A 122005-nucleotide genomic window follows, 5' to 3' on the forward strand; every position below is an offset into this window, starting at 1 on the left:
ACTCCCTCAGAGGAAGATTTTATGGAGCTGCCCTTTGACTCACCAGATACTTCCAAACGGCTTGCCTGATTCTTCTCCCGCTATTACTGCTTTCAGAAAAAAAACACTCAGCCACAAGGTTGGTGAGAGGACAGGCCAGGAAGTGACTGAGACCTCTTAAAGCACTGTTTTACTTGTGGGCCTGTGGGTTGATATTTAAAATCATATGGTTGTGGGGCACCTTAGAAAGCACCTGTTCTAACCCTTTTTTCAACACATGAAGCTCTGCTTTTCATTATTGTAGATGACTTACTCCTCTTTCTGGACTTTGATCCATCACCCCCTTTCTTTCTTGCATCTTCAGTCTTTTCCTCTCCATTGGATCAGTCCTTTCTACCTTCACACATTCTCAGATCTCCTGTAGCCTAAACAAAACCCTCAGACCTTTCTGCTTCCCTCCAACCCCCATTCCACCTTTTTTCTCTTTTTTTCACTTCTTGGCTTATTGAAAATCACAGAATCACTGAATTTTAGAGTTGGAAGGGATTGCAGTGATTCCTCAGTTCAACCTATTCTTGGGGGGGAAATCTCCACTACAAACTCCCAGAGAAGTGGTCATCCAGCCTTTGCTTGGAAGAGTCATCTTCTGAAGCAGCTCGTTCTACTTTGGGGCAGCTCTAATTTTAAGGAAATTTTTTTCTTACATTATACCTAAATTTGCATCTTTCCTGGTTCTACCCATTGCTCCTAGTTTTGCCTTCTCGGGCCAAACAGAAAAAGTCTCCTCTCTCAAATGATAGCCTTTTAGATACTTAGAAAATAGCTATCTTATTATCTCCCCTAGCCTTCTCTTCTCCAGGCTAAATAAACATCCCTAGTTCCTTGAACCAGTCCTCACGTGGCAGAAGTTCAAGGCCCCTCACTACTTTGGTTACTGTCCTTTGGATGCTGTCTGTCTACCTTTCTCAAATGTGGGGCCTAGACCTCAGTACAGTACAGTGGAACTCTCATCTTCTTATTCCTGGAAGCTATGCTTCTATATTTATACCTCCATTTCCTTGCTACTCACTCGTTCCTCAGTCCCTTCTAATCTTGTTTCTGTTCCCACAATTTTACTGAAAGTTATCTTTCAAAATGACAAATCCATTACTCCCTTCTTAGTCTCATCATTTTTTTTTTGCTGAATTTAATCAAATCAAATTCTCCTTGAACTCTACATTTTATATTGTTGACACATTTCCCTTCCCCTTCTCCAAACCTTTTGCTTTTATGACACTTTAACCTCCTGGTTTTCCTCCTACCCCACTAACCTTGACTGTGTCTCCTTTTTCCTCTTATATGTAGGTGTTCCCTAGGTTTCTGTTTTCAGCCCTTATCTGTCTGTAACATATTCTCCCTTCACCAACTCATCTACTCCTGTGGCTTTAATTATTACTCTTCTTAACCTCAACGTTTTTCCAAACTCCAAACTCCTATTTCTAACTTCGTCGAACATCTCGGTCTCCGATACTTCAGTGATCTGTGATGTCATTGATACAGGTGCTCTTCCTCTCCGTCCATGCATGGCCTTCCTGTTCACATGTCATCAGAGTCCTCCTGTTTATTTTCCACTACCCAGTGTACCTGAGCTTTCTTTTGAGTGCTTCTGATTCTGTGAAGATACTGGGGGAGCACATAGGTCTATTAGTTATCCTTCATTTTCACCATGCCACCCACCCATCTCCTTTTTTAACCATGTTATTTCTCTGATGATATCCTTTAGAATGCTTTGCTTAGTAATTCTGCGTTTCAGTGTGTTGCTGCATGTTCATGCCAATCATGCACTTCTCCATTCCCCTTTGGGTCATCCTCAACTTCAGTTCTCTGGATACTCTAGTTTTCCATATCCCATTAATCAAAGCCATGCAAAATCACCAGAAGAATATGGTATGAAAAAGGTGGGCTTTGGTTTCAGGTTAAAGCTTAAGATCACTAAAAGGTAATACATTTGTCTCTTCCTCCTCTTGGCCAGTTTTGGGCTAATCTCATCCATTTGCAGCATCTGTCCAAGATATATCCCCCTCCCACCCTCTGTGATCCAGCCAACTTGGCCTTTTCTCTGTACCCTCACATGACGCTCTGTCTCCAACCTCTGTGCCTTTTTTCAGAGACCATCTCACACACCTGGAACGTACTCCCTCCTCAGTATCTCACAGTCCACCTCTTCCTTTCACACATAGCTCAAGCACCATCTTGGGCATGAAACCTTTCCTGATCCCCTCAGCTGCTCATGCCCTTCCTCACAAACTCCCTTCCCTTGCATTTAACTGTTCATTCACCTTACGTTTATGCTGTATATATTTATATGTGCTTGTGTCCCCCATTAGAATGTAAACTCCTTGTGGTTAGGGATTGCTTCATTCTTTGTACTTACATCTCCAGCACCTAGTACAATATGGGCACATAATAGGCGCTTAATAAATACTTGATTGTCTAAGTAAGAGTCGTTCTTCAACCACTTGGCTTTTCCTGTATGCATAGCAGACCAAACTCCTTACTGATTACAGATTTCCTTCAGAAAACAGGCTGTTATAGCATCATCTGTAGGAAATCCTTCCTTCTTTTGGTCTGCACTAGACCTTCATGCCAGTGGTGAAGGCTTTTGGTCAGTACACATCTCCCTTTTATCACTTGTTATGATAATTGGGGCAGCTAGGTGGTGCAATGGATAGAATGACAGGCCTGGAGTCAGGAAAACTCATCTTCATGAGTTAAAATCTGGCCTCAGATACTTACTAGGTGGGTGACCCTGGGCAAGTCACTTAACCCTGTTTGCCTCAGTTCCTCATCTGTAAAATGAGCTGGAGAGGGAAATGGCAAACCACTCCAGTAACTTTGCCAAGAAAACCCCAAATGGGGTCACAAAGAGTTAGATATGAATGAAAAACGACCGAGTAACATTAATTGGAAAATCATTACCTGAGGTTCTCACTGTTGCTATAAGGAATCTTATGAAATCCTGACATACGCTTGGGAGGGCACCTTGTTGAAGGAGAGCCTTTAAGGTGTTTTAATCTGCCAAATCAAGTGGTTTTTGTTTTATAAAAGACAAACGACCAACATGGTGATGGCATATTGTTCTCCACCTCATTGGGTTGCATGATGGTGAAGACAGTCCACTGAAATATTATTTATAAAAGCCATCTTGTGGCTTTCAGAGAGCCTCAACAAGGATGTCCTCGATGTACATGATTATTCTTAGAGAAATTTTGTATAGAACAGAAAGGCATACGGGCTGGTAGTTCTCTTGGACACCTTTTAGTAGTAGTAAGGCCTGAGATTTTTTTTTCCTATATCTTTTGTGTCTTTCCCTTCTTCAGATACCTTGAGAATGAGTCCCTTGGTTCCCTCAAAGCTGTTGCCTACAGCACAGATGTCTTCTGTGTATACTTACTTGGTCCAGGCCAGCTGTTTTTGTTTTTTTTTGTTTTTAATTACATCTTTCGTAAGTTCCACTTTCTCTGTAAGCAGAATGTAACTTTAGATAGGTCTATGATGTTAGAGTTCATATGTAGTGGCTCCACTGTCCCTGACAGTGGAAAGAGTTTGTTATAAAAATCTTCGTGATCTTGTCCAGCTTTTTGGTTGTTTGTTACCTTTTTTTCGTCCTTAAATGCCCTTGGGAAGGCTTTGCTTAGTTGGCTCTCTTGTCACCTTTCTTTAAATTGGGTTTTCTGTATTGTAGAGTACAAGACCCTTGGGCTGGCGGAGGAAGTGAAGGAATATACATCTGCTTTTTTCAGTGAGAACAAAGTTTGAGTCAAAGAAGCCAAGAGTAACAGCAAATTTGTTCAAAATGACTGAATGCAGTGTAGTAATCATTAGATTCTTCATGCACAAATGAGGTCAAATTTGAGTTATTGCATGTCGATAGCACTGTCAGTTGTTTCCATGTGATATTTAAATATAAATGTATTTAAATATAATGTATATGAAATCGAAGTTTAATAGCCTTTATGTGGAAATTGAAACATACCCATAATATTTTCTCACCATTCATTTTGGCAAGTAAGCTAGTTTCAAAAAACAAACACCCAAGCCTTTGTAACTTAAAAACAAATTGAAATAATTCAAATATAGTTATAATCATTTGAAAATTTCAGTGTTTAAATCTATCAATTTTTATTGTATTTAATTTTTGAAGTTTAAATATCTCTTCATGAAGAATAAAAACATAACCAATTTGAAGGGAAAATTCACTAGAGCAGCTGAAACTAGTATGAATAAAGAAAACAGAGACAAATAGTCAGAATACAGAAAAACAAAGTAAAAAGCTCAAATTGAGAAAATCTAATCCACAGTCCTTATCATTGGGATTCACAAGTACTGTTACTGATAGAGAAGAGCACTGTTTGCTTTTTGCATGAATGTTTTAACTCCAAAGTGAATGAAACCTAATAAACTGAAATTCTTAAAAATGTATATACAAAGTATATTAGAGCAAGATTATTTTTCCAGAGAAAAAACTAGATGCTTTGAATAAGCAAAAACAAACTTTTTAAAAAGCCAAGTAAGTTTGCTTCCAGATTTGGACAGTGTAAAAACACTTCCTTCAGTAGGAGAAATATTGGTACTATCTGCAGCTGTTGAAATGATGTTTGGCCTGTTACATGCTAGATATATTTGAATGGTTCTTCTTGCAGAGAATATGGTTGGAAAGTTAATAGCCCTAATTTTTGAAGACCTTTGTGATCAATCATTTGAGAAACCAAAATCTTTTTATTTTGCATTGGAAGTGAAGTAAAGGTCATTTTGATTGGAGATATCTATATCTGTGTGTGTGTGTGTGTGTGTGTGTGTGTCTGTCTGTCTGTCTTGTCTGTCTGTCTGTACACACACACAGCCTCCCAAACATTTTAGTACAGTTTAAAACTATTAGAGCTTAAAACTGCACTGAGACACTTTGGGGACACCCTGTATTGTTAAAACTATAGGGAAGATTTGCAACTTTACAAACCCGTAGATAGCACTGTCACAAGAAGATAAAATTTCGATATAATTACAGGTTTTTAAATGGAAAAAAAAAAGATATTAACATAAGAGATATTAGAAGGCACCCAACTGATCTCATGTACTACTCAGAGATGTGCTGCTCCCACACACCAGCAATTTGGACATGACGTATGCTATAGTTCTCCAAGTACTTATAAGTAACTTTACAGAGAGTATAACAAAAGGATGGCTTCTTACAAAATCATCTCACACTATGAAATCAGACAATAGAGCACTTATATGTTATCATAAAGCATGGTGGCTTTCTCATTACAAAGTACTTAGAAGAATTTTTGAGCTTATATAAGATATTGCCATTTTTTCCTTACGGATAATAATAAAGATTAAACATTCATTTTACAACAAGAATTTCCACCTAAAAGTTGAATATTTGATGGATATTCTTGAAAAAACAGTACTCTAAAAATCAGTGCAAAGTCCTTAAATTCATACTCTCAGAAAGATAAGCTGACTACGTCTGAAAGTTAGACCTATCAGAAAAAAATTTTTAAATGTTAGCATTATTTCCCAATTTTTAAAAATTAAGACCTGCTTACTACTTGACCAGTCTACAAGAAGTGAATCATTATGTTTCCAAATATATATTAATAAGGAATCCATATGCCCATGGACAAATAGGATGATTCATTTGGTCTTTCTCCATCTGAACAAAAAATGGTTAGACTTTTCTTACAGTAGTACTGAATGTTGAAATTAAGTGTTTGAATCTGGAAATCAGTATGATTTGGCTATGGTGAATAAAGAATCCTTTGGCTTATTAAGCAAAGCAATATAAATTCTACTGCGGTTCCTAACATTTTATTTGTATAAGAGTTTTCTGCTGTAGCTTCTAAAGATAAAAATGTCTTGATTATTGGTTGAAAAATAATTGAGTAACAATACCCATCAATATACCACCATTGGAAAAATTTTACAGATAAGCCCATCTATCACATTATTTTAATGTTATGTGAAAATTGTAAATGATTTTATCAATGTTACATTAGTATGTTTGAGAGTTGTTATAAAAATGAATAAATTCTTAACTTTATTTGAACAAAATATGAGCCAAAAAAATTTGCATAGACTGCTTTATAAAAAGGGGTATGTATCTACAGTCACATGAAGATATGCTGTAAATCACTTTTGATCAGAGAAATGCACATTAAAACAACTCTGAGGTACCACCCTCACACCTATCAGATTGACTAATATGACAGAAAAAGAAAATGCTAAACTTTGGAGGGGATATGGGAAAATTGGGACACTAATGCAGTGTTGGTGGAGTTGTGAACTAATCTAGCCATTCTGGAGAGCAATTTGGAACTATACCCAAAGGCAATCAAACTGTGCATACACTTTGATCCAGTCATACCATTTCTAGGTCTGCATCCTAAAGAGATCATAAAAAAAGGAGAAAGGACCTACAGGTACAAAAATATTTATAGTAGCTCTTTTTGTGGTGGCAAATTGGAAATTGAGGGGATGCCCATCAATTGGGAAATGGCTGAACAAGCTGTGGTATATGAATGTAATGGAATACTGTTGGGCTGTAAGAAATGAAGAGCAACATGCTTTCAAAAAAACCTGGGAAGATTTACATGAATTGATGAAAAGTGAAATGAGAACCAGGAGAACACTGTACACAGTATATGGCAAGATTTTATGATGATCAGCTATGAATGACTTAGCTCCTCTCAGGTATACAGTGATCCAAGACAATTCCAAAGGATTTTCCAAAGGAAAATGCTATCCACATCAGGGAAAAAACTGATGAAGTATGAACGCAGATTGAAGCATACTGTTTTCACTTAATTTTTTTGTGATTTTTTTCCCTTTTGGTCTGTTTCTTCTTTCACAACGTGACTAATATGGAAATGTTTTATATGATTGCACGTAAATAACCTATATATTGATTACTGTTTTAGGATGAGGAAGAAAAATTTGGAACTCAAAATTTTATAAAAATGAATGTTAAAAAATTATCTTTACATATAATTTAAAAAATGAAATACTATTTTAAAAAGGGAGCATGAAAAATTTTTTATATAAAAAAGGTGTTGCTAATGTTTGGAAAGTTCTGCTCCTTTTTCTATCACTGCCACCATCACTGCAAAAGCAGAAGGAAGCTGCACCATGAGACTGAGGGCCATTCTGAATTCTGACCAGTCTACTAGTGATATTCTGTTGTACACTTAGGCTGGACCTCAGAAATAGAAAATACGCTGCCAGGATCATATTTGAAGCACTTTCCAGAGCTTATATTCTCTTGGCATAGCCAAGAGGTCACCTCTGTGACACAAGGAGTAGGATTTATGGAAGACAACTCTAGCAACACCAGAAAATCAACATATCTTAAAACATTTTCTCCTAAAACCTTTGGTTTTTTTTTAAATTTCTACCAATAGCAACATTATTGCCTATACTCAGAACCTACCCTTCTTCAATCTATCCCTCATTTGCAGATTAATCTTTCTAATGCATAGATCTTATCCTGTTCCTCCACCACTCAAAAACTTTTCATGGCTGTCCTGCATTGCCTAACAGATGTAAACTAAACTCTTTTTATTTTTAGTTTTCAACATTCACTTCCATAAGCTTTTGAGTTTTAACTTTTCTCTCACTCCCTCTCCGAGATGGTGTGCAGTCTGATATAGGCTCTACATATACATTCCTATTAAACATATTTTCACATTAGTCATGTTTTAAAAAATTAGAACGAGTAAGAGGAACGATAAAAAACAAAAGTCTAAACTCTTTAAGATTGGTATTCAAGGTCCCTTACTTCTTGACTATAACATCCATTTCCAGCTTCAAATAATTTTCTTAAACAAGTACTCTAACCAGACTACATTGCCTCTTTGAATACCCATTACTTTTCCTGTCTTGGTGTCGTAGCTCATACCATTCCAAATGCAATAATCTCCCCACCATTTCAACCTGCTGAATGTTACTTCTTTTTCCCAGGTAGAAGTGATCTCTCCTCCCCAAACGTTCAGTGTACTTTGTGCCCCTCTTATGCAGTGTAACTAAAAATCAATGTCTTAGGTCTCCAACTTGATTGTTAGCTCAAGGAGACAAATTGTCTTGCTTATCTTTGCAGCTGCCTGGTATCTTGCACATAATAAGATACTTAATAAAAGGGAAATGGGAAAACAGTCTGCAGGGGCATTTTGAGAAAAGTTGGGGCAGCAGGTAAGTAGTGTGCATGGATGAGTTCACAAACTGATGGCTCCCAGGATTAGCAAAGGAGGTTAATCTGAAACAGACCAAAGAGGCAGTTTTTCCTATGGAAGTATAAAGGATACAATTTCAATCTTCATTAGCCTAAAGGTTTGCATCTTATACTTGCAGCAGATATAACAACAGAAGATAGCAAACCTTAGGAATGGTACAGGTTAGATCTGTTTCAAGACAGTACTAAACCTAAAATTATGACCTCCCCAATCCCCAGTGGACTCTTACCAGCACAAGAGGAATAGGCATCTGAGGCTGACAAGTTAAAGAGAATAATAATGAACTATTAAAGTTCCTTATGGACAGCAACTGTTCTTTATTCTCTAGTAAAGTCCCTCTCACATAGCAGACACCTAATAAATATTCTATAAGAGTATTTCTTGATACATTAGAAAAGAACATAGTACTTTTCTCACTAATAAGTTTGAGGCAAAAACAATAATTATAAATTGTTTATTTTTACATACCTTACCTATAATTTGTATATGTCACCAACACATCTTAATGTGGAATAGCCAGTTTCTGCAACATCAAGTTGAACATTTGTTTCTGAAAAGGTATTTTGACAATGATTAAATCATCATAATCAGTGATGTCCCACTTCCAGGAAAAAAAAATGGTGGCTACTCCAAAAGATATACCCTTACTGAGTTTTTTAATTGTCACTTAGAGAAATATGTTTAAGGAGTTACAACACTACCATTCTTCCATACTCAAAGTCACAAACTGCTTCTGATAGTACCATCTTGACATTATAGTTATACCCAATAACCACCAGCAAGAAGGTCAATGAAGACAATTAAGTCTTGGAATCAGAAAGCTTGGGTTGAAGTCCTGCTTACCAGTTACATGGCTCTGGACAAGTCACATCAATTCTGTTTGCTCATCTATAAAATAGTGTTAGTTGTACAAAGTTAATATGAAAAAACTGTTCCATAAGTTTCATGCAATGTAGGAGTTTAGTGATCAGGCTCCTGTAATTCCTAACCTGGTTTTCTCACATGTTCTCCTCCTTTTGAAAAGGACAGCAGAGAACAGGAAGGAGTGCCAGATAGGAAAAGGAGGTGTGGTTTGGGCATGGATGGCTTGTTAGAAACACTGGGCCTGGGGAAAAAAAAGCAACAGGCTTTTTGGAAGTATAGTAGGTCTGATGGAGAAATTAGTTGCTGACATGAAGCAGACTTCATGGAGGTGACAATTTAATTGGGCTTCAAAGGATGAATAGGATTTCAGCAAGAAGAAAGGAAGGACATTCCAAACATGATTATTAATTAGAATGAACACAAAAGATAGGAAAGGACAATGTATGTCCAAGGGATAACAACTACTCTAGTTGGATTGAAGCATAGAGTAGGAAGAGGAAGGTAATAGGAAATAATGCTGGAAAGGTATAATGGTTTCAGATGTTAGAGGCCCCTGAATACCAAGCTTATACAAGAGCTAGTTACACAGTAGGTACAGTAGGAAATCGAGGTTGGCAATAGAATAAAAAATGGATTTAAGGAGAGAGATTAGCTTTGTGGGAAGGCCTCTTGGGTCTATCAAAATACTCTAAGAAGGTGGTAATGAAGACCTGTACTTAGAATAGTGGCAATGGAAAGAAAGTGGAGGACAGATACCAGAGGTATTGCAAACATGGAATTGACAGGACTTGGTTATTATTTGTATATGAAAGGTGAGGGCGAGGAACAAAGATAACACCAAGATTCTGACCAAACGAAAATGTGTTAAACAGTGATGCCCTAGACAGAAATGATGACATCAGTTGGCTTAGGGGAAAGATAGTATCAGTTTTTCAACATGTTGAGTTTGAGGGACATCCATGTAGAGACCTTCTATAGGCAGGCTGCTGAAAGCTTAAGACTAAAAACAGATATGGAAATCACCTGAAGAGACGCTGGAATGACTGATTGCCAAGGGAACTTGGGAAAGGGGGGAGGGGGAAGGAGAAGTTGGAAAACTGTCTTTGGCTAGACACTTGGCAAAGAGCCAGATCTTAATATCCACAACTCCCACATCCTCTCTCTTTTAGGGGAGCTAGAATATCAGAAATACCACAGTTGTCTGCCCAAGACAGCAGGAAGGTACTTCCTTTCCACTCTTTTCCCCTTCCAGGCACTGGGAAGACCTAGTCTTCAGCTCCACGCTATTGAGGGAGAATGTGCATACTATGGTTGATTTTTTTAAAAGCCATCTCTGAATAAGTTCAGAAATTCCATAAATTGATATTGTGAACAATCATTCCAAGCCTCTTTCCCTACATCTTCCAAGGGAAGCAGTGATTCAGCAGAAAAGGGGCTGGAACTGGAGTCAGAGTACCTGGGTTCCAATTATGGCTCCGCTATTTACTACCTGGGTAAGCTGGGCCTATTTCCCCAGCTGTAAAATGAGAGTTGGACTAGATAGCCTTGAAAGTACTCTCCAACTCTCCTTCTACAACCTAAGTTCAGAGACTGTTAGGTTATCTTGTCCAGTTTCCCCGTTTTACAGATGAGAAAACTAAGATGAAGACCTCACAAACAAGTCTCAGTGCTCACAGAGTACAACTCTACTTGGCTGAATTGCTCCCTGAGGATCAATTAAGTGTGTACCCTTCCAAAAAGGAAGAAGTTAGATTATGGCATTTATTCCCATGCTAAGAAAGTTAAGTATCATCCCAAACAAGGAGACAAAAAAGAACTAGGCTGTTGGTTTGTTTATTTAAAGATAAAACAAATGAAGCTCATCATCTGATTTTTAAATTAAAAATCTTCTTTAACATGCTACCATAAGTTTTAGAAACTAAGAAAACAGTATGGGGCAAAGTGACCAAGTGGAGGTGGGTAGGAGAAGATGGCATCTCAGCCCTAGGGCCAAGGGGGATTCAAGTAAATTTTATATTTGCAGCCCAGTAGGGGGAAAACTCATGCTAAGTAACCAAAAGAAAGAAGGTCACTTAGAACTGATAACACCCCTTCCCCCAAAGCCACAAGGCATCTTGAAATCTCGGCTTCCTGGAGAAGTTCTGTCACCTCATAGGCAGAACTGTATTCATCCATGTGAAAAGATAGCTGAGGCAGGATGGGAAACAAGTCTTCCTCCAATCAACAGTAACATCCCACGTTAGCTGATGCTTCTAAATCAAATTCACCTTCAGAAGTCAGCCCCAAAATGCAATGGGAGGAAGAAAGACAGTTACCCAGTTCACATTCAGTGCTTTATTCCTCCTCTGCATCAGATGGTAAGTTTGAAGAGGCCCCAGAGCAATGATCACTCCCACATTCATTCTGTGTGCAAGGAAAAGATGAATGAGGGCCAGTCATAGCCTGCATCAGTTTCATTTTGGTTCTGTCAGACCATAAGCTAAAAGCATCCTGTACCCCAATGTGTGCACTTGGGACTCAAGCATATAGCTAGTTCTTCCAAGAATCAACATTCGTTATGATGTCCATTTTTCTGATACACCACCTTGCTTTAGTAACTGTAAAAAAAGAAAAAGAAAAAAATGAAAATGAACTAAAATCATCTCCCCATCCCTAAACCCTTCTCTTACTTTGAATAACAGTTGCCTATTTAACCAGTCAATATATGTCCCCAAATAAACACTTCTGGGTCACCTTCTGATAGAATCTTAGGCAGCTGAATTGACCAATTCTGGTTATTTTAAATTACTGCCTCTATTCCTATCCTGGTCCCTGGAGGCATGTATATATCAATGCCTTCCTGGAGGATGTTGTTTTCTCTTCTACAAAGTAAAGAGAATATCCACAACATGTAGAGTGTGTATGTGTATGTGAAAGGATAAGAGAAATGAAATACTGAATTCAAAGAATGAAAAATACCAATTCTGATGGGCCAAACCTTCCACTTCAATAAACACTGCCACTCAGATGGACAAGAGTCTGTTCAAAACTAGACTGTTGCTTAGCTAAAGATATAAGAGACTGTCCAGTGTGCCATCTTCTCCAGGGCTGAAGTCAGAAAATATCAAGGTTCTCCCCCCTTTTTGTATGTCTGTAGTATTATCGAAGCCAGAGTTCCAACTAATCTCCATGCTTGTCAGATTAAGATACTAAAAAGTTAGGTAAATAGACACCACATGCTTCTCAGCTGTCTTACCTCCTGTAGATTTACTGTAATAAGGCAGAAACCTCATATGACTGTCTCCCAGTAGACATGGGCACCAGGTGATGTGACTGTGACAGAACCACTTCTGGTGCTGAAGACAAAGAACGTGAAGCTCCTTCTGCAAGCACTTCTGTGGACAACAGAAGGTATTACTAGAGAAAGAATGAAACCTACACATATACCTGATGCACAAAAGGACTAAGGAAAAGCCAGTAAGGACTCCTCTCTTTAAAAAAAAAAAAAAAAAAAAAAAGAATTAGGCCTTGGCAGATGCTTAAATGAAAACTGAACTCTTAAGTTCTGGAATTATATACAAATGATATACAAATATAAAAGCAACAGCAGGGCATGGTACATCGGAATGGGGGACTTAGGAGTAAAGGCAGACCTTGAACCTCTCCCTAGGCCTCAGTTTCCACATCTGTAAAATGAGGCAGCTGATATGACATCCCAAATCTAAATCAATGATTATAAACTGAGTAGAAAAGACAGAAAATCTAGGTAACAGATTGATACATTTTTTAAAATGAAAATTGCTACACAGCTGAAAATAAAGCATATGCCAAGAGTACATTGAGAAAAAAAAAAGTACATTGAGGAAAGCTGCCCACATCAGCACTATCAGAATCAGAATTGGCCCTTTTAAGAAAGTCCCCTAAGATACCATAAAATATCCTCTATTAAAAGATTATGTATGAGTGAAACCTTCACTTAAAAAGATTCAGAGGGACACTAAACACAGGTCAATACTTCTGCTATATTTTCTCCACTTTCTTAAATCTTTTGCCTTTTTTGTAGCTGGTAAATTGATATCCACAAAATTTCCATGTTGTGTGCTTTAATTATCCATCAGCCTTATAAGTGGAAACCAAAAGCTTGTCTGTTCATCATGGAACAGAATCTGCCAGGCACAATGTGTGCCCTAAGGATTCCTGATAGAACTTACCCAAGTGCTGTAGTTAAACCTTGCTATACACAAAGATTCTCAGCTAATGTTCTTGCAATTCACACCAACCTTCCACTCCTGACCTGTACACAGGCTCACGGCCCATAACACACAATTTCACATGGCTCAACACTATTTTATCTATGTAAGTCTTACTCTCTCCATCTATACTCTAAGTGCTTTGACTGGGTCTTCTACTTTTTGTAAGCAGAGTCAGGCACTTAATACTTTGTTGGCACCTGGATAAAATATTTCAAGGAGTGGAGAAAACTGGCTTTTTGACCTCAAGTAAAATTTCTATACAAAAAGAGTACTTGATCAAAAAACATAATGCTAAGATCAAAGGGAATGTTTTCTTTAGCAGAGTGGCAAGGAATATATCATTTTACATTGTAGGAAGCTTGGAAAATGGATGTCAAATAGAGAGAAAACCACAAGAAATCACAGAAAAGAAGAGGGTCTAAAGCATAGCAATCTGTAAATATCCAAGGGGGGGCGGAACCAAGATGGCAGAGTAAAAGCAGTGACTTGCTTGAGCTCTCCCCCAAACCCCTCCAAATACCTATAAATAATGGCTCTAAACAAATTCTAAAGCAGCAGAATCCACAAAAACAGAGTGAAACAAATTTCCAGCCAAAGACAGCCTGGATGGTTAAGCAGAAAGGTATATCGTGCCGGGCGGGAAGAAGAATGCAGTTTGGCGTGGGCGTGCAGGCCACATAGAACCTGGAGCAGGCCTCAGAGGACTGAATCAAGGGCAGCTGTGGCAGTTTCCAGACTTCTCAACCCATGAACACCAAAGACAACTTAGAAAGTCAGTGAGAAAAGTCTGTTTTTACAGTGGTGAGAGAGGAGCATGGGGTCCCAGCCCCATTCCTTGGGGCGGCGGCTGCTTCCTGAGCTTCCAGCCCATAGACTGAGGGGGAATCGAATGGCTGATCAGAGGGGGATTGCAGGGATCTCTCTGCTGGTGCAGGATTCTCTTCCTTTGCCTGTGCTTGGATCTGGGTCACAGTTCTGGGTGGCAGTCCTGGGGCAAGGAAGAGTGATGGCATGGTGGAGCTTGTAGTGGCTGGAGAGGAAACCCTCCTCACAGTTTCAAGACAGAAAAGAGTGCTCACAGACCAGAGAAACCACCTTGCCCTTGATCATAGCACCTTGGAAGAACTGAAAATTTACAAGTCCCTAGAGGTATCTCTGAAAACAGCTGCACAAAACCCCTGAAGCTTGGGACAGTACATTCTCCACACTGGAAACAGACTCCTACCTTAACAAAGAGTCTATAACTCAAGTAATTGGCTGAGATCATGAGCAAGCAGCTCAAAAAAGAGTCAGACTATATTATCTTACTGTGATGACAAAGAAAATCAAAACATACAACCAGAAGAAGACAACAAAGTCAAAGCTCCTACATCCAAAGCCTCCAAGAAAAATATGAATTGGTCCCAGGCCATGGAAGAGCTCAAAAAGGATTTTGAGAAGCAAGTAAGAGAAGCAGAGGAAAAACTGAGAGTGATGCTAAAGGAGACCCAAAAAAATACTGAAGAAAATAACACCTTAAAAAATAGCCTAACCCAAATGGCAAAAGAGGTCCAAAAAGCCAATGAGGAGAAGAATGCCCTAAAAAGCAAAACTGGCCAAATGGAAAAACAAGTCCAAAAGCTTACTGAAGAAAATACTCCTTAAAAATTAGAATGGAGAAATTGGAAACTAGGGACAATTTGAGAAATCAAGGCACTGCAACACTAATTAAAAGGAGTGAAAAAATAGAACAGAATGTGAAATATCTCACTGGAAAAATAACTGACCTGGAAAATAGATCCAGGAGAGAGAACTTAAAAATTATTGGACTATCTGAAAGCCATGATCACAAAAAGAGCCTAGACATCATCTTTCAAGAAATTATCAAGGAAAACTGCCCTGATATTTTAGAACCACAGGGCAAAATGGAAATTGAAAGAATCCACCCATCACCTCCTGAAAGAGATCCCCAAAGGAAAACTCCTAGAAATGTTATAGCCAAATTCCAGAATTCTCAGGTCAAGGAGAAGATAGTGCAAGCAGCCAGAAGGAAACAATTCAAATACTATGGAAACACAATCAGGGTAACACAAGATTTAGCAGGTTCTACATTAATGGTCTGGAGGGCATGGAGTATGATATTCCGGAGGGCAAAGGAGTTAGGACTACAACCTAGAATCACCTACCCAGCAAAACTGAGTATAATCCTTCAGGGTAAAAAATTGTCATTCGATGAAATAGGGTACTTTCAAGCATTCATGTGGAAAAGACCAGAGGTGAATAGAAAATATGACTTTCAAATACAAGACTCAAGTGAAACATGGAAGAGGTAAACAGGAAAAGAGAAATCACAAGAGACTTATTAAGGTTGAACTGTTTACATTCCCGCAGGGAAAGATGATATTTGTAACTCATGAGTCCTTTGTCAGTATTAGGCTGGTGGGAGGGAAAAAATTACATGTATGAATAGATAAGATAGATAGATAGAGGGCACAGGGTAAGTTGAAGATGAAGGGGTGATATCTGGAAAATAAAATTAAGGGGTGAGAGAGGATTATACTGGGAGAAGGAGAAAGGGAGAAGTAGAATGAGGTAAAATATCTTATATGAAACAGACAAGAAAAGGCTTTTACAGTGGAGGGGAAATGGGGGAAGGTGAGAGGAAATGGGTGAATCTTATTCTCATAGGATTTGGCTTAAGGAGGAAATAACATACACAATGGGGTATGGAAATCTATCTTACCCTACAGGAAAATAAGGGGGGAAAGGGACAAGAGAGTAGGGGGTTGATAGAGGGGAGGGCAGATTAGGGGAGGGGATAATCAAAAGCAAATACTTCTGAGGAGGGACAGGGTCAAAAGAGAGAATAGAATAAATAGGGGGTAGGATAGGATGCAGGGAAATATACTTAGTTTTTCACAACAGGACTACTATGGAAGTGTTTTGCATGACTACACATCTATAACCTGTACCGAAATGCTTACCTTTTCAATGAGGGTGGGTGGGGAGGGAGGAAGGGAGAAAATTGGAACCCAAAGTTTTAAAAACACATGTAAATATCCAAAAAGGGGAGGCAGGAACTTGGCAAACATGAAGGGATTATATCCCTGAAAAGGTAGGAAGGCAGCTACTTCATTAGAAGCACAATGCTATTATAAGAAAAATATTTTGTAAGCTATAAAGTGCTTTATATTTGTGAGCTATTATTAGTGACAATATCATGACCTAAAAATACTCAGAAAATCAGAGAGGAAAATCATTGACGACAGAAAGGTCTACAGCTTCTACACAATGGGCTGAAGATGGGAATACTAGCTAGCCTAAAATATAGGGGTATTTAGGGCTATGTGAAATTTACCTCAATTCCACAGGCCCCAGAGCTGATCTACTTCCAGGTCAACTCTGAGGCGGTATAGCACTATACCTAGGTTAAAATCAGACTGGCCTCCAAAGAAGGATTAGACGTTTTAAGCTATAAAAAAATTTTAAAAGATCTAGTCCAATGTCTACATTTTATGGGTGAGGAAAATGGAGACTCAGAGAGGGGTAATCACACAGGTAGGTGGCAGAGCCAGGATTTAAATAAAGCCAGGTCTTGACTTCCAGATCCAGAGCTCTTGTCACTGCACTAATACTGCCTGCTGGCACGCTGAAGGGAAAGAGATAAAGTTTACACAGAACCTTTATTTCAAGAGCACATTAATGTCTCAAATCATTCTAGGGCAAAGAAACGAGGAACAATCTATTCTAGGCTATAGCATCCTTCTATGCTATCCTCTGAAGAACATCTATACATCATAGTACCAGTCTGCTTAGCTCTATTCCTAAATAAAATTCATCAAATGCCTAGTCAAAAAGATAAGAATTGAGTTCAAAATCCCACAATACAGATCATACTTCAGTGGTTTTCACCCATGTCATAGGAGAAGCAAAAAGCCTTCTCTATGACATTGGCAATGGCAGACCTTGCACCAAGCTCAAGATCTACATCTGCCACCAAATCTCACACATCCTAATTGTGAAAAGTATGTTCAGTTGTTTCACAACAGCCTCGAATACACAGAACAGATTCACAACAAATGAGCCTAGTTGGAACTCTTCACTTTGGACACAACTCCATTCAGCCTTCTCTCCCCTAAAAGACACAAGAAAATTCATAGTCTTACCTTCCTCTACTCCCAGGATGGTGTTAGTATCTGGTAGGTGCAAGGACTCTACTCCAAGGTTGGGCTGTGAGTTTAAAGACACCAGGTTTTTACTATGTACTGAAGCTTCCTCAAGCAAACTGCTACCCATTAGCGGTTCAGCTGCAGAGAGAGAGAGAAAGAGTGAGAGAGAGAGAGAGAAGGCTGTAAGACAAGTGGGAATTGGATCAAGTCCCTCAAGGTTATCTCCATTCCTCATTTCCTCCAGGGGAGAAAGATTCTATTCTTATTTATACAGACAAGCTGATCTACTTCATGAATGTCAATTCGCCTTTCATCTAGTCAGTGGAAACAAGGATCAAAAGTTTGGGCAAATGATTACTACAGAGGGATATACCTGCTTGTGGTAAGTATGTGAAGGATAAGAGGAGTTGCCTAGTTATTAACTGATCAGAAGAGAAAAGTCATGAAAAGGAATAGCAAATTTAAAGGAGGAAAGAAAGGAGCCCAATCCCAGAGTAAAATTCGAGCAGTGGGAATAATGCTGCTTCTAGTAAAAACCTTGTGGATTCCAGTCACACCACCAAAAATGAGACCAGCCTGCTATGACCAAAAGAGAATCAGAAAAACAAGATCAATTAGACACAAGTATCTTGGTTTTTGAAATGTTAATGACTTTGCTCCTTCATACCCACTGCCCTCACCTGTTTGCTCTCGCTCTCGATTTCCTGTTGCTCCCATCCTTGAGTGATGTTTCCTCACGTGCACATTCCGGCTCCCACTCTGAGAGAAGGTTTTTCCACAAACTTGGCACTGATGGGGCTTCATGCCTGAAATAGAGACCAGGAAAGAAGGTACATTTTTGACAGCAGGAGAGACTCAAGAGTCTAGACCAACAAATGAAGGCCCAGAGAAAAAGGATGAAATAAAATAAGTTCACTGGTAAAGAAACTCTGGTGAAAGAAGTTACAATATCCATAGGAAAATTATTCCCTCTAAGAGAGAAAACTTTTTTCCCCTGAGTTGTACCTGACTTTTAGTTATTTGGAGATCTTTTCTGGGGTGGGGGAAAAAAATCATCATTTTTGCCTGTATGCTGTAGAGAATTTCCATATATTCTGAAAGATGTCTTTAGCAGGGAAGACTAGATCATCTGCATGGAAGGAGCAAATTGATAGAGTTAGAGGGAACTTACGCTCCAGAAAAATGATAGTTCATTGTTTTATGGTCAATGAAATTGGTTTTAGACTTGTCTCCTATGGAAGACAGCTGAGTAGCACATTTATAATCTTATACCTCCTGAAATACGGCCTGTAGACCCATTTGTGAGAGGCACGAGATGCTGTGGTAATGGAGAATAGTGACTGACAGGCCAGCACATGATAGTGCTCCTTACCAGGAAGCAATAACCTTGCTGTTGCTGCTGATCATATGGTCTCTCTGCATTCATGTGAGCTGAAAGCATCCCTGTGTACATACACTGGAAGAATGAGAACATCAGCCCCTAGAGGGCAGGACTCACACCAACTGGATTTGTATAATACACGGATCAAATAAAGGCCAACTAATGCTGTGAATCTTCCCACTGAGCAGCCTGGAGCAAATGGTCGGGTCCAACAATTTCAGCCAAACTTCCTATAGACACGTTTCATTTTGGTTGACAAATCCAAAACATCTTAAGGAGTCTTTGGTTACTTCATCATGACAAGACCAAAGACTTATTCATATTTAAAGTAGCTGTTTTTCTGGTCGATTTCCCTCTTAACCTCCCACTCTTGATTTTCCACCTGTTCTTGAGCTCTTGTACTGCTACATGCAATACAAAAGGCAATCCTACCTGAGTGAACCAAGAGATGCTTCCGAAGGCTGGAATACTCAGCAAATGAACGGCCACAGCCTTCAGCTTCACACAGGAATGGCTTCTCCCCTAGAGAAAGGAATAGAAAGATTTAAACATAAGAACACACACACCCCCATTTATACATGTTTCTTTTCCCTAAGCCATTCAGTGTTGCCAGGTGACTAGCTCCAGTCTTAATCCTTCATGCTACTTAGTTTCAGTCCTCAAAGCTACTTCAGCATTTTCTTCTAGGACATTCATTATTATGCTACTTAAAGTAACTTTTGCAAACTTCTTCCATTCTCTTCAGGGCCCTCACTTGTGTTAACCCCATAATTCTAAGAAATGACATCTCCCAGTAGCTCCCTTATCCACCTTCCTTATCTAATTCAAAAGTATGGATTTTTCTGTTTTTACTTTTTTGTAGTTATTTTATTTTTTTAAACAGTATTTTTTTCCCAATTACATGTCAAGACAATTTTTAGCACTCATTTTTATAAGACTTTTGAGTTTCAAATTTTTCTCTCTCCCTCCCTTCCCCTCTTCCTAAAATAGGGGGCAAACTGTGCACACCCTTTGATCCAGCATATAGCACAAAGAGATCATAAAAAAGGAAGAAGAACCCACATGTACAATAATATTTACAGCAGCCCTTTTTGTGGTGGCGAAATATTGGAAATTGAGGGGATGCTCATCAATTGGGGAATGCCTGAATAAGCTGTGGTATATGAATATGATGAAATACTATTGTTCCGTAAGAAGTGATGAACAGACAGATTTCAGATAAACCTGGAAAGACTCACATGAACTGATGCTGAGTGAAGTGAGCAGAATCAGAAGAACACTGTACACAGTAAGAGCAACACTGCAATGACCAACTTTAACAGATTTAGCTCTTCTCAGCAATGCAATGATCTAAGCCAATTCCAAAAGACACATGATGGAAAATGCTATCCACATCCACAGAAAGAACTCTGGAGTCTGAATATAGATGGAAGCATACTATTTTTTTTTCTTTCCCGTGGATTTTCTTTTTTGTTCTGATACTTCTTTCACAATATGACTAATGTGGAAACACTGTTTAATAGGGCTGTTCGTGTATAGTCTATATCAAACTGCATGCTGTCTTTGGGAGGGGGAAGGGAAGGGAGGGGGAAGGGAAGGAAGGGGGAAAATTTAGAACTCAAAATGTTATAAAAGTGAATGCTGAAAACTAAAAATAAATAATTTAAATTTTTAAAAAAAGTATGCTTTCATCTGCATTCAGAGTCCATCAGTTCTTTATCTAGATGTGGATAGCTTTTTCTTTCTGGAGTCCTTTGTACTTGTCTCGGATCATTGTGTTGCTGAGAAGAGCTGAGTCATTCATTGTTGATCATCAAACAATGTTGCTTATACTGTATACAATGTTCTCCTGGTTTTGCTCATTTCATTTTGCATCAGTTTCTACAAGTTTTTTCCAAGTTTTTCTGAAATCTGTCTGTTCATCATTTCTTACTGTACAAGAGAATCCCATTACAATCATATACCATAGCTTGTTCAGCCATTCCCAATTGATAGGCATTTCAATTTCCAATATTTTGCCACCACAAAATGGGCTGCTATGAATATTTTGCACATAGAGGTCCTTTTCCCTTCTTTATGATCTCTCTGGGATACAGACCTAATAATGGTATTGCTGGATCAAAAGGTATACACGGTTTGGTTGCCTTTTAGTTCATGGACCCCAGGTTAAGAACTCCTACTCTAAAGCTAATACCTCCACCCATGGCCATTCCCTTTATTCCGTGCATCTATTAATCTCTCCTACTCTCCGAGGTTATTTCCAATGTCTTTAGAGAAACCTGTTTCCTCTATCTTTAAGATAATTTTTAAAAACTACTTTGGTTATATCACTCCCTTCAAGCTAACACTCTATTTCTCTTTCCTTCAAAGCCAAATAGATTTCTTTAAATAAGTCAGCTATGCCTATTTGTCCCCTCAGAGCAGAGATTTAATTTTTTCGTTTTTTTCATCCTAACCTATAAGTACGTGCTTAGTAACTGCTTGAAGATGGATTCATTATTTCACATACAAACTTTCAGCCAGTTCATCTTAACTTTGCCAAGTTTTTTGCCACACCTTCCACTCTACTTAAGGTACTTTCTCAAATATCACCAATGATTTTCCAGTTGCGAAGCCAATTACCTTTTCCTCAGCTCCATAATCTTCGACCTTTTTGTGTGGCCCTAACACTAACCCTAAACCTCCTTCAAATTCTCTTTTTCCTTGACTTCTGTGCTTCTACATTGCTCTGGTTCTCTTCCTAAAATAACCACTCATTTTATGATTCTTTTGATAGTTCCTCTTCATCCATCCTTTAACTATTGTTATCATCTTAGGTTTTGTCCTCAGCCTTATTCTCTTCTCTTTCTGTACTTTCATTCTTATAGTGTTCACCATGGCATTCATTTCATGATCTCTATATGTAGAAAAAAAAAGCAACATTATAGTACTGTGGAAAGAGTTCCAGAAAGTCAGCAGCTCTGTCCCTAAATATCTATGTCAGTTAACAGCTTTGAATACCATGTGTTAATAAAGCAATTGGATGTGAGGCACGACTCTGAATCCCATTTCTAACATTTATTGTCTGACAATGGTCACTTAAACTCTCTGAACCTAAGTTTTCTTATCTACAAAATGAAGCTAAAAGTACCTAATTCAGAATGGGTTGTAAAGATGAAATTTACTCACATGTACTTTATAAATGTCAGTTATTATTATCATTTATTATTATTGACTTCATTGTTGTTCAGTAACTCTACCATGGACAATGTTCACAGGGTTTTCTTGGCAAAGACACTGAAGTGGTTTGCCATTTCCTTCTCCAGTTTGTCCCAGTTTTACAGATGAGGAACTGAGGCAAGTCGGGGTAAAGTGACTTGCCCAGGGTCACACAGCTATTATTATTATCACAGTTATTATCTGAGGCTCAATTTGAACTAAGATCTTCAAGACTGGTGCTCTAACCATTGCACCCCCTAGCTATCCCATTATTGACTTCAAGGACATACAATTTCATCAGTAAAGATGCTCATCTATGCAGAATATATTCCAACCTTGACTGCTCCATACCTCATTCATGACTTAGCATACTGTCTTGAACAGGTGATATAGCGGGAAAAAGAAAAAAAAAGAAAAGAAAAAAAGGATGAACTGGTGGCCAAGCCTCTAGTGGTAAGCCTCTCCAAACTTAGCCAGACTTGCCTGTCGATGAGATGTGAAGTCTGCCAGCAGGTCTAGCCTTAAAATTTTTTTAGTTTGGTAATAAGACCTGCCACTCTATGGACACTGCCTCGGTGATTCCAGAGTCACCTCCATGCCACGGATAAAGCACCAGATTTTTAAGGAGAAATATTCTGTTGGCCTCTAAAATTTTATGATTCAAATCTACATTAGACATCCTGATGTGAACAAATCCATGAATGAGAGCAGGGAAATGGATGGTGGAGAGCATCTGGTGAAAATTAAAAGAGGAAGAAACATAAGCAGTATTTCCATGAAAAAATACAACAAACCACAAGGACAAAAAAAGGAAACAGATGAAGCATTTGGGAAATGTCACAAACTTGGCATGCATGATACAGTAGTAATAGGAGACTTCAATTATCTGGAGATCAGCTGCAGCTCTCACTACCAAAAGCAAAACAAATTCTTATCTTGCTTTACCAATAATTTAATTTTTCAAAGGATGAAGGAAAAAAAGAGAAGAATTGCTATTTTGAACTGATTGCAAACACTGATGAAATCAAAGATCCAGACCAAACAAAACAAAACAAAATGTGTGAGGGACTGGGTTAGGCCCAGAGGATGCAAAAATAAAAAACACATAGCTCCATCATTATGGAGAGGTGATGAGGAGGAGAGTATACATGTACACAAATAGCTATGATATCACATTTGACTTTATAAATGCTGAGAGGTTCAAATAAAGTATCTGTGATAAGATATTTGTCTATTAAAACATGACTCAATTAAAAAAAAAAAAGCCTCTCATTTCCTGCCAAGATGGTGGCCTGAATGGCTAACAGGGCACCCGGTTTCTCATGTACTCCAGCAAAATCATGAAGTTCCCACTGAACCAAATAATGATTTCTAAAAAATCCAATTAGAAATGAAAATAACTGAGTTATTCTACCCCAAAACTACCTAAGATATCAGCCACAAGTATGGAAACAATAGGAAAGGTGAACCCTGCCAGTATGGTGAATGCCAATATGACCTGAGATAGGACACATAGAGCCTACAAAGCTGTGTCCAGAGGGAGCAAGAGAGAAGGGCTTCCCTGAGAAAGCCCCAAGGTAGGAACTTAGAAAGATCCAGGGAGCTGCAGTACCCTGTGCCCAGTGTGGTGCTGACTAGCACAGTGCTACAGCACTGACTGGGACAGTCTAGCTCCAGGAGCTCTGAGGTCCCAAATTATCAGTTCTGAAATACCGGAAAGGGACCTAAAGAGTCAGCATTCTAAACCTTGAAGTTCCAGGGCCCCAGGAGATGGAGATTGATATAAGAATTGAGCAGACCCAGGAATGACCACCTCACCCAAAAATTTAGCAGGAGGCAAAGCATGACACAAAACCTCAATACAGAACTAAAGCTGCAGAAATGAGTAAATCAAAGAAAAAACTAATCAGTATCAAAAATTATTATAAATCTAATTCCATAACAACTGTAAGAAGAAACTCAAAAGAAAAAAATGTGTTTTCCAGTGACTTGAATTCCTAGAAGAAATGTGTATCAAGAGATAAAAGTCATGATTTGAAAGAAAGAAAATATAAATAAAAACTGCCCAGATCCATTTGAACTAGAGGGCAAAGTAAAGATGGAAAGTAAAAACAGAAAAAAAAAATCCACTGATCACCGCATGAAAGTAAACCCAAAAAGAAAAATCCCAGTAATGTAAGAGCAAAATCCAGAGTTTCCACTTCAAAGAAAAAATACTGTAAGCATCCAGAAAAAGCAGTTCATATTCCAAGGGATTACAGTCAGGATCATACAAGACCTAGAAGGCACTATTAAAAATGAGAAGAGATTTATAACACAATATTCTAAAAAGCAAAAGAGATAAGCTAACAACTGAGAATAAACGAACCTGCAAAAATTGAGTATAATCCTATGGGGGGTAAAAACGGACCTTTAATGGAATAGAGGACTTTCAAGGATTCCTGATCTAAGTAGGAATGTTGAAATATAAGCACAAGAATTTAGGAAAATTTACAAAAGCAAACTTATTTTGCCATCGGGCTGGGGAACCTGCAGCCTAGCAGCCACATGTGACTCTCAAAGTCCTCGTATGGCCCTTTGACTGAATCCAAACTTCACAGAACAAATCCACTTAATAAAAGGATTTGTTCTGTAAAACTTGGACTCAGTCAAAAGGCCGCACTCGAGGACCTAGAAGGCCACAGGTTCCCCACCCCTGTGCCAAATGAATGGAACTGTATGATGATGTAATACTAACATTCTAAAGGGGAGAACAAGTGTTCTTTCAGGAGTTTAATGTCTTCAAACGTAGTTAAATAAAGAAAATAGAGATCCCAGGTGTGGATTGATTCTATTCTGAGGGTCTGATGATGGGAAATAGAAGGGAGGGTAGAAGGAAGAATACACTAGGGAATAAGGGGAAAGGAGTAAGTATACTAGTACATAACTACCTTGATATTATAATTTTCAATATATATATGATTTATACCCCAAGCTAGTTAACAGAATTCTTCAAATACAAGAATACCTCATTTCTCTATAACCCCCACAAACACCCAGGATAATACTGTATATAGCCATACCAAATATTTTCCTTAAGGACCAGGCCTTGTAACTTCCAATACCAAGCACAATGCTATGCACATTACAGTTACTCAATAACTGAATTTATCAAGAAATGCTGATAATTAGATGCCAATACTTAATATATTTATAGAGAATATAATTTCTAAATATTTTGCTTCAAGAAACTTATTTCCAGGGTGGTAAGTAATTCTGAACTGCTCTCAGAAAATAGCAATTGTCTTTTCTGAATTCCATGCTGAACCAAAAGAGAAGTAAATGGAGGCTGGTAGACCAAGTGTAGCGGCAACACTAGCCACAATTCAGTTTTTAAAATGCTCCCTAACTTTTCTCTTTGCCAGTTTAGCAGATGCAACAGCGACTCTAAAAGGAGAGCCAAAGATGAAAGCAACCTCCAAGGAGAGAGAAGCAATCTCACTAAGATGGTGACGGTACCTATGGTCAAGGTACAGTGAGAAGATGATATGTTAGGCCAGATGGCCTGATATGTCACCTGGAAGGGGCAGGTCAACTTTTGACCCGATTCTGGCTATCCTGTACTTGGCCCCATCTCTTCTCTTCTCTGGGCCATACTTTCCATGCCTATATGCAATTTCTCTTCTTGTGCCCTTATGTTGTGAGGAGCCCATTAAAGTTGATATTTCTCACACAGCTAATGCAGACATTTGATTTGCATGATCATTCACACATGGTGATGGGCATTGTTTGTTTTGCTTCCTCAGTGAGTGGGAGGGGGGAGGGGGAGAAAGAAGGGAGAAAACTTGGAATTGAAAAGAATAATAAAACTGAATAAAGAACTGGAGGAAAAAAAACAAAGGATATATTATTCCAAGGGCAGGACCAATGTCTTCTATTTCTGCACATTCAAGACAAGCTTGTTCAATGAATTCTGTTGCTTGACTCCAATAGTGCCTGTTAGTTTTTCCCAAACAGCTCCCAGTACATCATGACAACATTGCTTTGTATCTGCCACATGGCGTTGCACACAGAATATGCTCAGTATTTGCTGAACTGTTGCCTGAATATATTCTGTTGCCTGAATGAAAGAGGATCCATAGATTTCAAAGGCCTCACTCAGAAGGAGGTGACCTGTGGGCCTCTTAAGGGGCTGGTGCACATACCTGTGTGGATCCGAAGGTGATTCTTCAGATTTCCAGCAGTGGTGAACTGCTTGCCACATCCCAGCTCAGGACACACAAAGGGCTTCTCCCCATTGTGAGTTCTCATGTGCACTTTCAGTCTCTGAAGCACATAAAAGCTTTTCCCACAGCCTTCAGCAGGGCAAATAAAAGAACGGTCATTCCTGCAAAAAATAATCAAAAAAAGCAATAACCACCCAAAGAAGTTTTTCTCTTGGAGAAGTCCAATGGAAGTTCTCCAGCACTTCAGTACTTGGTCTGTACTATTATCCATCTGGGGTTGATGTCTTATGTTACCTTTATGTACGCGTCTGTAGTCTCTCGGACATCTAAGCTCCCCGACAATGAAAGTCAGGCACCTTCGGTACCATTATGGCTCCTTTAATGGAGAGGACTCTCAATGGGTGCTCAATCATTGTGAATGCCAAACCAACTAGCATTCCCCTTTTCAAAATGTAACAGAAGAACTGCACCACTTAGTCTTCTATCCTAGTGCAATCCACAGAGAAAAGGGCTAGAAAAAAGACCAAGACTTCCATTCCTATTTAGAAAGAAACAAGTGGGTTTATCTGCAGGAATCAGGAAATGGAAACTGTTCTCTGTCAGTTACTGAGTTACAGTTCTCTTTGCCTTTCATAGTCAGCTTGAAATAGATACTCTAATTCGAATACATTGAATTCCATAACCAAAATTTATGTACCATGAAGAGTGAGGAATCCTTTCCACTGAAGAACGAAATAAATTTGGGATCAACAAGAAACTAGTTCCCATGTTTGCTTGTAACATATGCTGACCATGTCCACTCAAAATCTATGTTTGCTTGGCCTCACGTCTATCATCTCAAACTTACTTACCTATGGGTTTTTAGGTGGTACTTGAAATGTGCTGGCCACACAAATGTCCGATCACAGCCCTCAACTGTGCACTGGAGCCTTTTCTCCTCTTGAGGAAGGTGGGGGAGGGACCCAGAGTCTTTAGACTGCCCATCACCTGGACCAAGGTGAACATTTTCCCCTACAACAGGGAAACGAAAGACAGAACCAGAGAAGAAAAATAAATATAACAGGGCTTTTCTTAGATGTTTTGATCGCTGATACCCCTCAAATACTTCCTCTCTATATAATTTATACTATTAGCAAGGAAACACTTCAAACCACATCTCTATCTTTATCCCCCAACATGTCCATCCAACACCAGAAAATAAGAATACCATTCTCCACCTCTTTCCCAAGACAACTATAAACTAGTAGTACAAAGTAGACTACTATACAGTCAGCTTTCTTTCACAGGCTCAATACCTATGTTTGCTCATGACATAAAACTGATTATGCATAATCTGACCATGTTTAAAAGTCTCTAGAATCCTGAAAAGACTCAGTGGCAAGACAAGTGTGTGAAAAAGGTAAAGAAAAGAAGGTATTGCAGTCTGGCTTTTTTTTTTTTTTTTTTTAAGCAGTCAACAATTTTCAATAGCAAAAGCCAAAAACAAGAAGCAATAATAATCCCACTGTAATTCACATTAGTGAAATAACATCTAAAGTACTATGTTCAGTTTTAGGTCCCAAATTTTAAGGGGAACACTAACAAACTGGAACACATCTAGAGAAAGGTAACCAGGATAGTGATGGGTCCAGCTGAGGAACTAGGAGAAAGTAACCTTAAAGAAGACTTGGGAGGAGCTCAAGGACTAAAAAGCAGAAGTTATAGGGAGGTGAATTTCAGTTCAAAATAAAAGAATAGTTTTCTAATAATTAGAACTATTCTTTTTTAATGTAAAGAGTTGCTTTATGGGAAAGTGAACTCCTAGCTAATGGTAGCACTCAAGGAGAGACTACAATGAAATGACCTATTTTTTTCTAAAAATTCTTTTTTTCTTTATGGAAGGTTTTTGGTTTTTTTTTTAAATTTTGAGTTCCAATTCTCTCCCTCCCTCCAGTTCCTCCCCTATCCAGAGAAGACAGGCAATATGATATCAATTACACATGTGAAATAATACAAAACCTATTTCTGTATTAGCCATGTCACATTAAAAAAAAAGAAAGTGAAAAAATCATACTCCAATTTCCACTGAGTTCATCAGTTCTCTCTGTGAAAGTGGACAGCATTTTTTATCATGAGTTCTTCAAAATTGTCTTAGATCATTGTATTGATCAGCGCAGCTAAGTCTTTCACATTTGATCACCACTACGATATAACTGTTACTATGCACGATGATCTCCTGGTTCTGTTGTTCATATAAGTGTTCTTAGGTTTTTCTGATGGCACAGGGGTATTACATCACAATCATATACCACCATTAGTTCAGCCATTCCCCAACTGATGGGCATCCCTTCAATTTCCAATCCTTTGGCACCACAAAAAGAGTTGCTAGTAATATTTTTGTACATATAGGTCCTTTCTTTTTTCTTTGATCTCTTTGGGATACAGATCTAGTAGTGGTATTGCTGGATCAAAGGGTATATACACTATAGTCTCCTTTGGGCATAATTCCAAATTGTTCTCTAGAATGGTTGGACCAGTTCACAACTCCATCAACAGTTCGTTAATACACTTATTTTCCCACAACCCCTCCAGCATTTGTCATTTCTGATAGGTGTGAGGTGGTCCCTCAGAGTTGTTTGAATTTTCCCCATTCTTCTTCTCCCTTTCCCTTTCTCCCAGTACATTCCCCTTTCTCACCCCTTAATTTTTTTTGAGATCATCCCAAAATAATCACTTCACACCTGTTCCTTCTGCCTACATACTCCTTTTAACTGCCCTAAATAATGATGAAATGATCAACTGTGAGAAAATTAGCTACTCTGATCTAGACAATAACGCAAGACAATTCAGAAGGACCCAGGAAGAAAAATGCCATCTACTTCCTGAGAGAGAGAAAACTTATAAACTCTAAATGCAGACTGAAGCATACCTTTTTATTTCCTTTATTTTTGTTGTTTTATTTTGCTGGAGTTTTCTTTGGCAACATGGCTAATACGGAAATGTTTTGCCTGACCTTGCATGTATCATCAACATCAAAATTGCTTGCCTTCTCCAGGCAGGGGATGAGTTGGGAGGGAGGGGGAGAATTTGGAACTCAAAACTTTTAAAAAATGATTTAAAAATTATTTTTAGGAGCAGCTAGGTGGCACATTGGATAGAGCACCGGCCCTTGAGTCAGGACTACCTGAGTTCAAATGTGACCTCAGACACATGACACTCACTAGCTGTGTGACCCTGGGCAAGTCACTTAACCCTGATTTCCCCCCCCCCCCCCAAAAATTTACATGCACTTGGGAAATATTTAACAAAATAAAATTAAATTAATTTTTAAAAATTATCTCCCCTTGATCTATTTTCCAAGTCAGTTGTTTTTCCAGTAAGATATTTTGCATTTTCCTTTTTTTCATTCTTTTGACTTTGTCTTGATATCTCAAGGAGTCATTAGCTTACACTTATCCAAATCTAATTTTTATGGAATTATCTTCTTACATAAGTTACACCACAAATAAGACCATGTTTTTAATACCTCTTTTTCCACTTGGCCAGTTCTACTAAGGGGTTCTTTTCTTCAGTGAATTTTTGTACCTCCTTTTCCATCTGGCCTATTCTGCTTTTTAAGGAATTTTTTTCATCAGGTAATTTTTGTGCCTTTTACCATTAGGATAATTCTATTTTTTAAGGTAACATGTCATTTTCTTCAGCATTTTTTTGTGCCCCTTTTTACCAAGGGTTAATTCTCTTTTCATAATTTTCTTGCATCACTCTCTTTCCAATTTTTCCTCTACCATCCTTATCTTTTTCTTTAAATCTTCCAAGAATTCTTGTTGGGTCTGTGTCCAATTAACATCTTTTTCCTTTAAGGCTTTGGTTATACCTGTTTCACGTTGTCTTCTTCCGAGTTTATGTCTCGGTCTTCCCTATCATCATAGTAGCTTTTTTACAGTCAAATTCTTTTTTTGGTGTTTGCTCATTTTCCCAGCCTTTTCTTGACTTTGAACTTTCTGTAAAGTTGGGCTCCGTTCACCTGGGAGTAGGAAGGCAATGTACCAAGCTTCAGGCTTTTTTGGGCTGCTGTTTTTAGAGCTAGTTCTGAGGGTTTTTTTTTTTAAGTTTTCAGTGCTTCAAAGGCGGCATGACATGGGGAGAGGTATGGTCCCCACACTCCTGGTCTACCCTCTGGTGTTTATCCAGGGAGGGCCCTTGCTCCCCCTCAACTGCAAGTGCTAGCACTTCTCCTGGCTTTGGAATTGTCACCAGGTCCCCTGCTCTCCTGCAGCTTCAAGCACTACTGCTCTTCTCTGCCTTGGAATTGCAACCAGGGACACTACTCCCTTGTAATGGACCACAAGTGCTCTTCTCCACCCTGCAACTGTGACTCAGAACTATGTATGGGCAATGCAACAGAGTCCTGTTCCCAATGTCAGCTCAGGGTCACCTATAATCTCTTTCTGATCAATTTTCTGGCCCCCTTACTGTCTCTGGACTGAGAACTCCTGAAGCTTTTGCTGCCACGGCTGCAACCACCTCCCACCACTGACCACTATGAGAAATGCTATAGATATGACTCTCATTTTAGGTAGGAGTTTGGACTAGATACTTTCATGGTCTTACCTAATTCAAAACAGCTGTGGAAACAGATTAACTGCTACATTCACGTCTCATGCTACCAATTACCTCATCTTCTCATCTACCCTCAAAAGGTTGTAATGCTTCTGTCATTTCCCATTCTGGAAAAGTATATAGTCTTAATCTGATTGCTGACAACTATTATTCTCACTTTAGCCCACATTCTTTATTCACAAAATACTACCCTGTATCAAAATGCTTCAGGATCACTGCAAAACCCATGCAATTTTCTACAGAGTACAACTAATAACAATAATGTAGAAGGTGACAGTAGGGCCTTTAGATATTTAATTTTGTAGCTGCAATGAAATCACTGGCCAAAATTAAATAAAAAAGAAAAAATGAAAACAATGGAGGTCAAAACTAATGGGAATTCAACTCTTCTCATTCCTTTTTTTCATGTAGAGTTAGTTTCTTTGGTTAGAAAAAAACTCTTTTTTCAGGATAAATGTGGCATTTCTTCTTCACAGAAATACATAACCACCAAGTCTTTCCATTAACAACTATCTTAATAAGAGTCTGAACCCACAAATTGTTCTTATATATAGTTCCTAATAGGTAGAACTATATCACTTTTTACTATCAATGGCTTCAAAATCTGGAATTCGCTTTAGAGAAAACATTTATTTGACTTTGCAAATACGCCTATAATGATTAAGGTACTTGTAGAAGAGAGGATCTAAAAAAAAAAAAGAAACATTCACACACACACACACACACACACACACACACACTCACACACACTCACACACTCACTCACTCACTCCTCCCCAAACCATCTACTCTGACAAATTTGGTTTATAGGTTCATTAATATTAACAAAGCACAACAAAGTCAAAACCTCTGTATGTAGTATATTGGAGCAGGAAACAAAAAATTCTCACCATTGCTACTGGCTTTGGCACTCTTTGCCAGCTGTGCACGAGTAGCAGCAATCAGACTGTCATGGGCCAACTCCTGAACCCGGATGAACCATGGCATGCTGCTGTCAGCGCTATCACTGGAGAGAAAGTCATTCCCAGAGTCCTCTGCTTCATCCTGGACAAATACTAAGTGTTCAGCTGAGGAGCCCAGGCCTAGAAAAGACAAAAATATTAGAAGCACAGTGAGGTCAAACACAAACTTCTCTTTTTTATATCAAGGTAAATTCTCTTATTCAGGTAATAAGAATATCCTGCCTTTAAAAAACTTGAGTGTTTCAGATGCATTTTTAACAAAGGACATAACCATTGGACTCCTTGCTAAGGAAGAATGCAGAATTTTTCTGTAGGTTTAGGGTGATTTACATGAAGCTTTGCCTAGAAGTAGTGTATAGGCTAAGATAATCTCTTGAATTCTCTCTCATTTTTATTTAAACAGTTATTAACCATTTGACCAAAACCACATGAAAATCAGTGCTAAGGCTAAGACTAAAAGCTCAGTCAACAGGCCATAAGCCAGACTATACTTTCTCAGATACAAAGTAAGAAATAAGTTTTCTTTCACTGTGGCATGTGACACATTCATAATCCACAAAATCTTTTGTTTATCTTAGAAGCAGTCTAGGACAGAGTAAAGGATACCTGCTCTTGTTAGATTAAGAAGGATAAAAGAAGTACTATCACTTGGTTGAAGGTCTTGCAACAAGCTAGGAGACTCCGGAGTTGACAAAAGCTCAGGGGACTTCTGTACAGTGTGTGCCCTTGTTTCCTCTCCTTCAGGGCCCAGGTTCACTTGAAGGCTTCTCAACACAGCAGAGGAAGGGACCTCCTTACAGGAGTTGGAAGGATTTGGAGTATCATCTAGTAAAGAGAAAATACTACCACTTTATATAGAATCTATTTCCAAGGAGCTCAGGAAATATACTTAATTCTTATCTAATACCCTCTAATTGTTCCTCTGGAATAGGCCAAGAACAGGAATCACCTCTATGACACAAAATGAGAAAACTGACCCAGAAAGGAAAAGCAAGATGCTCCAAACTGTGAAGAGCTGGCAGAATGAGTAGACTGAATGGCACCTACAGAATCCTTAACTATGACAGAACATGTGATTATTACAGAATACAGTCAATTAAAGTACCAAATTAAACAGTGTTTTTTGTCCCCTCCCCCATACATTCAGTGCAATGACCTTCAACTCATCAACAAGCCATTTCATAAAAAAGTTTGATCCCCCACAAAAAATCTCAACCAGGTTTTTGAAAGGCAGGTAATAAACTTTTACTAGATGGCAGCCAGAAAGGGCAGCGGTAGCTTAGGAAATAAATGGAAGTTTATGAAATTAATCTACCTGTTAAAGCCTGAATTCACACTAAACCTATACAAGTAAATAAAAGCTATAGAAGCCACTGCTCTTGGGGCATCTTTTTGGTGGCAGGAAATGGACTTCCACAACAGCCACCTGTCACTGAAAATAAAGTCCTCGGGGTTTATCTTTATTAAATGCTGGAAAGAACTTTTTCTTCTTCTAAGAGAAAATTGAGTGCTTATAAGAATCAAAACAAGAGGGAGACAGACAGGAGGAGGGAGAGGAGGAGGGACAGGAAGACGCTCTTATCAGGTATGTGCTAAGCACTGTGTGAAGTGTTCTTTTACAAAGTGTTCTTATGCTTGATCCTCATGACCACCCTGTGACAAAGGTGCTATTACTATCAATAGTTGAGGAAATTGAGGCAGGGGTTAAATGACATCCCCCCGTCACACTACTGGTAAGTGTCTGAGGCCAGATTTTAATCCCGGTCTTCCTGATTCCAGGCCCACCACTCTATCCATTGTGCCACTAGCTGCCTCTCAAAGGGGCCAAACAGGGAAGCTTTTTCTAGCATTGGTTCTACATATTCACCTCCCTGTTAAAATCCCAACAGAATTTTATCCCCTTTCTTGTATTCTTTCAAATCACTTCCAAATTAAGAGGAAAAGTAGCACCACTGGAAAACAGTAGTACACACAGGTCTTCTATATAAAATAACAAATATGTAGTAGTCAATAGCTTTTATTATGAACCTGGCAAGATTTAACATTTATAGCAGTTCATAGACTCAGTTAAGCTGGGCCTTAAAAGATCAGCCTTCCCAAATAATAGAGGAACCTTCCTCCATGACACCTCTTAACAGTTATCTAGTCTCTGTGTAAAAACATGCACTGACTTGGAGTTTATCATCAGTATTTCCCTTCCATATCTGCAAATTTTTTATATTAGGCTGAATTTGTTTTCCTTGAAGCTGTTACTCACTGGTCCTAAAGCTACAAAGAATAAATCTAATCCATACTTTACAATGCAGTCTTCAGTTATCTGAAGACAGCTATCAGAAGCCTTTTCCACACTAAAATATCACAAATCCTTCAACTATTAATCACATGACATGGATTCCTGACCTTTACCTTCCTGGTCACCCTCTAACCTCCAGTTTGTCAATGTCTCTCTTAAAATGTGGTGCCCAGACTAAATATAATACCTTAAGTGTGATCTGACCAATTCAGAATATAATGAAAATTATTACTTCCCTTGTTCTAAATGTAGTCACACAGGCCTAAGTTTGACAGTCACACCTCACATTGTTCATTTAACATAAAATCAACAAAAGATAGTATTTGTATAGTGCTTTAAGGGTTACAAATTACTTTATAAATATTATCTCATTTTATGAATTATTTATACTAAAGTCCCCTAATACACCTGCTACTAAGCCACAAAGTATAAGAATTAACATTTACTTCTTATTACTATTTCATCCACTTAGTCTGAGCTGATTAATTTAGCTTGTAGAGTTCTCTCTGAATCTTCACTGTGTCAACATATTCAGCTATTCCTCTCAGCTCTATGTAATAGATACATTTAATCAGTGCCCTCTCCAACGGTCCAAACCACAGAGGTCAGTCAACAATAACTGACATTTACATAGCATTTTAGAGTTTATCTGGTATGTAGAGTCATTTGAGTGTTGTCACCTCCATTAAAATGCGAGCTCCCTGACAGTAGGGATTGTTTTTGCCTTTCTTTGTTATCCTTAGTGCTTAAGCTCAGATCCTAACATATAGCAGGTGCTTAATAATGCTTGACTCAGTATAATAAGTAAGCAAACGTCTTCTATAGACTCCATACATGTCTCCATATATACTGCTAATTTTTAAAGTATGCAGATATGATTAATTAACTATAAATTCATTTAAAAGCTTTACTGAATTCATACTATCTTTTTTTGTAATGTATTTTCTCAGTCAACAAATAGTAATGGTACAACTACTATCATGTAATTTTTTTACTGTTTTTAATGTTCCCAGCCTTTTTGAGTACATGTTCTGAGGACTCTTACAGCTCTAACATTCTATGATTCCAAGGAGGTGGGCACCATCTGGCTAGGTACTTCCTGTGTCAAACATGAAGCAGACTAGAGTTACCAAATGCTTCTCTCCCAAGTCCATGTATCTGCCTCCTCCAGCAAGTGAGATGGTTTCTAGAAAAAGCCTGGAGCGCTCCCAGGTAGATTCTGCACCACACGGCACGCATCTAATGCTACAGATTTCTTCTTCATGGGCAAAAAGAATAAGGTATGCTTCTGTACTGTTGGGTAAGACTACACCAAAAAGACCATGATCAAAGTGTTAGGTACCAAGGCAACACAAGATCTAAATATCAAGTCCAGCCATAAAAGGTCCAAAATGACTTCTTCATCTTTCTTCATTTTTCCATATCCAACCATCATTTACCACAGAGACAGGCTTTCTCACTATACCCATTCAGTTCATGAGCACTCTGGAACAGTTTAAGCCCATCCAATGCCCAGCCCTCAGCACAGCACTAGGCATATACAATAAGTGCTTAAAACATGCTTATAGATTGATTGATTCTGTCATCCTATTGCCATTTTGTTCATCCATTCTGATTGTAAATTTACCTGGTAATACGAGCCGGCTGCATTCTGAGGTCTCAGTAACAGGCAGCAGGGACAGACAAGTGATATCTTTAGGTTCAGGTTCCACCAGACCCTGTCCCAATGGTATGGACGTGTTCTGAACAAACTGGACCAGCAGCTAGAAGGGGAATAAGAGAGAGATGGCATTTAAATGAAGGGGTGCTGCAAATGGACACCTGTTACGGAACAAGTTATGTATAAATAAGAGACAGAATGCATTGTGAGGTATAAATTCAATTACATTAAATTAAAAAAGCTTTGTACAAATAAAACCAGTGGAGCCAACATTAGAAGGAAACAGAAAATTAGTAAAAATTTTCATAGATAGTATCTCAGATAAAGATCTCATTTCTCAAATATATAAAGAACTTTGTCAAATTTGCAAGAATATGAGTCAGACTAATAAATGGTCAAAGGATATGAATAGGCAGTTTTTCAATGCAGACATCTGGAAGAATAAAAGGTCAAGAATTCCAAAGAAACTAATAAAGATTATAATCAAAACTATATAGTCACGTGAAAAAATATTCTAAATCATTATTAGAGAAATGCAAATTAAAACAACTTTAAGATATCTTACACTTATCAAACTGGCTAAAATGACAGATGCTCTTCAATTGGAGAATGGCTAAACAAGTTGTGGCATATAATTGTAATGAAATACTGCTCTGCTATAAAAAATGATGAGCTGGCTGATTTTCGAAAAACATGCAAAGACTTACATAAAATAATGAAAAGTGAAATGAGCAGTATCAAGAGAACAACGTACACAGTAACAGAAATAGTGTTCTAAGAACAACTTGAATAATTAATTCATCTTGAATATCACAAACACTCAAACCAACTATAAAGGACTGATGAAGGTGCCATGCACTATAGAGAAAGAACTGATTAAAAGAAGTATGTATAGCATGGCTCTGTGTTTGTGTGTGTGTGTGTGCATGCATGCTCGCACGCAGGTAATTGTAGCCTTCTCTAGGGTCAGGTGGGGAGATAAAAATAAAAAGTATACAGCAGAGAAAAGAAAACTTAGAAGGGACCACAGAAAATTTTACCAAAAAAAAAGTGCAATGAGCTGCCCCAGGAGGTAATGGTTATCCCCTTATTTGCAGTCTGCAAGGAAAAACTGGTATGTTGTAGAAAAGATTTTTATTGGGGTATAGCCAACATGGCAGAGTAAAAGCAGGGACTTGCCTAAACTCTCCCTCAAACTCCTCCAAATTATAGTGGAAGGGAGGAGGGAGGAAGGGAGGTGAAGTGAGTGAACCTTACTCTCATCAGAATTGGCTCAAAGACAAAATGACATACACACTCAATTGGGCATAGAAATCCATCTACCCTATAGAAAAGGAGGGGAAGGGGATAAGAAAAGGGGTGTATGTGATAGAAGGTAGGGCACATTAGGGGAAGGAATAGTCAGAAGTAAAACACTTTTGAGGAAGGGCAGTGTGAAAGGAGAGAGAGAATAAGAATAAATGGGGGTGGGGGAATAGGAGAGAGGAAATACAGTGAGCAATAGCAACTGTAAAAAAAATTTTGAAGCAAATTTTTCTGATAAAGACCTCATTTCTCAAACATATAGAGAACCAAGTCAAATTTATAAAAATAAGATTCATTCCCCAATTGATAAATGATCAAAAGATATAATCAGTTTTCAGATGCAGTAATCAAAACTATAGCTATATGAAAAAATATTCTAACTCACTACTGAATGAAGAAATGCAAACTGAAACAATTCTGAGGTACTACCTCACACCTATTAGATTGTTTAATAGGACAGAAAAGGTAAATGACAAACGTTGAAGGGGATGTGGGAAAACTAGAGATATTAATGCACTGTTGGTGGAGTTGTGAACTGATTCACCCATTCTGTAGAGCAATTTAGAACTATGCCCAAAGGGCCATAAAACCAATGCATACCCTTTGATGGAGCAATACCCCTTCAAGGTCTATATCCCAAAAGAGATTTAAAAAAAAAAAAGGAAAAGGACCTATATGTACAAAAATATTTATAGCAGCTCTTTTCTGGGGGTAAAGAATTAGAAACTGAGGGGATGCCCATCAATTGGGGAATGGCTGAACTAATGGTGGTCTGTGATTATGATGGAATACTACTGTACTACAAGAAATGACGAGCAGGATGCTCTCAGAAAAACCTGGGAAGACTTGCATGAGCTGATGTAAAGTGAAATGTACTATATACAAAGTAATAACAATGTTATAAAATGATCAGCTATGAATGACTTAGCGATGAGAGACTTACAATGAAAAATGCTATCCATCCCCAGAAAAAGAATTGATGGTGCCTGAATACAGACTGAAGCATACTTTTTATTTTTCTTCAGTTTGTTTTTGTCTGTTTTCTTTCACAACATGACTATTATTTATATGTTTTGCATGCCTATGCATGTATAACCTACATCGAATTGCTTGCCATCTCAATGGGGCGGGGGTGATTTGAAACTCAGTTTTAAAAACAAATGTAAAAATTGTTTTTACATGTAACTGGGGAAAAATAAAATACTAAATTTAAAAAAAAAAGGAAAGGATTCTTATTAAGTATGGGTTGGAAGGAATGGTGGCCTCTCTCAAATCTGAGATTCCATGATTCCCAAACAGGAATAGCAACAATAGGTCTATACTCATCAATAAAAAACAAACAACAGTGGTACATTTCTGCAGTATCTGAAATTTCTGGAATACATAAAAAAAGGATATGGTATACTTCGGCAACATGATTATGTCTCAACAATGTAAATTTTTTCACTGTAAATTACCTACAATAATTTCCAGTTTATACAAATATAAACACACTTTGAGAAGGAGACAGGATAGAGCACTAATTCAGAATTCCTAAAGAAATCCTCTTCAAACAAAAAAACAAGAAACTGAGGATTGATTAATTGTAGGCCATGGCCCATGGAAGGAAGATAAACCCAGCTGATTATGCTCACCTCTGGTTTGGACTCTAGCTCATCCGATAACATTGATTCAGCTTCCAAATACTGTAACCGCTAAAAGGAGTTACAAAGCTCAACTCAAAGTCAACGACCAACTCCTGTTATTCTCATATTTCCCACCAGAGCATACTGATCTTCTCTGAGCTAAGCTGTTCCGGGCAGTTAATCAATTTAACCTAAAACAGAAAAGAAAAACATAAGAAGCTCAGAATTCCTGGTAAATAACAAAAACTCAAAATCACAAGCTTTCAACCAAATCAACAATGCAAACAAGTTTTTGAAACAATCAAGCCCTGGGGGCAGCTAGGTGGTGCAGTGGATAAAGCACCAGCCCTGAAGTCAGGAGGACCTGAGTTCAAATGCAGCCTCAGACCAAACACTTGACACTTACTAGCTGTGTGACCCTGGGCAAGTCACTTAACCCCAACTGCCTAAAAAAAAAAAATCATCCCCTGTCATGATAATGAGGGCATATCAGTGAACACTGATCACCTGAAGGAGTACAGTACCAGTGTTATGAGTGGTATCTCCAATTTATATTTAAATTCTTACTTTCTTAACAGGCTAAATTCTTTCAAAGACTGGGCTTGTGAATCTATACTGGTTTGAATGACTATTACTAACAGGATGAAAAAAAATTAGCCAAACAGCAAAATATTCAGTGTATATAAATCCAAGAACTACTCAACACTTGTTTGACTGAAATCCTTATTTTTCACCCTGTAGAAATAATAATTTACAAAATGTGTATGAAAACACACTCTTAATTTTTTGTCACAAAATTAACCACAATTCCCTGAGTTTGCCTTTCACAACACTCTCACTCTTTTTTTTTCCCAAGTATTTTTTCTTTTTTTTTTTTTTAAGGCAATCGGGGTTAAGTGACTTGCCTAGGGTCACACAGCTAGTGTCAAGTGTTTGGTCTGAGGCCAGTTTTGAACTCAGGTCCTCCTGATTCCAAGGCAGGTAGTCTACACACTTCACCACCTAGCTGCCCCTACTCTCACTCTTTTTCACATTCTTCCCCCATCTCTATCTACCCTTGCATGTAATTATCATGTAACAAAAATTTATCCATAGAAATAAAAATCCAGCTTGGCAACATACCTTTCAGTTGCTTCTTCTATCTTACCTTGACCTCTTTCTCCTTGTACTTACTTCCTACCCTGTGTTTTACCTGGCATTCTGCCTGGTTGCTTTTGCCATCAGCTAACGCTAAAATAAAGTATGCTCCTAAGACCACTGAGTGGTTCTACCAGTACAGCTGGACATGTTCCTACTTGGCAGCAATAGGGAGTTATGCTTTTCTAGAGTTAATTTTGAGTTTCCAGGTTTTTAAGCAGGTCTGCATGCCTACTTCCTATTATCAGCCCTTCTAAAAAAAAAAGTCAAGAAAATAATTCCCAAACCTAGAAGAAATCAGGAAATGGGCTAAAAGACACTTAATAAGCCCTTCCTACCTCTTCTGTTCATTAGATTTTAATGGAAACTGATTTTTGGGCTTCTAGGACACACTTCTACTGTCTTCACGTAGTGAAAACTGGAACATTGGGAAAGAAGAGCCATATTGTATCCTAAAAGTTAACAAATTTAGTTCTTTTAATAACATAAAGAACAATCAGCATCTATAAACCAGGTCCATTGGGTAGTGATTTTTTAAATTACTGTCAATGTCATTCAATGAAACCATGATAAACTTTTTTTAAAAAAAGGATTTACATTTAAATTAACAATATATAAATATTTCTAAGTTGCCAGTTATTCCCTTTAAGTTCCCATCAGCTTTCTTTTTCTATATTCCTTTTTACTCCTCCATTTGTATGGTCACAATGTATATTCTGTTCTAGTACTATTTTTTTGCCTTTGCATGATTTCATAAGGTCTTCCTAACTTTATATTCTTCAAACTTACCCATCTTAGTTGCATTATAGCTTCTCATTATGATAATGTACAATATAGTTAATCAATCCTTTAATTTTAGAAGTACAAGTCTATATTCACCAGCTTTTTGCACCTCTTCCATGGACCCCTTACACATTTTCAATGTGTAAATTGTGTCAAGTATTTTATCCAATTCTATGAAGAAATCATTGCTATTTTGCTTGATATTACCTTAAATACTCAAACTAATGTTAGAAATATCATCATTTTTACTTAATTAATTTTGCCAGCCAGAATGTCCCCTTAATTATTTTTCTTCATTTATTTTTCATTTCAGTTTTACAAGTTGTGTCCTGTTCAAAGTCACATACACTACAGGATGTCCCAAAAGTCTCCGTTTCTGTGTTCATTGATGGGTCAAATTAATGAAGTAAAAAAAAATTGGATTTTTCAAATTAACGATAATAATAACTATTATTATTATCTTTATTATTATTAATTGGAGTTTTAAGGTTAATAAGGCTTAAAAGGCACTGACTTTTGAGATACTGTGTGTATGAGTAACTAAATTCCCAAATATTTAATGGTTATTATAAATGAGATTTTAAAAATTCTTAACCTTTACTGAAAGTATTTTTTCATGGTCAAACAGGAAAAGAAGGCATGCATGGGTGTAATCCGCATTATTGCAAAGAATATCCACAACAATGGAGACCACAGATCCAACACATAACAGTATATCTCTTCAAGCCCACAACTTTATTGAATACATTTTCAATTAATTTTTGGTTGACAGTGGGGTTTTCTATCACATCACCTGCAAATAATGATATTCTGACCTCTTTATTTTTATTGCTGATCACTCTATTTCTTTTTCCTGTCTTATTCTAACTGCTAGCATTTGATACTGTGTAAGATAGAAGAATTCAAAATAGGTACTCTTGTTTTATACCTTTTCAGATCCCAAAGTCGTCAGTATTCTCTCATTCAAATTATCTTGCATTTTACTTATCCTTAAACATGCTCAGTAAAACCTAAGTCCCTCAAGGTTAGAGACTGTTTCATTTTTGTCTTTATATCTCTGCTATATAATAGGTGCTTAATAAATGTGGAATTGAATCTCCAAGAAGAATAGAAACAGCAGAAACAGAAACTCATTGGATTACTCAATCCTAACTTCCTAAAATCTTTTAAGTCAACCTAATTTAGTTTTCCCTACATCTATGAATACTTTTTAGAAAAATTAAGGCCTACATCTGCTGATCAGATAACTGAAGGCCATATGGCAGCCCTTCCACTATGACATCTACTCCTCCAAAACCATCTGCTGAGCCAGGCACAACCAAACATAGTTGCCCTTAGTCAGCAGGATTCCAACCCCCCCCATGCTCTCCCTTTCGGTCTGATACAATGAATAACACCACAATGAATATTTTTAATTTATTGTTGGAGTTAGGAAATAACAAAATATTCACCTATTAATGAACCTAAACTAGACATAAGTCAATTTTATATACGATGGGATTCATAATAAGGAGATTTTGATCATATAACATTATCTGTCCTTTCTTACTTTCTATCCCTAAAACACAGCTGGTTTTCTCCTACTGCTTAGTTCATCAAGAGCAGCTATTAATAGCTTGCTGACATGGTAGTAACCTATAAACTTCTTTCCCACCATTAAAGGCCCAATTCTGTATTACTTTCTACCTTTACACCCACCCAAAAAGGCCATAATAACTATAAAGACAATAGAAACACAGTCAAGGGTCAATAATTATACCAATACTGCTAGGGATATAACACCAAAGCACCAGCTGAAAGTGCCCCAATAGCTATGCATATTCTTAAATTTCAGTTTGGTTTCACTCCTATAAAGAAAAAAAAAAGATTTGGTCCATTATCTACAGAGTAACATTTTTTTTAAAAAGCATTAAGCACACTAGAACCTTATATTGTTACTGTTATTCAATCAAATTTAGACACTAAAATAAAATTTCAGATTCTACAAAACTTTGCAATGAACGAACTCTGAACAAAAGCCTCAAACTTTAATAGTCTCAAATACAACAGTCCTGACAATAATAGTTGCAAAGCAAATACACGAAACTAGCAGTTTTTCTCATTAGTAACATCTAAAGAATTCTTTTCTGTTGTCTCAACTAAAGGCCAGTAACTAAAGTTTGATAACTTGCATCCTTTAACTACAATATAATTCTATTCATGTTCATTTTAATCAATATTATCAAGTAACAGTAAATTGAAAAAAGGAGTTGTACTTTGCCAAAAAGTCTAAGTTCTCTTAACCAGAATCTTGACTACCACTAATTCATGTGACCTGAACAAATTACTTTTCTATGTGGACCTCAGTAACCTTTGGAAAAAGGGTAATATGTATCAACCTTTGAAGTTATACTGAATAAAACCTAACAAAAAATAAAGTATAAAATACTGCAGAATCCAATTAGTTGATAAAAAATGAAATTAGAACCAGATCAAATAAAATAAGTACACTTTTTACTTAAAATGATCCAAATAATCAAGGTTACAACTGAGTCCAACAGGCAGGGTTGTGCCATAGAAAGCACTACATCTAGATTAAGATTCTACTACCTATTAGCTATGTGACCTTTATATCTATATCCCCATCTATAAAACTGGGATAATACCTGACTATCCTTCACTATCATTCCCTCAAGCTACTGTCCCTTTCACACTCAAACTCCCAGAAAATAACAGTTTATACTTATTGCCTCTACTTCCTCTACTCTCATTCATTTCTCAATCCCTTGCAAAATAATTTTGCCTCTGGCCTCATTACTCAACTGGAACTCCAATTACTAACTCTCTCCAAAGTTACCAATCATCTTATTGACACACTCAAAGGCTTTTCCCTCAGTAATCATCCCTGCTTGACATCTTCATACCATTTTGACATTCTGCACGAGTCTCCCTGCATTTCTGTGAAAATGTTGTTACGTTTCTCTTCCTACCTGTCCAATAGATCTTTCTAGGGTCCTCTTTGCAGGATCATGTCCAACTATTTTTATGTGGATGCATCTGTGGGCTGTCCTGGGCCTTCTTCCTTTCTATCTTTACACTCTCTGTAATCTCAACAGCTTCCAAAGATTCAAATATTTTCCCTATACCAATGACTCCCAAATCTATACACGCAGCCTTCATGTCTCTGCTTTCTCCAGTTGTAAACATTAGACGTCAACAGACATCACAAACTCAACATGTTCAAAACAGAATCTTTCCCTTTAAACCCACCTCACTTAATTTCCTTGTTTCTGTTGAGAGCACATTCTTCAATCACCCAGGTTTACGAGATATAAGTCATTCTTAGCTTTCCAACTCTACTCACACACACCCCTCCCCCATATCCAATCAGTTGCTAGGTCTCATTGATTTTATCCTCTAATATTCTTTTTACCTCTTGTTCTCATTTCCCCTCATCCCATCCCTTACATCACAATCACCTCAGTCTCAGCTGTGATCATCACATTTGTGGATGATTTTGGCTTCTTAATTGATGTTCTCCCATCTAATCTCTTTCCTCTATTTTCCAAATAGCTGCCAAGTTGATATTCCTAAAGCACAGGTCTAATGTAAAGAGCAAGTCATTCATTCCTCTGGCTCAAAAGGCTTCAGTGGCTGTCCACTGCCATTTGTATTTTCTGTATTTTTTGTATTTGCTCCACTTTTTCCATTAAAGCTCTTGACTATCCAGCTCCAGTTTCTTTCTAGGTTGATACCTTACTCTCTTACAGTCTATGTTTCAGCCAAACAGGCCTACTTGCTCACCCCCACATATAGGCGCACATACTCCTGTCCCTGGGCCTTTACATAGGCAGCAGCCCTTGCCTGGGATAGTCTCCCTCCTCCCTACCTTTTGGGTCCCATTGCTCCCTTCAAAACTCAGTTCAAGTGCCACTTCCCTCAAGAAACCTCTCCTAATTACCCCAGTTATTAGTGTTCCCCCAATCATTGTATTTATATATTTATTTTGTATATACATTGTATTTACTTGTGTGTGAAAATGTTGTACCTCACCAAGAGAATATAAGTTTCCTGAAGACAAGAAATACTTCAATTTTGGATCCACAATGCCTACCAAGCACATAGTAGGTATTAAAATAATAAGTCAACAATGATCTCCTAAATAACGAATAAATTTTAAATGTTTGCTTAATAGTCACATTAAAATATAGGAATGTGTTTTGTTAAAATTACTAACATAAAATAAAATCTGGATAATGATATACTAGTAGCTTGCCCCCTGATTTAAGAGGCCACTTGGACTATTCTCTAACCACTGTCCAGTCTGTATATTTGCTCCTTTCAGCCCTTTCTGTATACTGTTGGGCCACAGAAATTGATATCAACAGTATTTTAACACATTAACACACAAATCCTACTGATAGTAGTGCATTTTGTAGACAAAACATTTTCAAAAGCAAGAAACATGACACATAAAGCAAACTGATAATTTCCGAATCTTTGTATGGAGTAGTACTTTAAAAAATCAACAAGTTCTACTGACAATTATGGAGTACTTGACACTACCATGTCAGAATCACTGAATTTCAGAGTTGGAAAGGCCCTCATAATGTCCAACCTATCCTATTTAGTCCAACAAATTTAGAATAACCCAATCTGGGAGGTGGATCAATCACCATCTTTTACAGAAAAGAAAATTTAAGACACAAAATGATTAAGCACCTGCTTACCAAATGTCATCAAGCCATTTAGAGGCAAGCTAGGGCTAAAATCTAGCTCTCCCGAGTCAGGGAACATCGACCTTCCTTTACACTACAGAAGAGCACTAGAGTGGTCTCTTTCAATCACAAAACAAATGCCCCTATTTTAAAAGTAAAGAAATCACCTTTTATTCTCTGTACTCATGACATAGCTAAACACAACACAGATACTTATAGGATCATAACTTTAGAGCAGAAAGGGATCTTCAAAGTCATCGGCCCCTCATTTTACAGTTGAGGAAACAATCCCAGAAAGACTAAGTGACCTGTCCACCCAGCTGGGGCTGGAGTCCTAATCCAATGCTGTGGCCATGCACCAAGGGGATTATTCATTTGAATTTTGAGAAACCACCTCTATCAAAAATAAGGAACAAAATACTCAACTTCAAGTATTTTCAATTTAAAACTGTCCAAGATTAGCTTCCAGCTCTGGAACAAGGAATTAATAAAATGAGCTCAAATTTTTAGTGCTTTGGAATCTAAGGAGAAATTTCTTTAAAAAACAAAAAATAACAGCATCTCTCACATATTTCTCTTGTTGGAGGTGGAACAAAACTCACTAAGGGATTGCCGAGTTCGAATAAATTACATGAATGGGGGCGATAAGTTCACAAGGCAGGAAGGAAGGTGAAGCCTGCAGCCACCCTTGCCCCTTCTTTCCCGTCCCCGGAATGACTGCCATGAGCGGCTGCAGTCGACCGGCCGGCCTCCGACACGATCTCCCCTCAGTGGACCCCCAGGGAGGGCGGGGAGGACGAGGGCAGCCTGGCGTGACACGTCCAGACCGAACACCGCCTCTGCTAGGCGGGGACGGCCACCCGCCTCCATTTTTTCCAGGGCCTTCGGACAAGAAGCTCAGCCCGGGGACGGGGAGGCCGGGTGCGCCCGGGGATGAAAAGCCAGCGTCGCCCCAAAGACCCCTCCAGAAACCTTGGACAGCTCGGGGCTCACTACCGCTCCCTGGCCCTCCGGAGGAAGAGGCCCGAGGCCTAAGACTGCGACCCCGGCGGCTCGGACAAGAGGCCCCCCCCAGAGCGGGGCTGACTCGCGGGAAAGGAGGCTCCGGGGGGCAGCTTTCCTCTCCCCTCCCACTTTCTCTTCAGACACCCGGCGCTGCGCCGCCCGCCTCCGCTCGGGATGGGCTCCGCCGCGCGGCCGTCACCCGGCGCCGACCCGGACCGTACGCACACAATCCTCGCTCTCACCTTCTCGTCCTGGGCGGCCAGCAGTCCCAGCTCCCTGACTCTGCCCAGAAGCGGGGCTTCCGCCTCCCGCCGGAAGCTGTTCGAGCGCGGGACAGGAAGTTTTAGCCTCCCCCCCCCCTCCCCGCCCCCCAAGCGGACAACATCACGCCACGCAGGGCAGGAGACCGGGAGGAGGCCTTGACAGGCGTCCTTCAAAGAGGCTGGTCATTGGTTGGAGGCGGGGTGGCGGGGGCGGGCTCTAACCCCGCACATCCAATCAGTTGCCGCGTCTTGTCTTTTCTACCCATTCAGTACCTCTGTACTCAAAACACAGCGTCTTGGAGTCTGGCGTGTTGCCGGGACCGAGGGTACAAATGAGCAAACTGAGGCTGCCAGAGGCTGAGTGACTTGCTTAGCATCACGCGGCCAATAGGTGTCTGAGGCAGAATTTGAATTTAAGTCTTACCAATACCAAGTACAGTGTTTTTATCCACTGGACCACACAGCATCACTAAGTACTGGAGATACAAAAAGCAAAGCGAGACAGTCCCCCTCCTCCAGGACCCCCCCCCCCCGGTCCTAATGGGGAGACGAAACATAAGATTTAAGTTGCAAGTCAATTATATTGAACTGATTCAGCAGCAATAATGACTGACATTTATAAAGTGATTTATAATACCTTCTTTTTCTATAGCTTTTTGTTGTTGTTGTTCTTTCCATAAGAATTCCGTAAAATAGGAAGGTCAGATAGTTTCATACACATTTTACACATGAGGAAACAGACTGAGAGATTAAATGACATGTCCATGATTGCACAGTTATTAAGTATTTAAAGCAGAAATGAACCTTTGGTCTCAATTCCACGTACAATTCAGAACTTTGTGAATCACAATGTGTTAGAGCTAGAAAAACTATTAAAGTTCATCCAAGTGAACATCCCCATTTTACAGATGAGAAAACAGTCACTTAAACATTTAAATGAATTGCCCAAGATTACACATGTCTTAAGTATTGAAACTAAAACCTGATTCTAGATCTGTGGACAAGCTAATTGTTTTTCATTCTACACTTGTCTGAGAGCACTAATGATTTTTTTTAATTTCATAAAATAATAGCCAAACTCATAAATTCTATGGTTAGTTTATTTTAACCAGTAAAGAACTGGACTCGGAGTCAAAATAACTGAGTTTAGGTTCTGGCTATGCCACTTACTTGCAAACAAGTTACTTTACCATCTGGGCTTCAATTTGGACTAAATAATCTCCAACCTTTTATCTCTTAACATTGTGTTTCATTCCTAGCAAAAATTAAATTGATTTCCAAACTTCAGAGCACCAAAAACAAAATATGCACCGCTTCAAGAAAATACACCATCATACATATACAGCATAACCACATATGCCATTCATTTTCACAGCTTTAAATGTTCCTTTATAAATATAATAAAAATCAACAAAAACAGGTGAAAAGGGCTATAAAAATGTGCATACCCTTTGACCCAGCAATAGCACTTCCAGGGCTATATCCCAAAGAGATCACGCAAATCGGAAAAGGACCTACATGTACAAAAATTTTCATAGCAGCTCTTTTTGTGGTGGCAAAGAATTGGAAATTGAGAGGATGCCCATCAATTAGGGAATGGCTGAGCAAGTTGTGGTGTATGAATGTGATGGAATACTATTGTGCTATAAGAAATGATGAACAGATTGACTTCAGAAAAACCTGGAAAGACTTATATGGTCTGATGCTGAGTGAAGTGAGCAGAACCAAGAAAACGTTGTACACAATAACAGCCACGTTGCATGATGACTAAATCCTTAATAAACTTAACCCTTCCTGGCAATACAAGGATCTAAGACATCTCCAAAAGTCTCATGATGGAAAATGCTATCCACACCCAAACAAAGAACTATGGAAGCCAAATTGTTATTTTTTTTTCTCTTCTGTTGAGTTTTGTTTCCTCTTTCTGATAGTTACTCCTATTGGTCTTAATTTCTGCTTACAACATCACTAAAGTGAAAATATGTTTAATATGAATGTAAATATATAGCCTGTATCAGGTTGTGTGCCGTCTTGGGGAGGGTGGTGGGGAGGAAGGGGGAGAAAAATTATAAACTCAAAAGCATATGGAGGTGATTATTGATAAATCAAAATAAATTAATAACAAAATAAAGAAATTAAAAAAAAAACAGACAGGTGAGAATACAGAAAAAGAACCAAAGGTTTACCAACAAATCCAATACCAACAAATCAGAATCAACAGAATCAAAGCAATCAAAGAAAATTGGAGAAGTATTTAGAATTAGGTGGACCAAGATTTGACCATAGCTTTCCACATATATGAGCTGTGAGAGTGTTTTTGTTTTATCTATTTAGCAAGTCTTTGTTTAGCATTTCTTTTTTTTTTTTTTAGTTTCTATGAATTCCTATGAACAGGAAAATTCCAATGAATTTTCTTCATTGCACCATCATTTATTACTAATTTTGTTTCATTATGGTACATAAATGTAGTGTACAGAATGCCTGTTTTGTGTGTGTGTGTGTGTGTGAGAGAGAGAGAGAGAGAGAGAGAGAGACAGAGAGACAGAGAGACAGAGACAGAGACAGAGAGAGACAGAGAGAGAGAGACAGAGAGAGAGAAAGTGAGTTTCTGGGCTTTTTTTTAAAAAAATAAGCTTTATTGATGCCTTTTGTTTTTATGCAGCCCAAGGCCCAAAGCCCATTGGTGGAACTCTCCTCACTGGTGAAGATCAATGCCTTGCCTATGTGAGAGGTGGTGGAACACCACTGATGGGGTAATGGGGCCTGGACCCCTAAAAGTAAAAGACCATGTCTTTGAAAGCAAATCAGTCCCTGAATTTTCCCATGCATTTCAGGGGCCCAGATCACTGCCATCTCACCCAAAGCATCTGGCCCACCCCAGCCCACCCCAGCCCATCTAGATCACTTAATTAGTTTGCTTGACAGTCCTTTCACTATCCTCTTGACCCACCCCAGACTACTTAACTCCTTTCATTGTCACACCGGGGCCAGGTACAAGTATCAATCTCACCCCATTAAGGCTCAGATTCACTGAGAATCTATCCCCATCCTATTGGCACTATAATAAACCTTGCCACTTTGACTGGAAGAAGGTTTGAGTGTGTGAATTCTTTCCAGGCAGACCTCCTCTATACCCTGACATTTCAGGGTTCCCAGCAACCAAGACCACATCATCATGGTTTCCAGCATCCCAAACTGCATCACCACCAACCACCAATAGTTGGTGGAATCAGGACAGAGGAATGATTTCATTAGTCTCTTTGGGCTCTCTAGTCTCTTCTGTTCTTCCAATCCAATCCAATCAAAATATATTAAGCACCTATAATGCCAGCACTAGGAAGATACTTAATAAAAAGATAGTCCCTGCCCTCAATGAGTGCTAAATCCAAGCTCCAACCTGTTTTAATAGACAGTAAAGGAACAATTTACATATAAGGAGGTGGGATAAATGTCATCTCAGCTCCTCCCCATTACAGTACCATTAGGAGATTAGATTAGTTCTCAGGTGATGGGAGTAGAGACAGTGCTTTGTTGTCCTTGAGAAGTTTCCATTGTATCTAACTCTTTACAACCCCATTTAGGGTTTTCTTGGCAAAGATACTGGAGTGGTTTGCCATTTTCTTCTCCAGCTCATTTTACTGATAAGGAAACTGAGGCAAACAGAATTAAGTAACTTGCCTAGGGTCACACTAGTAAGTGTTTAAGGTCTGATTTCACCTCATGAAGATGAGTCTTCCTAATTCCAAGCACAGTGCTCTATCCACTTCATCACCTAGCTGCCCCACAGACAGTTCTAGCTTTATGTAAATTTGCATTAAGCAAATTCGACTTTATGTAAAGAATCCTGAAAGAAATCTGAATTCCCCAAAAACACCAATGTTAACTTTACTATATAATAAATTCGCTCTCTCTCTCTCTCTATTCTTGCCCCTCAGCTCAGTGCTCCAAGGCCTCTCCACCCCCTCCAAAAGAAAAAAAAGAAAAAGGCTCCAAGTGAAAGCAGAAGAAAGGAGACAGAGAGACAGCCACCACTGTTGCTGCTGCTGAGACCTCCAGTACCAAGAGAGGAGACCTTTGCTCCTCTCTGCCCACCTGCCTGAATGTCTGACCCCAAGGTGGCTGTCTTCTCCTTGGGTACTATATATCTGTCCTTGGCTCTACCTGTCCCCTGTCCTCTTCTGTGTAAGACAGGATTATAAGTAACAGAACAAGGGGAGTCTAAGGAATTCCAAGATCTTGTGGATAGTCCTTCAACCAGTCAGAAAGTATGCCAAACATTCTGTAAATAAGTAACTCCTTAAGAAAGAGCCCCGGAGACTAAACAGGTTGCAACCCATTGGGTTCAAGGACGGGGCCTCGACCAGGCAAAGGCTTTTCTCCACTGTGCTTGCTTAATAAGCTTATTAAGTATTAACTGACACACCCTGAGGATGGAGACAGTCGCCATTTTTGATCATGGGATGCATGACCTAACATGACAAGGAGGAACACGGAAGAACATGGGATGGGCTGTCCAAGAAGAGTGTAACTCAGATGAACTAGACCAATCCTAGCCCTAGTGGGTGGAGTATGGATCTTACTAACCATTTAAAAGTTGATTGTACCACTAAACCTGAGCCCACGTGCCTGCTTCTCTTGTGAGAAGCGTAATAAAGGCTTTCCTTCACTCACTCCTGTAGTAGATTTTTGTTTCAGATTTTTCTAACACCTGTCTATGTCTGTGTCTGACCCTCACTTGTCTGCCTATCCCCCATGTGTCCTTGAACCATGTGCCAGCCCCCTTCTTCCATGGGCCTAAGGCCTGGGATAAATTTTAATTACAGCAAAGATCTGTCAGGGTTAAAAACTGTTTATAGTCCTCAAGTGATGGGATTAGTCTAAAGAAAATCTCACCGTCCTGCAGTCTGGCTGAGCCAAAGATACCCAATGGTTGAACAAGATTAAAATATGGGGTCACATAGACTATGTTTTGCCCAGTGGCCTGACTTTGCAGATCTCCACCTGAATGTTAATCTCTCTCAGTATCAGTTTCTTCATCTATAAAACAGGTTGAGCCAGTTGATTTCTAAAGTCCATTTCAGCTTTAAATCCAAAATTCATCATTCTCCCAGAACTTCTACTGCCTCCTAACTTATGTATTTCTCTTGTTAACATCAACATCCTCCCAGACATCTATATTCAAAGCCCCAATCATCTTAGATTTCTACTTCTCTTACTGCCCCTCCTTCATTTAATCCATACCAAATTCTATTTCTGGCCTCAAACAACAACCTGGGTGGGTAGAAAAGGAGCTGCCTACTGGGAACCAAACTGGAACTGACCAGATGGGCAACACCACCTTCCTTATCTTTCTTGCCTTCTCGCCTTCCTTCCTTTCTTTCCCTTCCCTCTATCCACATAGGGTATCAATCATACCCTTACCTGTGGGTGCTCTGCCAAAAAGGGAATGTAAATTTTACTGAATGTAAATCTGAAACTTTTTTTTTTCTTAAAGACCAACCATAACCCCAAATCATTCTGGCTCAACAATAGGTCCCAGACCAAGCCATACTTGGTCATTATTTGGGCCCTGATTGGCCCAGAATGAATGTAAATAGCAATTGTTTCTGTTTTGGCCAGAAACCCTAAGGGTCTTTCCCTCCAGATATTGAGGTTTGGAAGCATAGGGGTGCTAGGACCCTAAAATCACGACATCTGGGTCTTGCCTGAAAGAATTCCACCCAAGCCTTCTTTCAGCCAAAGACATGATTTATTAGAATGTCAAATGGGGATGGATGAGATTTAAAGAATCCGCCATATTGGCCAGAATCTTAAGGAATCTATCATTTGTGGAGGAATATTTAGTACATTTTAAATATTTGGTTAATTTAATTCATTTCTATAATTGATTTATTTCAGCATTTGCAAGGGGTAAACATAATTTGTATAATGACCTGTATCAATTTTCCACTTGATTATTTTAATTGAAGTCTGATTTGGATGGGGGTCTCATACTCTGTGGTCTGACTGATAGGAGAAATGGGGGAAAGCATGGCATCCCCTCAGTTTAGGGGAAAGGGGACAATTTTTTTTGGAGGATTAGGGCAGGAAAGGACCAGGACTGACTGACTTTTCAGCAGGGGAGTCTTAGCTTTCTCAAAGAGAAGGGCTGGTAATCAGGTTAGGTTTTACAGCACTCCCCCCTCCTTCCCTTACCTTTAGCCTCTTTCTTAAGTTCAGCCACATATTCTACCCTTGGCTAAGGGAAAATGAGGCTAAATAGCAGTTAAACCCAATGAATTAATTTTAGGGATGGAACTGAAGAGTAACAATCTTTAGCACCTTTGGCTAGAGTGGACCAATCCAACCAGGATTTCCTTTTTTCTTTTTTTTTTTCCTTCCTTTTTTTTTTTTTCTGGCTAGGCAATGGGGTTAAGTGACTTACCCAGGGTCACACAGCTAGTAAGTGTTATGTGTCTGAGGCCGCATTTGAACCAGTGCTCTATCCACTGTGCCACCTAGCTGCCTCCAACCAGGATTTCCTAAGGCTACTACTTCAGGGCCCCCCATTTGTTCTTGGAGTGTATATAAAGCTCATACCACCTCCTGTTGCCCCATCTAAAGGGCAGCCCATCCATCTTGTGACCACCTAGTCAACAAAAGATATTCCCTGCTTCACCCAATCTGTGACCCTGCTGGCATACCATTTTTTGCTTATTTTAGCTTATGTGTCATAGGTCAACCAATGGGATTCTGTGCTTTGTATAGCAGCTTTAGAATGTTCAGGTAACAAATCTGGTATTAAGCCTTATAAAAATAAGGTACTGGAAGGAGGGGGTATCTCAGGCCACGAGGAAGGTCTGGGGTCCATTTCATTAGAGGGGGCCAGGTCCCTTTAATAAAGTGCTTTGGCTCAGAGCTCTGCCTCAGTTTCTCTTTTAGTCATTCAGGGCGATTTTTGTCCCCACATCTGCCTCAGTATTTGTTCTTCCAATTAGGCAATGAAGATTAATCTGAAGGCTCTAACCTCATAAGTTTTGAAAGTTCAGGAGAGTGAGCTACAAAGGGTCTAGGAGTCAGAGTCATGACAAGTTTTGCATCCATCCCAGCATCGCTGCAGGGAGTGGCCTTTGGGACAATCCTGAGGACCCAGTTCAGTGGAAGCTGACAGAAGGACTCATCTGGCAATCATGATGCACCTGTACATGAAAGTGGTGAGACCAATGTTACACAGAACTATGCTATGTCTGACACTACTTTTCCCAGAGAATGAGGTCGTATAGGAGAAAGTGTTTCCCTAAGTGGTGAGGGGAAAGTTTGTATTTTTGTTATTATTATATCTTTATAGTGAATATCCCTTTGTAAAAGCTAATTGATATGAACTGGTTAAATGGAATTGGGGCATCTCTGTTGGCTAACAGTGAAGGGGGACCATGACTGTCATTAGAAGAGATACCCACAACCTCTCAGGGTGCCTCTAGGATCCTAAGGAGATGTACCAGACTGACTCTGGGATGGTGAGTCCAGACCCAGAATACACTCTCTACAATTGTATCACAAGTGATTTACAGGTTTTCTAGTTACTGTATAATATTTCTAGAATTTTGTTGGTTTTAGGCTTTTTATCATACAGTTTTTGTACTTGAGAAAATTCAAATTTGGACTCTAATTTTGAAAGGATTTGAAAAGCCATCTTTAAAAAAATAAAATGTCATTTTAATTATGAACTTGACAAATACCAACAAATATGAGCATTTCCAAATGCAGATGTGAGAAATAGCTAGTTTTCATTTCCACAAAAGTCGATCTAAGTGTTAGGTGGAAGTTGAACAAAGGAAGCCATAAATTAAAATCAGAAAACACTATTGGTGGGTGAATAGACTTAACTGGCCAAAAATCAGATCTGAGGTTAGGTACAGATTAACATCAAAAGGGCTATTCCCAAATAAAGGCAAAAGGAGATGGAGGCCTAGGTCCCCGAATTTTGGTTGACTTCTCCCCTCATCAAGTGCCAAGACCACTCCTCTCTTTTGACTCCTCTCTTCACTATTTGGAGACACCTTGTTTTCCAGAGCAAACAAGCTGTGCCCTGGGCTTGGCTTAACAGCAATCCTTTGTGCTCCCCCTCTGGATAAACTCTGCTGCAGCAAAATCCCAGAATTGTTTCACACCAGCCCCAAGTGGTCTCTGAGCTTGGATAAGCCCCTGCAGGACACATGTTCCAGTCAGGAAGCCCTGCTGTGCATCAAACTCGGCTCATTATTGCTGTTACCTCTCATTGTCTATATTTTTCAGAATTAACTATGGTTGTGATAACCTGTGTAAGCTCTTTGGTAGTTTCAGAATTAGCAACAGTTGCACAACCTCTGTGACTCTTTGGTCATTTGTTTTCATATTTGAATCCCCCAACAGCAATGGCTTATTTTAGAAGCAAATAGGCATAGGAGACATACATTATGTATATAGGCTGTGAGAAGAGACCAGTTGCGAAATCAAGTTATGCTAGTGTGAGGAGTAGAGTTTGGCCTGTAGAGATCCTGGTCAAGAGATGGCAATCCCCAAGACTCCTCTTGGGTTCCAGTTCTTTGCAAAAGTGCATAGCAATATACTAAACCAAGATGTCAGCTAAGCCCCAAACTGAGGGCAGGGGTGACTACAGCCAAGCAACACTTAGCAAAATCCAGTGGAGACTGGCAGAGACTGTGATTGAGATTGGCAGACATGATTTAAGGACATCAGTCCTCCAGGAGCCCTAAAACACTGGAAGCATGAGTGGTTGCTATATGCCTTAGTTACATGAATTCCCCATTGTATCCTCTCTTTCTCTGATGCCAAGTGTATTCAGGGAACAGTATGCCCTAGATTTGTGGAAATATTTTGTTGTCACTGTTCCTACTATGCTATTTCAGCAAATACCTTCTGCTCCCTCCCTTCATTGGTGAAATACGGGAGGGAAATTAGAATCCAGAATAGGGAATAAAAAGATGTATATCTGACACATGTGCTCCCACATGTGGGACGCCCAGCTTTCCCGGGACATTAATAAAGTTTCTTCCTGTTTCAAACAACGTCTCCATGGAATTCGTGGTAAGACTTTTTGCTGCTAACACAGAATAGAAAAATAGGCTTGCACATAAAAACACAAATCTCCATCATATGAATCTTGTTGTTTCTTTTTTTTTTTCGTGAGGCAATCAGGATTAAGTGACTTGCCCAGGGTCACACAGCTAGTAAGTGTCAAGTGTCTGAGGCCTGATTTGAAATCAGGACCTCCTGACTCCAAGGCTCGAGCTTTATCCATTGTGCCACCTAGCTGCCCCTTGGTTGTTTCTTTTAAAGTATAATCCACACATTACTTCCAAAGTTTTCCAACGGTATCTGTTTTCTCTTGAGTCTGTTAAAAATACTGCACTGGTGCTCCTTTTTTTCTCTGCCTATTATTAATTCTCTCTCTCCTACAACTCTCCCTTCCCCTTTAAAACTCTCACTTGTGATTGACAAGCAGTCAAGGACAACAAATTTGCAAATTGGCCATGTCAAAAAATAGGTATTTCATGAAACTGTGGTCTTGAAAATAGCTTTCTGAACCAAGAGTATGTTGTACACAGTAACAGCCACATTGTGTGATGACTAACTTTGGTAGACTTAGCCCTTCTCAGCAATGCAAGGATCTAAGACATCTCCAAAAGTCTCAAGATGGAAAATGCAATCCACATCCAGAGAAAGAACTGTGGAATTTGAAAGCAGATTGAAGCATACTATTTGCTCTCTCTTTCTTCTGCTTTGTTTTGTTTCCTCTTTCTTGTGGTTCCTTCTATTGATTCTAATTCTTCCTTACAGTATGACTAATGTAAAAATATGTTTAATAGAAATGTATATGTATAGCCTATATCAGATTGCATGCAGTCTTGGGGAGGGAGGTGGGGAGGGAGGGGGAGAAAAATTTAAAACTCAAAAGCTTATGGAAGTGATTGTTGATAAATCAAAATAAATTAATAAAAAAAAGAAAAAGAAAACAGCTTTCTGATCAACATAGCCCAGTGACCTAACATCATAGGATTGAATTGTCTTAAAGTTTGATTTTTTTTGCATTCAAGTACCTGTAGGGGTTTATATTCAACAATCATAAGCATTTACCTATAGCCTACTATACAGGAGGAATTGTGCTTTTAGATACTGAGAAAAATAGAAATATTGGAACTGCCCAAAAGGAGTTTACATTTTTTATAATTATATTATGCAAATTAGTAATTCAATGTGAAAATTATCCACCATTTTACATGGTGACTTAAAAGTTTAATTTTGAGGTTTTAAGAGTTATATTGGCTCAAATTCTGATACTCTAGCCACTGCTCAGATTCCTTAAGAGTCTGTTCAATATGGCGGATGTTCTAATAAACCTTGTCTTTGGCTGAAAGAAGGCTTGGGTCAAATTCTTTCGGGCAGGACCTGCATGTTGTGATTTTGAGATTTCAGCACCCCAAACCCCTAAACCTCAACATTTTAGTAGCCCATACAGGGAAACTGTCTAACCCCAAGTTCTTATCCAGTCAAGACTGGAAGGTATGTAAGTCTCTCCCCCTTCTTTCTTGTCCTGAAGTTGGGATCACTCTCCAAGCACTTAGGAAGGCTTGGAGGTGCTTTTCAGGCAGACAGTTACAAGGCTGTCTTGTACTCGGGCCTAATGCTCTCAGGCCCTTGGTCCACTGGTTTGGTTCAAGGCCATGGACCTGGGTACACCTTTGGCAGCATAGAGGACAAGGAGGGACGCCCTATCAGGAAACGAATGCCCAATTCTGTCAGTTCTCTTGGCGCTAGGGAATTGGGAAAACTGCAGTTGCTTTTTGGTTCCCTGAGGCTTACTTACTCCCTTCCCTCTACACCCCTGAATCCTCATTTATGGAGGTCACAAGGAAAAGTTAGAACAGCTAAAAACATCTTAGCAGATTTTGGAAGTTTTGTGATTGATCATTAAGGAGTTTTGAAACACCTCCTTACTACCCTGGTCACCCCCTTCCCTTGAATCAAGAGGGTATCTGTTAGTCCCTGTCATCGGAGAAGAGAGTTTCACCCTCCCCATACCCACCTCTGAATTCACCCTTTACTGCAGGGGCCCCACTGGCAATGGCCTTGGGCCCTGGGGCAACCTTTGCTTGGAAGCATCACCCAGGTTCAGCACATCCTGCTCAAGGTAAAGAAGCTGGCCTCTGAGTTTGGGTAAACACACTCTTTCAAAGCTGTAGTTTTAACCGTTAATGATGAGATGTTGATTCTCCATTTAAAGTATTTTGGAAATACATTTAACAAAACTGAAGTCACCTGATTGGTAATGGGTTGTTTCAAGTTTCAAATTGGTGAACTTTCTGTATCAGTTATGTCAAGTAACTTCATAATTTGGTTACCACTAAAATAATTTGGCTTATTGTTGGTTATTATTTTAATGTGTAAACTTGCAAAAAAGCTTGTTTGAGTTTTGTCTTGCTGAGAATTTGCAAGTATATAGAAATAATCTCTAACTATTGGCTTTTTACACCAGGACAAATTTTAAGTTTGAGATGTAAATCCTGGAAAAGTTTTTCCTAAGCTGTGATTAGTGAAACTTGCTATGTGAGATAAAAACTCATAGGATTTTATTTTGAGTTGTCTGATGGATCATAATAATACATTGATAATCAATAATCTACCACCTGAGAGAAATGCCACAAGCTACTCAGAAAGAATGTGATACTGGTGGGAAGTCAGCATCAGGAAAAGCTGAGGACAATTTTAGCCTCAGTCTAAGATGGGATCCTCCTGGCTCAGTTACCCCACTATGTTCCTTTGAAAAGGAGTGTTACCCACCTGGCTATTCCTGAGTCTGGCTATGAGGTGAATTTGATACTTCATGGTTGGAAAACTGAATTATCTGAATCCAAACAGAGCTAAGGATGTTTTATCCTGTCCTATCTGGGCCCTGCAGCCTTTTCTGTTAGATTTGTATCTTCTAGACTACAGGCCATTCACTTACAGTTGGTAGGAAAGAGCGTACCAACCAATGTCCCCCCATAGTTCACTAGATGCAGCCTGTGTTAGGTTCCAGTCAACCTCCTCTTTGGGACCCCCTCGAGGCAGGGACAGCTCTACACCCCTTGCCAGCAGGAAACAGTTTCAGAAGACAAGACTTTTGCCCCTTGCCCCAAAAGAATTTGGATCCCTTTTGTTTGAGGGGGAAATGATGAGGATGGGAGCTAGACCCCCAAAAAGGAAAAATCCTGGACTTTCCCACATGGCCAAATATCTGGCATTTGCCTGAGGCTATAATCCCATCAACTGGCTTTTTATTGCGGCTATGCCCTATTTCTCAATTCTCTGGTACCCTTAACCTAGCCTACCTGTCCATTGTCTTATTTCCCTATGGCCCCAGGCCACTTCCCACCCTTAATCCTAGCTAGGCTCCATTCTCCCTTGGCCACTTGGTCCAAGTCCCTGGCATTCTATTACCTCACAGTCCCCAAAGAACTTGGCCACTCCTAGATCTCTTCCACAGTCTTTCTAGATATAAGGGCCATCTAGTCTCCATTAAAATGCTCAGATGCTTAAAATCTAGCCTCTGCTCAGATTCCTTAAGAGTCTGGCCAATATGGCGGATATTCCAATAAACCTTTTGTTGCCTGAGAGTAGCAGAGGAGTGGCTTCATCCAGCAGGAGCTCTCCAAGAGGTCCAGAAGAGGAGTAGGCCTGCATAGCTGGTGAAATACAGACTGTTTAAGGTCTGCAGTCCAGAGTTGTGAGCTGCTCTGGGAACATGATTTCCCTTCCAGTGTTTCACTGCTAAGTGTCTTTGTGTGCCCACTTTCCCCCATGGACGTTATATGTATTGGTGGAAGAATGTGTCCCAGTTTTATAGGTATACTGTTATATTTTGACTATTCATGCTTTTTCCTTCTCTTGAAAATGCTGTTTTATGATTTTTTTTTGTGTGTTTTACCTTCTTGATTAGTAAATATTTGGTGTTTAAGAGTCAACTGTGTCATTTTGAGTACATTTTGAGAAGAAAAGCAAGTTGCAGGAGTGTATCCCCTTCCCATCAGCAGGGCTATTGTTAGGACCCTAAAGATGAGCAGTAACGATATGACCATCCCTTCAGAGGGACCACCCAAACCTGGAGTGGGTACGAATAGAATAAGTGAGCCAGATCCAGCCTAGGGAGAGAGCCTAGAGAGAATTAGGGAACTCATGCCATACCTGTGCACCTATAATTATTTTAATGAACTATTTTCAATTTTTAAAAATTTCAAATGCATTAGATAAAGTTTTGTGTGTCTGTTACATACAGACTTGTGTATACCACTTTACTACATTTTACAGACATTCCTATGAAGATTCTGTCCCCCTTCCAAAAGCCCTTTTAGTTCTTTTCAAATAATGGTGGAAAGGTGAAATAAAACATAAATATTTCTGCTTTCCTTTCTGTGTCCTGTTCCCAAAAGTAACCAAAGAATAAGTATCTATAATTCCTGTACTTTTCCTAATTTTAAGCATTTTGAAAACCCCTCAGCTCAAGATGATGGTAAAGAGATACAGCAGAGGAATTAGTGTCATAAGTCTGAGTCTAAAATTAATTCAAATATCACTTTCCCATTCATTTAATCTTATGTTTCAATGCAATTTAACATTTCTACAAATTAAAAAGTTATCTGCATTGTCAGACTTTTTTTTCCTTTTTTAATGAAATGTGGCAAAATGTGGCTCCCATAATTTCTTAATGGCCCAGGTAAAGTACACTTAGTGACATGCAATTGTTACAAAACATAATCAGGCTCAAAGGAAAGTGTCTTTATTTATGCTCCAATCAGACCTTTACACAGTAAAAGACTTGAGTTTGTTTATCTTCTTTAAGACAAAACACAACTGAACAATCTGAATATTGTCAAGGTTAACTTTTTCAGGAAGTCTTAATGATAATGTTACAAAGCGGCAAGAACTCTATTCCCACCATATGCAAAAGTCAATAATTAGAAATAAATAAAAAAATTACCTGAGAAGGATATTGAAAAGGTTCTAGTACAAAGTAATTTCTCAACTATTAATTTATTCAGAATGCTAAAAAATAGCACGAAAATCTTCTGTGTACTCAAAATATCTAATACAAACATCATATATAATGCTAGCTCTTGGAAGAAAATGAAAAATGGGTCATGATCACCTTTTGTTACCCTATAATTAGTTATATATAGGGTACATTAAGTTGGAAGAAATAATTATCATTAAAGCTATCACCAATGCTGCAAATACGAAATAAAATGAGACAAAAAAGTTAGTTTAATTAATCTTATAAATCTATTAACAGACTTTTAAATCTCTCTTGTTAAAACTGAAAAGAAATCTACTTGATGTTCTTGTTCATGTGTAATCCAATGGAAGGACAGAGGTTTTTATTCAGAAATACGAACGATTTGCTTCCCAATATTGCCTCCTGTCATCATAGATTGGAAGGCAACTGAAAAAGAAAAAACAAATTATCTTGAAGAATTAGTGTCAGTTATGTAATATCACCAGTTTTTATAAATTGTTGTAATAGCTCAAAATTACATTATACATCCATATATCAAAATGGAGCTTTATAATTCTGAATAAAGTCCTAAATGATTATATCAGTTTTGAAGCACACAGATTAGTCCAAATCATGGTAAGAAACAACTTAAACATTAGTACCAGAACTGAAAATGTCCATTGGTTACTAACCATATTCATTTACTGTAAGCTCAGGAGAGAAAATAAGCAAAAAAAGTTTTGAAATAATCCCTTATAAAGAACATAAGAAATAATGATTATAGAAGATGAGCAAATAAAACTAATATCTGTTAACTTAAAGGACTTAGGGTTTTGTGTAGATGTGGTATTCAGAAGAGTAGTTACAATATTGACAATATGGATTTCCCCTAAGGCAAATATTCATTTTTTTATGGAAAATAAAAGATTTCAGAAAATAAAAACTTTTTAAGTAACACTACTCTAAAATAAAATTCTAATGGCTAAGTACATGTGGATATATTCACCAAAGAAGGGATAAAGAGAATTTTGAAAGCTATGCATGTGGGAACAAAAAAAAATCTATTTTCATGAGAACTAAATATTAAAAACTTTCCCCAATCTGTATAATATATAAACTGTGAAAAGTACTCCCCATGCATTCTGTAAAATGTATAAGCTATGCACATACTATTTAAGGAACTCAAGAAAGAACCTCATAAAATGAGACACACCAAAGAAAGATGTTCCTCTTAAATATCATTAAGTTGAATCTTTGGTAGAGGTTGGATAAGTTCATATTTCATTCAAATTGAAATGTAACATTTCCCAGAAATAAAAAAGAAAAAACATGACATACGGCACAGAGAAAGGAAGGAATGCCTGTAAAAGTACTGTTTCAGAGCAAGAACTTACACTTGAATTATTAAAGAATTTCTGATCATCTTACCTCCCATGTTTTCCAAGCCATTAATCACTGTCTCTCTGATCTACAAATCAAAATAACTGGAATTAATTTTCTTTCTTACTTTTCAAGGGCAAACTATTCAGCACTTTTCCCTTTTAAGAAAGTAATATGCATAATAAATCCTATTTTTATGAATGAAATCTGTTTTTCCCCATCAACTAATATGGTTTTTTTCTTTCCCCCTCTCATACTCTACCCCTAAGCATCTCTGCCAAATAAACAAATTTAATTTAAAAAATTTTCTACCAAAATCAAAGCAGCTGCAAACAAAATGTAATCTTTGTTGTTGTTCAGTCACTTTCAATAGTGTCTCACTCTGTATGACCCCATTTGGGGTTTTCTTGGCAAAGATACTGAAGTGATTTGCCATTTCTTTCTCAAGTTCATTTTACAGACAAGGAAGCTGAGGCAAACAAGGTTAAGTGACTTGCCCAGGATCACACACCTAGTAAGTGTCAGAGGCCAAATTCACGAAGATGAATCTCCCTGACTCCAGGCCCAGTACTCTATCCACAGCGCTACTTAGCTGCCCTATAACCTTTGTAAAGGATAACTTTTAGTAAGACTAATTAAATATTTGTTTTCTATTGTATAATTTAGAATTTTTACATTAAGTAACAATTTTAAAAAGTAGGAGTGTGCACACATTTTGAATCAGCCATTTTTTCCCAAATGGCTAAGAAATTAATTGATTAATTCTTAACAGGTTCCTTCTAACTTCTAACCTCCTTTCCCTCCTACACTTTACTGAAAGTAAACTGTTGGGCTAGATGATCATTAAGAAATCTTTTCTATCTACAATACTTTCTTTGATGTACCTGCCCCCTATAATTATACAGATAGAGACACTACGGAAGTGGAATATTGTATACACCATCAGATTCACTGTGTCTTGAGTAGTTATATTGAACTGCTTTTCTCTTTTTTCCCCCCCAATTACTCTTTGTTACAAGGCATGGTTCACTGGGTAGGAGAGTGGTAAAGGGTATATTCGGAGATGATTTGATATCAAAACAAAAGAAATTTTTTAAAAAAGAAATCCTGCCATGAAAAATGTTTTCTTTGAAATATTTCTGGTACTCATTTCTTCCTCTCCATTTTCACTGCCACCTGAAGGAATGCAGTACACCAAGGTGACAAAATACAGAGGAGAAAAAAGATCAGAAATCCCAGTCTTTGCCTCCCTACTTCAGAAGGACCAAGTCTCAGATTGGGTGATAGAAACATCAGATGAGAACACTTCCAGCACAGTCACCAATCCACACCGAATATCAGGGCTATCAGTATAGTAAGGTCATTACCAGAGGGGGAGTCAAGATGGTGGAGTAGCAGCAAGTACAGTGAGCTCCCCAAGAACCCTCCTCTAACTCCTCCAAAGACAGATAGAAAATGCACCAGGCTTGACTATACATGTTTGTACTGGATTTTACATTTCTTTCTTCCTCAGTGGGCAGAGGGAGGAGGAAGAAAATTTGGAACTAAAGATAAAAGTTTTTAAAAAGAAAAGAAAAAGAAAATGTACCAGAATGAATCCTGATGGGGAAATTCAAGGAAAAAAAAAAGTAAAGTAAGTCATTCTTCAAGCCCAGGTCAGACACAGATCTACAGACACTGGGCGGATCTGGTCAAAAGTGCACTACGTGGAACATTCCAGTGCAGAGGGTCTAGGAGCATTCTACTGAAACTCTACATGTATGTTGCTCAGGCCCACATCCAGGTCAGGAACATGCAGAGCTTAGACCAGTGAGGGAGTGATCAGACTTTGCCCTGGATCCTGATGATCACCCAGGGAACACTGAAAACTTGCAGGTCCCCAACCTAAGCAGTCCCTGAGATTCTAGAATAACTCAGTCCTCAATAACCCCAAGAAAGTAGGAACAGGACTGGCCCAGACTTTTCCTACAAAAGTAGACAAAGCTTAGCCCTAACATCAGTTCTAAAGTCAGGAAGCAGGCTGGAAGAATGAGCAAATAAAAAAAGAATCCCACCATAAAAAGCTATTATGACAACAGGGATGCTCAAGACATAAATCCAGAAGAAAAGAATGATTCCAAAATGTCTATAAGCAGAGGTTCAAAGGAAAACATAGTTTGGGTACACATTCAATTAGAATTCCTGAAAAAAAAAACTAATCTAGAGCTTTAAAAAAGAAAGGATAACATTTTTAATAAATGAGAGCACTAGAGGAAAACAATTGGAAAAGAAATAAAAGCAACTGAAGAAAAAATTGGAAAGAGAAAGGGAAATCTTAGCAAAATAGGTACAAAATTATGAGAGTGGACCAAATAGATGCTAATAACTCCATGAATCAGTAAGAAATATTGAAACAAAGTCAAAAGACTGAAAAAAAGAAGAAAATGTAAATTATCTCATAGCAAAGGGGTAGAGAGCTTGAAATGTGATATTCCAGAAGTCAAATGATATAGGCTTACAAGCAAGAATAATTTACCTGGCAAAACTAATTATAATGTTACAGGAGGAAAATTGAAACTCAAACAAAAAGGAAAGGGAAGAAGAAGAAAACAAGGGAAGAAGAAGAAAACAAGGGAAGGTCGATTAAGAAAGAAATTTGTACTAAGAAAAACAAACTATAAATTTATGTAAACATATTTATAGTTTTTTTTGCAGGGGCAAAGAATTGGAATCTGAGGGGATGTCTACCAATTGGGAGAATTGCTGAATAAGTTATGGTATATAAATGGCGATCTCCTACTACTGTGCTATAAGAAACAATGAAGGGGATAGTTTCAGAGAAACCTAGGAAGACTTGTATGAAGTGATATAGAGTGAAGTGAGAATAAATAGAATATATTATATAATTATATTAATATTATAAAGACTTAGAAGCTATGATGAGGTAATAATGATAAACTATGATTCCACAGGACTAGTGATAAACTACGTTACCCAGCTCATGAAGGAATATATAGTGCCTGAACACGAATATGAACTAAATTAGGAAAGATAAGTGGGAGCCAAATTATAGAGGGATTTAGATGCCAGCCAGAGGAATTTGTATTTTATCTTAAAGGCAAATAAGGAATTACCAATAAATGGAGTTGAAAATGATAGGTAAAGAAGTATAGGTAGCAAGTGTAAGTAATCATCTCTAGGAATTTAGATATTAAATGGAGAAGAGATATAGGACATTAAAGAAATGGAAGGGTCAAGGGAAGATTTTTTTTTAAAAATGAGTAGACTGAGGCTTGTTTGTAAGCAATGGGGAAAGAGCTAGTAAACAGGGCAAGACTAAACTTCAGAGGAAATGACTGATTCCAGAGCTGATAGGGAAGAAAGGTATCAAGTGCACAAGTAGAGGAACTGGCCTCGGCAAAGATCTACCTCTATCTCACACATCAGAGGAAAACAGGGACTAGGGAGATGGTGTATAGCGGGTTCTGAGATATGACATAGGAAAGAAGAAAGAGCTCATGGCATATAACCTTTATTTTCTCAGTAAAATAAAAATTGAGATCCTCTTCTAAGAGGGAAGAGTAGAAGAAGAAAAAGAAGTAGAGGAAGTTTAGAAGGCCTGACAAAAAAAGAGAAAATTTGGAACAGCCATTTCAGGTAGCAGAATAAAGATTCATGCAGGGCATAATTACAAGATAGCCATGTGGAAGTAAAGACTCATTGGAGGTAAGGCAGTATAAATTTTGGTGGATCTGGTCAGCATGGATTGTGTGCCTTCCTCCATCTGCATTCTTTGGTATTCAAAACAAGTATAAATAGGCAAGAGGTGGGGGATAACCCAGAGTTTAGATGTGGCAAAGCATGAGTGACATCAGGACAAGATCTGAGCTACAAAAGTATATATAAATAGCGGGTCAACTACAGGGTCAAAACTAAAGGGAGGAAAGTGAGGCAAGTATAGGGATGATAGATTGGAAAACAGGAAAGGGTAAGGAAGTTGTGCTGAGGACAAAGAATAAGTTTAGGAGAAGTGAGACAAAGAAAGAGATGGAAGGATAGAGGTTATCAGACAAAATTACAGAATTCAAGATCAAGGAAGTAGCTAGTATAATAGTGAAGTCTGTGAATTTTAAAATGTGACTGTTCCTGTGGGTGGAAGGAAGGAGTGAATTGGGAGTTCCAGGGACATCATTATGTATGCTCAAGTCCCTGAATATGTGGGCAGATCAGGGGTGGGGAAGACTACAAGACCGGTATTGAATGCTTTGAGAAAGAAAGGAGAATCACCGGGAAGCCAGGTGATGGCTGACTAGGATTTGTATAGGGAAATAGAGATGGATGAAGTAGACTTCAAAGGAGAACAAGCTGCTGAGTAATGGGGTAAAGGGACAGTACAGACACAGCAGTGAGGATCAAGGAGTATGGCAACTTCTCTTTCTAGTCCGTTTGGAAGGCATTCCAGAGAAGATGGCCAGGGATGTAGTATGTATGAGAGGGAGCCAGGTTTCCATGACTATAAGTATATGGAAAGGATGCAAAAGGAAGGGATCTGGAGATGGGATTCACCATGAAGATGGGGCTCCAGAAAGCATAATGGAATGGAAGGACAAGAAAACAGTCTGTGAATGGAAAGAACTAAAGTAGATAGGGATGAGAGAGTAAAGACTGTTAGAAGAGGTGCGTTTTCACCTCAGTAGATGGCAACCTCAATTACAGGGAGCAGGAGGTGGGAGTCTGTTAGCCACAAGATATGGGAAGAACCAGTTGACTGGTTTCCATTTTCTCAAGTCTCAATATAACTGAGAATTCTGGTGCAGGAGCAGTTTCCATAGCTTATCATTCCTCATGCTGGGAAGTTGGCAATGTAGGCAAGAGGTGTCAGGGAGCACTATCTGAATGCTAAAAGGATTTTGGTGATCCCTGGAGATCCATGGAACACCCTTTGAGAATTCATGAGCTACAGATTTTTATTCAAATCCTATCTCAGTACTGGAATACCCTCAGAAACAAAGTAATACAATCTTCATATCAATATGGTTTTTATTTAAATTAACTGTAGTGAGCAACTGGACACTTATCCCAGCTATGTAATTTGAACTAACTATACTGAGGATAACAATCTGATTTTTCAAACTACACAGAAATTCAGACTCACTACATTTGAGGAATAAGATAAAAGGAATACATTGATAAGGACATAGGATCAAGTCCTACCTTTAATTTTCCTTCTTTAAACCACTGACTCAGTTGTAGAATTCCAGACTCAAATTTGTCCTTGTAATCAAACAACAGAAATCTTTCCCTATTGAAAAATAAAAGACAGCAATCTAAAACAGGAGAAAAGCAAGATCAGATAATTTCACAAGCCTCTGAAATCTTTTCATGGGACAAATATCATGGCTCAATTATACTGAGTTCAGTCAGATGTGGTTTAGAAAAATGTTATGAAAATAAAATATAACAGGGAGTCAATGTCAAAATAATTATCTGAGTTAAGAAAACCTATTTACTGGGTTTCAAGTGGTTTTTAAATGCATAGCACTACCCTGCTGGGTTTCAACTCCAAGGAATAAGATGCCCCTCCCAAGATAAGCTCATTACATCTAATCTCATCACCACAATGCTAAATCAAGCCCTGAGTGACGTGACCTCCCTTACCCTCCTCTCCCCTCTGATTGGAGGGCTGGCAGGTGAAGTACTAAAGCCTTCCCAATGCCTTCCTTTATAGAGGGAAGAAGGTAGGCTCTCAGCTCCTCTCTCCACTTTGCATCTGCTTCTCTGCCTGGTCTCAACTCCAGGGAACAAGATGCTCCCCAGTGTTCCTCATGGCACCTCCCCTCACACCTTTCCTGCCTCCTTTTGTATGTTGTCTCCCCCCAATTAAATTGTAAACTCCTTGAAGGCAAGAAGTGTCTTTCTTTTTATTAATTGTATTCCCAGCCTTTAGCACAATGGCTGGCACATACTAGGCACTTAATAAAATGTTTATTGGATTGGATTGGGATGGGGGAACAGCTCTGGGCAAAGAAGCATATCTATCTATATGCATATCAAAAAAGCATGTCTTTGTATGTGTATGTGTGTATATATACATGTGTGTATGTGTGTGTATATATATATATACACATATAGTATATTGCATATATAGTTTAATATGGTAGTAAATAAAGAAAAGAAAGAATACCTTGTGATGTTTTTTGTTTTCAGAATTGACTCTACCTCAGGCAGCAACGGGGGAGGATGAGCCATATCATTATTGTACTGAGAAATCTGGCCACACAGGATAACATGGCCGTTCTGATTCATCTGTTCAGAGAAAATTGATTACTATCCCCCCAAGAAATAGATTTTTCTCTATAGTTACTAAATATAAATAATATAAATAAATATAAATAAAATAATAATATAAAATAAACAAAATATAATAATGTATTCTATATAACATATAATAATATAAATATAATAAATAAATATAAACAAATATATTTATATATCATATATAAATAATCTAAATAAATATAAATAATATACATAAATATAAAGCTGCTTTATGAAAAGTATAATGTTTTCATAAAATAAGTGTTAATATCAATTGGGGAATGGCTAAACAAGCTATGATATATGACCGTAATGTGATATTACTGTGCTATAAGAATTGAGAAGCAAGATGATTTCAGAAAAACCAGGAAAGACTTACATGAAGTGATGCAAAGTAAAGTGAACAGACCCAGGAGAAAACATTGTACACAATAACAATATTGTTCAATGAAGAACTGTGAATGACTTAGCTATTCTCAGCAATTCAATGATCCAAGACAATCCCAAAGGACTAATGATGAAGCATACTATCTGCCTCCAGAGAAAGAACTGATATTGTTTGAATACAGACTGAAGCATGCTATTTGTCTCTTTCTTTCATTTTTCCTTTTATTTGACTCTTCTTGTACAAAGTAACTAATATGGAAATATTTTACATGATTGCACATGTATAACCTATATCTGATTGCTTGCCATCTCAGGGATGGGGGAGGAGGGAGAAGAGGAGGGAGGCAGGAAGAGACAGAATTTGGAACTCGAAACTTTAAATAAAAATGTTTTTAAAATTAAAAAAAAAGATTTATTAAAATATTAATAAGTGTCAATGAAAGCAGCCTTGGAAGCTAAGAAAACAAACACTTTGACTATTCCATTAATAGTAACTTAAGAGATTTTTTTCTTGGGGGGGTTGACTCTTATCTATGGCATGTCTTTATGAACATCAAATGGTAAGCAAGTGGATATATAGACGAGGTGAAACTTGCTAACCAGGAAAAAAAATGTAATATTAAAATTCTGTAATTTTAAGGAAACATAAGTTCATCTTCAAATATTCACTTAACTTAATTTTACAGATGAGGCAAACAGAGTAAGTGACTTGTCCAGGGTCACACAGCTAGTAAGTGTCTGAGGCCCAATTTGAACTCAGGATAGATGAAGACTCTTTCTGGCTCCAGTCCTGGAGCTCTATCCACTGTGCCACCTACCTGTCTTTGTACTGGCTGCCCCCAAATGCCTAAAATGTATTCTCTTCTCACCACTATCTGTTGGAATTCCCATTTTCCTTCAAGATTCATCTCAGTACAAGATTCACTGTCTTGTTTTCAGGAGCTACTAATGCCCTCCCTCTCTCAAAAGTCTCTTGTATTTATTTTTTATATATTTGTAAATGTATGTAAAGTCTCCTCTATTAAGAGGGCAACATCTGTTTTGCTTTTGTCTTTGTATCCCTAGTGGCAGATATTTAGTAGGTAGTTAATCAGTTTTTGTTGACTAACTGCTCTTATTGTAACTCTGGAAGACACACAAATGAGATGCTGAGCATGATTATATTGAAGAAGGCAATAATAAACTATCAGACTGTTCTATGAGAGCAAACATAGAACTTGGAGGAATTGTTTTTGGCTGGTGACTCAGAGTAACAAAGTGTGTGTGCGTGTGTGCGTGTGTGTGTGTGTGTATGTGTGTGTGTGTAAAACAACAGAAATAATAATTAATTATTCAAATTAATAGCATGAAGTTATCAATCACCTGGCGTATAACAGTATCGCTGATGACACCACCAACATTGTCAAAGTAAACATCCACTCCAGATGGACAAACCTCACGGAGTTGTTTTGCCACATTCCCTTTCTTATAATTAATTGCAGCATCAAAGCCCAGTTCTGAGACCAAGATGGAGCACTTCTCATTTGTTCCACAAATTCCCACCACTCTGGAACAACCTTCCAAACGGCCAATCTATAAGAATAGAAGTCTGAATATTAAATAGTTTTATATTTTTATAACAGTACCTAGAATGGTTGAAAAGCTGTAAGCTACTACAAGTATGTACTGGCATTTACTACAGTTCAGGTCAGGTCACAATTTTTAAACTTTTGACCAAAGGTTACTGAAAGACTTAAAGAGATACAATGATACAGGATACAAGGTGATGTTTAAAACAAATCATAAAGATATAAGTAGAACAGAGAGTTTACAAGTAGATATCTTAGATATATTTATATAAAAGGAATCATCAGATCAATAACACATCACAACGCTACAATGTGAACCTAAGTTTCTGAGCTTGAGAGATTCCAAAAAAGTATTCAGAAAAAATTGTACTCTGTAAGTTCTCATTATGAATATATGTTTATTACATTTCATCTGTATAATATATATGTATATATATATGTGTATACATATATATGTGTGTGTGTATGTGTATATATATATATATATATATATGTATATGGAAATGTTTAAAAGCATACTGTAAAGGCCATTCACTGGTTCTGAAAAAAATATATCAGGTAAAACAACCAGGTAGCAGGTAGTTCCATAGAAATAATGCTTCAGAACATATCAATAACCCAACTGATGTTCAAAAGTTATGTTCAAAACATAAGCTCAGATTGTCACCAGCTATTTGATTTGTACTAAATTATAGTGTAACAGTTTCTCAATGGTATAGTGTTGTTTGGTTACAACGTATTAAGATGTTACTGTAAAAATGACATTACTTAGAGTAACATTAAACTCAGTACATCTGTACTAAATTCTATATTTTTGTGTGCAATGATTTATCGTTTATTTGGAATTTTTAAAAACCAGATAAGTTATGGTTTTAACAGATTTACTCATTATAATATGAAATTTCAGAAAGGTGTTTTTTTCTGATTGTTTCCATCATAGCAGTTGGTCATTTACATCTAATTCTGTTTTTTCTAAATTTCTCATAAATGGTGAACTATACCCCAAATAAATTGCCAAATTGCAGCATGTTTATTTTTAAGAACAGCAGTAACATAGTTGACTAGTTATACACAACCCCTTCTACCAGAACTATTTAGGCAAAACATTACATGTGCTTCTTAATCTGATACTTCTGCCTGTCTAGTTTTATATCGAGACTTCTGTTATAGATGTGGCTTTTTAAAAATCAAGTAACTAATCATGAGGAAAGTTTACCTGGCCAGCCAATGATCCACAAGCACCTGCAGCTCCACTGACAACCATTGTCTGGTTGGAACCAACAGTTATGTGACCTTTTTCTTTAATTCCAAGAAAAGAAGTCAATCCTGTTGTACCAATAGCACCAAGAAAGTAAGAAAGGTGTCCATCTACAAGTTGTGGGTCTACCTAAAATAAAATATGCACATATTTTAATATCACAGTATAGATTTCTATTAGAGTTTAAACAGGAAACATTGGTGGAAATTAACCCTATATCATTTCTGCTACAGTAAAGTACCTATACTCTAAAGGAACTAAAGTATAAGGCTAGACCAAAAGCAGTATGGCAAAGCAGATAAAGAGTTGGGACTAAAAGTCAGGAAGACCTAGTTCTGCCTGTCACAATTGGCTGTGTGACTGTGGGCAAGTCATGTAACCTCTCAGTGACCACAAACGACTCTCACACTCAGATGCCAAATAGTTGTCAATTGGCATTGGAAGAGGCACTTTTCTTCACTGGAATACTAATATATGCTATCCAAAAAATGGCAACATTAGAATATGGAATCTCTAATCAAAGCCTCAAGCTAAAATTCAACCTCCAAAATGTCAAATGTTGTGACTGTGGGAAAACAGGGACACTGACATGCTATTAGTAGAGCAAATGATACAGTCATTTTGGAAAGCAATTGGGAATAACCCAAGGAGTTATTAAACTGTACATTCCCTTTAATTTAGCTATATCACTACTAGTGGTATAGAAATCAAAGAAAAAGGAAAACATCCTATATGTATAAAAATATTTATAGTAGCACTTTTTGTAGTGGCAGAGAAATGGAATCTATAGGGGTTGAACCAATTATAACATATTAATATAATGGAATATTATTGTGCTATAAGAAATAATGAAAGAAAGAATTTCAGAGAAACTTGGGACTACTTAAACTTATACAGAGTGAAGTGAGCAGAACCAGGATAATATTTAAACTACAACAATATTGAAAAAAAAAGTTTTTGGAGCACTTAAAAATTCTAATCAATGCAATGACCAATCATAATTCCAGAGGACCAATGATGAAAGGAAGTGGAAAAGAAGGGAAACTATGATAATTCTTTCATCAGCAAAAAATGCCATTAATATGAAAAGTCATGGTCTCCGCTTTAGGTGCTCAAGATTTTTTGTTTGTTTGTTTATCTGCTTTTCTACACAGCTCTTCCACTAATTAGCTATGTGATCTTGGGAAAATAACTCAGTCTTCCTTTGTTTCAGTTTCCTGATCTGTAGAATGAAGGGATATTACTGGATAACCTTCAAGGTTCCTTCCAACTAAGATCTGATTTTTAAATCAATCCCCATAATGAAATAATAATAATTCCTCACATTGGTATAATAACACTTTAAGGTTTGGAAAGCAATTTCCTTATAACCCTGTAAGGCAGGTAATGCAGATTGTTAGTGGCTTTCACCAGGGTCAGCATTAGGCCAAACTATGGAGTATGATTTCAGGACTTCTTCGTTGTTCTTTCTGCACCTTTAAACACCTTTCCTTCCCCCACATAGTCATTGTCCCCATGCTGCCTTCCAGCTACTTAGCTCTCAGCTGCAATATTCTTTCATTTTTCCTGTATCCTCCTTTCACAACTTAACTGTCTTCTAAATTAGTCCTTTAGCAATCTCCAACTTCTCTTAGGAAAAATTCTGGTTGAGACGTGCCACACTAGTGCTTGTAGGTTAGTAGTAACAACACATATGTGTATTTTAACAGTTACTTTTAACAAATGATGAAAGTTTCAAGGCCTAAGGCAGGCCAACTTGTGAGTGGGAAGTTAGGAGATGAGAATTTCTCACTAAACCTTCAAATCATACCACCATAAAGCCCCTAGTTGTTACCATGAAGTGACAAAAGTCCCTTGACTTCAGTTTTAAGCATAATTGTAGACAGTAAATGAAAGTCATTAACTCTACTTTCAGTGAAAACACAGTTAATTTTTATATAACTTATTCTTTATATAAATTTTCAAGTAATAAAAAGGAATGAGGATCACATAATCAATTAATTGTTGGTATAGATTTTGATACATTTAATGAGTGAGTAGTCAGAAGAAACTGGATGACTTCATTCCTTTCTTGATGTTAAGCAGAATCAAATGCCAAGGAAAAAATGAATTGAGAATCATAGAAAATATAAATGCACTGTTTATTAGAAATTACCTTTTCAAGGGTATTTCCATCTAAAATAGCCTTCGTCTGCCAGGGCCAATTAAAATAAGTCACAAAATCGCCTTTAGCCCAATTTGCATGTTTACTCTCTTCTATAACTCCAACACCTCCACCATCAATCACTTCAGAGAGCTGCCAAGGCTTTATAAAGTCAGCTCCACTGTAATCATTCATTCTAATACGCTGAAAACCAAAAACATTGATTAGGAGAATTCTGAAAATATTTCACTTATGTACTTATCTAGAAACCATTAAAAAGGGATATATTGAATGATGTTGAGAAAAAAATGAAATAGTGTTAAGTACAAAGCATTCCTCTGAGATACAAAACAAAATTTTATCTTCCCCCTTCCTTTCTCTCTTCTCAGCTATTGACTATTTAAAGAATATCTCTCTTAAAAAAGATACTGGAAAATGCCTGTTTAAAGGATACAGAGGATTTTAAATATCCTTGTGATAATCCTGATGAAACCATAAAGTATTATTATCTCACAAACTCTTCCACTCCCCAAACCTGCAAAAAAAAAAATTATTTTTCTCATAGCTGTCCTTCTTCCCAAAGCCCTATTACGCAACCTTTTACCTCTGTCAAACAGGAATTGTTTTCAATTCATAATCCATTGCTAGTGTCACAGTTAGAAAGGGCTATGTTAAAGCTGATAAGCTATGGCAATTTCCCAATAATTCATTCTTATTAAATGGAAAGTCATCAATGTTAACAATGAAAATCACAATTAAAGGGTTGCTTCAAGAGTACCTAGAAGGAGGCACAATTATATCCTCATCAGCTCTACCAACAAATGGAACAATTCCTAAAGAAGTTAAATACTATTAGGGAACACAATGTTCTAGACTATTTTTTAAATTTGTGATTGGAAAAAAAAATTGTAAAGGATACTGACATTCACAAGCTACCAGGCTTCTTTCTTGCTTCTCTGAAATGTGACAAGCCATAATACATAAACATGAAAGACTTGGTTCCTCTCAAACCATCAGGAAAAAAAATATCATTGACAATGGCTCAAAGTTGCATGATTTATTCCATCAGGCCAGTTCCACAAAAATCAATGAAGATCTCTCATTTTAGTAACATTACACAATAAGGCTTATGAAACATGCCTAAATAGGAATTACTTAAGCTGTTTGTTGAGCCTAGTGTTATTGATCACAATGACCTCTGAGGAACAGTCTTCATAATATCATACAAGTCATGATGTGGCTAACCAATGCAAACACATAAAACTTTTAAGTATGAGAGTACTAGAGACCTCCTGGACAGAAGGAAGAGACAGATGAGGAGATTGGGAAATATTACAAGCCTGGCATAGGGGCATGATATATTAGTGATGGGGGACTTCAATTATTAAGCAAAGAAGCTAAGAATAACTTTCTGCCTTCGTGACAATTTCATCCTTCAAAAGGTGGAGGAACCAAGAAGGAGAATTTCTACTCTGAATCTAATTCTCACCAACAGGAAAAAACTGGTTGCTGAGGTAGACATGATGGGACCCAGGTAGAAGTGACCACATCCTATGAGAGTTTGTGACAGAGGAGAGGAAATCGGGACAGTATGTATTATGTGCCCTAAATTGGAAAGTCAGATTTTAAAGAGTTCAAAGGAAACAAAGTTAAGATCCCATGGAGTAAAATGCTTTAGAGGATATCAGCTCAGGAGAGCAAGGAGATAATCAAGAATGAAATTCTCATAGTCCAAACAGAAATGATTCTAAAATGGGATTTGTCTGAAAAAATTCAATTAAATAAAAATTTATTAAGCACTTACTATGTGCCAGGCACTGTGCTAAAAGCACTAGCTATACAAAAAGAGGCAAAAGACAGTACCTGTCCTTAAGGACCTTACAATGAAAAGGTTGTGGTATATGCACAGGGAATTCACCAACAAACTTAAGTTTTAAAAAGAAATGTTCAGTAGATGGAAACAAAGGCAACTGCCTTATGGAGAATGATGGCACAGCCTTGTAAAAACCATGTTAGACTGAAAAAAAAAAACCAATAGAAATTCCATTTAAAATACCTATGGGCTCAGATTTTTAGAATCTAGCCACTAGCCCACTAATGATCAGACTCCTTAAGAGTCTGACCAATATGACGATGTTCTAATAAACCTTGTCTTTGGCTGAAAAATAAAATAAAGTAAAATAACTATGAATGGTATAAAAAAACTTGTGAGTCTACCTGCCACAGGAACTATATAAGCACAATTATAAAACACTTCACACAAATCAGGACATTTAAATAACTAGAGAAATATTAATTGCTCATGAGTAAGCTCAGTCAATTTAATACAAATGACAATCCTACCTAAATTAACTTATTTATTCAGTTCCATAATACTCAAATTACTAAAGAATTACTTTATAAAGCTGGTAAAATCATAACAAAGTTCATCTAGGGGAACAAAAGTTAAGGATATCAAGGTAATCAATAAAAAAAAATGTAAGGAAGTAGGACTAGTAGTATCAAATTTTAAACTATACTACAGAGCCATAATTATCAAAACTATTTGTTACTTGGTCAGAAACAGAGAGGTAGATCAGTGGAACACATTATGTATACAACACAGAGAAACAAATGAGCATAGTAACCTAGTGCTTGATAAATCCAAAGATGCCAGCTAGTAGGGCAAGAGCTCAATATCTGACAAAAACTATTGTGAAAACTGGAAAGTAGTCTGGCAGTAATTAGGCACAGACCAACATCTCACACTGTATATAACATGATAAGCTCAAAATGGGCACATTATTCAGACATAAAGGGTGATATCATAAGGAAATTAGAGGCACTTGGAAAAAATTACCTGTCAAGATCTATGGAGAGGGGAAGAATTCAAACCAAACAAGAGACAGAGGTTTACAGGAAGTAAAATGGATAATTTTGATGATATTAAATAATTTTTTTTACACAAACAAAAGCAATGCAGCTAAAATTAGAAGAAAAACAGGGAACTAGGAAAGAAAAATTTGCATATTTGCTCTGATAAAGGTCTCATTTCTAAAATATATAGGGAACTGAGTGAAATTTATGAGAATAAGAGTCATTCCCCAAATGATAAACAGTCAAAGGACATGAATAGGCAACTTTTGGAAGAAGAAATCAAAGCTATCAATAGCCATATTAAAAATGCTCTAAAATACCAATAACAATTCTAGGGAACAATTTGGAACTAGGCCCCCAAAGCTATTAAATTGTACATACCCTTTGACCCGGTGTTACTGCTACTAGCTCTATACCCCAAAGACATAAAACAGAGGACACATATGTACAAAACTCATTATAGCAGTTCTTTTTTGTGGTGGCAAAAAACTGGAAACTGAAGGGAAGCTCACCAGTTGGCGAATGGTTGAACAAATTATGGTACATAAATGTGATAGAATACTGTTGTGCTGTAAGAAATGATGAAGGGGATGGTTTCAGCAACTGATGCAAAGTGAGGTGAGCAGAACCAGAACAATGTACACAGTAACAGCAATATTGTAAAGATAATCAAGTGTGAAACTTAGTAACTTTGATCAACATAATGACCAATTACAATTCCAAAGGACTCATCATGAAATGTATTATCAATCTCTAGAAAGAGAACTCATAGACTCAGAGTACACAATGAAACATTTTATTCTGTTTTTCTTTTTCTCACTTTTTTCCCCCTTGGAACATAGCTAATGCAGAAAATTGTTTTGCATGTAAATACATATCTGTAATGGGTTTTATTTTTCTGGCCTTCTCAGTAGGGGTAGGGAGAGAATTTGGAACTCAAAATAAAATAAAAATGAATTAAAAATTTTTTCCTTGTACTTTCAAAACAAAAAAAATTGGTAGGAATACTAAAACAGACTTTGAGGCTGGCAAGGAAAACTCAGTTCAATTAAAAGTCCTTTTTTTTTTTCCCCCCAATCCTACCTTGGGAGAAAAAGGAGAAACAAAGAAGAGATAATAACTTTGCTTGGGGTGGATGAGATAAATGACAACAGAGAGAAGACAGAACTGCTCAAATCTTATTTTACTGCTTCATTTCTCTCTGCAGAGGAGAACGACCTCTATAATATAAATGACAGAACAAAACTGACTAACAGGGAGTTGATACTCAAAATATATAAGGAGAGAGTAAGTGAGCACTTATCCATCCTAGATGAAGTTCAGTCACTTGCCCCAGATAATCTGAAAGTACTGGCAGATGTGAATGTTGAGCCACTATCAGTGATATCTGAAAGACCTTTACTGAAAATGGGAGAGGAATCACAAGATTGGGGATGGACAAAAGTCTGGATTAAAAAAAAAAAGGAAGAGAACAGAAGCTGCAAACTATTTAGATCAGTTGGTGGGACTTTGATTCCAGGAAAAGGTATTGAAAGTATAATTAAAGAGATGACTGACAAATATTTCGAAAAGATGAAGTTATGGATATTTCAATAATCATCATATGTAATAACACATTACCTTTGTGACAAATTTATCATTGGTGCCTTGCACACAGCAGGTGCTAGATTAATATTTATTGAATTGGAAAAAGAAACAAAGATCTAAAAAGGAGAGTAGTTGTTGCTGTTTGTCCTTCATTCTCAAAGAGGACCAATGACATCATGAGGGTGATGTTCTTGATGAAGCCATGCTATCTCTTTGTAATCATTGACTTTTGTCTTGCCACTGGACTTCAATGGCTCTGCAGAAGAGAATGAAGCTGACAACTTTGCTCAGCTCTGCCACACTTACATCCAATTCACAAGTAAGTCAAGACAAGTCACAGCATACTAACCTCATTTCTTTTTTTGACAGGATTACTAATATAGTAGATGAGGGGAATGCTATGGATAAAATTTACTTATATTTTAGCAAACCTTTCAATAAAGGTTTAGCTAGGTGGTACAGTGGAAACAGTATTAGGAATGGAGTTAGGAAGATCTGAGCTCAAATTGGCCTCAGACACTTTCTTGCTATGTGAACCTGAGCAAGTCACCTAACCACTGTCTGACTCATTTTCTTATCTGGCTTCCTTTAAAATTCAGCTCAAGGGCCACCTCCATCATGCCATGCTTGGTCCCCATAAAGTAAGCACACTTCTTAGGTATGCTAAGAACAAAAGAAAACTGCCCTAGACATTCAATGTGCCATTCTTTGAAAATTAGTCTATCCAGTCAAGATACTCCAATGCCCTAGTGCACTGGGCTAAGCACTGGCGATACAAAGAATGGAGGGAAAAACAATCGTTGCTCTTGTGAAGTTCATAGGCTCATGGGGAGATGAGATGAAAACAAAACCCAACAAGCATGAGATATATTAGAGATGATTAATGAAGGGAAGGCACTAGCAGTAAGGGGGAACAGGAAAGGCTTCCTGTAGAGGATTTGAAGGAAGCCAGGGACACCAGGAGTGGAGATGGGAGACAGAGCATTCCAGGTATGGAGAATAGACAGTGAAAATGCCTGGAGTCAGGAGATGGAGCGTCTTGTTCAAGGATCAGCCAAGAGACCAATGTCCCTGGATGGTAGATTCCATGGCAGGGGGAGCAAGGTGTAAGGAGACTGAAAGTTAGCAAAGTTGTTCAAGGTTTTGGTTGCCAGACAGAGGGTTTTATATTTAGTCCTGGAGGTGATGGAGAGCCACTGGAATTGCCTGAATAAGGAGTCTGACCTGAGTGCTAGGAAGATTGATTTGATGGATGAGTGAACAATGGACTGGAATGAGGAGAGGTTTTCAACTACCGCAGTAGTCAAAACATAAGGTGATGAAGCCTTGTACTAGGGTTGTGGCTGTGTACATGGGGAAAAATAAGAGAGGTTATTGATTTAGAAATGACAAAAAATTTGACAACTGATTGGATACGTGAGGTAAAGGAGAGTAAGGCATGCACAGTGACACTGAGGTTGTAAACCTAAGTGAATGGAAGGATGGTTGTGTCCTCAATGGTAACAGAAATGTTTGAAAAGGGGATATTTGGGAGAAAGATAATGTAATGAAACAAACTTTTCTATGCCTGTTCAACTTGTTGACTGCCCCACCCAAAGTAAAAAGGAAAGAAGTAGGTTTTTACTCTCCTGGTTCTGGTGCCAGAAAGCAGAGCTTACCCTCCAAGGGGTATCTGCCAAATGGGGGGTATGCAGAGAAGAGGGATTTTCCCAGGGGCACCTTCACTGCTGTTGCTATGGGTACTTGGATCCCTACTAGGTTATCACTGCTTCCCCCTCCAGGTCAGAGGTGGGGAGCTTAGGAGCTTGTACAGCATAAGGAGGGAAAGGAACAAAGGAGTGGTACGGCATAGGAATTGGTATAGTTGCATTGGAAACAAGCCTTTTGATTGGCAATTATGGGCAGGGTGAGACGTGATCCATATTCCTACCCTCTGACTGACTGATCGCAAACCCCTTGGTATAATGCCAGTAATACCTCACTTTGGAGACTGGAAGCTCTAAGAGACCTGTGGTCTTCTCAATAGTATGTACTCCACGGGGAAAAACTACAGCCCATTGATGCCTCCCCATCCTGTGTGATTCTTGTCCTGTGGTGAACTTACAGGAGGTCCACCCATGATTCTAAGGGGCATACTTTATCTTGACATCATGATGATACCGCTACAATACAAGTTCCTTTCGGGAATGAACTGTTTTTTCCTTTTTCCTTGTATTCTTGGTGCTTAGCACAATGCCTGGTACTTATTAAGAACTTAATGAATGCTTGAATGAATGAGGGAATTATATAGGCTGGCTAACCATTATCCCTTGCACACATTTTCCTCCTTTATAAAATGTTTTGTTGATATCATTTGCTTATACATCAACTTCATTTCTAAGTATACCGCTCCACACTTCCTTACACAGAAACATGTCTCATAACAAAGAATAAGGGGGGAAAAGCAGCACAACAAAACCTAAACAACACATCAGCCCAGTTTGACAGTTTATGAAATATTCTACAACCACAGTCCCTCTACCTCTACAAGTAAGAGAGGGAGGTATATTTTCTCATCCCTTCTTCAGGAACAAACTCGTCATTATAATTATATAGCATTCCTTTCCACTTTTTTGTTCTTTTCATTTATATTGTGTGTGTGTGTGTGTGTGTGTGTGTGTGTATACATATAGATATATATTTGTTTCAACTTATTTCATTTTGCATCAATTCACATATCTTCCCTTGGTTTTCTCAATCCTCCCCCACCCCCAATTCTTCATCCTAGTAGTTTCTTATGGTACATTAGCATTCAATTACATTTTTGTATCTTACAATTTTGCTGAACTGATTGTTTCAATTAATAAAGGTTAATTATCTAGGGTTTTCTAAATTAATCACACAATCTACAAAATACAATAAAATTATTTCCTTCTTTGGGTGATTTTCAGTGTTAGTTTTGCAGAGACTGAAGCATTCCATGATTCAAATGTAGAATACCACCACCAGAAGAATATTAGTATTAAAAAATATTGGCCCTTGGAAATGTTTGGCATGATTTCATATGTATAATTAATATTGTATTGCTTTCTTTCTCAGTAGGGGAGAGGGAGTAAGAGAATTGGGAACTCAAAATTTAAAAAGAAAAGAATGTAAAAAATAAACAGTAAATTAATTTTAAAAAATACTGACCTTTATCTCCTAGAAAAGGTTGGAATCATTAAAAATAAAACAAAAAAAAATTCTGTGGTTTCTCAAAGGGAATATAGCATGCTATCCCCTGTTCAATTTGAGGGTCAACTGATTTGCAGGATTTGTTCCCGACATATGATGATGGGCAATCTCTAGGCTGTACATCCAGCTGTATGTTATAATCTGGCCAGTAGGTCAAAATTTTTAGAATAACTGTGGATTGTTTTTAAGAGGCTCTCTAATTAGAGACTTTTCCAGGAAGATCAGGGGTAAAGCAAAGATATCCATTGTCAAGACTATTATTTTACATAGGTGTAGAAAAACTAGCTATAGCAAAAAGAAATTAAGGGAACAATCATAAGCAAAGAGGAAACAAAATTGTGACTTTTTGCTGATGACATAATGATTTATTGAGAGAAACTATACAGCCAACAATCAATTTCAGGAAATAGAAGAGTATAAAATAAATCCACAAAAATTATCAGCTTTCCTGTATATTACCAAACAAGGGGCAGAGAGAAATTTTTTTAAAATAACTATCAAATGCATAAAATATGAGAGTCCGGCTATCAAGACATACTTTACAGTAATAAAGATAGGCACACAAGACCTAGATTTAAAAGATTATATATCATTAACTAATTAGAGGAGTAAGGAAAGAGATACATTTCACCACTATGAGAAAAGAGTTGTTGACCAAACAAAGGATAGAGATTATTACAGAAGAGAAAATAGACAGTTTTAATTACATAAAATTGAAGGGTTTTTTGTACAAAATAAATGCAGTTAGAATTAGAAGGAAAACAATTAAGAACACACAAAAAAAAATCTTTACAGCAAATTTCTTTGATAAAGGTTTGAGATCCAAGATTTATCCAAAATCTATATAAGAACTAAAGCTATTTATTCCCTAATGGATAAATGGTCAATGGAGATGAACAGGCAGTTCTCAAAAGAAGCAGACTATCAACAATTATGTGGGAAAAAAATGCTTCAAATCACTAATAATAAAAGAAATGCAAATAAATACAAATAAAAAGAAATGCAAATAAAAAACAAATAAAAAGAAATGCAAATAAAAATGCAAATAAAAGTTAGCGATGACAAAAGAGGAAAATTACAATTATAGGAAGGGTTAAGGCAGGAAAAGCACACTAATGAACCACTAGAAGAGGTGTGAAGTGGTCCTGATCATTCTTGAAAGTGATGTGAAACTATATTCAAAAAGTTACTGAACTGTGTTTATTCTTTGACCCAGTGATACCACTATTAGGCTTATGCTACAAAAAGATCAAAGAAAAAGGAAAAGGACCAACATGCACAAAAATATTTATAGTAGCATATAGTAGCTGAAGAAATTATGGTATATGAATGCAATGACCTCCCTGGCTTCCTTCAAGTCCCAAATAAAATTCTGCCTCCTACAGGAAGTCTTCCCCAACTCCTCTAAATTCCAGTGCTTTCTTTCTATCAATTATATCCTATTTATCCTGAATATAGCTTGCTTTGCATATATTTGTTTGCATGTTGTTTCCCCCATTAGATTGTAAGCTCCTTGAGGGCAGTGACTATCTTTCACCTCCTTTTGTATCCCTAGAGGTTAGCACACGATGTTATGGTTCAGCTGTTTTAATTGTGTTCAACTTTTTGTGACCCCACTTGGGATTTTCTTGGCAAAGATGGAGTGGTTTGCCATTTCTGTCTCCAGTTCATTTTACAGATGAGGAAAATGAGGCAAAAAGGGTTAAGTGACTTGCCCAGTGTCACACAGCTGATAAGTATCTGAGGCTGAATTTGAACCAAAGTCTTCCTGAATCCAGGCCCGGCACTCAATCCACTGTGCCACCTACCTGTCTGTGGCACATATGCCTGGCACACAGTAGGCACTTAATAAATATTTCTTAATTGATTATTTTGTCATAAGAAATGAGCAAAGGGATAGACTTAAAGAAATCTGAGAGGACTTGTACGAACCGAAACAGAGCCAAATGAGCAGAACCAGGAGATCTAATTAAACAATGACTACAGCATTGTAAAGAAAAACAACTGTGAAAGATCAAATAACTAAAACCAATGCAAAGACCACGGATAAAGGCTTGGCAGAGATGTGATGATCAACAGGTGTAGAATGAGACATGTACTTTTCGAAAGAGTCAGTGCATGGCTTTGTTTTGAGTAACTATATTTACTTGTTACAAGAAAGGACTTTTGGTAGGAGAAAAGGCGGTACTGATAGCTATACTTTAAAAAGAAAGAAAGGAAATTAAGAAAGAACTGTCAGCAAATTGTTTTGTGAAATAAAAAGAAGAAAGAAGAAAGGGACATAGAAAAACAGGACAGTGTTAGAACGACCATCTTAAGTTTGAATGATAAAAAAACCTACCCCCCAAAACTGTATGTATTAGAGGTTTCATAAGGAATCTTCATTTTCTATTCTTTCTATAGAAAATGTTAATTTATGTTGATGTTTGTCAAGTTCATAATAAAAATAAAATATTTGTAAAGGGAGGCTCTGCAATGTTCAGGGCTAAATGAATTCACTACAATGTCAGCCACAAATGGGAAGATTTAGGGAACTTCACTTTCTGTAAGGAATCCCATTCTGACTTGAACTCTGTGTTGAAGCTCCTGCATGTCAAAGTTGAATGTCTTAGGTGAGTACATATTTCACCTAAAGTTAAAGGCCACAGGATTGTAAGAAAAGGTTATCTTTTATATGTTCCAAGGAATCTCATAATTATGATACATACAGGGAGATATTTTGTTAGAGGAAAGCCTGTATGGCAGCATTTTGTTTGACTAAATCAAATGCTTTTTTTTATAATCAACAAACAAGAAGCACAGTGGAATTTTATATTCTTTCACTCAATCCTGTGATGGCTAAGATATGTTTTATGCTTGTAAAAGCCTAATTGTTCCCTTCTAATACCCTCTTCAATAATGTTATATGCCCATGTAACGTATTCTCATAAAATTTATTATTATTACTATTATTGTTACTTTAATCACAGCATCTTGCTACTTACCATATAAGGATCCACAGAGAGATAAAGAGTTCGAACTTTTACTTGTCCCTCATTTAATTTATCTGGTAAATTAGCCTCTTCTGTACGGAAATTCGCTGCCACTGGTGTGCCATGTATTCCTAAAATAATGTTGGATAAACAAAAGGGCAAAAAAAATTTTTGAATAATCATTCTTTTAACTATTATTTTCTAAAATAATTACCTTTAGCAATCATTCCCTTATTCACTTTAAATGTCCATTTCCCATTAGCAGTTCTGCTCAGTTTCCACTCCACAGAACATCATGCTTCCTCCAGGATATGTTGATCAACTGATATCTCACCACTGTGCAGAATGCACAGTTTTTGATAATCAACACCTTCTCAGCTCCCTCAGGGGCCTGTTCCCTCTGATTAGAGGGCTGAAGGGTAAAGCAATAAGCTCCTTCCAAAGCCTTCCTTTATAGAGAGCTCAGAACTTGCAGGTAACCCCATTTTCCACCAGCAGCTCTGCATGGTTTCCAATCCATGGAACATCATGATGCCCTCATGCTGGGTATGCCTTGGTGTTGTACTGCTGCTGTCCCCTTTCCCCTCCATATAATTCCTCTCCTCCCCATTAGATTGTAAGCAGTCCCTGTAAGACAGTAAAACTGTCCTTTTTTTTTTTTAAATCCATATCCCCAGTATTTTAGAAGGCATTTAATAAATGCTTATTGAATTGAACTGAATAATGCCTGTGTTTCTTGACAATTTTAAATGACCTACTTAGACTAAATTATTTTCCAATTGTTGATTTTCTCAAAAATATTCTTTTGAAACTACAGATTTTAAATTGGTATTACCCACAAATCTTTTGATAAATTTTTTAAAAGTTTTATTGATACTTATTGTATTTACCTCAAAGTCATTTCACCCCCAGCTCTATCATGTGACAAAGAAAAACAGTTAAGCAAAAACATGAGATATAGAGATTGTGTCTGACAACTTACATAACACTAGGCCTTAGAAGTCACCTACCTCTTTAATGTGAGGAGGGTACTACGCTTCATTATCTGTTTTCTGGAATCTTTATTGGTTTTTCAATTACTCACTGTCCAATTTCCTTTTAATTTTTTCGTCTATATCATTGTGGTCCTAGTGTATATTATTCTTTTAATGCTGTGTATTTTGTTCTGCATCAGTTCACACTGCCCATGAAATGAACATTTCCATGTTTCTCTGAATTCCCCATTATCACTGTTTTCTTGGTAATACTGTGCATTTCATTTTATGTACTTATAAATAGCATTCTCAGAAATGTTCAGTTAAAAGATTAAGAAACCAGGTATTGAGAGCTCCTTTTCTTCACTCTACAACTTATAAACTTGCTTGCTTGCTTGGGGCACTGAGAGATGAAGTGTCTTGCCCAGAGATACACTCATCATTTCTTGTAAGAAAGGTTTTAGGGGGTTAAGCTTCCACAGCAGGATAAAGAATTCCAAGCTCTTGTGGATAGTCTCTCAACCAATCAGAAAGTGTACCAAACATTCTATAAACAACTAGCTCCTTTTAAGAGCCCGGGAGGCCAAACCAGTTGCAACTGTCGTGGTCAAGGACTAGGCCTCGACAGGAAAAAGGCTTTTCTCCACAGCGCTTGCGTATTAAATATTGACTGACACACCCCGTGGGCAGAGATAGCTGCCATTTTTTATCATGGGAGGCATGACAACACATGACAAGGAGGAACATGGAGGAACATGAGATGGGCTGTCCAGGAAGAGTGTAACTCAGACGAACTAGACCAATCCTAGCCCTGGTGGGTGGCGTATGGATCTTACTATTTAAAAGTTGATTATATCACTGAACCAGCACCTACATGCTACTAAAGTACATTGTGCCTGCTTCTCTGGCAAGAAGTGTAATAAAGGCTTTCCTTCACTCACTCTTGTAGTAGATTTTTGTTTCAGATTTTTCTAACATTTCTTAATGCGCAATAATATTCTATTATATTTAGATGCCATTCTCCAATTCATGGGCACCCACTTTGTTTCTAATCTTTGAAATCCCCAGAGTGATGCAATTAATATTTTGGCACATACTAGACTTTTATTTCTATGGGATTATACAGGATATATGCCCAATGGTAGGATGACTGAGTCAAAGGCTATGGACAATACAGACATTTTTCTTACTGAATTAAAAACTGTTATCCAGAATCAATTCAAACCTGAACCAATTCAAAGCTCTAAAAACAGTATATTAGTGTGCCTATCTTGCAAAGACCCAACAAAAATAAACTTTGCAATTTTTTGGTCAGTTTTTCCAATTCAATCAAATGAGATATTTGTAAAGTGCTTAGCACAGTGCCAAGTACCACATACACGCTTATCCCTTCCCTCCCCCACTATGCATAGTGTGAAATTCAATCTCAGAGTTGCTTTAATTTGAATTTCTCTGATTATTAATTATATAATAAAGCTAATAATAATAATAGCTACATTTATATTGTCATTTGCAAAAAGCTATTTACACAGTATATCTCATTTTGTTCTCCCCACAACCTTGGGAAGAAGGTGTTATTATTATCCCCATTTTAAGGAAGAGGAAACTGAGACTTTGAGAGGTTAAGAGACTTGCCCAAGGGCACACAGCTAATAAACATTCAAGGCACAATTAGAAATGAGGTCATTTGGACACCACCACCTAGGTTCCTTCTATGCTTATTTGAAGCATGTTTTCAAAGGATCTACTATACCTTGCAATTCTTCTTTTGAAAACTGTTAATCTTTGACCACTGATCTATGGAGGAACAGTTCTTGGTATTATATATTTGTGTCATTTTCCTACATAACTCAGATATCAGACTTTTATCACTAAACCTTTCATTTTTAAACTACCTAACCACCAGTTTTAAAGTTACGGAAGGATTTAGAGAGTAAAAAAAAAAGTTTTGTTTTAGTTCTCCAGATTAAAATTTAAGACTTAGATCTTTCTGACTCTGTGACCCACTTTCCTTCCATTCACTATGTCAGTGCTGTCTCTCATTCAACTGCGTGTAGGAAAAATTTTCCATCCTTATCTATAAAGGTGATAATTTCATTCCCATCCAAAATATGAGAATTTAAATCCTTAAAAAGAAGGAATTCTAACATAAGAATGTGTGGTTAGGAAGAGGATACTAAGAATCACAGGTTTTAGCACACATGTAATGATGAAAAGGTTTGGAAGAGCCACTAAGATAAGTAGGCTAGTGAGTCAGTAAGAGAAGTGTAGAGAGGAATTGTTTAGCAACAGTGATCAGCTGGAAAGGAGAATTCTTAGAGGGAATGGTCAAAGAGGGCTGGAATGATTTTAAGAAAATAACTCCTCAAGGATGTGCAGAAAATTACATAACTATTGTTCTGCTTAATGAAGCAAAATATTAACTGAACTTTACCCTGAGCGCCACAACAATGTTTTATCTCATTTTGGAATTTTATCTATTGTCACAATAATGCTGTAACTCCCAAATTTCTTGGTTGAGAGAGATTTTCAGGGTCATAGGGTGGCAATGTTTCTTTCTAAGTAAAAATACTAAATTAGGTTAGTCTAAATTAATAAAAATTGTTTCTGGCAGGCTTGTGCTTAAAATACAGAGTATGAAATTTATTCCTACAAGTTGGTAAGACTTCTAGGTAATCCTATTTATGGATGACATTTGTGTTGATTACATCAATTCCTAGAACACAGTAGGTCTCCTACATGAGGTCCATAACCATGAAAGAGTTCATAGAAAGAATCAAGTAAATGAAGAATGCCTCCTGGCTAGATTGATTTATTTTATTTAGCAGTACTTTTTTTGTTACAAGTGAGGGAGGAGATGATCATTTTATTTTTTAAAAAGAATGTCTATTGTTAAGACTATGATATTTAGCAGAATGGACAACCTATATAGCTAGTCTATCAGTACATATATGTTGGACAGATACTGCAGACGGACAACAAATTGGGCCCAGAAATGAATAGAAGGAAGAGAGTAGATCAGACTTCAATTGGAATTTCCCCCCCCAGTTTTTTTACTCTGACCTTTACAAACATCAACTAAAATAAGCACTTCCATATATGCAAAAGAATAGACAGGACTGTACATGAAACTGAATCTCCATTAAGTACAGATTGATCTTCTTTTTAAGTATGTTAAATTAAGCATATTACTTTCAAAGCTGTCCAGCTTTTAATTTGATCCTTTTGGCCTTTCTCTGTCCTCTTCTATGCATTTCAAAAAACATTGTTTTTTATGTCAATGCTACCCTTAACTCCTCTTCCCACTCAAATCAAGAAGAAAAAGCTTTTGAAACAAATATGAAAAATCAAGCAAAACAAATTCCCACAATAGCTGTGTCCAAAAATATATCTCTCAGGGGACAGCTAAGTGGTGCAATGGAGGCGCAATGGATAGAGCACTGTCCTAGAGTCAAAAGGACCCGAGTTCAAATCCGGCCTCAGACACATAAACACTCACTAGCTGTGTGACTCTGGGGAAGTTACTTAACCCTAATTACCTCATCCAAAAATGTGTGTGTGTGTGTGTGTGTGTGTGTGTGTGTGTGTGTATGTGTCATCTGCAACTTGAATCCATTCCCTCTCTGTCAGAAGGCAAGTAGTATGCTTTGTCACCAGTCCTCCAGAATCATGGCTGGTCACTGAATTGACCAAAGTTATGAAGTCTTTCAAAGTTATTTGCCTTTACAATGTTGTCAATGTATAAATTGTTCTAATTCTGTTCATTTCACTTTCCATCAGTTCAAGCAAGTCTTTCCAGGTTTCTCTAAAACCATTCTGCTGGACCACATTTGAAAAAAATGGACAGTGCTTTCTGTGACCCTCAAACTTTTCTCTGAAATGAAGACTGATTTTCAAATCATCAACATTCCATAATTACTCAAAAGAGTATGGCCTAACTATATACACAGGAAGAATCTTATGGATGAAGAAAGCTAACTGCCCAGACAACTATATGCAGCTGGATGGAAAACCAATAATGTGGTCCACCCATAAAATGACAGTCCTACTCAGTGGAAAAAGCAGTCAATATGGAGTAAGACCTGGGTTTAGCTTTGTTAAGTCACTTAACTTCTCTGGGCCTCAGTTTCCTTACTGGTATAATAAAGAAGTTGTACTCAGTGATCTCTAAGATCCCTTTCCCCTCTAAGACTATGAATTTATGATCTTATATCTTGGACAGATCCTGCAGACGAACATGGGCTTGGCACAGTGGGCATAAGTAGGCTGCAGAAAATTACCTAATAAATGGTGAAATTACATTTGTTTAAGTGGCATAAAAGATATCATCAGAGATGTGTGAACAGAAAAGAAAATGTAGGATGAGCAAAGAATTAACTATCCATGTGCTAGAATAGCACCCATGTGACGGCAAGAGACCTAGAACAAGGCCCTGCTCTGTTGGCAGGAGAACCCACGTCAATGAGATCAGAGTTCCACTCAAGTCTTAAAAGGATATCTTAACATATTAATTTTCCCATAGATTCTATGATTAAAATAAATCATAAACACAAAATCATAGCATAGAATGACAAGTTCTTTCAAGGTAAAAAGGTCCCTAAAGATCATCTGGTTCAAAACTCCTTCATTTTATGGGGATGGAGGTCCACAAACGCTAAGCAATTTACCCTCAATTATACAAGGAGTTGTTGGCAGAGCCAGGACTGATACCTCAAACCTTCTGATTTCCAGTTAAATTGCTCTTTCTACTAGTGTTTTGATAGGGACCTTAAGTTTTGAATTTTACTAAAATTTTAATCCTTTGCCTTAATATTCTGTTGTTGTTCAGCCGTTTTCAGTTGTGTTTGACTTTTGGTGACCCCATTTGGGGTTTTCTTGGCAAAGATACTGGAGTGGTTTGCCATTTCCTTCTCCAGCTCATTTTTACAGGTGAGGAAACTGAGACAAACAGGGTTAATTGACTTGCCCAGGGTCACACAGCTAGGAAGCATCTGAAACTGGATTTGAACTCACAAAGATGAATCTTCTTGATTCCAGGCCTGACCCTCTATCTACTTCGATAACTAGCTGCCTACTTGCCATGATATAGCTGTAATAATGATGTAACGCCTTGAAAACTATGGCTATGATAATGGAGTTTGTGCTGGCAGGGCCCACCCAAGATGAAAAGGCTTGAATACAAGGTTACAATATAGACTTGGTGCCTATGGCCCCAGGACCACTCTATCTAAAGGTTGACTACTAGAAGATTGACTACCAAGTCAGGAATCATTTTTAGCCACAGTAACTCATTAAACACTTAAAAGTACTGAGAAAACCAAACATATATTAACCTTTAATGGACTGGTTTTATTTTGTAATTTATTTTACTCTGTAACACTGCCTACATTTTGTATAACTACCCAAGTCACTTTCTTTGTCTTTAAGTTAAGTTCAGCAGTTCATAGGTTCAGTTCAGTTTTCCCTTCTGAAAGAGTTTAAAAGTTCAGCTTTCCTGTAAATCACTTTAATTAAAAATAACCTATTATCTTTGTTCTTCTAGCAGCATTTGCAGGATGCAAACACTGTTATCTTTAATTGTCCTTCCCTGCATTTTGGCCTATTATTTATAAACCATTAGCTATTCTTGCAGAATGCAGGTGGACTTCATCAATCAGAAGGGAAGGAGGGGTTGTTGCTGGCCCTGAATTCCCAATCTCCAGGAAAGCATATTATTCCTCATGCTTATGATGCTACAGGCTCTGGAGCCAATCACATTGTGTGCCCCATCTATGATGCTGCCTTCTATTTCAGGATGTTCCTCTTTTTGTCTATAAAAGAGGGCTGTCCCCCTCATTCGTGGTCTTAGCTAGGTGAGGAGGCTGAGATTCTGCTGTCTGGCAAATTCATGCTTTGCTATGGATCATGATCAGAACTTTTGTGTCTGATGATAACAGTACAGAAGTCCTCAATTCTAGGTGATTTCCTACAGTTTCCACAGTGAGAGCAGTTTTTAGACAGTTAAGAAATATTTCACTCTTTGCTTTCTTAGTGTAATCTCTAACAATAGAAATAAGCTAGGAACATGTAGTCCACATTATAAATGAAAATTGACAAATAAGGAAGTCACAGATTTTTTTTTTTAGGCAATTGGGGTTAAGTGACTTGCCCAGTCACACAGCTAGTAAGTGTCATGTGTTTGGTCTGAGGCCACATTTGAACTCAGGTCCTCCTAACTTCAGGGCCGGTGCTCTATCCACTGCACCACCTAGTTGCCCCCGTGTCATAGATATTTTTAAGAACAACAAAATTTAACAACAAAGTACTAAATTAGAAGAAAGGTCAAAAGCGAAAGGCCGATCACTATTATGATTGCAGCAACTATAAACCATGTTTTAAAACAAGTTGTCAACTCCAAAATAAAATTGTCTACAATGACTTCTGTTTTCTTGAGAAATTCAATGGATGTAAAATAGTCCCCACAACACAAAGGTTGAAAAAGTCGAGAAATGACACTGATTACCAAACACTTAATCTCCTTGTCAAGCAGAGAGACAGGGCAGCTCATTGGCAAAATGTTACAGGAAGATGTCAGAGAATTTGTGCAACAGCAAAAAGCAACTGAGGAAAAAATGAATTTATACAAAGCTTGGTGTGACATGTAGATAGATAAATAGGATTAACCTCTGTTCATTTGTTGATGATATACACAGTATAATAATAATAATAACTCATAATAAGTTTGTGAGGTAGTAATGAAATTATTGTCCTAATTTTCCAGATGAGAAAATAGAAATCCAGAAAAATTAACTGACATAGAAGCAGTATTCAAACCCAGATCTCCTGACTAGTTCATTTTTTCCTCCCACTGCACTTTCTCTTTATTTTAAATTGAGGGAAAGGGGAGAGGTTGAAAGAGACTGGGGTTAGGGGTGGTTAGCAATAATCATCCCCCCCCACAAAAAGAAGGGCCACTGAAGCATTTTTTTTTTATAAGCGTAAGAAGGAAGAAGGAAATTCAGAAGGAAGCATATATAAGCAGGCCAGTTTTGAAAGTTAATATGAGGAATTATTTACATGCTTTTTTTTTTTTAAGGAAGTGGTATTAAAAGGAGATTCACAGTTTCATATTCCAGTGCTTAGCACATTGCCTAGCAAATAGTAAGCACTTAATAAATGTTTAGTGACTGACACAAACAATTTGAAATTGGACAGAGCTTTTGTTTGTATGGGTTATATTTATGGATTTTTTACCATATTAGAAATTAAAACATCTCAGTACTGTTATGAAAACCGTTTTGACTTGGAGCCCTTCAGGTGCCCCCAAACCATACTTTGAGAACTTCTAGGCATTCTAGTCCAATCTCTTAATTTTACAAACAAGGAAACTGAGTTCCCAAGAGGTGAGAGATTTGTCTGAGTTACAAGTGATAGAGCCAGGATTTGAACCAGGTCTCTAATTGCAAATCTAATGCTCTCTACACTATGCAATAGGATTGTTACATGAAAGACTATTCTATAACTATTCTATAGTCAGTCAGGGTAGAATACGAAAACTACATCTATCAAGAGACTTTACCTTCTCTGAAAGTCTTTATGAATATGAGATGATAGCCAACCTGTAGAATACATAAAGCCGATCATGGGATGAAGTAGATAACCTCTGGAACTTGTCTTGGGTTTAAGCTTCTACGATGAAAGTTAGACAAATGGTATAGAAGTAGATCAATGCTTTCTATAGGAAGTGGGAAAATATATTTTAAATATCCATAATAAATGTGAAAAAGAACAAATAAGAACCTATTCTACTTAGTATTATTTTAATTATTGCAAATGATTCAAGGTCAAGGAATACAAAGAAGAGCATTGTAGATGTTTCCTCACGTATTTGGGCTCTGTACCACCGTGGACATTTCTCTAACATAACATTATTTTCTATCACCTTTGTTTTTGCATTTTAGGTTAACAACTGGTGTGAGGGACTGTCTGATGTTAGCTGCTGCCAGGTGGTCTTTGTGGCAAGATTGGGGTAGAATCTGGGTATTTGGAAGTAACCAGAGCTCACGCTCCCGAGGCAGGGGCTGTGGTAGGCGGAGTTGTGGTGAACTGGGATGGGCTGGATACGGAGAAGCCCTGAGGCAGTGGGCAGTGCTATGTGAGATAAGCTGGGGAAGGATCGGGGTGCAAGGAAGTAGCCGGAGCATGTGCTCCTGAGGCAAGGGGCTGTGCCACGTGGGAGTGGGACGGCAGAGGACAAGTTCCCTTTGCTTAGTCCCCTCCCTAAATGCAACGTCAACCCCAGACGCCTCCTTCCTGTGTCCTTCCTGACTTCCTGGGTCACGTACCTTCCCTTTGTGTAGCACTGACCCCAGACGCCTCCTCCCGGTATCTGGGCCTGACTTCCTAGGTCACGTACTCTGTCTATGCACTAATCCCAGACGTCTCCTTCCTGTATCCGGTCCTAGCCTCCTGCGTCACTTCCTCTCCCTTGGTGTGCTAAACTCAGACAGCCCCTTCCGGTATCTGACCCTACAATCATTGGCTAGTAGGCGGGCTGAGGAGGAGGGGCTTGGTAGGTACTTAAGGAACGATCGTGGTCGGATCACGTGCTCTCTTTGCTCCTGCTCTGTTGCTCTGGCCTTCCTGTTTGGCCTTGCTGTGATGGCCTCTGAATAAAGCTCGGGTGTTGGCACCTCCTGGTAGGTTCGTCTCTGTGTGTTTATCCGGGTAGGCACCAAAGACTGGTAAGTAGTATGACTCTGGCAGCCTGCTCCTTATAGGAGGAGAGTGTACGGCGCGGCCGGCACAAGGTCGGCGCGGCCAGGACAAACTGGTATTATTACTTCTATCTCTTTAAGAAGTAACAAGTAGCCACAGCTGTATATTAATCATTAGCAAATACGTACCAGGTCGGGAATTCAGTACAACTCTTTGGACACGCATCGCTATATTCAGGCAGTAGAGCTACAAAGATCTGTCTTCAGAGCTCCCTAAAAATTCAAAACCAAAGAAGAGTTTCAAAAAATTGAACAATTAAAGGAGTAAAAGAAATGCATTATATCATGTCTATGTTACCAACGAGAATAAGGTAGCATATGTATTATTTATTCCAACAGGTACTGCAAGCTTTGGTCTTCTCAAAGCCTCCTCAACTGAAAAACCCCAAATGATACTTTCTTCCTAATCTGGTCATACTATTTGATTATACAAGTAATACCTATAAAAATCATGTCTATGTATCATGAATACTTTCTTTGGGTAAGGAGTCAGCAGGCACAGGACATCATAAAAATGAAGCTTATTTTAAGAGATAGGTAACAACTGGTTACCAATGATGGACTCATAACTGAATTAGCCACCTGTGAAAAGTCAGCTTCAGCTAACACGTTGGAGCATACATATTTATATATGTTGTGCTATTATAGATATATATTCACATATAATTAGCTTTCTTTATTAAAGACTAGTATTTGAGAATGAATGTGTATAAATTTTAAAACTAAAACAGCATTATGTATTTTACACACACACACCCCCCACATACACACAAATGTTCAGTTCCACAGGAAAGTTTCTAAATATAGGTCGTACCTCTGGGGCTACTCCTTGCCTCTGGTTCACACTTATAGGTTGTGCTTCCCAGGTGTGATAGGAGCAATATCCTAAGGCCCCACTCCATGTGGGTAAGGGCAGTTTTTCTTTAAAAGGTATTGAAACTGATCTCAACATTTAATTGGCTCAACTCATTGACGTGGTCCCCAGTATAAATTGCTCCCTGCTCTCTGATGCCTGACTGGTGGACCACCGTGCACAACATAGATGTGCTCAGCTAAATCAACACAGTGTCCTTCAAAACATCCTTCCTCTGCTATGACTGAGTAAATCTCCTTTTGTTAACTATCAGATTATCCATGAGTGGTTCATGTTTTCCAGTATCAAACACGACGTACAACAGCGGTCTGATAAACTCTGGCCTTCAACACCAGGGCACAATTACCCCAGCTTAAGACACCATGCAGGCAGACATACCTAAAATCATAGCTGCTGAGCTACATGCATTCAACAATGCATTCATCACCATTAGGTCAAAGGAATTCACTGTTTGGCACAGTAAAAACAGTAGCTACAAAACATTCCCCCAATAAACCTGGGACATTAGTAGAGAAGCATACTTAGGTCCAAGACAACTCACATCTTACACTACTTTTCCTAGGATTCAACTATATAACACCCAGCGTGATGAGACATTTTGATAGTGGAACACTTGACAAAGTCAAATTAGAAAATCAGGGTTTATTTGTTCTGAACAAGTCATTCAATCCCTAGGAGCCTATTTTCTAAATTGTAAAATGGACTTAATACTATTTACCACAAGGGCTATTTTAAAGATTAAATGAGTGAATGTATATAAAATGTTAATAAAAAGATAACCTAATAAACCATAATTTTGGACATTGGGATTGTTTCTAATCTTTTACTGCTGCAGCCTGCCTGGGCTACTTCCCAAACATGTTCCTTGTGGGTTAGAGCCCCCAGAAGACAGCTGTTATTCCCATAGGTTCCTAGGGTACCTAGACATTATAGTTCATGAACCCCCAACTAATGTTCCCAGCAGTGAGCCAATAGACACAATTAGCTCTTAGCAAAGGCATTTACTAAGTAGGCAAATTAAAACTCTCCCAGTAATATGTATACTGTTAACGGAAAGGGTGGGCACAACCTTCTGAGTACAATGTAATGAGGCACACATGTAGGAAATACTTGTGGTTAAGTCAACTAACTCACAACTTCAAGACTATTACAGGTCTCTGATACCCTCTGTCTTCGTAGAGTTCCCACATAGCTATATAATGCATATATAGACAGTGATCACCCCCGCACCCCAATTCCCCCAACGTTTTCTTCAGAGGCAGTTTTAGACTAGAACTCCTGAAATGCCAAACTCTATTTAAAGCCCCCAGGGACATGACCCATTTTCAGCCCAGCCAATCACATTCCCTTCTAGATTTACTCAGAGAAAGGTGTTCACATTTTGTAAAGGGAATAATGAGTGCTGTTAGCAAGATATTTCATTACCTCTTTTATCTACTCCTTGCTCTTTATGACATCAACTACTATTATTACACATAGCACTATCCTGAACATTTTTGTACTAATTATTTTTTTTCTTTCTGGTTATTTCCTTGAGATGTGTTCCTAAAGTAAAATTACTGGGTCAAACTGTAGGAAAAAGTTTTACAGTTCTTGTTACATACTGCCAGATTGCATTCCTAACGCAACCATACTCTCACTAACATTGAGAGGTTTTTAAAATTGCTTTTGCTGATTTAATAGGTAGATAATAATACCTTAGGGTGGATTTGATTTGCATCTCTTTAATCCTTTTTTTTTCTTTTTAGTCAATTGGGGTTAAGTGACTTGCCCAGGGTCACACAGCTAGTTCATCTCTTTAATCCTGAGTGAAATTATGCATTTTTCCGAGTGACTTACTGGTTCATTTTTAACAGTGGTAAATGGGCTACACCACCTACCAAATAGGGCTCATTGTTATTCAGTCCTTTCAGTGGTGTCCAACGCTTGGAGTTTCCATTTGGGGTTTTCTTGACAGAGATACTGGAGTGGTTTGCCATTTCTGTCTCCAGATCATTTTAGTGAGAAAACTAAAGCAAAGAGTGTCAAGTGACTCGCCCAGGGTCACACAGCTAGATAAGTCTTCCTGACTCCAGGCCTTGCACTCAATCCACTGTGCCACCTAGCTGCTACCAAACAGGGTTAATATAGGCTTTAAAAAAAAACAATGCAAATATCAAGATTTAAAAGTTATAGTTAAACACCACGATGATCTGAATCATAGAAGGGCAACAGTAGCATTGACAAGAATGCAACCATATTATCCCTTCCCCATGAAATTTCAAATTTGCTTTCTGCTCTACTTTTTCTTTTTTCTTTTCCTAAGAAGCATATTAATTATCTCTAAAAGAAAATACAATACTCAATATTTTTGTAATTATTACCTGCTTGATAAAAAATATATGCTGGAACACTTGGTATATTTCCAGTATATGTATACAGGAAGTGTTTTTATTCCTTAGATCAGGTATTGTGGATATCTGTTACTAAAAGATGTCTGTTATAGATAGAATGGCACAGTGGATACAAGATTGGGCCTGGAGTAGGAAGACCTGAGTTCAAATGTGGTCTCAAACACTAGCTGTGTGACCCTGGGCAAGCCACTTAACCTGTCTACCTCAATTTCCTCAACTGTAAAATGCAGATAATAATAGCACCTTACTTAACAAGATTGTTGTGAGGATCAAATGAGACAGTATTTGTAAAGCTTTTAGCACACTGCCTGGCACATAATACACACTCAATAGATGTTTATTCCAATCTATTCCATCCCTGCCATTTGAATGAAATCACACACTGGCAGAGGAATAAAATAATGTGTATATAACACAGGTGTCAAGATATTAGGAGACACCTTGTTTTCCAGAGCTAAGGTCCAGCAAGCATGCTGTGCACTGAGCGTGGCATAACAATCCTTTGTGCTCACCCTCTGGATGATTTCAGAATTGTTTCTGGTCATTAAGCCCTGCTATGGATCAACTTTGTCACATTGTTGCTGTTATCCCTCACTGTCAGGGCTACAGCTCACTGAGTAGTCACAGGTATAACTATTAAGATCTCTCTCAGGCCCACTCCACTAGAGCTGGCCCCGGGCAATACGTCCTTCCTTGGAAACCCTTTTCCACACTTTCAAATTAAACTTCTGTTTGATTCCTGACTCTCTTGTCTCTAGCCTGCCAGTCCAGTTGACACAGGAGATAACAGTTTTAAAGGAAAAGTAAAAATCAATCACTTTTTGTTGCTTCATAAACAACTTGATTCTGATCCTCCCATGTCCAGCACGCCCAGTCCTGTGGGGAGAGGAAGTGGAGAGTGAAGATGGCAATCACATATACTTGAAAGAGAAAGCCTGTTTCTTGGCTGGCATGAAATAATTTCCTGCCTGACAATGAAATATCCTGACATTATGAAGTTCCATAACTGTTGATTCCTAATTGATGATATTGTTTTTCTCCAAGCTGTGTGACCCTAGGCAAGTCACTTCACCCTGTTTGCCTCAGTTTCCTCATCTGTAAAATGAGTTGCAGAACGAAATTGCAAACCACTCCAGTATTTTTGCCAAGAAAACCCGAAATGGGGTCACAGATTGTCAGACACCACTGAACCACAAAAAACCTGTGTAAAACCCTACCTGTATATCTCTTTGTTGGGCTTCTGGCAAATGATCAGCTGATGCTAATTAAACTTTATCTTCTAGCCTGGCCTCCTGTTTGGACCACCAATCAAAGGCGTCAAGGTAGGCAGAATTACTTCTTGGGAGGATTTCAGGAGGTCTGGGTTGAGGAATTCCCTATCACTGTCTTTCCAGTCTTCTTACACTCTACTCCAGGGACAGAGGCCTCCTAGCAGTTCCTCTGCCAGGACACTACGATGTCCTGACTGCATTTTTGGGGCTGTTCCCCCAAGCCTGGCACATCTTCAACTTCATCTCTGCCTCCTGGTTTCCCTGGCTTCCTTCAAGTCTCAGCTAAAATGCTTTTCCTCTGCACCTCCCCCAAATTATCCTGCATGTAATCTGTTACTTGTTTTGCATGCCGTCTCCCACTAGCCAAGACTGTGAGCTAATTAAGAGCAAGGACATACCCCCAGCACTTAACACTGTTACCTGGCACGTGGTAAGCGCTTAATAAATGCTTGTTGCTTTGATCTGGTGCAGGGCAAAGAAAGAAGAATTTGGGATTCCTAGGACCTGAATTCAAATCTCAGTGTGGTCTTGCGCAAATCATTTCACGTCTCTGACGCAGGCAATTATTTAACCTCTGAACCCCAGTTTCCTTCTCGGTAAAATGAAGGAAAGGGTTAGATTCGATGGCCATCTTTAAAAGGTCGCTTCCAGCCCCCGTTCCAATCAGTTCCTAGAAGTATCCCAGCACAGACCCATGAAGGCAAACACGAGCCCTGGGAGCAGAGCGGATCAGAGGCCTGGGGCAGACCTTAGCTTGCATAGGACGGGGAGGTGGAGGTGCAGGGGAGGTGGGGGGCTGGCGGAGGCAGTATTCCAGCCCCACCGCCTCCCCACAGCGTTTTCCGGGGTGTGCACGTCCTCTAATAGAGTTATTCAGTTCCCTCGCTCCCTCAACATACCGCCAGGGCCTGGGCCACCCTTAGTCAGAACCCGAGGCGGTCATTCACCCTGAGGAAGGTCTTCTTGGGAGGAGAGAGGTGCTTTAGGGGCATGACCTCGGAGGTCTTCAGCAGATGCTGAAACCCGCCTGCCCTGCGCATGCGCATGGCTCATCCTTCTCCGGCTCCAGTCAGGAGTACGCGAGCGTATTTTTCCTAGTTGGAAGGGGGCCAGTCTTATCCTACAAGAAGCCGCCCTCGTAACCCAACTTTAAACTCTTAGTCTTTCAAGGGCACCTGGGTGGTGCAATGCAAAAGAACCCTGGACCTGAAGTCAGGAAGATCGGAATTGAAATATGACATTTAGCACTTATTATTAACTGGATGACTCAGATCGGGTCTCGATCTCTTTGTACCCTGATTTTCTTACCTGTGAAATGGGAGAGTAATAGTGTTGAGGTCTAGGGGTGCTGGGACCCAAAATTCAAGGGAAAGCAATGCCGGTCCTGCCTCGAATTTGATCCAAGCCTTCTTTCAGTCAAAAACCAGGTTTATTAGAACACCGACTAGGTGGGCGAGATTCTAAGAATCCACCCTTTAGTGGACTGGACTATCTCTTTTTATAATCGGGATGGGAGGGCCAGTAGGCTGGAATGACTGACTGGGAGATAACAAGAGAAGGACCAGGAAGGGGATACCCTAGACCTTATAAGGTCTTGTAAAACCAAAAGAACTTTGACACAGGATGAGGGATTCCGGTTGCTTACAAGATAAGGAGGACTTTTATGGTATTTCAAGATAAGGGGGAAAGGACTTTAGGACATGAGCCCAAGTCCCTCAGGAGGGACTTCACAAAGTAATGGAAAAGAAACACTTAATATTCTTTTTAATCCTTAGGGCACCATTTGTATCCACATGACTATAAGCTGTCTTTTTTTTTACCCACTGGTGAATGATCTCTGTAAGGTTAGAGAGAATGAGTTCATGTTGTAGATGACCATACCAGGGAATGAGATACTCTGCTCTCGCTTTTTAAGGAACCAGAGGACATTTCCCCAGAATTCACGTTTTGCCCTTTTCAAGTTAGAGACCCTGGGCTGTGTGGCATTGAAAATGGAGAAGGAGGGTGCTAAAAATCCTAGGGTGCATACCCCAAGTCCTTGTAAGGTGTTAATCATTGGGTGGCCAGGATAATAGTTTTGGGGTCTTGCCATGTGGTGGTGTTGTGTCTGAGGTTGAGACCCCTCAAAGACCAAAGTGCAGGATGGGGTCATCTGGAATGAATTCACAGACTCAAGCATTCTTTGAGTCAAGTTGGCAAAGATTTATTGTTATGCTATGTAGTGGGCAAGGATCCTTAAGGAGCCTTCGAGACACTGAGGATGGTGCTGGGGTTTATATGGAAAAGGGCATGGGAAAGGAATGCCAGGGACACTGATGAGGTAACCTAAAGGTCCTGGTGTCTTTGGGAGCTATGGATAGGAAAGTGTCGGGAGTATACCAGACAGGGAGGGAGACGTCAGAGGCATGGACCTTTGGGATGTGGTGGGAGGAAGAGTCTTTGGGTCAGCCAGGGACAAAAATCCTTGGGCCAGGCACCCCTCTCTCTGTCCTGATGACAGAATTCATTCTGCAACAAGAGAAAATTTTCTCACAGGACAGGAGCTTACTAAGAAATTGAGAGGCTTCTGGAGACATAATCTTAGGGCTAGTGCCTGAGCAGCCCACCACTCTCTCACCCAGCTTTGTGTAACTGCACCAGGGAGAGATAAGTGTCTTGCTGGGGCTCACTCATGAATAATTGGCAAAAGCACAGTGTCCTAGAGGCAGCTAGGTGGCACAGTGGTTAGAGCACCAGCCTGGGAGTCAGGAGGACCTGAGTTCAAATCTAGTCTCAGACCAGATACTTGACACTTACTAGCTGTGTGACCCTGGGCAAGTCATTTAACCCCAATAGCCTTGCCAAAAAAAAAAAAAAAGCACAGTGTCCTTGAGCTGGAGGGAAACTGCCAGGGATAGTATTTCTGAGGCTAGGGAGAAATATGGTCTTGGAGTTGGGGTCCCAGTACAAGCATCCAAGCATCCCATCAGTAGCACTTTGTTTCATCTCTTCCCCAGAATTTTTGTCACTTGGTTCACCAATCCCAGAAAGGAAGGTACAGCCTTTGGGGGCACATATGGGGCAAATTTGTAAGAGGCTCCAAGTATGGATGCACCAAGTATCAGAATGGTTGCACATTAAACTCCCAATAGAGAGGGGTGTCTTTAAGAGATCAATAGGAGTGTTGTAACTAGAAAGGGCTGTGGCATTGTGACTTAACTTAGAAGTAAAGCTTAAAAAGGGGGAACCTACTACAAAAGTAGGGGGAGGGATGGGGTCATAGGTGCAAGTAGGAAATGCTCCCTCAGTACCATTGGTACAGCTGGCTGATAGAAAGTTCTGGAGACACTTGTCACTAGTCGTATCTGCACAGGTAGTGCAAGTCAAAAAACCAGCAGCAACTCTTACAAGCCCTCCCTCAACAGGGGTATTAACTTGTCCAGTGACTGTGGAATTTGTTTCCCAAGTAAAGGAATATTCACCTGTGGAGAAGCAGGGTGTGAAGATGGAGAGAGTAGCCCACAGAGGAGTGGCCAGCATAAATGGGATGGCATAAACCTATGATGAAGTCACCTGGGGAGGGAGGCTTTTGCAAAGGTGGTGGGAGTGGGTAGCATACCCCAGAAGGGTTGGGTGCCCCAGGCAAACCCCAGGAACCCCAAGTGTGCCACTTGGAAGGGGTCTAGAAGGAATTAAGGGTGGGAAGTGACCTGGGGCCATCCCCACACGGAAGCATTGGGCTAGGTTTGAGGTAACAGAGAATTGGAGGTTTGGGCACAGGTTCACAATAAAAGGCCAGTTGATTAACGGAGAAGGGCCGATTGGCCCAGGCAAATGCCAGAGACTGAGCCATGTGGTAAAGTTCAAGGAAAGTTCAGGGTGCCATGGAGTGTTTCCCAGGGCCTGTATCCCATCTTTAGCACTTACCTTCCAAGGTTTAATTGTGAGAATCAAATGGGATAATATTTGAAAAGTACTTTGCAAATCCAAAAGTGGTTTTTTTAGTTATTGTTTTTGATTTTTAGATGTTAAAGAGTGTGGGACAGAGGTGCTTAATTTTTTTGTGTGTCACAGATATGTCTGGCAACCTAGTGAAGTCTATGGACCCTTTCTCAGAATGATGTGGTAAAATGCATAAAATAAAATACATAGGGTTACAAAAGAAACCTATTACATCGAAATACAACTAATACAGTTTGATAAAAATATCAAAATATTTTGGGTTGGGGAGGGCAGCTAGGTGGTACAGTGGATAGAGCCCCGGCCCTGGCCTCAATCACTTGACATTTACTAGCTGTGTGACCCTGGGCAAGTCACTTAACCCCATGGCCTAGCAAAAAAAAAAACAAAAACAAAAACAAAACAGGTTCATGGATTCTAAATAAAGAAGCCCTAGTAGGGAGAATGTGAATATGCCTTCTCCTGCCACAGGCTCTCCTATTCAGTTCCTGTGATTTAGACCTGGAAGGAATCATAGAATATAAACTACTTGAGGTAGGGACTGTCTTATTTACTTGTATTTGTATTTCCATCACTTAGCACAGTGCCTGGAATATAGTAAATACATTTAATAAATCATCTATCTATATATCTCTGCCTCACTTTTCTTATCTGTAAAATGGGAAATAATAGCTCCTACTTCCCAGGGATGGGAAGATAGCATGAGATAATAGTTAGAAAGTGCTTTGCAAACCTTAAAGCACTACATACCTGTTAGTTATCATGATCATGATCATCTACCTATCTAATTCAACCTCTGCATTTTACAGATAGGGAAACTGAAGCCCAGAGAAGACTTAACTATGATCACAGGTACAATGGCAAATAACACTATGGAACCTGGGTTTGATAAATGGCTGTGCCACTTGCTATCTGTGTGGTCTTGAACAAGTCACTTAACCTTTCAAGTCTGAATTTATGATACTATGAACCATGGTTCTCAAACCCCAAATTCAGGACTTTTCCCAGTCTACCATGCTGCCTTTGGGCATTACATTGTTCTTGATTTGAGTCAAGGTTTTAAAGCTGTCAAACTGTGCCCCATTCATCTTTGCAGAATTCAACCTAACATCATAATAAAAAAAATGTTAAGATATCTACATATCTCTCAGTAAAACCCACTTAATTCTTCCTTCACCCAAACCCTGCCATCCCTATCCCCAAAACCATAGGGAAAGTTCTAGCTGATAATTTATTGTAACAAAGAAAAATAGTAAAGCAAAATGTAGCAACCAAAAGGCCAATTCTGATGGCATTCTGTCAAGAGGAAAGGTGGGGAGGGGAATGTGTTTCATTGTCTCTTCTCAGGGACCAAAATTGTGCTTTACAATTAATCTTGGTTCTGCTGCTTCTTATTGTATTAATTTACACTTGTAGCACCCAATCAATTCAATTAAGTCCCCTGGATGGATTGATGAAAGTATAGGATGTAAGGGGCAGGTAACAGACAGTAAGATGTAAAGGTTACATTTGAGATTTGGAGTGGTAGTTGTAAGACTTAGTCCTTTTCATATCCTGAAGGTCTAGTCACATGTTAACAATATATTTGCTTAGGAAAGAGCCAGGAAACTCTGATAAGGACTGGAAAAGAAAATGGATATGCCAATATCCTTTTCTCCACCCACTTAGTAAACAGCAAGGACTGAATCTGCTAGGAATCAGGCTTCAGAATCAGTGTGAATGAAAGCCTGCTATGGAGTAACTTACTCTTACTTCACATTTTCCTTTGTATTTCTTGGAGAGTACAGCAAGGGGGCGGAAAGTTAGGAAGGTTCACTTCTCCCCTCATCAAGTGCCAAGACCACCCCTCTCTTTTGACTCCTCTCTTCACTATTTGGAGACACCTTGTTTTCCAGAGCAAACAAGCTGTGCCCTGGGCTTGGCATAATAACAATCCTTTGTGCTTCCCCTCTGGATAAACTCTGCAGCAGCAAAATCCCAGAATTGCTTCACAGCAGCCCCAAGTGGTCTCTGAGCTTGGATAAGCACCTGCAGGACACATGTTCCAGTCAGAAAGCCCTGCTATGCATCAAACTCGGCTCATTATTGCTGTTACCTCTCATTGTCTATATTTTTCAGAATTAACTATGGTTGTGATAACCTGTGTAAGCTCTTTGGTAGTTTCAGAATTAACAGCAGTTGTACAACCTCTGTGACTCTTTGGTCATTTGCTTTCATATTTGAATCCCCCAACAGGGCTTATTTTAGAAGCAAATAGGCATAGGAGACATACATTATGTATATAGGCTGTGAGAAGAGACCAGTTGCAAAATCAAGTCACGCTAGTGTGAGGAGTAGAGTTTGGCCTGTAGAGATCCTGGTCAGGAGATGGCAATCCCCAAGACTCCTCTTGGGTTCCAGTTCTTTGCAAAAGTGCATAGCAATATACTAAACCAAGATGTCAGCTGAGCCCCAAACTGAGGGCAGGAGTGACTACAGCCAAGCAACATCTAGCAGAGTCCAGTGAAGACTGACAGAGATTATGACTGAGATTGGCAGACATAGTTTGAGGACATCAGTCCTCCAGTAGCCCTAAAGCATTGGAGGCATGAGTGGTTGCCATATGCCTTAGCCACATGAGTCCCCTATTGTATCCTCTCTTCCTCTGATGCCAAGTGTATTGAGGAAACAGTATGCCTGAGGTTTGTGGAAATATTTTGATATCATTGTTCCTATTATGCTATTTCAGCAAATACTTTGTGCTCCCTCCCTTCATTGTGCCCCTCTGACACTACCACAACCCTGGGGACCATCTCCACAGATCCTGATCTATATCTGGCCACTGGATGGTGACTTTGCACAGCCCTGCCTCACTTAAATCCAATTCACTTGCAAGTCATGGCATTACCTTCCTGATATCATGGTCCTCTTCTAGAATGAAGCACAAACCACAACAACCGCAACCCTGGTGCGAGCCCTCATAACCTCATGCCTGGACTGTTGTAATAGGGTTTTAGTTGGTCTCTTTGCCTCTCTCCACTCCAGCCCATTCATCTTCCACTCAACTCTTAAGTTGATCTTTCTAAAGTGCTCATCTGATCATGTCAACCTTCACTCCAACCACTCAATGAACTCCAGTGGCTCCCTAGGGCCTCCAGGATCAACTATAAAATCCTGTTTGACTTTTAAAATCTTTCATAATTTATCCCCTTCCTACCTTTCTAGCCTTCTTGTACCTCACTCACTCCCACATACTCTAAGATCCAGTGACACTGGCCTTTCTGCTGTTCCTGGAATTAGACATCCCATCTGGAGATTTTGGGCATTTTCTCTGGTTATCCCCCAAGCCTGGAGTGCCCTTCCTCCTCACCTCTCCCTCCCGATTTGCATAGCGTCCCTCCGGTCTCAGTTAAAAATCCTAATATCTATAAGGAGCCTTCCCTGAATCCCCTTAATACTAGTGTTTTCCTTCAGTGACTATCTCCAGTTTATCCTGCATGTATGTTATTTGTGTTTTTGTTCTCTCTCATTAGATGATGAGCTCCTTGAGGGCAGGGACTGTTTTGTTTTTGTTTTTGTTTTTTTACCTTTCTTTCTTTGCATCCTCAGACATACCATAGAGTCTGACATATAGTAAGTACTTAATACCTGCTTTTTTTGCTTTAGGTATGTGGATACACAGAATACCTTGGGTATTCCCCCACAGGAACCAGCCTTCAAATTTAACCTCAGGCACTAGCTCTGTGACTCTGGGCAAGTTACTGCCTCACTTTCCTCATCTGTAAAATGGAAATGAGAGTAGCACTTACCTCCCAGGATCATTGCAAAGATAAAATGAGATATTTGTAAATCATTTTGCAAACTATAAAGTGCTATAGGAATGCTGGTTATTTTTATAAATTAATGATACAGTGATTTCATCTGAAAATGCATGGAACATTTCACACAGATGAAACATTATCTCTATTTTTTTTTAATAACAGAAATCTATTTTCTCCCCCTCCCACTTGGGGGGAGGATGCAGTGGCACAAGACATTGCTATACATCATTATAGTAATTATATTTATATATGTAATATATATTATTCTGCTGTTTATTAATTTGCTCTGCATCATTTCATATAAGTCTGTTGAAGACATCCAATAACAGTTCCAACAGACAAATTCTCTTTACACTTAGAACAAATATATTCTCCATAGGGTTCCCTCAACCAATAAATTTAGTTAAACATTTAACTCTCTGATTGATGATTTCATTCAATGAACATTTGTTAAGCACCTACTATATCCAAAACATTATGCTAGTTCTGCCAATAGAAAGACAAAAACAAAATAATACCTGCCCTCAAGAAGTTTACATTCTACTAAGGGGATGCAGCAAATACACAAAGTACAACATGAGGTAAATTGAGGACAAAGAATTGACTAACAACAGTGAATTATCATTAAGATTGAGACACCTGAACTAAATGTCAAGCTGAGAAGTTTGTGTATTATCCTAGAAGTAATAGGGAGCCATTGAAGATTTTTTAAAAAGTTTTACTGATGTGTTTTGTTTTTACATTACACTTGCAGCTTACTCCCACTTCATGAGACAAAGTAAAACAAGTTAATTAAGTAAAAATAACAGTAGTTTTACTTAATTTACTTAAAGGGCAGCTAGTTAATACAGTGGACAGAGTACTGGACCTGAAGGCAAGAAGTCTTGAGTTCAAATTCAGTCTCAGACACTAGCCCTGTGACTCTGGGCAAGTTACTTAATTTCTGTCTGCCTCATCTTCCTCATCTGTAAAATGGGAATGAGAGTAGCACTTACCTTACAGGGTTGTTGTGAAGATAAAATGAAATATTTGTAAATCATTTTGCAAACTATAAAAGTACTAGATAAATGCTACTTAATATAAAAATTGATTATTTCATCTAAAAGTGCATGCAACATTTCACATCTGTGAAATAGCATCTCTATTTTTAAAAAAATTTATAGAAATCTATTTTCTCCCTCTCCCATCCACTACTCACTCCACTGGAGAAAAAAAATTTTTTCTAACCTTCCCCCCAATCTACTTTTCCCTTTTTCCCATTCCTATCTGTATCCTTGTTGAGTTGAATGTATTTCTTTTTTTATTTTACAATAGTAATTCACATTTATTGAATACTTAAACATTTTTGAAGCACTTTACTTAGAATACAGGTATTATCTAGGGAGTACAAGCACTCTTATTGATCCCATTTTGTAGATGAGAAAACCAAGCTTCTCAGAAGTTACATGGATTGACAATGATCACACAACTGGTAAGTACCTGAGGCATGATTTGAAGCCAGGTTCCCTGACTCCAAGCCCAGCACACTACCCACAAAGCCCTTTCAAATTTTTTTTAAGGCTCAGCCCATACCTGCCTCCTCTGGGAGGTCTATCCTGATTTCTTCTGTTTTAGTGCTTCCTCCCCACCCCAAATTGCTTTGCATTTACTTTGTATATACTTTACATTTACTTATTTGTGTTTGTATCGCCTCTCCCTAGTATAATACAAATTCTTTGAAGGAGGGTGAGTTGAATGTATTTCTACACCAATTATTTGTGCATGCATTCTGCCTTCTTTTGACTAGTTCAGATGAAAGTAAAAGCCTGCTCCCCTACGCCTTCCATGTTTGTATGTAGCTCTACTTACACAACCCAATTAGGTGTCAACACATTCCTCCATCTTTTCTCCCATTTTCCTTTAATGTATCCTTTCTCTTTCCCTCCCTCTTCTTTTTTCTTGCATCTTCCAAACACAAGAAAGTTTTTTGTCTCATTGAAAACCTCTATGATTCCTTGGGACACTGACACGATCAGACTTGTTCCTGTCCTCCTTGTTTGAATCTCCTCTCCTACACCTAGCTCCACATGTCTCAGCTCCTTCCTTTTTGCTGCTCCAATGAATCCTTGGGCCTCAGTCCAGCCCTGCCCCTAAGTTCTCGTGATCCTGATTCAAACCACGCCCCTGTTTCTGCTGGAATGTATTTGCCCCTTTCCCCAGCACACAACCCCGACCTTCTCTCCCACACCCATACTTGATGGCTTCAAGCAAAGGTATGTGGCCTCCCCTCTATGGCAGACTCCAACAGACTGGTATGACTCCCACACGGATTGCCTGCCTCTGAGCCTGGTGGAATAACTAGCCATGTTGAAAGCCCGAGACCTCCATAGACCTTAGTGCTGCAGCAAAAGCCAGAAAGATCTGTGACAAAATACTTCTTTGTTTTTTAAGGGAATTTGCTGTTTTGTGCTAAGCAAATTTTTGAACTAGGCAGCTGGGGCTAATCACTCTGACCCTTGACAGCACCTGGAATCCTTCTGAATTCTTTTGCTGACTCTGGCCTACTAGAGATTGTTTATGGGACTCGATTCTGCAGCCTAGGACAGGTGGTGTCCTCATCTTTAAAATGGCGTTGATAATATCAATTTAAAGCTTATTTAAAACCTCAATAAGGGTTCAGATTCATATAATCTTGCCAATAGCTCACAAATGTACAGATTCCTTAAGAGTCTGGCTAATATGGCAGATTCTTTAAATCTCATCCACCCCCAATCGATGTTCTAATAAACCTTGCCTTTGTCTGAAAAAAAACAAACAAAAGACACCTCACTAAGACTTTTGAGATGCCCTGTACATGTACATAGTATCTTGATGGACAAGTAAACACACCCACTATGCCATTTCTTAGGAAAGAGACACAGGAAGGCTTACTAGCAGGGTCGCTTTTGATCCAGTCAGATAGGAAGACAGGAATGGAGTCATAATAAGGGGTTAAATAAGCTTACTTTATTCTAGTCTAGTCTTCTCAAAGGCAGTTTGCTGATAATGGTAGCACCAACTCCTATAACATTCCCTAACAGCTCTTCCTGCCGGCGTGAAGGGGGAGCAATAACCCCTCCGTCTCTCAATGGAGACCAGCACAACTTATGCATTTCCCTAAATCCCCTCAAACCTCAATGGGGGCTGGTTGAGGCAAACATACAGATTCCCCCTCCCAAGACTTGATGGGGGCCAATTAAGGCACACATAGCATTCAGCCTCCACATTCACCTCTATGGGGGTCCCTAGTCACTGACCAGTGCCCATGTGCTTTATAGGGCAACAGACAAAGAAGGCATATGGCCAGCAAAAGCCTCACAATTGTACATTACTTCACCCCTATATATACTGAGACTGCCCAGTAGAAACTGTTTTCAACCATGATCGTGAGAATTCATATCTAACACCTGGAAAGTAGAGATTGTTATGGCTATGGATCCTGGGAAGAAAACTCTAAGAAAGAATAACAAAAAATACACTTCACACACACTAAAAATCATTTTACTTGCATATCTACATCACAAGGCTGTTGTGGTGCTTAAATGAGATCATATATGCTTAGAGAGAGGAGATCAGGACATCCTGATTTCCCCCAAGCCTAGGTGATGAAATCACAGATGATACAGGGAAAGGAATAGACAGAAGATGTTAAGATCTTAAATGAAATATAAAGGAGGACTTAAGATTCTTACCCTTTTAGGAGGTTTGAAGAAGTTTTCTGATCATTGCTGATGGAATTAGAGAGGAGCTAAGCCATTGGACTAGCCAACAATCAGTTCACACTCCCAGGACTATTTTTTCTCTTTTTTTTTTATTAATTTATTTTGATTTATCAATAATCACTTCCATAAGTTTTGAGTTTTAAATTTTTCTCCTCCTTCTTCTCCCCCAAGACAGATTGCAATCTGATATAGGCGATATATATACATTCTAATTAAACATATTTTCATATTAGTCATGTTGTTAAGAAGAATTAGAACTAATAGATGGAACCACAAGAAAGAGGAAACAAAACAAAACAGAAGAAAAAAGAGCAAATAGTATGCTTTGATTTTCATTCAAACTGCATAGTTCTTTCTTTGGATGTGGATAGCATTTTCTATCATGAGACTTTTGGAGATGTCTTAGATCCTTGCATTGCTGAGAAGAGCTAAGTCTATCAAAGCTAGTCATTATACATCATGGCTGTTATCTCAGGACCATTTAAAAAATCAAGATACGTTCTAATTAAGCAGTCAAGACAAGAGAAAGCTCTAAGGAATGTGAGCCCTTGAGAGGAAATCATTTCTGCTCTGGCAGGAGAGGAAGTGAATGTCTCTGCCTGTGGAGAGAGTCCCTTCAGACATGATATCTTACAGCAGAGCTATTCTACCAGTTGACATGATGCAGGGAATGAGTCCAGGTAGTAGAGGCAGAAGAGAGTTCTGATGAGTGTGAACTTTGTGAGTTGAGCTTCAGAGAAGCACAGGCACAGGGAGTCTGACTGAGTGACCTGATCAGTAGAAACACTGAGCCCAAGAGGAGCAGCATCAGAAGGGAAAGGACATGGGGGCCCTGTAGTTTTGTGTTAGTTGCCATGGCCACATGTATTTCCTAAGTTTGTGCCTCTCTAGTAGCGTATTCTATATATATGCTCACTTTTCCAAAAAATACAATGGATACTTATAGGAGAGTACAGCACAGGATTGTGGGGAGAAATGCCTTGCTACTATTGTTCATATAATGCCATCTCAATAAATGCCTTTGCTTTGAGGTAATTTTAGCTACAGGCTGACTATTAAAGACAAGTATACCAGTAGGGGCTTGTGAACGATAGTTCAGGGACTGTGGACACACAAAGTATTTGAATACCAGTATGTTGCCCTCTTGGGGATCTAACCTGTGAGTGTGAGTTGGGGAAAGAGGTTTACTCGAGATGGGGTCACTATCTTGTATTTAAAGCATTTTGCAAATTTAAATACCATATAAATATCAGTTGTTATTATTATTATAATTCATGGCATCTAGCATGGAAAAACACTTTGTACTGATCCAGGAGTCCTGGAAGTTCTGTCTGGCATCAAAAGGGTCTGGGGAACATTCAATGATACCTAGGATTTTGTGGAGTATAGTATGAGGTTGGTAGAGAGAGTAAACAAAAAGATAAGTCAGGAGCAATCACAGAAGTCCAGGCAACAGGTCATAGGTGTGGTGGCTGATTGAGGTTAGTACCAAATCAGTAATCAGGGAACAGGGAGTAATCAGTAAGCGAGCTAAACATATGAATCATTCTGCCTCCTTAAAGCTTTCACCTTTTATGGTCAAACCTACATATGTCCGGCACTTGCCTTTTACTATATTTGGTATAGAGATAAACTAGATCAATTTTATTTCCTCCTGACTCAGACATGATGATATAAAATGGTTTAAAGTTTCTTACCATAGGGACCACTATGTTCCCACAATGCTTTGGGAACAATTGATCTCTGTGCTGGGAACAGGGCTTTGAACTTCTTGTACCAGCAGACCATGTGTGAGCATGCTATGTAGGAATATCACTGAGATGTGAAGTTTTTTTTTTAATTGGACAAGTATGACCAATTTTTCAAAAAGGGCTTTTAAAAAATTATGAACTTCAATATCAAATAAAATGTACATTTCCATATATGGAAGAGAACATAAGAAGATGATTGTATATGAAACTGAAACTGCAGGTCTCTATTATATACATCTTGCTTTTCTTTTTAAATATATAATCAATTCAACCCGTAGCATTCAAAGCTATCCTTTTTTCCTTCTTTTCTTTCTGGTCTTCCTTCTGTTATTTTCTCTGCATTTGTAAAAGATGCCTCAGCGATCCCTCTTTTTTTTTTTTTTTGGCTATCCTCCCTTACTCCCCCAAATAAAAAAGAAAAATAAAGCCGTTATATCAAATATGCAGAGTCAAGCAAAATGAATATCCACATTAGCTATTTCTGAAGACATTCAGCTAATTCTGCCTCTTAAGTCCATCAAGATGTGAGTTTTAAAAAACAGCTCTGAGAAGAAGGGGAAGGAAGAAATATGGGGAGAGAACGTGGAAAAGCACACTGGATTCAGATGCAGAGGACCCAAGTTAAAATGAATGAATGAATATCTATTAGGCATTTACTATGAACTAAGTGTTATATTAATGCTTGGCATACAAATAGAAAAACAATACAGCCCCCTTGCTCTTATTCTGATATGAGACATGTTGTTTGTCTTTCATTTTCAAAGAAGACCAATGACATCACAGGTGATGGCACGACTTGTGTGTCAATCAGATTTAAGGGAGGCAGAACTACACAAAATTGTCAGTCTCAATCTCTCTTCCTGAGTCAATGAAGTCCAGCGCCTTGACAAAAGTCAGGACAGCTGACAACGGCTCAGCATACAGTGGATGACGTTGGCTTCTTCAATGTCTGACCAAGCTCTAAGAGTTCCATAGTGCTTACTTTAGCCACTTTCACGGGCATTGGGACAAACTGTCCTCATCTGCCCATTTCACCAGGGGAAGTCTTTACATGCTTGGGGCAGACATCCCCCTAACTTACCAATGGGTTTGAGACCCGTCAGTTACCCTCAACCTCTTTTAGCCTATCTGTGAGATGGTTTTAGTGGGGTGTGGCTGCTGGGTATGCCACAGCTTCTTGGAATCACAGGTGAGAGTTGGGTGAAGGTGGACACCATAGGTGGATGGGCAGCCTGGAAAAGGGCTAGACAAGCTCTCACCCCTCCCACATACATATAAGCCAGCATATGTAAGGGGTTTCAGCTACAAATGAAATGGAAAGACCCACTGATCTTTAGGGTGCAGTGGCAAAGTAGATAGTAACACATCTTTCTTAATATCATTTATATTGATAAAACCATATCTGTTTCTATGTTGAACCATTTGCCAATGCCAGGGAAGTTTGGTAGTAGGAACTTTATTTATAAATCCTGCCTCTACGCCTAAAATTTTTTTCAAAAGGGGGGGGGCAGCTAGGTGACCCAGTGGATACAGCACTGGCCCTGAAGTCAGGAGGACCTGAGTTCAAAATCCGGCCTCAGACCAAACCCTTGACACTTACTAGCTATGTGACCCTGGGTGAGTCACTTAACCCCAATTGCCTAAAAATAAATAAATAAATCCTGTCTCTATCACTTGCTACCTATGTGACCTAGCTAATCTTTCTGACTTTCAGTTTGCTCATATGTAAAATGAAGAACTAAAGGACCTTCAAAGTCCCTTCTAACTCTAAAACTGTGGTCTTACAAACTTCTAAGAAAATGCCAGGGGCAGCTAGGTGGCGCATTGGATAGAGCACTGGCCCTGAAGTCAGGTCAGGAGGACCTGAGTTCAAATCTGACCTCAGACCAAATACTTGACGCTTACTAGCTGTGTGACCCTGGAAAGTCATTTAATCCTAATTGCCTTAAAAAAAAAAAAGAAAATGCCTGTTTTGATAAGCACTGGGTCTTTTCAGTGCTGTTTTGAGGTTGTTCCACCTCTAACATTCTTGTGCTCTAAGGGCCATTTATAAAGCCTGTTGCATAGTTTATCAGCTGGTACTACTTTCTTATGAAAATCAAAGTTTCCTTTATCTAAGACTTTCGGTTAAGTATAATTTTCTGTAATATCTCTAGTTCCTTAGTTAATTACTTAGGTTAGTGCAAAATCCCAAATATCAAGTTTACTTAAGATGAAGGACCCCTATAATTTTCTTGCTTTTTTGAATAATTTTAGAAAGTATGTTTATTAAATTGTTAAAAAAATCTGAATAGAAAAAAAGTATGTTGAGAATTTAAAAAAAAAGAAAATGCCTGATTTACTTGAGATTTTTGTATACCACGCTAGATATACTACTGAGGTATATGTATAGAGGTCACTGAGGCATCTTTTGCAAATGAAGAGAAGAGAATAGTAGGAAGAGCAGAAAGAAACATGCATACACAAAAACTCAGAATAGCTTTGAAAGCTACAGGTTGAATTAGTATCTATTTAAAAAGAAAAGCAAGCTGTCTCTTTTAGAGATCAGCAGTATCCTATTTGGAATATTTTTGCATACCACTTTACTAGAGTTTGAGAAATTGAAGTTTTTCCCTTCTCCTCCCTTTACAACAGAATTTTGAGCTGTGGCAATCCTGTGGCAGACATGGAATTTTCCCATGCCATAAAAGTCAAGATTTTGAACACTAGGCAGAAGTGTCCTGCTTGCTCTAGACAGACAGACCTCACCCTTTCTTCCCAAGGAGCAGCATCTCTAGAGCCTTATGGGGAAAAATGACAGCAATTTTAACAACAAAATATGAGACCATTCCTGTATTCACCTGATGGGCAACTCATCACACCCAGGCTCCCTCTCTAGCTCATGGAACTGTGAGGAATTCAGAGCTCACAAGTGTGGAAGTCGGATTGTTTTGGGGAATGGAAATTTAAAGTGTTTCTTCCTAATAAGAACAAAAATCAAATTAATATTGCCATTGCTACTGGAAAGGGTGTGTCAATCAACTTCCCCTCTGGCTGCTTACACTATCCATGTGGTTTCCATCTTCACTATTCCCCTGTATGTATTGTCTCCCCCTATTAAATGTAAGGTCCTTGAGATCAGGGAATGTCTCACTTTTGTAATTGTGTCCACAGAGCTGGGCATATGGCAAGCAATTAATATGTGCTTTTTCATTCATTCAATGTATTTTCCTAATTTTGTCTCCTTGAATTAAATTGTCTTTTTTCTCATCACTACAGTGTCGTAGGTGGTTGATTACTCCCTGGTCATGGGAAATAAATTTAAAGGGATTGGGATTCAGAACAACAAGATGGGCAGATATGAACCTGGAACAAGTTGTGACAATACAAATGTTGCACTGGGCTCTTACACCAATAAGGTCAGGAGTTCAGATCCCTTTTAGCCACAGGATTCTATAAACTCTAAGATGGCATTGCCTAGCCAGGTGCCTGGCTAAGGTAATGATACCATACAGTGTTAATCACCAAAGAGCAACATATCAGAAAATAATATGTTCTGTTATGAAAGGGACACTTTCATCCTGATGATGAATTATATATCCGTGATATAACCTGATCATTCTGAACAGGAAGCTCTCTTTCAAAAGAACAGAAACTTAACTAGATTTTGATTCTTCGATAGATCAGTAACCTCATCTATCTAGTTGCTCTCTCCATGAGAGAGCATGGGTTTGCGACTCATCCATGTCTTTTCCTCTTCTATAATTCTTCCCGATGTTCTTCCATAAATCCCCCTGACATATCGAAGACTTTCCTCTATGCCTTTAAATATTTCACGGATACTAGTGCACCACTCAGGTGTTCTATCCCTCTCTCTGTGACTGACCCATTTCCTTTTCTGATAATATATTTCCATGAAAATATCTTTTATGCCACTTCTTGCAACCAAGCCATTGTTGGCAATATACTGCAGCCTGCCCATACTTGCTATGATTTTAGGTCACCCACAATTTTGTTTCTTCACAGTTGTTGTTCTATGATTCATATTTATATAGCTTCCAGTTAAGTAAGGGAGCAGCTTACGATCGCTGAAACAAAGATGTGAAAGCTGAACTACAATATTATTCAGTGAATAAAAGCCAGCATGGATTCATCAAGAACAGGTCATGGGGGCCTAACCCCATTCCCTTTTGTGATGGGGTTTCTAGACTGCTGGATCAGAGTATTTCAACAATATATTTGACACAGTCTCTTGGTATATTATTATGAACAAGATGGTAAGATGAGGGCTGAATGATTTATTACAGTTTGGTACATTTGAAATTGACTAAATTACCATGCCCAAAGAGTCATGATTAATGGATTAATGTCATCCTTGAAGGGAATCTCTATTATAGTGCCTTAGAGAGCTGTCCTCTGTCCTATTTATTTCAATTTTTTTAATCAATGACTTATTTGGATGATGGGACAGTGACATCTTTATCAAATCTTCTAATGAAATAAAGCTTGAAGGTATGGGTAACATCTGGGCAGCTAGGTGGTAGAGTGAATAAAGTGCCATGCCTGGAGTGAAGAAGACTCATCTTCATGACTTCAAATTCAGCCTCAGAAACTGTGTGATCCTGGGCAAATCATTTAACCCTTTTTGCTTCAGTTTCCTCATCTGTAAAATTAGTTAGACAAGGAAATGGCAAAGCACTCCAGTATCTTTGCCAAGAAAATCCTAAATGGAGTTAGAAAGAATCAGCCATGACTGAAAGACTGAATAACAATAAAATGGGTAACATGTTGAGTAACAGAATTGGTATTCAAAAAGATCTCAGGGGGCAGGTAGGTGGCGCAGTGGATACAGCACTGGCCCTGGAGTCAGGAAGACTTGAGTTCAAACCTGGCCTCAGACACATAACACTTACTAGCTGTGTGACCCTGGGCAAGTCACTTAACCCCATGGCCTAGCCAAAAAAAAAAAAAAAAAAAAAGGATCTCAAAGTGCAAGAAAAACCAGCTGAAAATAATAAGACGAAATGTAATAGGAATGTCCCTTTTCAATATCTCCATTGAGTCCACTCTTTTTTTTTTTTTTAGGCAGTTGGGGTTAAGTGAATTGCCCAGGGTCACACAGCAATTAAGACCACTCTTGACCTGTATATAGATCACTCTGATAGATGGGAAAGTGGACATTTAGGTTAGTAGTTGTTATTAATTCTCTATTTTTCCTTTTTTGGTGTGGGGGGAATTAAATAATGTCCAAGGTTTTTTTCCATGCTTTTGGTATTTTTCCCTCCCTCACATACCTTGATAATACTTCAATGTCCTCACAATTGGGTTGTCTCCAGCACTGACCTTCACTTTACATACTTGATCTAATCTGCTTTTCTTGTCTTTGCTCTCTTTAGTGACATTTCTACCTCCCTTATTTGCACATCTGGGACTGTGATATCAGAGTTCAAGTGTGGTGGTTCCACTGTGCTTGAGTATTTGAATAATAAGAACATAAAGAAACCAGTGATTTTGTTCCAGGAATACATGAACATGGACCTTTGTGCCTTGACCCAAGTTAATTTTCATGGCAACTAGAGGAATTCCTGGTCATATCTGTTCCTTGTCATGCTTGTTCCTTCTGTGGGTCCTTTCTACCATTGACGATCTGTTAACCCATGGGACAGTGTATCCCTGTGTGTATGGAAAAACTTTTGTTATCACATATATTGCTATGCTGTTTAATTAATGACTTTTGCTTTGAACTAATATGTCCTCTGATTGACTGACAAAAGAAACACATTGGTGGAGGCTCATGAACTATGGTTTTGAGGGGATGCTGAGTTTGAAACAGCCTCATCTTCCCAGCTCCTCATAGTTCCTTTGGAGTTTTGCAAAACAGAATCCCCGGGCTGATTTTAAGGGACACAGCCAGACTAACAAGTAAGGGCGTAACAAGAGTTGGAAGGTATTTTCTAACTCCAAGTCAGATAGGCCGCTGAGGTCAGGGAACCTGAGCCTAGGAAGAAGAAAAGCAATTAAAAGCAAAGACTTAATTTTAGCTTTACAGCATCTGTTGACCTTTGCTTGCCAGTTGGGGGGGTACATAGACCTGGCTTATGACTGAAAGAATTCAGCCCTTTGCTCTAAGGAAAGACTACTTACCGCTCACACTCCAGCAGAAGGTAGCAAAGAACAGCAGGAAATCCAGTGAGGCTGCAAAGCTGAAGACCAGCAGAACCTTACTAGAGATGCCCAGCATCAGCAGATGCCTCCAGTAGTGGAGGAGTCCAGTAACAAAAGCATTCTGCAGTGGACATGGCCAGAACAGAGACTTATAGCAGGGATAACAGAGAAGCAAATGTCCCATGTTCAATATAAAAAGCAGTTTACCTAATGACATAACCAGAGGATGTCAGCAGTTCTGCAGCACTGGAAGTATGGATTTGTCCTGGAGATGTGTGGACGGCACCCCACTATCTGTGTTCCTGGTCATACCTGTTTTCTGTGTGAGTCCTCTCCACCGCTGATGGTATGTTACCCTGTGGGAGACTGCATCTTTGTGGGTCTGTAGAAATCTTGGTTATCACATATATTACTATACTGTTTAATCAACATCTTTTACTTTGAATGTTGAGCATACCCACAGTAATGCCTCAAGCCTGAGGTAGCATTCAAGGACTCCTTGTGAAGATATATTTCAAGTGCTACTCAGATAAATGAATTTGAAAAATAAATAGCCAATGGAATAGGCAAGGCTTGAAAGTTTGTGTGAAAAACAAACAAACTGAACAATAACTAAGGATTCTAGTATTCTTCAAGGAAAATATAAGTCAGCAACGTGTTAACAACTCCCCCAAAACTAATTTGATTTGATGGCTCATTAAAAGAAGCATATGAGAGTGATGTTTCCATTGTACAGTACTTTGCTCTGGGTAAGTCACTACCAGAGTAAGATGTGTAATTCTATGTATCATATTTTAAGAATGACTTTGAGAAGCTGAAATATTTCCAGACAGTAGGGTAATCAGGATGGTAAGGGGGCTAAAAACTGTGTAATACTGTATGAGGTTAGATGGGATGTAGCTACACTCCAAAACTAGAGGTGGAGTTTATTGATTGAATATATTATCCAGATCTAATTGCTTCTTTTTTCCTCCCTTGGAGCCCTGCTCATTCATAGGCTACAAGCAGGAGAAATAAATTACTAACAGCTTTAAAGGAGCTGTGATTTCAACATTATTGGGCACTTGCTCTACCAACAGATATCGAAATCTCTCCATACTTTAGGAGATGGTTGCTGTGGCCAAAACGATTTGTCACCTGGTGACCAACTTTATGATTGAAACTTACTATTCATTAGCAGCTTTAGTTACAAGTTACAAACCTAAAGGTTTAGGAATCATGTGTGATTTTCAGTTATACTTGCTATCTTCACCCCAAGTTCATGCTTAGATTTGACTGCTAAAGAAACATCACAATATGAGTTGACTTCGCAAGATAAGAGTTACAATCAAGCAAAGATTATTATTGCTTAGGGGCCAGATTCATCTTAGAGATCTTTTAACCAAATTGTTTGGGTATGGTTGTTTATAAAAGATAAAATCTTAAATGTAGCAACAGAATGCATATATTTTCAAACCAGTACTGCTTGTTTGAATTCTTCACTTTAAGAGAAAGAATCTTATATGGTGGAGGGAGCCCTGGATTTAGAGACAGAGGATCTGAATTTGAATCCCACTTCTGTCGCTTGCTACCTGTGTGATACTGTGTAAGTTATATAATCTCTCTAGACCTTAGTTTCCTCATCTATGAAATGAGGGGCTAAGACTTGAGTCTTACTACGGTCCCTTCTAGCTCTGATCCCGTGTGGTGATTTGATTTAGATACTAACAAAACCCTATTGCAAATGTTCAAATCAATAAACCTTAGCAGTAAATGAAAAACTGTCCAGAGGAGTAGATATCCTGCCACAAGGACCACAGATAGACATATTAAACATCTGGATTGCATGCTTCTATACCTATACTACTTCCCTTGTCAATAATAAAGAAAAATGAGGCTAGAAAGGCAAGTCAAGTTTTTAAAATTATATTGGCTATTACCCTAAGGAAATTGTTACTCTTACATTGTATGGAAACTGCAGGTGAATGTGTCTTATTTCCATAGTTTCAAAAAGTATAGTTTTATACCTTATATAGAATGTTTAATTGGATCAAATTTAACTTTTCTTAGATTAATGGGTCAGGTTTTACCAAATAATATTAGAAGGGGATTTATCGAAGTGACAATTCATTTTTAATATTTAAGAATTTAAGGTAGGATTGAAGCCAGTTCTTATATGGTTCCAGGTCCAGCACTCTATATATCCCACTGCTGCTCACTTCAGAAGGAAGTTGGATAAAGTATATTCCAGAAAGGGGTCCAGATTATATAGTACTACTTTATTCATCTCACATATAAGAAATAAGATTAATTTTATCTCCTAAATGGATTCATTATAGTATTATAATGAATTTTAGATTATGTTACATTATAGATTACCTTTTTAGACACACATTGCCATAAGATTCAATTGAAGCATAGTCAGGAACAACTTTGTGGTACTTTAAAAATATATCAAACTTGGGCAGCTAGGTGGCTCAGTAGATAGAGCACCAGCCCTGGAATCAGGAGGACCTGAGTTCAAATCCAGCCTCAGATACATAACACTTACTAGCTGTGTGACTCTGGGCAAGTCACTTAACCCCAAATGCCTCACCCCCCCCCCAAAAAAAACAAAACAGATAAATACTAACTGGCTTTTTGGGAGGGTGAGGGGGGACAAATTATAGAAAAAAAAGTTCATTTGGCTGGGTGAGAATTATCTTCCATCAGCTACTTTATTTTCAAATTTTCATTTATGCAAAAGTTAACAAAGTTGCTGCTCACTCTTACAGTGTAAGTTGAGGGCTCCAACTTTATCAAAAGAAGTAATCCCTTGGTCATTCACTGAGAAATGACTGAAATGAGTGTTCAAATTATACCACTTTGGCAAGCATATGTGGATAGGCTGATTAATAATTTTAGATCTCGTTTTCCAGGTTATCAGGGTCTTAAAACAATTAAGTTTCAGAGGATTTTGTTTTATTTTTTCATGAAAATCAGGGACTGGTCTCATAACATTTGGTAGGAGATTGATCAGGGTAAGTATCTTAAGGTTGCTTAAGATAGGTTCTTTTTTAAGAGTGTTGGACACATTCTGCTCATGATCAACTATTCAGAAGTGCTCTTGGGTTTTGATGACCAGTTATATCCTTTACAAATTTCCGGGAGGAGGAAGCATATATCACTTTTTAATCACTTCCTCTCAATTATTCTATTCTACACAAACATTTCACAATTTTGCAGCATCTAGCACAATGAGGTTTAGTTATAGATATCACTTAACTCATAGGGACCACTTGAACTGATGCTAATTTTTTTTCCTCTTGTTCCTTTTAGGGCATCCAATTCTACACACAGGTAAAGACCATTACTTCTCTGTGCTAACTTCACCTGCTGTAGTTATGCCAACTATGGGCCATTAAAAAGAACTTTTAGTAGGCTTTTTCTATCCTGAATAACTGCTCTCTCTCCTTAACCATCACGCCCTTAGATCTTGTCAACTATGCTTACATTATTCACACACAATGCACTGGGAATGAGTCCTCTAGCCAGATCGTCCTTGGGACCTCCTTTTCCTATACAGTGCTTTTGTTACTACACCTGGTAGTCACATTTTCAATCTAGGGTTTTCAATTGCTTAATACTTCCATTTCTGAAGTAACTATTTTAACTGTGAAATTCTTATATAAAGGGAAAACCCAGAGGAGAGGTGGGGTTGGGAGTGGAAATGGGGCCAGGGGAGACATTAGTGTCTCCAAAGAAGATTCCCAATAATTGGTGGAAGAAGTCTTAAAACACAAAATAGGACTGGATGTTTCTACTTTTTGGTCCCTAAAATATAACCCTCCATAATAGCATTAGTGATTCATTGACCATGTTTTATTTTTATGGTTCTGTCAGTCTTCTACTTCAAATTGCCACTGCTAAGAGTACTTTTGTTCAACTATTGTGTTTAGAAAAGTGGACACAAACACACAGCACTATTTCAGCAAACTATTCCAAGAGTTTTATCAGTCTTACAAATAAAGAGATCTTCCTGCTGTGAAATGTGGAGAAAATCTTTCAGGAAACAAGTTGTGTCATCGTATTTCTTTATTTCTTATAGGGAAGAACACTAGAACTTATAG

General features: G+C 38.4%; 3 protein-coding genes across 7 annotated transcripts in view; 1 reads left to right on the forward strand and 2 right to left on the reverse strand.

Annotated features, from left to right (window-relative positions):
• FAM161B (FAM161 centrosomal protein B) overlaps nucleotides 1–4593 on the forward strand; it is a 23409-nt gene extending 18816 nt beyond the window's left edge. The window contains exons 9-10 of the mRNA XM_027844614.1: nucleotides 1–118; nucleotides 3704–4593. The exon at nucleotides 1–118 is cut by the window's left edge and continues 76 nt beyond it. Of these exons, the coding sequence (XP_027700415.1) occupies nucleotides 1–69 (69 nt within the window). The 3' untranslated portion in view covers nucleotides 70–118; nucleotides 3704–4593. The remainder of the gene's footprint in view (nucleotides 119–3703) is intronic.
• Nucleotides 4594–10927: 6334 nt separating this feature from the next.
• ZNF410 (zinc finger protein 410) lies at nucleotides 10928–46661 on the reverse strand. Of its 3 annotated transcripts, none has more exons than XM_027844775.1 (12): nucleotides 46583–46661; nucleotides 38728–38909; nucleotides 35756–35891; nucleotides 32442–32660; nucleotides 31764–31955; nucleotides 27126–27285; nucleotides 26254–26435; nucleotides 19304–19393; nucleotides 18171–18296; nucleotides 17488–17628; nucleotides 12346–12481; nucleotides 10928–11707 (listed from the first exon to the last, which is right to left on the reverse strand). In XM_027844775.1, exons 2-11 carry the CDS (start codon nucleotides 38758–38760, stop codon nucleotides 12357–12359), a joined length of 1404 nt encoding a protein of 467 aa, XP_027700576.1. In that variant the 5' UTR covers nucleotides 38761–38909; nucleotides 46583–46661; the 3' UTR covers nucleotides 10928–11707; nucleotides 12346–12356. The 3 variants fall into 3 exon arrangements, with proteins under 3 accessions (XP_027700576.1, XP_027700574.1, XP_027700577.1); XM_027844773.1 differs by having other exon boundaries at nucleotides 12346–12484; XM_027844776.1 differs by lacking the exons at nucleotides 38728–38909; nucleotides 46583–46661 and having other exon boundaries at nucleotides 12346–12484; nucleotides 32442–32677; nucleotides 35756–35880.
• Nucleotides 46662–60382: 13721 nt separating this feature from the next.
• LOC114030116 (prostaglandin reductase 2-like) lies at nucleotides 60383–99945 on the reverse strand. Of its 3 annotated transcripts, XM_027844826.1 has the most exons (11): nucleotides 99852–99944; nucleotides 94135–94218; nucleotides 92808–92917; nucleotides 84288–84406; nucleotides 73660–73851; nucleotides 71463–71633; nucleotides 70041–70250; nucleotides 68158–68279; nucleotides 67188–67275; nucleotides 62043–62082; nucleotides 60383–61061 (listed from the first exon to the last, which is right to left on the reverse strand). In XM_027844826.1, exons 4-11 carry the CDS (start codon nucleotides 84288–84290, stop codon nucleotides 60997–60999), a joined length of 891 nt encoding a protein of 296 aa, XP_027700627.1. In that variant the 5' UTR covers nucleotides 84291–84406; nucleotides 92808–92917; nucleotides 94135–94218; nucleotides 99852–99944; the 3' UTR covers nucleotides 60383–60996. The 3 variants fall into 3 exon arrangements, with proteins under 3 accessions (XP_027700627.1, XP_027700625.1, XP_027700624.1); XM_027844824.1 differs by lacking the exon at nucleotides 92808–92917 and having other exon boundaries at nucleotides 99852–99945; XM_027844823.1 differs by lacking the exons at nucleotides 92808–92917; nucleotides 99852–99944 and adding an exon at nucleotides 99443–99570.
• Between the last annotated feature and the right edge of the window lie 22060 nt (nucleotides 99946–122005).

Source organism: Vombatus ursinus, unplaced genomic scaffold (assembly GCF_900497805.2).
Source record: "Vombatus ursinus unplaced genomic scaffold, bare-nosed wombat genome assembly UNPS02014945.1, whole genome shotgun sequence".
Taxonomy (NCBI): domain Eukaryota; kingdom Metazoa; phylum Chordata; class Mammalia; order Diprotodontia; family Vombatidae; genus Vombatus; species Vombatus ursinus.

Excerpts from the sequence above, each read along its gene's own strand:
- ZNF410 (XM_027844773.1), bottom strand. The coding sequence starts at position 38,760 with ATGTTATCGGATGAGCTAGAGTCCAAACCAGAG. Across the intron at positions 32,661-35,755 it reads CAGCCGGCTCGTATTACCAG|ATGATACTCCAAATCCTTCC; the intron begins GTAAATTTACAA and ends TCTCTTTACTAG. Across the intron at positions 26,436-27,125 it reads TACCACCTAAAAACCCATAG|GAATGACCGTTCTTTTATTT; the intron begins GTAAGTAAGTTT and ends TATTTTTTGCAG.
- LOC114030116 (XM_027844824.1), bottom strand. The coding sequence starts at position 94,171 with ATGCGTGTCCAAAGAGTTGTACTGAATTCCCGACCTG. Across the intron at positions 73,852-84,287 it reads TCTCTGTGGATCCTTATATG|CGTATTAGAATGAATGATTA; the intron begins GTAAGTAGCAAG and ends TTTGGTTTTCAG. Across the intron at positions 70,251-71,462 it reads GTGGATCATTGGCTGGCCAG|ATTGGCCGTTTGGAAGGTTG; the intron begins GTAAACTTTCCT and ends CTATTCTTATAG.